Consider the following 102,453-nt stretch of genomic DNA (forward strand, 5'->3'; position numbering starts at 1 on the left):
CCCCACTGCCTGTGATGCTGGCTGCAGGGCAGAATTCTCCAGTAAGTTCTAGGGCCCAGGCTGGGAAGGATCAGACCACAGACCAGGCTGCCTAGACAGAGCCTAGAATTCTACACTTTTGACTTTAGGCATGGAGTAGGGAGAAGGGCTAGGAAGGGAGATCCTATCCCAAGTTACCTTCCATGGTTGTAGGCTGGAAGCCTGGGCTACTCCTCAAACTTGATTCTCTGGTAGTGCCTCCCTGAGTACAACAAGCCTCTCTGAAGGATGCTGGGCTTGGTTGTGAACCTGGAGTCAAGTGCCAGGAATGCACGGTAGCAGAGAGGCCGGAAACACTCTCATCACTTTCCACTGGCTGGTTGGGACTTCTCTGGAGTTGCTGGGCAGCCTGGGTTGGGGCTCTTGTTGTCACTACCAGAGGCTGCCATGGTTCATCCCCACTCTGGGCACTGCCAGTGGTGGACATGTAGGAGTTCTCCTGTGGGGAAGGGGAGCCATGGCCGGCAACCTCTAGCTCCCAGGGAGGCCCTGCCTGAAGCCCTTCTAGTCTCTTGTATACCTGTGTGGAGAGAGAGGCTCTCAGGATGGGCAGAGCATGGGTTCCTGGTTGGGCAGGGCAGCCCAGACCTGACCAAACTACATAGCTACTTTGCTGCTCCAGGTTGGCCTAGACTTGCCTGTGTTCAGTTTAACACCACAGGCCCCATATAGCCATAGGAATGACAGATAACACAAAGCTGGTACACTCTGCAGCTGGAAAAACGTTGTCCTTTTTTCCTTTGTCTCATCCCAAGGACTGTTGAGATTCATGGCCACCAAAGCCAAGAACTCTATTCTTAACCATCACCGGGCCAGGCAGTGGTGGCACACGCCTTTAATCCCAGCACGAGGCAGGCAGATTTCTGAGTTCTAGGCCAGCCTGGTCTACAGAGTGAGTTCCAGGACAGCCAGGGCTACACAGAGAAACCCTGTATCAAAAAACCAAAAACAAACAAACAAACAAACAACAACAACAACAAAACACCCATCACCGGAAGAGGCGGAAGGTAAGAGAAAAAGACAAGGTAGTGAAAGGCACAGCACCCCCACTAGGGGCCATGATCAGAGTCCCTTCCTTCTACCTGTTTCTGGGATCTGAGCCTCATCCAGTAAAGTAGCCCTTTACCACTTAGTTCCACAGAGCACCTCCCCAAACAGAGCCAAAGGACAAGCAAGGAATGTTGGGAGTTTTGCCTCTGTAAAGAGATTAGGTAGGCATTTTGTAGCTATTGCTATCAAGCGGGGCAAGTTGATGCAAGTCTTCTTGCTGGCCACTATGCCCCCATTAGTAGCTGGCCTCCCCAGGGTTACCTGGGTCATGGGGGGCCTCTTCTTGGCCCGACGGTGCATGCAGCAGCAAGCTAGTTGAGCCAGGCCCAGGCCCAACTGGGGTGGGCAGGGCCCAGGTCTGGAGTCCAGGTGCTTCTTATAAATCTGGGCAGCAATTGGAGCAGCCCAAGCATCTGTGGCTACACCCACCCACAGAGTAGGCTGGGTGCTTTTCAGGGCCACTCTGGCCTCTTCAGCCTCATCTTCAATCAGGTCTTTCTGTAGAACAAATATTGTCAGCATAGTTCCGCCAAATCTTCCAGGCCACTGCCCCTCAGTCCTATGGTCTTCTTTCCCTGGGTTCATTAAACACCCACTATGTGCCTAGTGCTGTCTGGGGATCTGCTGATACCAGCCACAAATGAAACATGCTGGGCCTTGTTTTACAGTCCTGACATTCCATTGCAGTGGGGGAAATAGATGCCAACAAAACTACTAGTCTGCTAGCAAGGTCCGTGGGGCCTGAGCAAATGGTACTTGAGCTGGGATGTGCTAAGGATGTAGAAAGTTAAAGGAATGAGGGATGGGTAAAATCTGGTTCAATTTGTGGGGTGGGTTAAATCCCCCTCCGAGCCCAATAGCAGACAAAAACAGGCTCCATCCCGGAGAAGCAATAGGAGATGTACAACTCTGTAAAAAGTGATGACCCAGCATTAACCAAGCATGTTCTGGGCCCAGGAATTATTGGAATAGTGTTCATGTAATAGTCTGTTTTCTAGTCGGGCAGAGGTAGCACACACCTGTAATCCCAGCACTCTGGGAGGCAGAGGCAGGCGGATTTCTGAGTTCGAGGCCAGCCTGGTCTACAGAGTGAGTTCCAGGACAGCCAGGGCTACACAGAGAAACCCTGTCTCAAAAAACCAAAAAAAAAAAAAAAGTCTGTTTTCTATATGGGAAACTGAGGCTCAATGAAGAGCAGGAATTTGATCCATGGCCACTGTGTAGATGGGACTAAAACCTATGTTTCTTGTCTCTTCTTGTATGTTTGTTTGAGGCAGGGCACCACACCATGTAACTTACTCTGGCCTTGAACTTACTATATAACTGAGGATAACTTTGAATTTCTGACCTCCCCTGCTTCTACCTCCCAAGTGCATGTGCCACCATAATCAACTAATTTGTTGTTGTTGTTTTTGATAGAGGGTTTTGCTATATCACCCCAGCTGGCCTCCAGCTCCCAGCAATCCTCCTGCCTCAGATTCTTGAATGTTGGGACCAAAACCATGTGCTCAGATGCTAAGCTTTAGGTCTTTTATTCCTTAGCCCTATCTCAGTGCACAGCAAGGTACACAGAAATGTAGGGGTATAGGTCAGGATGGCTTGGAGCTGCTGCTTTAACAGCCTGCCTATTTCCCACTGACTTTACTCAGCCCCACTCTAAGTTCCAATGTAGGTTTGGTCCCGGGGTATGAGGAATAGCCCCCTCTCTGTCCCCAGCCCAAGGCAGAGGAGGAACCTGTCAAAGTTCTTTTTTCCCCTTTGATGGGGATGGAACCCAGGGCCTTGCATGCAATAAGGTAATCACTCTACCACTGAGGTTACATCCCTAGCCTCAAGGCCTATGTACAGAATAAAGACAGGGTCTTCCTTGCAAGGTAAAAGAAACTGCTTGGGGACTTACCCACTTCTAAAGATGAGTCAGCAGCAGCAGTAGGAGGCTACTGTGGGGCAATGTAAAGGATCTGTATGATCCCACCCTCTGGGGCTGTACCCACTGGTTGTAGCTGCCCCTCCCTCCCTCCATGCCCCACCTTAGGAGGCTCACCAAATACTTGGTCTTTGCACCTTGTGTCCTCACAGCCCTCTGACCAGCAAGGGTCTCCAGTATTACCTAGGGAGAATGACATGGACAGTATCACCTTAGCAGAGAGAAATGGTGTGCAGAAAAGAGGCTTGTAGAATGGGCATGGATCATTGCTGATGGGAAAGAAGTCCTGGGACAGGTAGGTAAAGACCACCTCCCAGCAAGGACAGCGTTGCTATGGGACTGAAGCTTAAGCAATTCAGAGTGGCTATATGAAGCAAAAGGATGCAAATTATGAATACAATTTAGTGCAAGGGATGAGGGAAGTGTATGAGGCAAGGTGAGCCCCAAAGCCAAAGCTATGCTAACTTTTCACTAGGTTTTCCTCTGCCCTAGGCCTAGAATTCTCTAGGCTTTTCTGACTTCACTTACTGGGGTTTTCCCTCCCCAAGCCAACAGAAGGGCTGGTGGCTCACCACCCCAAAGCTGAAGGTATCGGTGTCCACAGCCAGCCGGCCTGTCTTGATGTACTCCTCAGGCAGGTAGGCGAGGGTACCTCGAACTGTGCAAGTCCGGGCCACAGTACTGCTCTGGCTTGGTTTGGCCCCTGCAAAGCGGCTGAAACGAGCCAGGCCAAAGTCTCCCAGCTTGGGCATCAGTCTCTCATCCAGAAGCACATTAGAACTTTGAAAGGGAAGAATGGCACCAGTTCAGGCCCAACTACCTTTTTTTTCTGTCCCCCACACCTAAATGGTCCTGATAAACTGGAATAGAGGCTTATTGCTTATGGAAAGTGGCTGGCATTGCATCCCAGCTGTCTGAGGGCTAGCAGTCCCAGAGCCCCTTCACACTGTTTGGCTTCTGCTTACCACCAGGGCTTTATTTGTATACTTGTACCCTGCAGGGGTGCTCATAGCCCTAATTAAGTACTCTCAGCTCTGTGGTCCCAGGCAACACCTGTCCCTATATCCACAGGACTGGGCAGGAAGAATATCATAGGGACACTCAGAACAGAGCTGCTCATTGAGCAGGGGTCACTGTTTCCCTGGCCACAAGACTTTCTATAGCTCTTCTGAGCCTCTCCTCACCTCTTGATGTCTCCATGGATAAGGCTGGGGCTGTCTTGATGTAAAAACTGAATAGCCCGGGCTGTGCCCAGAAGAATGTCCAGTCGTTGAGGCCAGGAAAGTGGGGAGCAGGCCTGGGTCTGGAGTGACAAAGACGGAAGCACAGGGGCACCTCGGAACAGCTGTTCTCTGACTACCCCCCCAACCTCCCCTCACCTGTCACTCTGCAGCTTGGAGCAAGCTATCTACTTTATTCTGAGCCTCAGTATCCCTTTCTAGAGAATGAGGAACAAGATAAGATAGTCTATGACTTAATTCATGAGCAAGTGGTAGCTTTGCTATTTCAAAGTTTTGACAAGCATTCTACAGCTGGGATAATAACTAGAGAACATTTCTCAGGACTCAAGACAAAATGTGATGGGCTCAGGTTTACCTAACTGCATAGAATGTGCTGATGCACTGGGCGGTGGTGGCACACAGCTGTAATCCCAGCACTTGGGAGGCAGAGGCAGAGGCAGAGGCAGAGGCAGAGGCAGAGGCAGGTGGATTTCTGAGTTCAAGGCCAGCCTGGTCTACAGAGTGAGTTCTAGGACAGCCAGAACTACACAGAGAAACCCTGTCTCGAAACTCCTCCCCCACAAAAAAGAAAGTGCTGATGTCCTTCTCCCTCCCCTCTCCCAAAACAGTTTGAGAGGGAAGCTCTTATCTTGTATGTGTGGTGGTTTGTGAGTATGACATTCAGGTATGGCTCAAGCTTGGGTTCAGTCTGATAGCCTGTCTCTTCTGGTCCCCAGTCCTCAAGAGCTTTGTGGTCTAAATCCTTTAACTATTCTGCTTCCCAAGCCAATAAACTCCCAATAGAGGAACAGTGGGAAGAGGACAGAGGAAAGAATTGTGTGGAAAATCTTGGGCCAAACTGAGTATAATGGTCCATACCTATAATTCTAGCACAGAGTAGGCTGAAGCAGGATAATTGCCAATTTGAGACAGCCTGGGCTGGGCCATGAGGCATTGTCTCAAAGAAACAAGTAAATAAAAAGGAAGAAAGAAAACCCTGGGCCAAACCTTGACTTTGAGGGGGAGTCAGAAGCCCAAGTCCTGCCTATCAAAGGCTAAGAGGCTATGCCAGATAAGCTAGGACTACCTGAAGGTGGAGTTGATCTTCTAAGGAGCCATTGGGCAAGAAGCCATAAACAAGGCAGTAGAAGCCATTCTCTGCACAGTAGCCAGCAAAGTCCACGATATTTGGGTGACGAAACCTGTTACAAAGAGTGGAGTCTGACTTCTTTAGTTTTCTGGGTTCTACTACTTTTCGTCAGGTCGGGTTGGGTGGGCAGCACTTGATGTTCCCTGGGCCTGGCAAGGCCTAGAGGGCCTAAGGGAGCCATACCTTGTGTTGAGGAGCAGTCCTAAAGACTGATGAGGCCCTGGTATGGCTCTCCTTGTGTCCCTAGACATGAGGGACCCCCAAGGCTCACCTTGATAGCTGTTCCACCTCTGTTAGGAAGCTCTGTTTCACCACAGTCCACTCTAGGTCAGCCTCCTGTAGCCCCAGGCATGGTGGGCGGAAGAGGTAGGGAAAACAGGCAACATGAGCCAAGCTTATCAGCTGTTTTTGGGCCCATAATAATGGAAAGCTTGGAGTTCTTGAACTGGAATCAGAGGACTGAAGGAACTGCTTGGGGAGGCTGGAGGCAGGGAACTGCAGAAGTGAGGGGCTGATGGAGGAACTAGACAAACAAGGGCTGATGGATTGTCTTCCTAGTGGCTACCCCACCATTACACCTACCTCCTTCAGTCTCTTCACAGCATATGTAGTATTTCTCATGACTGCTCTGTATACACATCCAAAACCACCCTCTCCAATCCGGAGTTCTTCAGAGAAGTTACAGGTGCCTTGGGAAATCTCACAGAAAGGCCAGCAAAATGGGGAGGGATGGACTCTTTGGAGGCCAGAGACTGGGCTCTCTGGGCTTGGCTGCTGGAAGAGACCATCAGGAGAGGGCCCTGTCTATTTTCCTTGGTCCAGGTTAAAAGCTTCCCTCAACACTAGCTGTTTCTCAGATGACCTGGCTGTGCTGATTTGGGCTCAGTGGTACACCAAAAGTCAAGTTTCTTCCTCTTTGTCTGGAAATTTCCCTGGGGGTTAAAGGATACTTACCTTGGTGGAGGAAGGGACTGAAGATGGTAGTGGTGGCCCGAGGGAAACAGGGAGTGGAACCTGGAGGAGCTCTGACTCAGAATGGGTCTGGGAGCCTGGAAAAGCTTCATAAAGATGGCAGTGAGAGGCAGAGACCAGGAGCAGTCTACAGCCATGTCAGCAGTCATGGTGGCCTTTTCCTCAGGCATATCAAGCCCAACACCCGGGTTCTTTTTACCTGGGGAGAGGAAGGTGGAGGCAGAGGACTGCAATTTCCGGGGGCTCCAGTCCTCGGCCTCAGAGTCTGCAGAAATGCTGCTGGGCCTTGGGGCAGCGGTGCTTGGGGGCACAACAGGGGCAGGAGGGTGCCCTGGGATAACAAGGAAGGAAAGGGGGGGTTGTGATTCAGGGCTCTCTATGTGTAGGGGTTGGGGATGGGAGCTCCCATATGGTCCCCTTTCTCAGGAAGCTCTGTACCCGTCACCCCTCCTGGGTTCCCATCCCTAGGGTCCCTGGGGCTATGCTCGCTCACAGGCTGTGATGATGTCCCTTGCACGCAGCAGCTGCAGGTGTGTAAGGATGTGAACGAGGTCAGCCACGCGGGCGTTGCGGTTGATCCAGGGCCACAGAACACTGGCCGTGCGCTGCTCGGAGCGCTCACACAGCCGCAGCTCTGTCTGGTCGCGCACGATCAAGGCCGCTGCGGGATGAGGAACATCAGGCTTCAGCCCCAGAAGCTTGGGTCCACCACCCCACGCCGACCATGCCGTCACCCACCGAACTGGCACCAGTCGGCGGGCTCCAGGGCGTCCATCACTTTGTAGAAGCGGCACATAACCCAGGGTGGCACCTCGTACAAGAAGTGCTGGGCGCCGGGAACCACAGGCTCCCCCGGGCCCGGCCCCCCGGCCATGGCCGCTGTCGCCGCCGCCGCCGCCGAGCCGAGGCCTCTTGGGGCCTCGGCGGGCGCGGGCCTTAGCCGGCCGGGTCCGTGAACACTGACTCACTTCCCCTTCAAGCCGGCCTCGTGCGACACCCGGCAGGGCGGAAGAGGCGGTGCTCGACACGCCGCCATCTTGCCCTCCGCGGTCTTCTGCCACACGGGGGCGTCCCGCGCCGCCCTGGACGCAGGGAAGGAGCTCTGCTATTGTAGGAGGGAGTCCGTAGCGGGAGAACTGAGGGCCGTGGTTCTACACGAACCATCAGCAGTGGGAACCATCTGAATAGGCCTGAACAGGATGAAGAACAACTTCCAGTTCTGAAGACAAAGGGCACGATGTTTTACACGATGTTCTACAAAGGCAGCTTATGCCAAGTCTGGTTAAAGTCACGGAGAGGCTCCCCTCGGCTTTAGTTGGGCAGTGGAGTCAGCCAAATTGTTGGTCAGTCAGGGTCAAATGTGGGTCACAAAATGGCCCTCTGGCAGACTCTAGTCATTTGGTGGTAAGAATAGATGCCTTGAGAATGGTCTAGAAGAGTGTATACTATGCTGCTTGTGTGCTAGATCCCCATGCCCCCACCCTGCCTCCAAGAACTTGCCAGCAGTTGAGCCAGCAAATGTTAGATCACATACTCTGCCTGTGCAGGATCCTAACTAGCCTACCAACTAACACATTTGTGTCTCTTAACATACACACGGTATTCAGCTCTAAATGTTCCTTTCTTTTTTGTCACATTTTTATCTTAGTTTGTACTTTCCCCCATAAGGACACTAGGGTCTAGCAGCTTCTCCTACCCCTTTCTAGAGCAATTGCTGATGACTTCACCTGTTGTGACCTTTAGCCATATGACTGTCTCTTGCCTATTCCTCTACTGTTTTCCACTCAGGGATTTCTTTGGCCTTTTTGGTCACTCTATGGCACATATCCAGCGCACACTACTTTCTCATTATGCTCTCTGAAGTCCTCTTCACATGAATGCACTACTCAGCATTAGCCATTGCCACTCACCTGCGTGGACTGTGTGGCTTGGATAGTTCAGGTGGTCTTCCTCAGGTACAAATCACCAAAGTCCTCAGAATCCCAGCTCTTTTATGGCTTTTAGGAAGTTGGCATAGCCAGCCTCTGTCCACCCACCTTAATGTGTATACACCAACAGCTTTAAGCCAGTTAGAACTCTTTAGATGTTGGGCCTGGTGATACATTCCTTTAATTCCTGCACCCAGAAAACAAAGGCAAGTGAATCTCTGTGAATTTGAGGTTAGCCTGGTCCAAGTACTGAGTTCCAGGTCAGCTAGGCATACAAAGTGAGACCCTACCTCAGAAAGACAAACACCAAACCCGGAAAAAAACCAAAACCCCTCTTTAGTAGGTGTCCTGAAAAGCACTTCTCACTCTGCTCTGAAATTGAGTGTGCATATACACTCCTGTTGTAGCCCTTCCTGACAAGACTCAACGTAAACAACTGTCGAGAAAGCTTCCTAAACCCAACTCTTCTCTTGGAAACATCTTGAGCTTGCTGGAGTTCTGTACCTCTGAATTTTTCTCACTTCCTATTGCTACGGGAAGATCCACTTGGCATTCCTGTTTTCACCAGCTGAAAGCATGCTTGTAAAGCAGCAGGTTTCTTTTCCTGACCACGGTTTCCCAAACAAACACTTTTTGTCATTTCAATCCTAATTGTGAAGGGTTCCCTTTCACTAGCCTGTCCTATAAGGAACTTATGTTTCCAGAAAGGTCTACACAAGATCCATGGCTGGCTCCCACTGAGGACTCTTCTCTGAAGCCAAAGTAATTGTGGCCACTCTCAAGATGAGGTCAAACTAGATGTGGCAGTGCATACCTGTAATCCCAGCACTCCAGAGGCCGAGGTAGAAAGATCACTAAAATTTCAGGACCAGCTTGGTTTACAATGCATAGTTCCAGACCAGCTAGAGCTACATAGTGAGATCTTATTATAAAACAAAGCTTGGCATGGCAGCTCATATCTGTAATTCCAGCACTTGGAAAGCTGAGGCATATCACCCTACATACTCAGTTCCAGGCCAGCATGGAGTAGAAGTTGGACCCTGACTAAAAACAAAACAACCCAAGAGGTCAACCATATATGCTGAGCTGCCAGTGGTTTCTCATAGGTCAGTCTGTATTAAGGTGTGCCAACTCCGGTATCCAAAATTATCATGTGTATATATGCTAAACTCTATGGGCAAGGATTTGGTCCGTTTTATGGACCAGGGACTCCCAATGTCTGCTACAGACCTGGTACATAATAGATTCTCCATGTCTACAGGTTGAATCTTCAACCCTTTCATGTAACATGTAAGGCCAGAACTTCAAGGTAGCTTCTATTAGGTATGCCCACAATTACATGTGACATGCCATTATCCTCTCAAGGCCATATCAACCTAAAGAATAGGTGGCTGCAGAAGGTTCATATTCTTACAGGAAGTCAGTGACACAAAGGCTCCCTTTGGGCAGTTCCTCATAGTTGGGAAGAAAAGTGTTAACAATATGGCACACCAGGACCTAGCAGCTGCCCCTGCCACACTGGTTAGGAGAGGGAAGCTATGCTCTAGGCACACTTGTGTCAGGCCTTCCTGTCGCATGCTGGTGTAGTATGCTTGGAAAGTATTGACACAGAGCAAACTAAGGAGGATGCCAATATATGAGGCAGGCTTCCCTTCCCTCCCCCACCAGTCCTGGGAGAGGCTACTGGGGTTCAGGGATAGCTGAATCAAACATACCATGCTATCAGGTGAGCTGGAGGGGACTGGTGACTTATAATGAAAGCCCAGACCTTGAGTCACTTTCACAGAGAGATTTATCGAGAATGCTAACAGCACAGGATACAGTACTTCCCAACAAAAGGTGCAAACGCATCACTTAGAAAGGCATGCTGAGTATTCTTTGCTTTCACATGTATTAAAAAACTTACAAAAATAAAATGAAACTGCGTGCTGCCCATCTTTTCAAATAGTAAAAGAACCTTATGAAAAACCACTTGATTTTACAACAAAAGACACAAACGGACATTTTTATGTAAATTTATAAGGCAAACTCTTTATATAATAAATAGGTTACAGGGGTTCAGTGGGGTGTGTTTTTGAAACGTATACAGGTACATTCAGACAGGTTTACTGAAATGGTACAAATTTCCTTAATAAATTGCCTTTTGTTTTTAAATATATCAGTGCTTTCAGTCATTTGGCTATACACAAAGAACCTTTTGTTTTGAACACTACAAAAAAGCAATCAATATATTGTTTTTAAAACGACCTACTTATTTTCTAAAGTAATTGTCCCAAAGCACAAAAACTGAAGGTGAATAAGACAGAGGGCTTTTCAAGACCCCTCCAGCTATATCTGTCCTGGATCTCTCTCTGCCTTGTCTGCCTGCTCCCAACCTTAGATGGGTTTTTGAGCTGGTGCCAAATATAGGGTAGCTTGTCACTGGCTGTGCTATCCTACAGATCTCCCCCTGCAACCCCCTGGCTGGCAGAGGGGAGTACAACATGGATTTTGAGGGGGCATGCACCCTGTCTGGTTCTTCCAGCTAATAACTACCATAGCACTACAGGTAGCACTGTCATCACATGAAGCTCCAAGAGCACAGGTCTGTTCCTCTTACATGCTCCTGGAACAATCTATAATGAGGATAACAATTTATTGAAGATGTTTGCCATAGAAAGAGAATATGGTATCTCATGTCCAGATTTTGTTGGGAATTAGATCACATTGAAGGAGCTATGTCTCTGCTATCATTTTATCCCTCAGGAATGGTGGGAGCAGAGATATCAGATTAGTACTATGAACTAAGGGATAGCATGGAGTGTGACAGATGTGTCCTGACTGGTCATGTCTCTGAAACATGCCTTGTAGACAATAATGCCCATGGCCTTGGTTTATCTATTAATAGGTATCTTAGGCAGGAAGCAGCTAATTTATCTTCTGTCTTTTCCCTGCGTCCACAGTGGGAAATCCTCCTGAAAACTCAGGCCAAGCCTTCCTTTCCATACTCAGTGAGCTCAGTTCTGCTTTCATACCCCTTTCTTGACACTCCTAGAGTATTACAATAGTAGTAATAATCTGGGAAGGGGAAGCAGAGAATCCACTGGGTGGAAAAGCTGATTTTGCTTTGACTTTGGAAATGGCAATGCATCTCTTGACTTGGAATGGAAACCCATTGCTTAACTTTTGGTAGCTTCTGGCTGATCTGGGCAGGGATCATCTCTTTAGATTGTCCCTTTTGTCTTATTCACCACTCCCCTCCCTTCGAATGCTTTGTTTGTAATGAAAATGTACCTAGAAGCATTTGTCTCTGGAACAATTACTTTAAACATAGTTACAATACAGACTTCATTTCAAACACAGAAGAGATTTACTTAGCAAAGTTCCTTTCACCCACCACCAAAAATTACACAAATAGAAGCCTCAACACCACAGTTAAAGAGGACCAGTAGAAAGAACCTCATGTTTGGAACACAAAAGGAAGAATAAAACCAAACCAAACCCAACAGAAAAACCCCAGAAAGACAAGGAAAGGGCAAGGAAGGAAGAGGAAGGAGAGCAAACACAGCACACATTACAGTGTCCAGGTACACAGGGAGCCCAGCACAAGGAAAGGGCTCGGCACACGTTGAGTAACAGTCCTGGTGATATTTGGTCATATATTCATCAACTACTGACTCTGGAGCGGCTGTTATTGATTGAAGCAGTGACAAATCAAATGGAAAAGGAGGCCGTGCTAGCAAGGTAAGGAAAAGGCTTCAAGTTCTGTAAGCCTTTCGCACTCCATTGTCCAGCTGCCCAGAAACAATGAACCAGGTGGCCTGCTCCATCCAGACAGGGTTAGAGGTCACCAGGTGAAGCTAACTTGGGTGCTGATTTCACATCAGCCATAAAACATGCATATGGACATATATGGTCACCTACCTGTCAGTGGCCAAGTAAGTAGCAGTGGAGACAACCCTTTGGCCTCTTCTGCCCCCATCCCATGCTGCCTGGGGAATAATGTTGTCACACTCTACTAATACTGATTACTCCTTAGAGCAAGGCCCTCGGATAGGGTTTCAGAGGCTTCCCCAGCCCATCTTTCAAGAACTCCAAGGGTAACCCAGCCACCCAAAGGGCCTACAAATATCTTTGCTGTATTCTGGCCTCAGAAGAAGCAATGATGAGATGGGGTAGAGGGGTGGGACAGATTTTGGCCCTGATGATTATAATGCTCTCTGCTTTGAAAGAACAAGGTTCTGGACTAATTTTGGGGGGGTGTTTTTAATTATTTAAGAATGATCCTTTTGCAAAAAGAACTGTTACAGCTAAACTTTCTAGCAGATATTGCTCATTAAGCATTACAAAATCAGACTCTTGGGAGCAGGGAGAAGAGAAAGGGATGTTTCTGGAGTCTTTACTACTCTCTGGAGGAGACCCTTTGGGCTGCTGGATGTGATTCTGGGGTCCCTGGCATTCTACCTGTTATAGCTTACAGGGTTTGGAGACAGATCAAATCTCCTATCTCCTCTCTAGTCCCTGGACTCAGCAAAGTTTAGAGGGTTTTGAAATGCTCTGAGTCCTGCTAACTCGGGAAACCCTGCTAGACTTACTATATACAGAGGCTCTCCCTGGCCAGGGAAAGGTGGAGGGAGTTGGGCCACTCCCATGCATGCTAGCTCCTCATCTCTAGAGGTGAGGACTAGGCTATGCCTACTAAGTTCTGGACTTCAGCATGTAAAGGGAATGCTCTTGTCTCCTGACCCTATGCTGAAATGAACTGTCCTGTACATGGGATCCCCTTCACAACAGAGGAGAAACAAAGCACAAAACCTGGGTAGTCTGGAGCTTCCTTCACTTAGCACAGGGAAGCCTTTGAAAGAAGCAAGGAAAGACCACAGATCTGCTTGGACTGAAGAACTGACCAGCAGACATGTGTGAATTTTTTTTCATTTTTTTTTTCATTTTTCCTCGTCCTACTCTATGGTTATCAGAAATATTGTAATTAAGCTTAAGCAACAGGTATAATTTTAAAAGGTTGTGTGTGTGTGTCGCCACAAGCAAAATGAGTTTATAATTGTGCAATGTACAGATATATATATAAATTCAACTGCTTTATGTGTCTAGTTGGTGCATAAAATAAAAACAGGAAAACTAAAAGCAAAACTGAAAAAGAAATCAAAAGCCCAGAATAGAAGAGTCAAAGCAGACCTATGCATACAATCTCTAAGTTACTGGGTATAATCAGAGTCACCAGGAAGAACAGCTTTGCCACTTGACACACAAACACTGCAGGAAGAAGGACTATCATTGGGCAGGAGACAAACCTCTTTGCCTTTTCACCGAATTTATTCAGTGCTAAGCAGGGCCTGATAAAAGGTGAGAGGAGCAAAGGTCATTTGCAAATAGTCCAAATATTCTTAAAACTCCAAGATGGCACTTAGTTCTCATGAGCGGCTGATTCCTGCTTGTGCAAAGCCTGGGGAGCCTGTCTTTCCTCCCAGAGTCTTTTCACTACCTGCCTGCCTCTTCCTCTCTTCTTTCTCCTCTCCACTCTACAGCTCTAACACCTTCCTAGAAGGCAGGCAGGCAGGCAGGCTTAAGGAGGCAGGGAGAGGCTCTGGGGTAAGTTTAGGAGGGCATGCCAAAGTGCTTGCCTCACAAGTCATTTCATATGTGCCAAAATCCTGAAGGTGGCTAAGTAGAGTGAAAGGGACGGGAGCCTCTGTAGGAAGCAGACCCTCCCTAATTTGTGCAGTAGTGCTGAGGCAGGCTCAGTTAAGATAAGGGAGCAGACACTTTGTGCTGGGCCTTCTATGTTACTGGGTGTTCAAATTGATACACCAAGAGTTGGTCTCATGCAGCTTTGGCATCTGGCAGACCACTAACCTCCACACCAAATGACAAAGTCAGAAGTGGTATTCTGGGGTCAGCTACCCAAAAAGTGGCTTTCCAATGCTAAAACTCCTCAAATCTCAAGAGGCTCCTGGTTCTACCTCCTCTGATGCAAGAGCTTCAGCCTTGAGTTCCCATTACTCAGATCACTGATTAGATACCTCAGGCCAAAAGTATTTATAGATCAACATTTTTGTCAAAAGCTTCCTCTTGTTCATAAATATCAAAATGTAATTTTTTATTAAATGTTTTCAAGGTTTTCCTTCAAAACTGTTCAGAACTGGTTTCACTGTTAAAGTTTTCCCCTTTAGCATATAATTTTAGACCCTGGGGGAGGCAGTATTCTAGCAATTTATTACAATTAGACTAAGCCTTTTCTATATATTACCTAAAAGAAAAAGACATAAAAATGGAGAGAATCAACAAATCTCTTCAGAGTGGGACTGGTTCACTGAAGCAGAGAGCAGGAAGGAAGAGCCAGAAGAGGATGTGGATGGAGCAGAGGGGCTTGGCTCAGGCATGGGGCATTCTGCATCTGCCCTAGTAGCCCCCTTCAATTTTTGGACTTTGCTATACCACAGTCCACAGGAGGGGCTTTAGAAACTGCCTTTTTTCCGAGTCTCAGGCATCTGCCCTAGAATCTGTAGTGTTAACCTGAATCAACAAAACAATCTGGGGCAAAGATATAGGCTTATGAACTGATGCACAAAGGTCTTCTTGAAGAACTGGCACCTGTGATGTCTCCTCAGCCTGAAGAGCTGGAATGCTCTAGGAGACTGTAGTTAGAGAAGTGCTGCAGAGTTCAGACAGTTAGGACTCCACTTGGGCTGCATGAAATCTGGCTGGTCTCATCTGGTCCAACCCTTTTGCTTTTTCCTGGATGGGTTTGAGCCACTTATTACAACTTATTTAAAATCCAGAGGTCCTGCCAGCTAAGGAAATTCCTTTCCCTGCCAAACCTGGCAGTCTGTTTCTGGTTACTGCCTTGTTTTATCACTGTCAGAGCAACATAAAGCTGAGTGAAGCAGCGGCAATTTGGGTTGCTCTGGTTTCCACGTCCATTGTTCATGGCCTCTAGTCTGTTGTGATAGCACTGAACAGAGTTGTCTGTACCCATGCTGGGATCATGGGCTTGTTTGGCACTGATGGACTCAGGGAGATGGTATTTCAAGATCTCCCCTGTGCCTTTTGATATGGAAATACAGCACCAGCAGAAAGGAGCTGTACTACCAGAGCCTGGCTGTGACCAAGAGTCCTCAACTCACTGCACACCAAGGGCAGCAGTTCCACTGGTTAAGACAGACTCAAGAACAGGCAAGCTTGGGCCAGGATGATCATAATTGGAGGATATACAGCAATCTATGTGGGAGAGGTAGTAACTAACAACTAGAACAGGGTAGGGAAGACTGGATGTGACCTTAGTGACCTAGCCCCAGTTATCTGAAAGCTGTTGGTCAGTTTCTGTATTCTTCCCATATTCAATTTAAGATACCACCCATACTTTACAATGTTCAAACACAACAAAATAAATGTCACAACTCCAGGTCTGAGCCAGACACAGCTGGTGAGAATCCCATGACTTAAGGCTTTTCCTTCCAACCTCCTGTCAACCTGACTGCAAGGCAGAGGCAGCCTGACAACTAGCTATATAGGGTCCCTGGCTTCCAGGGGAAAAAAAACCTACCAAATCTGCCTGCTTAAAGGAGACTGACTTGTGATGCCCTTATTTGTGGATGAGTGAATGGGGGAAGAAGCAGGAAATGAAGAAAACCCTAAGGAGCTGCAAGTATCACTACCCACAGTTTTGAAATCAGTTCTACATACAGGAAAGTGGGGGAGTGAGGGAGCTACAGATAAAGCCCAAATTTTAAAAAATGGCACCCAAAGTGCTGCAATCCCAACTGTAAATGTCTAATCAGCCTAGGTTGTTTTCCAACTTAGTAGTCCATTTTATTGGCCTAAGTAAGCATAATAGGCAAAATCCCAAGTGAACCACAATAAACAACTTGGTGTCAACCTGGCTAGGTGCTGTAAGGGTATGGAAAGGTGTCCTTGAGGAGTGCATGGGTTGGGGTGGAGCAGTAGGGGTCTTTTGTCACTGGAAGAAGCAGGAGTTCAGAAGGACATATCCTGGACCCTCCAGAGTTCCTCTTTCTCCCCCTCCTCCCCCTCCAGGAAGGAACCAGAAGCAAGATTAAGAGGATCAAAAGCAGAGCAGGCAAAAGGACTGCCTGACAGAAAGCTGGTTGCAGGGTTTGCTTTTATAGCACAAGGAAATGGATACAAATACGCTAGAAAGTCCAACTATGATTCGACAAACAGAATGGGGCAAGATCTCTCACTTAATTCTAACCATTCCATAAAAGACAAACATGATTTTATCTTAAGCTATCAACTGGAACTGTCAACTACGGTTCCTGATCACTAAAGACTGGCCAGGAAGTGCTCGACGATTTCTATGATGTTTCACTCTTCCATGATTACACCACATGAAGGAAGCTGGGGAACGTTAACGAAAATACACAAGACAATACACACTTGACAGTTCATGGCAGCAGCTCACATGGGATGTGCCTGTGGGTGTTTCTGGAAGCATAAGACTGCTGTCTCATTTGCTACTTTGATAAGGTACTTCTCAGTCAGACAGATTTCGATAGGTATGAGACATCTCTGTAAACACAGAAAAGGATATACCAATATGATGAAGATATGCAGCTAGATAAGGACTTCCTGAACAGTGGTTAAAACTTTGGGATCCCAAATGAAAACTGACCAATTAAAACCCCACAGCAAAGTCAAGTCTATAAAATTCACCACTATACTTATGGAGCAGAGGTTGAAATATGGGATGTGCTGATGCTGCCCAGTCCCCAGTGAGCAAGAGGTTAAGAATTCCACTAGAAAAAGACTTGGGGTAGGCATGTTTGTCAGAAGAAGGGCTAGGGGCCCTGGTGTCACTCCCTGCTTAGGTCTGCATCTGTCCTGATAGGTCCCCTGCCCACACTAAGTTTGACATTAGACTTCTGAGTAGTGTCGAGGGTAGTGGACATGGAGCCCCTGTTGGGCCATGCAATGATTCTGGCAGGCCATAGGGGCCTCTGTATCTCCTTCAGGTACCACATGAGACCCAGATTCTCTAGTCCACTTTTCTAGAGTAGAAGGTGAAAAGGCTCATGTTTAGGGTCTGAAAGCCTTTTGACATTTTCCCTCCTTCACAGAGGCTAGGGAGGGCTCAGAAGAGCCCAGCACTTGCTCAAGGTTAAACATGATACCTGGCACTGTCAATGGGAAGTTAAAGGGCAGGAAGAATCCTAGAGCTGCAGCTGACTGCTGTCAGGTAACCATGTGGTTCAGTACTGCAGCTTCCTGGAACAGAAGAAACAACTAGAAGCTAGGGGAAGAAATGAAAGCATGAAATGGAAGGAAGAAATGAAAGGACAAAAGAGAAAGCAATCAGGAAGTCCTTATAAAATTGCAGAAAACACTTAGAGTTTCGGAGCTTCGTGGGAACCCTATGTGCTGAGCCCACTTTAAAACAAGCGCAGGTATATACAGATACAGGTAGTTCTGAACACTGCCATGTCTGGTGGCTTGTGGGACAGTGTCACCATTTCAAGCCAGTTTGCTTTCAGAGCATCTGTTTGTTTTGAAGTGGGAACATGAAGACTCAATAGTGCAAATAATTCTAAGCTGTCCCTAAAGGAGAACTGGAAAGTAATTGGAAGAATATTTTCCTTTCTTCCCCCTTAATTACTAGTCACAGACTGCTCTCTTGTTCTGTGGCACTAGGCCTGGCTTGACTCCACCTAGCCTGCCTGTACTTTGTTCTGCTGCCTCCATGGCACCTCATTAGCATTATCTTCTAGAGGAATATGCCTTGTGAACAGGTGATGACACTTCACTCTGGGCCATCCTCTTCTGTGGCTCAGGCTAGTTTTATAAGCCAGCAGTTTAGGATTCACCTCTAGCCATGCCAGAGCTGGATCAGACAGGTGCCACTTTCCTCTTCAAAATATCCTTGTTAGTTTTGGATTGGGTTGGTGTGGAGCCAGACTTGTGCTTCCACAGTTGGAATTACTGGGCCTTAATCACTGGCGAACTCCATAGACTTCTCCCAAGAGTCCTATAGTTTTTCCTGCATCACACCTCCCAGTCCCAGATTGGGAGTTGGGGTGGTGTAAAAGTCAGGAAAGCTATGGACAGGGCATCAATGGCACCAAAAATGGGAGTGTCCTCTCAATTGCCCTCTCTAATAAGCACACACAGGGGTGGGGTGGGGGGTTGAGGGATGGGATGGGATTGTTGGGGAGGGGAGTGCCTGGTCAACAGCTTGTCTGGTCAGTAGTATCTGCAGCAAGCCTTGTTGAAGGAGCCTAGTTTAGAAAAGTGCAAAGCTACTTCTGGCCCTGGTTAGGTCTTCAACCTGACTGTGCTTGTAGGTAAGAAAAACATCCCAATGCTCCAACTACTCCCACCCCGAAGCCACGAAACTCTAAGTTTACTGAAAGAAAAAAAAATATTTTTTATTTCAGTTAATCGGGAAGCTTTGTCAGAGCCCTACCCATAAGGAGAAGAGACAACAGCTGCCTTTATTCTTGTTGGTTTGCTTTGCAATCTGCTCTATGTAAAGTCAGCTAACTCTCTCGGTCACGGGCGTCCGGCTGTCCACAGGCTCCTCTCTGTTTGGCCTTGGCATGGAGGATGAAACAATGTCTTTGCGCTCTCCCTCCCCTCGGTGTTTGTACTTTTCTGCAACTGTGGTGGTGGTGGTGGTGGTGGTGGTGGCGGCGGCTGCAACCATGGGCTGAGTCTTAGCTGGCTCCTTGGGGCAGCCATCACTCTCCAGTGAGCCTCCTCGGGGCATCTTCTCTTCTTTGCAGATGCTGCTGCTCAAGTCCTGAGGCTCAGGGGGGCTGATGGGGTCCTCAGAGCTCTCAGGCTCGGGTGGGGGTGGAGGTGGGAGCAGTGGCATGGGGGCCTTTGGGGACTCTGAGTGATGGTGGTGATGATGATGCTCCTTCTTAGGTGGTGAGGAGGCACTGCTGCTGCGCCCCTTGGGGCTGCTCTCCTTGCTTTTACGCCCAGGGCTCTTGCAGGTCTTCAGTCCCTTTCCACTCTTCTCACCAATGGTGGACACCAGCAGGGGCTTCACCACTTCCTTGACCTCAATGCTGACCGTCTCCCGGGTCTTGCGCTTCTTGATGGGGAGCACAGTCTCATGCACAGACCGTATGGAAGACTCCTTCACGGCTTTCTTTTTGGCCTCAGCGGCAGCAGCTGCCACCACACTCCCAGGCTTTCTACCCCTTTTCTTAGGAATGGCCTGAGGGTCAGCTTCAGCTTTTCGCTTTCTGCCAGGGCGTTTGATCACCATGACCTGGGCAGATGTGGTAGCCCCACCTCCCTCACCCTTACCCCCAGGTGATGCTTGGAAAGGCATCTTGACGAGAAGTTTCCCAGGGCTCTTCTCCAGGACCCTTTTCACCTGAACACCTTCTGATGCTGCTGCCTTTGGTCTCCCAGTGCCGCTCCCTTTGGGGCGTCCTCGACCCCTGCCAGTTCCTGGAGCTTTGGGAGATTTGGGCTTCTTAGGTGGTTTCTGCTCTCTCCTGGAGGGGCTCCCTCTCCCAGTTACCGTGAAGTCAAAGTCATTAGGGTCCAAGGAGGTGTCTCCCACCTTTTCAAAGTATGCAATCAATTCTACTTTAGAGCGGAAGGCTTTTCCCTGGGGACTGTAGAGACAAACAGAGAGACACAAACAATAGTCAGAAGCTTTTTTGACAATATAGAGACTAAGAGAGAAAATGTACTGATAAGCTTTCTTCTAAGACATTGTAAATGAACAATGAATAAACTGGGGCACAACTGGGCCAGATGCATGGGTAGAAACCATATTACAGCTTGCTCAGAAGCCAAAATAGCTGGATCTGAAAACAGAGGACCTGCCCCCCCTTCAAGCCCACTCTGTACTCCCTGGCTTCTCCATAATCCTTAAACCAAAGGGGTGAGGCCTAGTACTTGGGGATCATTGGGCTGGACCAAATCTGTTGGTTGGTATCCAGACCTAATCCATCACCAAAACATCCTTGCATTTTAACCAAAGCATGGTGTCCAGCCTCTTTGGGAAGCCATTTCAGTGCAATAAAGCTTTTCCATCCTAGCCTTCCCACCCACCTGGCCTTCCTGTTCTGTAGATACAAGACTTGCTCTTACTTACTTGATCAAATATACATCATACTTTCCAGCAGAGCGGCCAGACTTCCTTTGTTTAAGCTTTCGTGTCCAACCTTCAGGCAAGGTGGGGTCATCATACATAGGTCCCCGGTCACGAATGATGGAACGCCGCTGTTTGGGGGAAGCAGAGGCTTCTGGCACTGCTGGGGCAGAGCCTGAGCTTTCTGATGTCTCTGCTTTGCCTGCCTCTGCTGGCTCTGCAGAATGGTGGGCTGAAGGCTGTAGTGGCTCATGTTTGCCCTCTTTGTCTTCCTTCTTGTCTTTCTTCACCTTCTTAAACTTCAGGGGCTTTTCTTTGAGGCCCTGGAGATCCTGGTCTTCTGACTTTTCCTCCCTGAAGTATTAAACAAATATGTAAGTATTACAGAGAACACAGCTGTCTACACAGTAGTGAGTATAGGTGCACTTGAATGCCCACACATGAAACCCCTGGTTGCTGCATACTTTCTCTGATTTTGGTAACTTCCCTTAGATAATGTATCCTTGGGCCAAGCTGGGGCCCAAAGATCTTTAGCAGCTTTAGGTTGCTGGTGACATTGGTAAAACACATTTGACCTTTATCATACTTCTTCAAATCCTAGTTCTAGTGCTGTTAAAGTGGCACATGTTTTTTTCTGGAATGTAAGCACTGTAGGGCTGGCTTCTTAACATACCACTGGCAGAAGTCAGTTTATAAGTTGCATCTAATGGCCTCCTGGGCTTGCCACATGACAAGACAAAAACACATAAGATAAATAAAATAAAATGGCAAAGCCAGAAGAGGACATTGGATCCCTTGGGACTGAAGTTACAGATGGTTGTGATCTACCATGTGATTGCTGGGAACTGAATCCAGCTCTTCTGGAAGAGCAGCTGGTCCTCTTAACTTCTGAGCCATTGCTCCAACCTCCTGACTTTCCAATTCAAAACAAGGACCCAAGCAAGAGATTTCAGCAATATAAGCCCCAGTTTCCTCATCTCAACAGTAGCTAATCTCATCTCTGAGGCATTCTTCCTATGAGAATTACGGACAAAAGCCCCCAAGGTACTGTATAACTATTGCTAACTCAGGCAAATAGCAACTGCTGCCTATGGTTCCAGTATGAGGAAAAAGGTATCTTGGGTCATATGGGTCTTTAACACAAGATATCCACCCCCTGCCCCCCACCAAAAAAACCCTAAATGCCAAAAAGAAAACAAAACTAAACCGGGGTGGGCAGGGAACAAAACAAAAAACAAAAACAAAACCCTATCCTTAGCAGAAATAGAGAAAGGTGTAATAGAGTGTATAGAATATGGCAACCACCACATTCCAGGACAGGATACCTGTCTATTCTTTCTTGTAGACAGAGATAGTCTCCTTCTACAGGTTTTGGTTCTTCTTTGTGTACTTTAGGGTTCAAAGCCTGTGTCAGATGCTTTTAATTATCACTGTTGGGAGACACAGTGAGTCTTTCTCTGACTAGAATCTGACCTCAGATCTACAGGCCAGACAAAGGAAGATTTAGAAAGAAGTAGCAGCTGCCTATTGGCCTAAAACTAAGAGAATTAGGTTAGGGCTGTGATGTGTGTCTGGAAGCCTGTGGTCTGCTCACAGCTCAACCTTCAGACTGGCTTATTCAGAAGTTCTCAGTTGGCCAGGCACAGTGGCTCACATCTTTAATCACAGCACTCTGGAGACAGAGGCAGGTGGATCCCTAAGTTCAAGGGCAGCCTGGTCTATGGGTCCTGTTCCAAAATAACCAAAGCTATACAGAGAAACCTTGTCTCTTGAAAAACAAAAACAAAAACAGAAGTTCTCAGTGACAGAAGAGAAGGGGGTACTCATTAGCAAAGCTGGCAAGACAAAGGCTAACAGGTACTCATCATGTGCGTGTAACTTCACAGGCCCCTTTTGAACACCAGGGCTGCTCCCGATTCTGAACTTGAGTTTGAGAAAACTACTAGAGTAACAGGGCAGGTTGGCTTCTTTGGAATTCTCACTTGTATTCAGAAATATGTTAACCACCATCAAATATAAACTATATGAGCAAAGGAACACCTTCTAGAAATCTAACAACAAAGGTATAATAATTTTCACTAAAATTTTATTTTCACTAGTTAAGAATGCAGGCCTCTTAGGTCCTCATCACCAAAGAGTTGGAGAATCAATTACAGGATGCCTACATACTGGAAGGTTGTACAGCTAGACAAGTATCACGCTCTTTTTATGTAACAAAACAAAACAAATCAAAACAAACTGCAGACTTATTTCCCATATGGATCAGGTGTACAGGACTGTAGGCTAGCCTAGAAACTAATGAAGTCCAGAGTAGGTGAAAACAAGGTAAGAGCTCTTGTTGAACACTTCTCAGAACATATTTTTGTTTAATGAATCACATAAATATGTATACAACTAAAAAGTAACAAAACTATAATATTATAATGCACGCAAACAGGAACAAAGGAGATTAACTGCTACTCTACAAAATAGACTAACTTTTGACCATAGTACTTCTGTGGTGGGATATATTCCAAAGCCAAGAGTAATATTCCAGGGGCAGTATATACACCAAACCAGCACAAGGTGAAATGGTTGACTCCGATTCTGGGGCATCCTGTAGTGCCAGTAAAGCTAGGGATGGGAGTACAAAAACAGTGGGGTGTGTGTGAGGGGAGGGTAAGTCAAGAAAAACTTTTAGCAATAGCCTAGGTATGGCCAAGGATGTAGGCAGTGATGAATTTGGGATCTATATAGCAGGAGAATCAACAAGGCAGAACTAAGAATTGTGGGCAGACAGCAGTGCCAATGAATGAGAAAGGGAAGTCTGAGTGAGGAACAGGCACTAAACATTTCTTTTCTTTTTTTTTTTTTTTTTTTTTTTTTTGGTTTTTTGGATTTGGTTTTTTTCGAGACAGGGTTTCTCTGTATAGCCCTGGCTGTTCTGGAACTCACTCTGTAGACCAGGCTGGCCTCGAACTCAGAAATCGCCTGCCTCTGCCTTCCCAGAGTGCTGGGATTACAGGCATGCACCACCACCACCCGGCTAGGCACTCAACATTTCTGCAACTACTAGCTACAAATGTGGGAGCCCCAGTTGTACAACTGAGTTATATCCTCAGCCCACAGCCTTTCAAATTAAAAACATTTGTAGCAAATAACAACTATATGGTGATTTTTAATTCTGCATACTGAAAGACACACAGATGTTTGGGATTATATTTTCTCCTTGCTAGTTAAGGAGGAAGGAAAAGGGAGGAAGAAGAAATACTGAGATTGGTCTATCTCAGTGAATCACTCTGTACTTAAGACCAGCCCCTGACCTCATTCTCCTCAGTGCTGGGATTACAAAAGTTCCATCATGCCAGCTATTTTTCTATTTAAAAACAAGTAACAGAGCTGGAGATATGGCTCAGGGGTTAAGAGCACCTACTGCTCCTGCAGAGAAACCAGGTTTAGTTCTCAGCTTTCCAGCATCCATATGACCACTCAGAACCACTTGTAACTCCAGTTCTGGGGATCTGACACCCTTTGTGGCTGACCTCTGTTGGCTCCTGCATGCATGTGGTAGACATACAGACAAGCAGGAACACACATATACATATAAATTAAAAAATTAACAAACCCCCACAAAGCAGCCTGGATTCTTTCTGGATGTGGAATGAAGGTAAAAGGGACCCAAATGATGCAATTCCAATGAGCTGACATTTGTCTAAGCTGACATTTATTCTAGAGCGAGTGGTCATCACTATAGGATTCAATGGAGAAGGGCTAGCCTGCAATGCCAGATGACTTCCCAAGGTTGCCCTCCAAGAGGGTCTGTGATGTTTAGTGAAATACATCTCCAAAGAAACCAAATACCCTTTTATCCTCCCTTTCATGAGACCATAAATGTGTTTTTTTTGTTGTTCTCTAGTCCCCAAGTTTTTATGACTTTTTGAAAAACCAAGTATCTAGTTCATATGTTTATATAGTTCAAAGTTGGAAGTATCCTCAGAGAACCACCATGTTCAACTTTGGAATGTTCACAGATAAAGGAAAAAGGAAGCTCAACTATACAAAAGGAACTTGTCTGGGGTCACTGTCCAGTTAATGGCCAGGTAAGAGGACTTACAGTGATTTAGTATCACTACAAATATGTGCATTTATCAACTGCCTTTATTACTGTGTCTTATAATCACTGTGATGTCCTTCCCCAGAAGGAAAAGTGACTCATGATATCCTCCATGTATCAATAGCAGCTTTAGGCTTGCTTTTTCCTGCCATTTCACTTGGAGATCTTTCATCCTGTCGAGTAAGGTGGAACTTCTCAGAGGACTTTCCTGCTCCTGCCTCTTTCATCGAGTGCCCTGGAAGCAGAGCACATTATTCCCTACTCTTGAAGAACATAAAATATACCACTGCACATACCAATTCCCATCTCCCTGCTCAATGCTTAGTAAAAGAGTAACACTTAGTAATTATATGCCAAGTGAAGTCAGGGCACAGAGTGCTAAATCTGCTTTTTCTGACGGCTATATTTCTGACCAGAGGCTAGGTTAGTACTTCAGATAGGCTTTGAATAAACTAGATAGGCATGTTGGACATCAGTGCCTTGGAATTGGCAGAAGACGAGGTTGGGAGGTCCTTGAGGGTCCTAGAATGACAGGATGATTAGAAGATGATTAGAACAGCAGGACTGCTCTGTTTCCAGTTAATGTTCAAACACCTAAAAATGCTGAACCAAACAAATATCTGAGAGAAGACATTACAGAATGTCTTACGCACACCTACAAGGAAGGAAGGAATATACAGACTAAAGAGTAAGAAGACTAAGGAGAAAGGACATTCCAACATAACACACAATCCTGGACTAGACTCTAGTTTTAAAGACATGCACGTAGCATTACTGGGCTATTTGAGGAAACGTGAATAAGGCTCTACACTAGTTTATTACTAAACTTCCGGACTGTTGTAATTATGCTGTATGCTATTAGGAAAGTCAGCCTTAAGTATAACTGAACATCATGATGACTTCCAACTCTCGAGGGGAACATGATTCAGGGGTGGAAGGGATATGTACAGTGTCAATGTTATAACATGTTTCAAAAGAGGAAATGACATCTATATCATCAGAAACCTACTAGCTTATGGCAATTAAAAAATCTTTTGAAATAGAGTTTCTTTATTATATAGCTATGGTGGTCCTGGAACTCACTATGTAGATCAGGCTGGCCACAAAACCAAGTGCTGGGATTAAAGTGTACACCACCTGATGGCAACTTTTTTATGGTTATGCTAGGCAGTACTCTACCACTGAGTCATATCCTTAGCTCTAAGAATGGTATCGTGAATAGTAACAAGCAGGCTTCTTAACAAAGAGTGCCTTTGTGTTACGAAAACAGTAAGAGAAACAACTGGACATAGAAATCAGATGCAAGAGGATCACTATAAGTTCTAGATCAGGCTGTATATTACATACATGATGAGTTCTAGGCTAGTTAGCACTACATATCCATGTCCTATATCCATTCCTGTTAGTCATTTTTCTTGTTTTGTTTTGTTTTCCAAAACAGCTCTTGTTGTCCTGGAATGGAATATGTAGACCAGGCTGGCCTTGAACTCACACAGATCCACCTCTGGGATTAAAGGTCTTCACAGACTGATTTTTTTTTAAAGCATAACAAAAAGAAACACCTGGAAACCTTGATGAAACACTTTTTTTAATAGCTTAAACAGCCACAATGCCTAACCACAACTGTATACTGTACACTGTATATGGTGAAGCTCCTATGTGGGGATGAAACAAATATAAAGCTACAGCCTTCATGTTTAAGAAAAAAGTGGCCTAATCTGGGCTTCAAGAACTTGCCCGCCGAGGAGCAAATGACATCCAGGATCTTCTGAAGCAACATGAGAAAGTGAGCAGGCTGGTTATGATGAGAAGGGATGGTCACAGTGTGCAAGATGGGCTGGGGAGATGGCTCAGCAGTTAAGAGCACTGACTGCTCTTCCAAAGGTCCTGAGTTCAAATCCCAGCAACCACACGGTGGCTCACAACCATCTGTAACAAGATCTGATGCCCTCTTCTGGGGTGTCTGAAGACAGCTATAGTGCACTTACATATAATAAACAAACAAACAAACAAACAAATAAATCTTTAAATTCCAGGTTAGCCTGGAACTCTTGATCCCCCAAATGCTGGGATTACAGGTATATACCATGTCCAGCTTTGCAACCACTTTTTCAAAATGCTTGTATGTGCTGGTATGTGTGTGTGTGTGTGTGTGTGTGTGTGTGTGTGCGCACACGTGCACATGAATGTAAAAGCCAGAAGACAATTTTGACCTTCAAGAATGTCACCTACCTCCTTTGAGGTCTCTTACTAGCCTGGAACTCATCAGTTAGGCTACTCTGGCTAGTCACTGAGCCCCAGGGATCATCCTTTCTTCACCTCCCCAGTGCTGGGGTTTCAAGGGTGTAGCATCACATCCAGCTTTGTATGTAGGCTCTTGGGAATCAAACTCAGATTTTTCATAATTGTGAGGTATCTCCTAGCTCCTATAAGCAACATTTTTTAATGGTTTCACTAGTGAGCTTTTGTTACCAAACCACATGTTTGTGGTGGTTCTACCCTAGCTTTTCCTTTAAGAGCTCATACTTTTGAGCTGGGTAAAGCACTTGCCTTTTATGTGTGAGGCTCCTAGTTTAATACACAGCATTGAAAAAACAGAACTATTTCCCTATACTCCCAAAATGTACATACCACATTGGAATAGGAGGACCTTCTTAGATCTTAATTATCTATAAAGAACAAAGTAATGTTCTTGGGTAATAAAACAACATTCAATTACTCCACAGTTAGGGTGTAAACATTAGGTCAAAGCCTTCACTGGATGCAGCAAAGGAAAATTAAGAAGAGTTGGAGAAATCTTGTTGCACTTGGAGGCCAAATCATTACATCCCTGGGAGTTGGGCATTAAGAATTACTTGCATTTTATAGTAACAGTTATCTACAGTAAGCCAAGAGAGGCAATACCTGGAGGCTATGTTCTGTACTCAACAGGCCAACATAGGCAGCCTAAGTCACTCAAACAACCATACTTGAGGAAGGGCTAATCACAATTCCTAAGACTTTTAAACTTAAATGGGTAAGGAAGTGGGCATGGTGGTGCATACCCTTTATCCCAGCACTCAGGAGGCAGAAGCAGGTGGATCTGTGTGAGTTTCAGGCCAGTTTGGTCTACAAAGAGAGTTCCAGGACAGCCTGAGCTGTTACACAGAGAAACCCTGTTCCAGAAAAAAAAATGAGGGAGGTGGGTTGGGTATACCTCAGTAGAGCGCTTTTTTAACATTCACCTGTATGTTGTAGGTTCTATCTCTGGTACTACAAAGGCGCGCGTGCTCGGTCGGGGGTGGGGGGAGCTGAGCTGGTGGCACACACTTGCAAATTCAATGGTCAGGAGGCTGAGACAGAAGGACTGAAAGTTCAGTGTTGGCTTGGATTATGTAGAGAGACCCTGTCTCAAAGAAAACAAGGAAGATGTGCTGGTTAGTTTATGTCAACTTGACACAAGCTACAGTCACTTGAGAAGAGTGACTCTCAATTGAGAAAATATTTCCATAAGACTGGCCTGTAGGCATGTCTGTAGTACATTTTTTTATTTAGTGATTAATCTGAGAGGGCTCAGCCACTGTGGGTAGTCACCACTGGGCTGGGTAGTTCTGAATGTTGTAAGAAAGCTGGCTGAGTAAGCTATGAGAAGAAGGAGCAAGTCAGTAAGCAGCATCCTTTATGGCCTCTACTTCAGTTTCTGTCTTCTTCTGTGTTCTTGCCTTGACTTCTCTCAGTAATGAACTTTTGTTTTGTTTTGTATTTGGAGACAGGGTTTCTTTGTGTAGTCCTAGCTGAGTAATGAACTTTTAAGCTGTAAGATAAATAAACTCTTTCCTCCCCAGGTTGCTTTTGGTCATAGTATTTTATCACAGCAATAGAAACCCTAAGAAGAGTACTAAAAAGCCAGGTGAAATCACCAGCTAAAACATTTTCACTTGAATTGGAACCCAGCACAACTCTTGCCCTCTCTTGCATGTGCTCTAGGAAAATTTCAGCAATTTAGCAACATTCTAGGTCTAATTTCACTCATGTACATATGCACTAGGCCAATTTCAGGAGAGAATGTTTCTTAGCCTTCTTCATTTCCAGTTATCTAATGGAGTAACACAAAGTCAAAACACCACACAAGGCCTCCATGGTTTGAGATTGGGCTGCCTCAAACAAAACAACACAAAAAGTTCTGTAGTGAAAAAGTCTCAACAACTCTGAGGACAAAATGTTACATACAGAGTTCCTATGATCTAGCAATTCCATTTTGAAGTAGATTCTAAACAAAAAAAAATATGACAATAGGCCTGCAAACAGATACTTATGTTAATATTTGCAGCTCCCTGACCCCTAAGAATCAAAAGGTAAAAGCAATCCAAGTGTCTACTGATGGATGAATGGAGAAAAATTTCTCAGTACAATGGGATGTTATTTAACATTAAAACAGAAAGGAATTCTGATACAGTATAACATGGATGAGTCTTGAGAAAACATTCTGTGAAAGAAGCCAGACACAAAAGTCCACACAATTTGATTCTATTCAAATAAAGTGTACAAGCAAATCCATAGTAACCATCATTTGCCAGGGCTGTGGGTAATAAGGAGTGATTACAAATGGATATGAGGATTTTCCCCCACAAGGTGGTGGGAGATGAAAATGTTTGGGAATTACTATATATGATGGCTCCACAACACTGTGAATATACTTGATGCCACTGAATTGTATACTATATTCATTTATTCTTTGCAATGTTAGGGACTGAATCCAGGCTTTATTCGTGTAGGGCAAGTGCTTCACCAATAGCTAAATCCCTAGCTCTTAAATTTATGTTGAGATAGGGTCTCACAAAAAAGTTTTTGAATGCAGGTTTCTGTAGCCCAGGCAGGCCTTGAATGTGTAATTCTTTTGCCTCAGCCTTCAGAGTATGTGGGGTTACCATCCTGTGCCACTAGGCTCAGACTGAACTGTATTTTTATGTATGTATGCATGTGTGAATGTATATACATAACATGATGATCTTGAATTTCTGAACCTCTTGCCTCCATCTCCTGAGTGCTGGGATACAGGTGTATGCCACAAAGTCCTATTTATATAGTGAAGATTAAAATCAGGACTTTATACATGCCAGGAAAAATACTCTACCAATTGAGCCATATTCCCAGTCACATCTTTTTAAAAGACAGATTCTTGCTATTCTTTAAAGATAGGTTAACTGCAATTTATGATCCTCCTGCTTCTGCCTCCCAAGTGCTGATACAACAGGTATGTACCACCACTGCAAGCCCCCCAGAAAGGAATTTAGTTCAAGAAGCTTAATAACTAGGGGTTTTGGTCAGGTTGTAGATTATTAACTAAATATCCTCAGGGCAGTTCATTATCACAAAAACTGTGGCAAAATAAACACAAGCATAAAGCTTACCATTAGTTGCATCTAGCAATCATTACTACTATCTAGTTCCTGCATATTTTGGTAACTCTCAAAGGAAACCCCGTATCCATAGGTAGTTACTAACTTTCTAATTCCTTTCAGTCCCTGACAACCACTTATCTCTTTCAGTTACTGATTTGGCCTATTATGCATATTTCATTATTCACAATGGCATCATAAACTTTGTAGCCTTTTGTGGCTCATGGCTCTTTTCTTTCATATAGCATATTGTCTTTAGAGTATCACGGATCAGAATTTTATTCCTGTTTGTTTTTTTTAAAGACAGGGTTTCTTTGTATAGCCTTGGCTGTCCTAGAATTCTGTAGACCAGGCTGTCCTTGAACTCACAGAGATCTGCCTGCCTTTGCATCTTGGTGATGGGGAGTGGAGGTATACAGTCAGGAAGCTCACTGATAAACCATGTTTCAAGGGAGAAAGGCAGAAAGTGACAGAGCAGGACACCTGACATTCTCTTCTAGATTCCAAACATGTACTCAGGGCCACACAGATCTGCACATCTACATAAACATACAGTAATATACCATCTATACACAATTTTTAAAATTCCCTGACTATCCATTGATGGACACACAGATTCTTCTCATCCTCTGGCTATTAGGAATAGTATTTCTATGAATACTCACAAATTTTATGTGAACATACATTTTAATTCTATCTATAAACCTAGGAGTGATTGTTACAGCATATGGTTACTCTTATGTTTAACCTGAGAAGCTACCAGACTGCTTTTCCTTTAGAGGTACTTCAAATATTCTGGAACTAGATAGAAGTAAAGTGGGGTGGCAGAAATGATTCTTGAATGCTTAGTAGCTAGTGGCAGGGTTTAAATAGAAGTCATCCTAGAACCAGGGCATGGTGGTACATGCCATTAGTGTGAGACTTCTAGGAACATTATGTGTTGTGTTGTTCCATCTCACTCACTTAGCTTACTTGCTCATGCATTATCCAATGTCCTGTAAACATCTACGTATCTTGTTCATGCCACATTTGGGCCATCGATAAGACTCTCTACCTGCATAAAGCATCTGCTGCTGCTTTTTCTGATATGGTTGGTAGTCCAAAATAGCAGCTTTGATGAACATAAAAGATTGAGGCCAGGAGCTAGGGAAGACTCATCAAGTAGCCAGAAAGGCTCCAGAACAGGGATGAAATGGCTACTCTAGGACTCACTGGGGAATCAAGCCAAGATTACAAACTTGGTAAAGTCAAAAGTTCCAGGTAGGGTGTCTTTCCTACAGACTGACCTCATAAATGACATAAGAAGAGAGAAAATGTCAGAGTTACTGCTTATACAGACATTTTGATTGATTGATTGGTTCATTCAGTTCTTCCTCTGAGAAGCCTATATTATAATCAACTTTTGTTTCCTCACGTTCCCTTGGGTCTTTGATTCTGTGTTCTAGCAGGCTTCTTCTCCTCTTCTGGTAATTCAGAGACTGAGGGAATGGAGGTCCAGTGACCAACCCAAATTGGGAGCCATCACTATGGGAGGCTCCAAGGCCTGATACTATTACCGATACTATGATGGTGTGCTTACAGACAGGAGCCTAGCATGGCTGCTCCCTGAGAGGCCCAACAAGCAGCTGACTGAGACAGATGCAATATTTACACCCAACCAATGGACTGAAGTCAGGGTCTCCTGTGGTTGAATTAAGGAAAGGCTGGAAGAAGTTGAGGAGGAGGGTGGCCCCATAGGAAGACCAGCAGTCTCGACTAACCTGGACTTCAGAGATCTCTCAGACATTGAGCCACCGACTAGGCATACACCAGGTGATATGAGGCCCCCAAACACATATACAGCAGAGGACTGCCTGGTCTAGCCTCAGTGAGAGAAGATGCACCTAACTCTTGAGGCCCCCAGGGAGTGGGGAGGCCTGGTATGGTAGGGACATCTTCTTGGAGACAGGGGTGGGTGGGAGGAAGAATGGGATGAGGAACTGGGAGGGCAGACTGGGGGGGGGGATAACAACTGGATGGTTAAAAAAAAGATTAAAGATAATAAACAAAAACAAATGTATTTATATATATATATATGTTCATGTTTGGGCTTGTGCATGTGTGGCTGTCACTGGAGCTGAAACTGGGGTTACAGGAGACAAAAGCTGCCTAAAGTTGAGTGCTATAAATTGAAGTCTGGTCCTTTAAGAGCAGCAAGCTCTCTTAAGTGCTAATCGATCTCCCCAACCCTCTGATTGGTATTTTTAAGACAAGAGTCTCCTTAACCCTAACCCTAACCCTAAAATTACTCAGTAAGTAGACACACACTAAATCCTTCTGCCAATCTGACCTGGGGCAGCTGTCCTTGCCTCTGCAATTCTGCTTGGGGGAAACACTGGGCAGAGCTTTGACTTTGGAGCTCATCTTTCTGGAAGCCTGCCCACTCCTCTTATTAGATGAGGAACATTGGCAGAGTCTGATCCACATCCTTGCACAGGAGCCAGGAGCTTTTTTTTTTTCCATTTTGATAGCTACACAGTCTTTGCTATAATCATTCAACTTAAGAGCTGAAGCAGGGACACAGACAAAAACAATGCATAAAGGAATGGTTGACCTAAGTTCCAGTAGAATTTTATATGCAAAACCAAGCAGTGGCAGCCAGGTATGGTAACACATTACTATAATTCCAGCACTCTGGAGACTGAGGCAGCAAGATCAGTGGTAGGAGGCCAATCTGGGCTACACAGCAAGACTGTCACAAATAAACCAAACCAAATCAGGCAGTGAGCCAGAGCTAACGCTTGGGATGTGGTTCACCAGCTGCTGTATTAATTGAAGAGAAGCTACGTAAACAAGCAACTGGCATTACTCCTAAGGTAGAGCAAGATGTTCTCTAAACACAAAATGTTACCTGGAGACTGTGGCATCCCAGAAGAGGTAAAAGATAACAGTTTTCTAAAGAACTGAACACAATGCTAAAAAAGAAGACTTGTTACTGGCCATAACGACTTGAAGGTCCACTGGAGACTGCTACAGCCACTTCATGGAACACAGGAGTGTGTATATGCCTTTATACAGTTGATTATAGGAGGTAAGGGAAGGGTCCATGAGCAGAGAATGCTGGAAGAGTTTGATTAAAAGGGGATGGATATAGAGACTAGACAGAGGCTGGAAAAGGTATGCATAGCTAAACAGGAAACTCTAAAACACATTTTTATGGTGAGGAGTGTGATTCATAGAAGAGAGAACACAAATGAAGTTCCAGGGACATGGAACAGCAGTAGACACCACAAGCTGGACAGACAGGAAATCCTTGTCATCAAGAGGTGCGTTAGGCTCTGTGGGTGAAATAGGTTTTAGTCATGACATAAGAAGTCCTTATGTCATGTCCAGTCCTTGAGTATGGGGATGTGTGGCTAAGGCCACTGGAATGGAGGTGGTCAAGGAGACAGCAAGTCTGACACTAGGAAGGTTGTCAACATGTACAATACCTTCAGGATGAGAGGGGCTGAGACAAAGACATAGAAGCTGTGGGTATAAAGATGTTGAGAGTCATAGCCCTTCTGTTTGTAAGATACACAGGATAGGAAACAATCAACCAGCTGCTGTTGGAAGAGGGGCAGGAGATTTGGCATGAGGTGTGGATATACAGAGATGAGGGAATCTAACCTGAATAGGGAAGAGTCTAGAAAGAAAAACAAGAGTCACATTAGGGACCTTGATGTTCTTCAAAACCTGGAATATGGCACTTGGTTTAAAGCAGGGGAGAGATCAATCTGACTACAGAAATTGTGTGAAAGATAGGTATCTGAAGGAAAGCTTACAAGATCACAGGAATCCTCAAGAGGGTGTTGATTCAGGATAGTGGTAGAAGGGGTCAAGTGAAAGATGGGAAAAAGAGAAGGGCAGTATGGTACAGCTTGCTCCCTGAATATTGGTACTGTAGGGAAGGGCAGAAGACTCTTGAGTGTCCAGCCTGGGGGACTGAAAGCAGAGCACATGCCATCTGGTTGTGTGGTCTTCTTATTTACCCAGTTTGTTTTGAAGAAGACTGGTGGGTGGTAGGGCAGGCTGTGAGTTGAGAAGAGGCAGAAGAGTACAAAACAAAACAACCCCAAACCAAAACTTCATCAAGTACTATTTTTGGGCCAAGGAAGGGCACAAGGACGAGGGGGACAAAAGAGAAGGTAGTGGGGTAGAGAGATGACAGGCATGCAACGTATATCTATGTGAAAATATGATAAAGAAACCCCACTGTTTTGTAAAACTAATATACACTAATAAAAATATTGGTAAAATCTGACAAAATACATACCTCTTGTTAGCCTCTATCTACCATAAGGCTCTCTATCATCACCTAATGGGATGTCAGCCTTATCAGGGACTGACAAGAGGCTGAGGATGTCAGCCAGGCCCATGACTGTTTTATGTAAGGTCACAAAGTAGTTATCAACCAATTGCAAGGACTGGTATCACTGTATTAGGTTCTTTGCTACCCAATGTTAAGACTAAGATGTTTTGATTACAATTCCTAAAAATATGATAGTTAATACATTAATTCATTAGAATGGTAATTTCTTCTAAAATGTCTTAGGTTCTTAAATATTTAAAGATATGCCTGTATATACATGCAATACCACCAAACCCAAAATAACAACAACACAAAACCCCCAAGATATCAGACTCTGGAAACAGTTGCTACCTGCAAGGGTAGGGGATGGTGGCATTTTTGCTCTTCCTCTAGTCTAGAAAGATGTCTATATGTGAGATTTATTTGCAATACTGGTTTTCTACTAAGATATCACAATTACTATAATTCAACCCACTGGGGAAATGACAAGTGGGATTGGCTCAGTGGTTAAAAGTATTTTCTGCTCTTACAGAACTGAACTACCTGAGTTTGGTTCCCAGCATCCATGTTGGATGGCTCATAACCATCTGTAACTCCAGCTCCAAGGGATCTAATGCTTTCTTCTGATATCTGTGAGCACCCACAATCATGTGGGATATACTCACATAGACACATACACATAGATTGAAAAGCAAAACAAGCTGCACAGTGGTGGCGCACGCCTTTAATCCCAGCACTTGAGAGGTAGAGGCAGGTGGACTTCTAGTTCAAGGCCAGCCTGGTCTACAGAGTGAGTTCCAGGACAGCCAGGGCTACAAAACAACAACAACAACAAACAAAAAAAACCCAACAACAACAAACAAGCAAAACAAATAAAAAAGATAAATAATTTCCTTCCTATATATTATCAAAACCAAACCAAACCAAAACTCAAAATCAGCTTTTGAATTGGTTCTTAGTGAATCCAAGAAACAAAATGAACTAATTCAGATTGTACTATATAAAAATTATGTCTCCTAGGAAGTAACCTTACAGCATAATTTATTCAAAGAAAATGTACTTTACTAAATAACTATAAAAAGCTTAAATCTATTAATACCAAACTCTTCCTTTTCAATCTTACCAGAATAAAACTAAACATGTTTAAATTGCTGATACTCAAAAAGTTCACTTAGCCACAGGAAAAAATACACTTCCAAGCTACAGCAGTCATCTACAAGTGAAGGAAAGCAGCTGAAGCTTTATGGGACACCAAGCACAGGTGACATACCTGCTTAGATGCAATGGTCAGATTTTTTGTTTGTTTGTTTTTTGTTTTTTGAGACAGGGTTTCTTTGTATAGCTCTGGCTGTCCTGGAACTCACTCTGTAGACCAGGCTGGCCTCGAACTCAGAAATCCACCCGCCTCTGCCTCCCAGAGTGCTGGGATTACAGGCGTGTGCCACTACTGCCCGTCTGCAATGGTCAGATTTTAAGGAATAAGACAGCACTTTTTGCCTTTCCTGTTCTCTTAGCTATCCTGGGAGTCTATCAAATACTTTCTTTTCATTGACTAGTTGTTGGGTACCTCAACACACAGGCCCTCCTATATAGGGGAAGTGACCTATGCACTTTTGTGTTCAGGGAACACATTAAACATGAGAGCAAAACAATGTACTAGAAAGGGGCAGTGACAAATGCCTATAGGAATTAGCCAGGGCCCAGACAGAGTGGCAAATTCCCTAGAACTGAAGCTGGGGGTAGTGCTAGTCTCTGGGCATTCATCAGTTCCTAAAGTTCCCTCTAGTGAAACAGAAAACCACAGAGGCTATTCTCATGGGTACGTTAAGTGGTACATCTGTTGGCAAAACACAAATGTTGTTACACAAATATGAAGTCACAGATTGCAGAGGCACCTGATATCCTTTAAAATTTATGTCTCTTGTTTTGCAAAGCTGAACTAAGAAACTGTGCTGTTAAATCATACACTTATATTTAAAAGGAGGAAGAATGTGTGGGTGCTATTTAGATTCTCATTGATTTATTCTGCTTTAGGTGTTTACAGCTCCTCGCAAAGAACCCCAAACTCATATTTCCCCCTTTATGTGCACCTCTGACTCACAGTTACAGGTTTGATTAACTCATGAATAGTGTCCTTGTTGGCCACCCAGAAGTTGATGAACTAATAGCAGTGCAGGCTGTTTTATTGTCGTTGTTGTTGTTGTTATTATTATTTGGTTTTTTCTAGACAGGGTTTCTCTGTATAGCTCTGGCTGTCCTGTAACTCACTCTATAGACCATGCTGGCCTCAAACTCAGAAATCTGCCTGCCTCTGCTTCCCAGAGTGCTGGGATTACAGGCATGTGCCACCACTGCCCAGCTGTCCAGATTATTTTAAGACAAAAACCTTAGGGCAAAGTCTTAATGCAGAACTATTCATCCATTCAATAGTTATATCCAAGTCTAGGTACTAGAGATATAGCAGTATCTGTATACACTAATCTCCTGCCTTCGTGGGGCTTACACTATAATATGGGGAGGAGAATAGAAACAAAAATATTCAGCTTGTAGCAGATGGCTACAAGTGTTAGGACTGGCAGTGAAGGGGTGGAGAAAGAAGACTTTGACCTAGAAGGATGTGGCCAGAGAAGGTCATAGTAGAAAAGTGATCCTTGAAAAGACTTAGAAAAAACCTCACAAGGGAGGTAGCTATGTGATAGCAGGAACAGAAGATAGAGAGGGGGCCAAGGACCTAAAACAGGCCCTTTTCTTTATCAAACAGGGAGTATCAGGGTAGCTCCAGGAAGCCCTTGTTACTCTCCTGACCCCATGCAGTGGATGAATGACTGACTACATTAGATACCAGCCACTGGTCTAGCTAGATGCTTGGGACATATCATGAATCAAGTAGACAACTCTGACTTAAAGTAGCATATGCTGCAATGGGCTGATAGTCTAAAAAAGCACTGTCAGCTACATAATGTTAAAAAGGGACAAAAGCTATGGTTGGAGGAAAAGAAGTCCCATCATGGTAGGCTCCATGAGAAGGTAGACATTTATGCAGATACTCACAGAAGAAAGGGACTGACTTCTTTTTTTTTTTATTCGATATAATTTATTTACATTTCAAATGATTTCCCTTTTCTAGCCCCCCCACTCCCCGAAAGTCCCGTAAGCCCCCTTCTCTTCCCCTGTCCTCCCACCCACCTTTCCCACTTCCCCGTTCTGGTTTTGCCGAATACTGTTTCACTGAGTCTTTCCAGAACCAGGGACCACTCCTCCTTTCTTCTTGTACCTCATTTGATGTGTAGGGACTGACTTCTATAGACATTAGGATCAAATAGTGCTGAAATGTCCTAGAACAATATAAGCAACAAATGGAACTGTACTGAACAATATGAAGGTCATTATTGATGAAGCCTTACCATGTATCCTGCCCTAGCTTTGGCAGTAAAGAGCTTAGGAAAGCATGGAGAGAGGCATAGTGTCACTGGAAAGGAAAAGGGAAGTAGTAAAGCCAGAAGAGGGAGCAAAAGCCAGAAACAGTGCCGCTGAGGTCGAAGAAGTAGGAACAGATTCCTAGGGATGTGTCAAACTGGGGGTGGGGGTAGGGAGAGCCTGATACCAGAAAGCTCTGGAGACACATCCTGAAACAGAAGCAAGAGTGCAGAGCTAGGTCTCTCACATCATAAGGGAGATTGGGGAGTGAACGTGTGTGTGTGTGTGTGTGTGTGTGTGTGTGTGTGTGTGTGTGTACATGCTCAAACAAGAGCATGAAGGTGCAATGCAAGTCTGTGGGCATTCTCTTTGGACTGTTCCCCTGCTCTCTGGAAACTAACAGAGCAGTTACCAGATGAGAGGAGGCATGACACAACCTGTTATAATTGATAGGAAATATCCCTTTCCCCAAATTTACTTCTCCACTCTCTGGCCAAAGCCTTGATCCTGAGATAGTGGATCAAATTCCTGAGAGGTGACTGTGAGAAGAACTCTGATGGATTCATAACTTGACAGCATTACTGGGAGACAGTGGAAATGTTATTAGGTATGATCTAGCTAGAAGAAATAGGTCACTGAGGGCATGTCTTGAGCTTTCCTCTGCCTCCTGGCCACTATGAAGAAGCACTTCTCTAACACTCTTCTGTCATGATGCTCATCTCACCACAGGTCCAGAAACAATGGAGCCCACTGAGTATGAAGGGAGACTTTGGAAAGTGAGCCAAAATACAATCCTCCTTTAAGTTTTCATCAGATATTTCTCATAGTGCTGTATAAGACATGGGCAAAGGAGATGGAACAGATAGAGACATAGGGAACTGGAGTATACCTGCGGTCTTAGTCAGGGTTTCTATTCCTGCACAAACATCATGACCAAGAAGCAAGTTGGGGAGGAAAGGGTTTATTCAGCTTACACTTCCACGTTACAGTTCATCACTTAAGGAAGTCAGGACTGGAACTCAAGCAGGTCAGGAAGCAGGAGCTGATGCAGAGGCCATGGAGGGATGTTTCTTACTGGCTTACTGCCCCTGGCTTGCTCAGCCTGCTCTCTTTATAGAATCCAAGAGCACCAGCCCAGGGATGGCACCACCCATAAGGGGCTCTCCTCCTTGATCACTAATTGAGAAAATGCCTCACAGTTGGATCTCATGGAGGCACTTCCCCAACTGAAGCTTCTTTCTCTGTGATAACTCCAGCCTGTGTCAAGTTGACACACAAAACCAGCCAGTACACCTGCCAAAGAAAGGTAAACATGAGGTTTGCCTGGAATGTATTAAAGAGGAACCATATTCAGTGTGTGTGGAGCAGACAAGGGAGATGACTGAATTTCACCAAAGCTGGTGCTTTATTGACCAAGTACAAACAGCTGACCATGGCATTGAAACTGTGAAGGAGATGAGTGGGAGGCATGGCCAGATTAAAGATGCAAGCAAATATGGATTATAAATGTCCCCAAGGTAATGAGAGTATTGGAGTTGGACACTACTGGATAGTAAGCTTGAAACAAAGAGATCTCTGCTTTTGCAGATATAAGATTTGAAAGCCAGTACAATGGCTCAGCAGGTAAAACACTTGGTGTGATACACATGCACATATGCATACACAAAATAAAATGAAGTAAAAAGAAAAAATAACATGAATTGGGCTAAATTTTCTGATACTAGAACTAGCACTAGTCACTATGAATGCTTAAGAAAGAATATAAAGATGTGGCTAATGCAGAACAAATGTAGACCTAAAAAGTCTTTGACAGGGACAGAGGAAAAGCTTATGTTAACAGTACTTGCTCTTTCAGAAGACCCAGATTTAATTCATGGCAACCATATGGTGGATCACAAGTATCAGGGGATCCTACACCTTCTTTTTTACCTCCACAGGCGCCAGGCACAGACATGGTACACATACATATGTTAGGTCTTAGTAGTCTACGGCTAGAAATGAGCTCAGAATGGATTATAGACAGATTTCTTGTGATTAGCTAAAATCCAGCATTCCTAAGAACTTGTGAAATAGGTCCTCATCCCCCAAAAGAGTAATTTCTCTTGTGTGTTGATTTATGTAAGAATAGCCTTCATGGGCTTGTATATCTGAATGCTTAGTCATCAGGAAGTGACACTACTTGTTGGAGGGAGTCTGTAGTTGAGGGTAGGCTTTTAGGCTTAAAATGCCCAGGCAAGGCCTAGTCTCACTTGGCCCACTGATCAGGATGTAGCTTTTAAATACTTTTTCAGCACTGCACATGCCTGCAGCCATGCTTCCTGTCACCATAATAATGGACTAAGACTCTGAAACTGTAAGCAAGCTCCCAATCAGATGCTATTCTTCATAAAAGCCATGGTGTCTCTTTATAGCCCCACTGTGGACTCCAGGTATATGTCAGTGGAGAGCCATGCCCCTTCTGCTGACTGTGTATTTGCAACCTGGCCCTTCACACTAACAAACATAAGTGCAGACATCCCAAAAGGAAGAAATCTCTAACAAAGACAGTAAGAGACCTACAAACTGTCAAGAAAGGCATATTTAGCCAACTTCATCCATGTTAAGATCATCTTTTTTGGCCTCTGAGGGTCAACTAGACTGCTTCCTCCTAAACTACAGTATGCCTGTCAACCTGCCTTGCCTTCCACAGAACTCCTGCCCTTTGTAAAGAGACCATGTAGACTCCATACTCCAATCCCAGAGGCTCTTCCGGGCAGGGTTGGAGACTCAGAAAATTAGTATAATATGGACTCCAATTCTGTCTCTATAGAGAAAGCAGAAAATATTTTAGAGAAATCCCATAAGAGAATCATATACAATGAGGAAACAGATACAAGAGTTCAGAAATTAAAAGTAGGTTAGGGACAACACATGTGCTGTACAGTATTATCCAGTATGCCATCATTTCCTAGAAGAGACGTCTGTAATGACTCAAATGTCCATTTACAGGAAACTGGCAGACTGAAAAAGTATTGTTCATCTATACAAGAGAGTCAGCAATGGGAAGAATGAAAATATAGCTTCTTAAAGCCTGAAGAAAAGATCACTATGCTGATGGGGTGTGGAAAAGTAAGTGAAAATAAACTGAAAAAAGAAAAAAAGACTGAGCATAGCATTCAGTCATCAATTAATCTATCAGATTAGATTTCTTTAATTTTGGAGGTTGAACTCAGGGTCTTATACATTTTTAATGCATCACAAAAATCACTTCATCCCTGTCCTGGCTAGTTTTTGATGTCAGCTTGAAACAAGCTAGAGTCATCTGAGAGGAGGATTTGGTTTTTTCGAGACAGGGTTTCTCTGTATAGCCCTGGATGTCCTGGAACTCACTCTGTAGATCAGGCTGGCCCTGAACTCAGAAATCCACCTGCCTCTGCCCCACAGAGTGCTGGGATTACAGGCATATGCCACCACCGCCCTGCTGAGAGGAGGGAACCTCATTAAGAAAGTACTTTCCTGCCATATAAGAAAATGCCCTACATCTGGATCTTAGGAAAGTACTTTCTTTTTTTTTTCTTTTTCTTTCTTTTCTTTCTTTTTTTTTTTTTTGGTTTTTTGGATTTTGCTTTTTTTCAAGACAGGGTTTCTCTGTGTAGCCCTGGCTATCCTGGAACTCACTCTGTAGACCAGGCTGCCTGCCTCTGCCTCCCAAGTGCTGGGATTAAAGGTGTGTGCCACCACGGCCCGGCTGATGTGTATAAATCTTAAGTATACAATCTAATGATTTTTTGCTAAGTGCATGCAGCTGTGTAACAGACACCCCTACAAAGACATAAGACAAACAACAGCAATAGGAAGTTCCCTGGCACCTTTCTTGCCAGCCCTACTCTATATAATCAACATTTGGTGTTAGGGATTTTTTGTTTGGGAATCAAACCATAGTATCACACATGTCAGGCCAGCACTCTATACCACTAAGCAAAAGCCCCATCCCTTATTATCAGTTTTTAATTTTGGTCATTCCAGTAGGGGTACAGGGGCATTTCAGTGTGCTTGTAATGTACATTCACTAATTCCTATGTCATGATTCAAATATATTCCTTTCATGAAATATCCATTAAGATTTCCTTAAGTTTGCCACATTTGCCATGCAAGTAAACAATAAGAGTTCACATCCCCAGAAACCCACATAAATAGACAGCTGGGTATGGTAGCCCATCTGTAATTCCAGCCTTGGAAGAAGGTGTGTGATACCACAACCTGGCCAAGTTTTGTTTTAAAATTTTAAATTAAAGCTGTTAATTTTCCAAGTGATATTTTGTGCACATTCCGCAAGTATTATATTATTTTCATTGTAATTCATAACTAGAATCTTTTCTAATTTTTGTGGGTTTTTTTCCTGACTCATGTGTAACTTAGGAATGTATTAATTTTCTTTCCTTTTTTTGTCTTAAAGATTTATTTGCCAGGTGGTGGTGGTGCATGCCTTTAATCCCAGCACTCTGGGAGGCAGAGGCAGGCAGATTTCTGAGTTCGAGGTCAGCCTGGTCTACAGAGTGAGTTCCAGGACAGCCAGGGCTACAAAGAGAAACCGTGTCTCAAAAACAAAACAAAACAAAACAAAACAAAAAACAAACAAACAAACAACCCCCCCCAAAAAACAACCTCCCCCCAAAAGATTTATTTATTTTATTCATATGAGTACTGCCTTCAGACACACCAGAAGAGGGCATCAGATCCTATTATAGATGATTGTGAGCTACCATGTGGTTGCTGGGAATTGAACTCAGCATCTTTGGAAGAGCAGTCAGTGCCCTAACTGCTGAGCCATCTTTCCAGCCCTCAGGAATGTGTTAATTTTCAATACTTGAGGCTTTTTCTATGTCTTCTAGTTACAACTCTCAATTTAATTTTACTCTGATTAGAGAATAAAATCAAGCTTCAAATTCTACTACGACTTCTTTTATAGTCCAGTAGAGAATAAAGTGTTGAGCTTTATCATACTCTTTTGGAAATATTGGGTACTCTGTGGTCAATGAATTTATTATTCTGTAAATTGTAATTAGATTAAGGGTGACTGGTAATGTTAAGACTTTTTATATCCTCATTGAATTTTTCTTCCAGTTCTATCAATTACCAATAAGGGAATTAAAACTCCCAAATACAATTATCGTGGGTTTATATACTTTCTTTAATCTTCATAATTTTCTTCCATATTTGTAGCTTTGTACTTGGACATGTATACATTTATGAATGTTAATGTCTTCATAATAAATTGACCCTTATCATTTTAAAACACATCTTTTTCAGTACTGGTATTGAAACAGGGCTTTGTACATGCTAAGCAAGTGTGCTAATGGAGCCATATCCCCAGCTCTTAAAATATATCGCCTTATCTATGTTAACATGCTGCATCTCAAAGTCTACTTTTTTTTCATATTAGTATTGTCACCCCTAACATTCCTTTACTTGTGGATAGTATTACACTTTCAATTTCATTTTGTCATTAAAAATATCTTGGGGCTGGAGAGATGACTCAGCAGTTAAAGAGTTCTTTTCGCTCTTCCCAAGGATTCAGTTCAGTTCCAATATCCATGTTGGGTAGCTTGAACTGCCTATACCTTCTTTTTTTTTCCATAGGTCTCACTATGTATACCTGACTGCTGCCCATATGTAGACTAGATTGGCCTTGAATTCAGAGAGCTACCTGCCTCTGCCTCCTGGGTGCTGGTATTAAAAGTATATGTGTCACCTTGCCTGGTCTTGAGTCTTGCTTGTTTTGTTTTGTTTTTGTTTTGTTTTTTCCGAGACAGGGTTTCTCCGAGTAGTCCTGGCTGTCCTGGAACTCACTCTGTAGACCACCAGGCTGGCCTCAAACTCAGAAATCCACCTGCCTCTGCCTCCCAATCTGGGATTAAAGGCATGTGCCACCACCGCCCGGCTGAGTCTTGCTTTTTAATGTACTCTATAATTTGCTTTTTGCCAGAAATGTTGAGTCTATTTATGCTTAACGCGACTGGTAATATGAATGGATTTAGGACTACTGATTTGTTCCATCATTCCAGACAGAATTTACTTTTTCTTTTAAGTCTTGATAATAGGTACTCTGAAATCTTTCTCTGCTGATTCCTGTATCTAGGCTATCTTGGGGTGAGTCTCCAATGACTGTACTTTCATTTGAACAAAGGTGAGCAGAATATGGCCTATAGGCTTAATCGGACCCAGTGACTGTTTTTGTAGAAATATTTTTTGCTACAGCTATATCCATGCCTTTGCTGGATGCATTTGCATCTACAGTAGTGAGTTGTGTAGCTGCAACTAATCAGATGAGCTAAAAATTGCTACTGTTTATGGGGGAAAAAAGTTGACTCTTGCTTGAGTAAGAGTTACATTTCCCCAATTTTTTCTTGCCTAAACACAGAGATGCACTATCTTATGCTACAGAAATCTGCTATATTCTAATAAAGAAGTCTGATTTTTATTTATTTATATATATTTTTTGGATTTGGTTTCTTTGAGACAGGGTTTCTCTATATAGTCCTGGCTGTCCTGGAACTCACTCTGTAGACCAGGCTGGCCCCGAACTCAGAAATCCGCCTGCCTCTGCCTCCCAGAGTGCTGGGATTATAGGCACCACCACTGCCCGGCTTAATTTTTATTTTCTTGTCACATCTGTGTATGATGTATGTACATGTGTGTATAGGTGTCTGCAGGGATGTGAGTGTATGTATGCAACTGTGTAGAGGTCTAAGGTTGGTTGGTAATCATCCTCCACTGCTCTTCTACCTTATTCATTGAGGTAAGGTCTCTTGATAAAAATCTAGAACCCATGGGTATAGCTAATCTAGCTATTCTGCGTTCCCAGTCTGAGATAACCAACAAGCAGTTATACCCACCTGGCCCTGGTATGGGGGAATTCAAAGCACTTTAAATATTAAACTATCTCTCTAGCCCAATCATTCTAGTTTTTGGTTTTTGTTTGTTTTTTCGAGACAGGGTTGCATTTTAGTTTTTTAATTTTAGTAGTTAACACGGTTCAACTCAAACTTCAAACTGTCTTAACTTGGCAGGCAACAAACAGCTGAAACTCTTCAGTTTTTCTGCCTTAGCTAGAGTCTGGTGGAGTCTATGTGAAGGAAGAACTGGAGCTTCTTTTGGCTGATTTCTACCCTCAGATTATAAGAATGGTAGCTACTCACTCTGAATTCTAATTTCTCAATCTAAGACTGTGTTTCTATCCAAGACAACTTGTCTGCTGACTGAGAACTGACTGGATAGCTATCACTTGAGTAGTCAATATAAAGAGGAAATTCACTCCAATGAAGTTTCCTTCTTCAAATGATCCACTTAGCACCAGCTTCTGTGTGTTTCTGATCATTCTCCAGTGCCCAAAGTAGTTATTTTAAATTTTTGTCAAGTTTTTTTTTTTTGAGATAGAATCTCATGTATCTCAGGCTGCCCTTGAATTTATTAGATAGCCAAGGACAACCCTGAACTTTGGATCCTTCTGACTCTACCTCCTGTATGCGAAGAGTTTATTCAGGGAATGGGGAGGGGAGTTGAGAGAAAGGCAGAGGGCAGGGGGAATAGAGGCTGGCCATGAGTATGTGGAAAGATAGGGGGAAGAGGTATGGGGAGAGAGTAGGAGCAGGAGCAAGAGGAGTTTGAGGTCAGCCTGGTCTACAGAGTGAGTTCCAGGACAGCCAGGGCTATACAGAGAAACCCTGTCTCGAAAAAACCAAATTCCAAAAGACAAAGGGAGTTTTATGGTGGCATGACTTGTATGTACTTTTGGTACTGTCTAATCAGTTATGGTGTTTCCAGACATGAAGTAGAAGTCTACTGAATTTTTGTTTGATCTGTATAAGTGGGAAAAAAGCCTCAAAGCCTATATATTTGATGATGGCAAAAGGGAGTCTTGTACCACAAACCAATTTCCAGACTTGAGTCGGTATGCAGACCCAGAACACCCTGAAGGAAGGGATGGCCAGGTTATCTCAAGGAAGAGCTTTGATAAGATACTTCACACCAGTCCTTTCCCAGAGGGACCTATGGCCTTTAACTAAGGTAAATTTACATGGGGGTGGGGGGGGTGGGGGGTGGGGGGTGGAAGGAAGGAGAAAATAATCAAGACTTTACAGGATACTAGATATTACAGGATATCTATTGGATACTGGCTCTGAACTGACTCTGATTTGGGGAGATGCTAAGAAACATTGTGTCCCTCCAGTTAAAGTAGGGGATTGGGGATGTCAGGTGATTTATGGAGTTTTGATGAAGTCTGACACAAGATAGGTCTAGTGGGTCCCTGAATTCATCCTGTGGTTATTTCCCCAGCCTTAGAATTAGGACAGATACTCTGGGAGGCAGAGGCAGGCGGATTTCTGAGTCCGAGGCCAGCCTGGTCTACAGAGTGAGTTCCAGGACAGCCAGGGCTATAAAAGAAACCCTGTCTCAAAAAAAAAAAAAAAAAAAACCAAACCAAAAAACAAAACCAAAAAAAAAAACCCCAAAAAACAAAAAGAAAACAAAGACTTGAAAAATGCTTGTAGATCTTCCCACAACATCTTGCTTTAAGTCTATCTGGTCAGTACAGAACACAGATCATAGAGAATGACCATTGACTATTAAAGACTTAATCAAGTGGTGACTCTACTTACAACTGCTGTACCAGAAATGGTGTTCTTAACTGAGCATATTAACATGTCACCAGGTACATGGTATACAGATATTAGTACCTGTCCATAGAAGACTACCAGAATCAATTTGCTTTCAGTTGGCAAGGGCAGTAGTATACTTTTAGTTTTACCTCAAAGGCATATTAACTCTCCTGCCCTGTGTCACAATATAGAAGGGATCTTGATCATCTGTCTTTTCCTCAAAATATTACATTGGTACACTATATTGATGACATTATGCTGACTGGACCAAGGAAGCAGGAGGTAGAAATCATTTTGAACTCATTGACAACATGTATGCATATCAGAGAATGGAAATAAATGCAACCAAAATTCAAGGACCTTCTACCACAGTGAAATTCTTAGAAGTCCAGTGGTGTGGGGCATGCAGAGATATTTCTTCTAAGGTGAAAGATAAGTTATTGTACCTGGCCCCTCCCATCACCAAGAAAGAAGCACAATGTTTAGCGGGTCTATTTGGATTCTAGAGACAACACATTCCTCTCTTGGGTATGTTACTCAGTCCCAGAAAGCTGCTAGCTTTGTAGGGGGCCTAGAACAGGAGAAGGCTCTTCAACAGGTCCAGGTTGCTGAGCAGGCCACTTGAACCACATGATCCAGCAGACCTGAGGCACTTGTGTATCAGTGGCAGATAGGGATAAAGTCTGGAGCCTTTGGTAGACCCCTATAGGTGAATCACAGAAGAGACCTTTGGGAATTCAGAGCAAGGTTCAACCATCATCTGCAGACATTCTCCCTCTGAAAGGCCGCTCTTGGACTGCTATGAACATTTGACAATGGGCCACCAAGTTTCCATTCAACCTAAACTGCCCATCATGGACCCACAAAGTCATAAAGTAGGACATGCACAGCACCAATCTATTACAGTCACTTTCTGGGACAACCCTAAAAGACACCAGTGAAGAGAAATCTTCACAGTGGGCAGAACTCGGGGCAGTATGGCAGAACACATGGCCATATATTTTGTTTGGAAGGAGAAATGTCCAGATGTGTGATTGTTAGTGGATTCATGGATTAAACTGATGGACTGACTTAATGGTCAGGAACTTGGAAAGAGCATGATTGGAAAATTGGTGAGAAAACCATCTGAGAAAGATGTGGCTAGATCTCTCCAAATGAAAGGATGTGAAATATTGTATCCCATGTAAATGCTCATCAAAAGGTGACTTCAGCAGAATAGGAGTTCAATAATCAGGCAAGTAGATATAGTATGCCCTGTTCTGTGGATAGTCAATCTCTTTCCCCAGCCATCCCTGTCCTTGCTCAATGGACACATGAACAAAGTGGCTATGGTGGCAGAGAAGGGAGTTATGCTTGGGCTCAACAACATGGACTTCATTCACCAAGGCTGACCTGGCTACAGCTGCTGCTGAATGCCAGATCTGCCAACAGCAGAAACCAACACTGAGCCACAGATAGGGCACCATTCCTCGAGGTGACCAGCCAGCAACCTGGTGGTAGGTTGACTACACTGGACCACTCCCTTCATGGAAAGGACAATATTTTGTTCTTACTGGAGTAGATACTTATTCTGGTTATGGATTTGCCTTTCCTGCATGCAATGCTTCTGCCAAATCCTCTATCTGTGTCCTTACAGAATGCCTTATCCATTGTCATGGTATTCTGCACAGTATTGCTTCTGACCAAGGAACTCATTTCACAGCCAGAGAAGTGCGACAGTGGGCCCATGATTATGGAATTCACTGGTCTTACCATGTTCCCCATCATCCTGAAGCAGCCGGTCTGATAGAAACATGGAATGGCCTTTTGAAGACACAGTTACAGCACCAACTAGGTGGCAACATCCTGAAAGATTGGGGTAGGGTTCTCCAGAACGCAGTTTTGAGTCAGCGACCAATATATGGTATGTTTTCTCCTATACCCAGGATCCACAGGTACAGGAATCAAGGGGTGGATAAAAGGAATAGTTCCACTCACTATTTCCCTTAGTGACCCACTAGAAAAAATTTTACTTCCTGTTTCCATGACATTAAGTTCTGCTGACCTAGAAGTTTTGGTTCCTGAGTCAGGAGTGCTCCTGCCTAGAGACTTAACAAATAGTCTGTTAAACTTGAAGTTCAGACTTCCCTCTGGACATTTGGCCATTAACTAATAGCTAAGAAAGGAGTAACAGTGTTAGCAAGGGTGACTAGTTACCAAGGGGTATTGAACCGTTTCTCAACAATGGAGTTAGGAAAGATTGTCTTACGTGCTAGGATCCTTGAGGACATCTCTTGGTGCTACAATGCCCTGTGATTAAAGTTAATAGCAAAGTATGACACGTAATCCAGGCAGGATGATAAAGGGTACAGACCCTTTAGGAATGAAGGTATGGGTCACACTTCAAGGAAAAGACCTCCCGAGTTGCTTAATGAGGGTGCAGAAAATACAGAATGGGTAGTAGAGGAAGGAAGTTATAAATGCCAGCTAAGGCCACGTGACTAGTTGCAGAAACAAGAATTATAACTGACCTCAGTGTTTCTGTCAAATTTTGTTAGGAATGTCTTTGTATAGGTATTTGCATTTTCTTTACTCTCTTTCTTTATCATGTAACAGCAATGTAACAGAGAATATTAGTGGTTATACTTAAGTTTGAGATACTAAAAGAGTTATCTCTCAAGGGACCAATGAATTTATAATGCATTTGATGCTGCAGAAGGGATAGTTCTATCATGTTAGATAGACTTATGACCTGGTTATTGTTTTCATTTGGAAATTAAGCATGACTTAAGGAGATATGACTGAATATCACGTTGATAAGAGGTGAACTTGTGATTGATCTTCTTGGTTGTCAATTCAACTACATCTGTGATCTACTGGATTCTTGGATCTTCTGTTGGTAGACAGCCATTGCTGAACTAGCAAGACCACAGTCTGTAAGACATATTAATAAATTTTATATATATATATGGTTGTACTGGCTAGTTTTGTGTGTCAACTTGACACAGGCTGGAGTTATCACAGAGAAAGAAGCTTCAGTTGGGGAAGTGCCTCCATGAGATCCACCTGTGGGGCATTTTCTCAATTAGTGATCAAGTGGGGAGGGCCCCTTGTGGGTGGTACCATCCCTGGGCTGGTGCTCTTGGGTTCTATAAGAGAGCAGGCTGAGCAAGCCAGGGGAAGCAAGCCAGTAAGAAACATCCCTCCATGGCCTCTGCATCAGCTCCTGCTTCCTGACCTGCTTGAGTTCCGGTCCTGACTTCCTTTAGTGATGAACTGCAACATGAAAGTGTAAGCTGAATAAACCCTTTCCTCCCCAACTTGCTTCTTGGCTATGATGTTTGTGCAGGAATAGAAACCCTAAGACAATGGTGTATCAGAGTTTTGAGTATTTGTAAGAAAAGTGGAGCAAAATGAGTTACTCTACCATTGACAAAAGCAAATATTCCAGATGATTTAAAAAACAAAACAAAACAGGGTCTTACTATGTAGTCCTGGAATGCACTATATAGACCAGGGTAATCTCATATTCACAGAAATCATTCAGCCTCTCTGTCCTGAGTTTTGGGATTGAAGGCCTGTATCACCACAGCCCAGGCAGGTATACCAGGTAGGTTTTGTGTATATATCCTGACTTTACATCCTTAGTAAGATTTCTAACAGAAAAAAAAAATACCCCGATGCACCAACTTTTGTTAATACTGTTATTAGTTTTGTAATTTTTTATTTTTTTAATTTATGAGTGTTTTACATATATGTATGTATGCCTATGCATGCATCACATAAGTGCTTGAAGCTGGCAGGGGTCAGAGGAGGGGTTCAGATTCACTGAAACTGGAGTTACAGATGGTTGTGAACACCATGTAGATGCTAGGAACAGAACCAGGTCTTCTGCAAGAGCAGTAAGTACCCTTCACCACTGAGTCATCTCTTCTGTCCCTTGTAATTATTTTATATTTATTACAAAACACAGCAAATAAGTGAGTATATTAGCATTGTTAGAAATCAACGTTTTCAGTGAAGGAAAAAATATGGGCGTAAGTTAAAGACTACTGAAAGCTAAAAACTATCTTTGAAGATTTCATTATACAATCATAATTTTTCTAAAAAATTAAATAATTTTCCTTGCTTTGTTCACCCAAAGGGTCTAGATGTGCTGTTAACCCAGTAAAAATAAATCACATCTGGCATACACATTTGGGGGTTTAAATACCATTTACATAATGAACCAGAGACAACTGCAGTCAATTCTGGGACAGAAAAAGCACATGTTAGGGTGCAATATTTGATGTTAGAAAACAAGAAAACTGCTCAAAGACTAGCTAATAAGAGTGTGACAAGAGAGCACAGGCACTAATATAAAGAGCTTCTTCAATGTCCAAATTCAGAATAATTTGATGACAAAACAATGACTGTAGCTGAATTCTAAAATTTCTAATTTTTTGATACAAGTTTTCTGTATAGTTTTGGCCTGGCCTTAAACTACTTAAGAGATCCACCTGCCTTTGCCTCTTGAGTGCTGGGATTAAAGATGTGTGTCACTAGAGATTGGCTAAATTCTAAAATTTCTAATAAATAAAACTTGAGGAGTCCATATCAACATGAAAAACATATCAACAAATATGTTGTCACCAATAATCACTAACTCTATTTTGACAATTAGTAATTAATCCAGTAAAAATCTTTAACTTTTGGGGGGGATAAATATTTTCTTATGGATAATTCTTTACTGAGGGATTTCAATTGAAAGATGGCAAAATTAGATAAACCATAATTTTGCAGCACATAGTAAAATAATAGATTCAAGTAAGGATTAGGAATGAATGCTAAAGTCATTGAGTTACCTGTTAGAAACAAAGGTATTTGTGTAGTGCTAAACCACAAAGATTATTTGTTGGTTACAACAGAAAAATTGTACATTTATAATGAAGAGATTTGGCAGTTATCATCTACCTTCAGTGTATGTATGCACACTATGTGCCCTTATGCTTTGCTTATTTTGAAACAGTATCTCAGGCTAGACCTGAAGTCATGATCCAGTCTGTCTTTACTTCTGAGTGCTGGGATTACAGGGGTTGACCACCCCTCACTAGTTATCTCCTTTAACCACTTAGTAAAATGTAACTTCATATACCACATAAGATAAGCCATTAAGTGCTTCTTGATGTGATGTGAGGAGAGATGAAGTACCCTACACTGCCTGTAAGAGATTCTTCCTGTAAACGTTTAACCCAGACAGGCCTGCAGACCTACTTTCTCACAATTCAATGGATAAAAGTCAAATTCTATATTAAGAGAGAGATCTAAAATGTGAGTTGCCTGGGATGATTGCTTCAAAAAGTCAGTGTTGGGGGCTGGAGAAATGACTTGGCAATTAAGATTAACTGTTGTTCTTGCAGAACACCTGGGTTCAATTCCCAGCACTGACATGGCAGCTCACAACCATTCAGAACTCCAGTTCCAGGGGATCCAATACCGGTTTCTAACTTCTGGGGGCACAAAGCACATACCTGGCACACATACATACATTCAAGCAATAGATTCATACACATAAAATAAAACAAATAAATCTAAAACAACAATAACAAATTTTAAAAGACTCATTGTCAAAAGTAAAGTGGAGGCAGGGAGGATGTTCCTGTCAAAATAGACAAAGGAAGAAAATTTAAATTCAATGTAAATATATAAAATGTAATTGCTTTGTGGCCTAACTCACAGGAATAAGAGACATTTGAAGGGAATTTGAAATTGGAGTAGGTGCTTGATAACAAATAGAGTTATTAAGTGTTTTAGATGTGACCCAGAGGATTGTGCTTAGACTGAAAAATATAATTTTTAGGAGATGTACGTAAGAGTAAAATGCCATCATATCTGTGAATTCCTTTCAAACTATCAGCAAAGAAATATAAAAATGAACCAATCTTGTAGACCAGGCAAATATGCCATCATGTGAAAAATTGTCAATTCTAGGCAGTGGGCATACAAGATTCATAGTAAAGAAAAAAGGTTAGAATGTAATAAAGCATTTAACAGAGGCTCAGAAAATGAAGGGAGTATTTGAATTTCAGTACAAACTCCAATAAGTGGAACTTAAAAGAAAAATTGAGAAGTCAGGTGATGGTAACACATACCTTTAAATCCCAGTACTCTGGAGGAAGAGGTAGGCAGATTTCTGAGTTCCAGGCTAGCCAAGCCTACAAAGTAAGTTCCAGAAAAGTTGATACAGGAGCAATCCAAGGTTCCAAAATTACAAAGAGAAGAACAGAGTATATATTTGGCTTTATTTTATGTGCATGATTGTCCTGCTTCCATGTAACTGTGCCACATGTATGCAATGCTCATGGAGGACAGCAGAGGGCATTAGATCCTCCTGGAACTGGAGTTACAGACAGTTGAGGTGTTTACTATGTGGGTACTTGGAATAGAACTTGGGTCCCCTACAAGAACAAGTGCTCTTAACTACTAAGCCATCCACCTCTCTGGCCCAGGAAGTTAACTTTTTAAAAAGACAGCAACAGACGAAAGTGTTCTGACTGAGAAATCCCTAGAACAATGAAACGAAAGACACAGTCCCTTTAGATTTCAGAACACAGAGGATAAAGAGAATATTCTAAAAATCTAGGGAAGGAAAGACAAAAAAAGAGATCACTTATATGAGAACTAAAATAAGCCAGAGTTAGAAAGACAAAAGCCTAGCATGGTGATACACACCTGAAACTCTAGTACTTTGGAAAAGAGAGACATTTGGAAGATTTGAAGGTCATCCTTGGCTACACAGCAAATTTTAATCCAGGCCCTGTGTACATGAGACTCTGTCTCAAAGGAATTAAGACAAAAAGAAAGACATAGCACATTTTGTCTCCTAAGTGTAAGTCTAAAAGAAGACATGAAAGTAGAAGGGGGGACTTTTAGGGACTAAGAAGACAACCAGCAAGAGGGGTAACTGTAGATAACAAGGGAGTTAATAAGACCAATTTTTTATACATATGAAAATGTCGCAATTAAACCTATTATTTTGTAAATGAAATCTCAAACTCCAATAACCTTAACCCTCTAAGTTTCCTACCACTCTGATGTCAACACCCAAAATCTGAATGATCTAGTTGCTGTTATCTCTCTGACCACTTCTCTCACCATTCCTCCATACATTGCTCTGCTCTAGCCAAGGCTAAGTTCCTGTTAAACTCTAAACCTTTATCTATGCTTTTTTTCAGTGTAGAAAGCCATTCTCTACTTTACAACTTGCCTGTTTCCACTCAAGAACCAGTTCCCAGCTTTGTCATTGTGCTTCCTCAGGAAAGACTTCCTTAACTCACTCAAGGCTGATCTCTTCTAACAGTATACTTGTCATACTTGTCCTAAGCCAGTAGTTCTCAATCTCCCTAATGTTGTGACCCTTTGATACAGTGCTCATGTTGTGGTGACTGTCAACCATAACATTATTTTTTGCTACTTTATTACTGTAATTTTACTAGTTATGAATTGTAATATAAATGTCTGCTTGCAGGACATCTGATACACAACTCCTGTGAAAAGGCTGATCAACACCCCCTAGGGAGTCACACAGACCACATGTTGAGAATATTCTAAGCAAAATTAAATATTGTATAATTATTTTATGTCTGCATCTGGCACTCTACTAAAGCTCTATAATCATCCTATCCGTTGCCTAAACCAGTACTTGGGCCACTACAGACATTTCATTCCATTGTGGGATGAATGCATGGTGACTTAATGTACTGATATGCTTCAGCATGGAGTATGCAAAAAGTTTATTACGTAAAAACAGAGTGTCAGTATAACCAAGAGGCCTATGTCTCATAAGGATGTCAATGAGGATGCTGTTTGACATGTCATCCAAAGTACTGCTATATTCATCTGAGAGGTGATTTGTGGCTTGGACTGAGATCTTGGCAGTGAAAATGATGAGAAGCAGCTTGTCTCATATGAAGTGCTATGAAAAGATGGTGAAAGAAAGAGGAGAATCAAGATTGGCTCTTTGGATTGAGTAACTGGTCAGATACTGGTAGTATTTCTTAAAATGTAGTAAAGAGCAGAAGGAACAAGGTTAAAGAGGAAGTTAAGAATTATGTTTAGGACTTAAAATTTAATGGGCAACTTAAGTATATCTAAAGAAGCCATTAAATTTGAGACCCAGGAAGGCTTGGGTACAGGTAGAGTTGGTTCCACTGGCTTGCTATACATCATCATTTAGAATAATGAAAAGGCAGAAGCAATAGAAATGTCACTTACTGAAGGCTCAGTCTTAGAAAAAAAGTTATAAAATGACATTGAAATGTTATGTGGGGACTAAAATAGTGCTATAAAAATCTTATTCAGATGTTAGCTACTAATTCATGGCAAATTTATAGACAACATCTACTTTTCCTCTTTCTATATTTTATGAAACATTTTCTATTAAATACATATTTTTATTTTTAGAGGCAGGAGGACCACAAGTTCAAATATATAATTATTTTTAGAGTAAGAAAATGCAATTGAACTATCTTTATTTTAGGGGAAAGCGTTCATGCAATCTATTTTACTGCTGTTCAGAGATACCTAAGCATACGTTAAGGAAAGAAGGCAGATTATAACAGCACATGATAGATGATCTCACTCACTAAAATGTTATGTATTCAGGAAGGAAAAAGAAAACTAGAAGAAAATTTAAAATGCCAACAGCACTTGTAATCTCAGAACTCAAGAGGCTGAGGCAGAATGATTGTTTGAGGTCAGCCTGTGCAGCACATTGAGATATGTTTCAAAGAAAGAAAGGAAAAACAACAAAAATCCATTTAAAATGTCAATGGCATAGGCTATTAATATAAACTTTTAGGCTATTAAATATTAAGTCATTGATGTGGCATTAAGTACTCAAAACAGATTTTTGAGCTGCTGAGGTAGAGCAAGTAAATGTACTTGTAACACAACTCAGGATAGTAAACATGAATCAGCAGCAGTGGCACAACCTAGCAGAGAAAGCCAGGCCTCAGCCTTGGTGCAAGTCAGCAGGTGGGACCCAGAGGAACGCCAGGAGGTCTCAGCTATGCCTCTCAGCGAAGATATGAGACCAACAAGTGTGGCACAGGTAGCTCTATAAGCAAAATAAGCAAGTCAAGTGCAGCCTCCTTCACTGTCTATAGAATCCTATTTATACCCTCTGCACATCACATGTCCTTCACAGGTCTTGCCTCAGCACATGCATCTGTCTTGGCTGACATCACTGCCAATCATTCTGAGTTTGTGGAAGTGGTAAGAAACTACAGCACACCTTCAGAAATTTTTTGGTGTGGTTCTCTCTACAGAGTTCCAACAAATGCAGCTCAACTGTGTAATGTAAGGCAGACCAATATGTGTGTCATTAGCAAAGAATCTTTCATCACATGTCCTTTCATGTGTTTGTCCTTTCTCCTGTGTCCATTTCAAGAAAATGTTCCTTCACATGTTTGCCCCAGCAAAACATCATCTAATACAACTGACTTTCTAAAGAACCCTTAAGTTTCCACTTAATACAGTAAGGCACTATCTCAAAATGAAAAGATGAAGCTTTAAATTTCATTTTATATCTTTTGAAAATATTTATTTTTAAAATTATATTTATGAAGTAGTGGATAGAGGTAATGTACATATGTGAGTATGAATATCCATAGAGGAGAAAGAAGAAAACATTTGGAGCCTCCTGGAGATTGATTAAAAGGTGAGTCACCTAACATGGATGCTGGGAACCATACTCAGGCACTCTGTATATGTTCTTTTAACTGGTAATCCATCTCTTCGTTTCCTTTTTCTTTTGTGTATACCTGTGCTTTTTCCTATATAACTGCTTAGTTGGGTACTGATACCAATTGTAGAAATATTTAATATCAATCCAGAGATTCTATACTGTCTTTGATCATTCAGTTCCCAGAAAAAAAGACACAAAACTTTTATGATTTACAATGAGCTTTATTTAATCTGCCCTAGACTTGCACAGCTGTCTACCCTCTATGTTGTTAGAATCTACTTTATCGATAACTCTGACTTATTATACTTACTATGTTTCATCTGTGCTGTTCTTAACTCCAATTTGCCAGCTCTCATGGGTATGCTTTCTTGACTCCTACCTAACTCATGGTGTCTTTCTCCTCTCTCCACCTTCTTCTCTTTCTCTCCTCATGGCCTGCTCTGACCCTCAATGCTAGGAACACCAAGCCCTGTCTATCTCAATTCTGTCCAGCTTTAGGCTGTAGGCATCCTTATTTACCAATCAGAAATAATGGGGGCAAAGTCACATAGCGTCACTTGGGCCTACATGTGGACTCTCATCTCTGGGGCAACCAGGTCTTGGGAGCCCACACTTAGCATTACAATATATAATAACATACCAAATTTCAACAGATACCTTAACTTTAAAAAAAAAAAGATTTATTTTTAAGTTTGTGTAGAGTGAAAACACCCATGGACGCTAGAGATGTTGGATTTCCCTGGAGTTACAGGTTGTTGTGAGCCATCTAACATGGGTTCTGGGAGCCAAACTTGGGTCCTCCAATAAGAGATATGGGCAATCTTAACGGCTAAACCATCTCTCTCGCCCACTGATAACTTATTTTACTTTTTTTTTTTTTGGTTTTTCGAGACAGGGTTTTTCTGTGTAGCCCTGGCTGTCCTCAAACTCAGAAATCCACCTGTCTCTGCCTCCCAAGTGCTGGGATTAAAGGCGTGCTCCACCACCGCCCAGCCAAGTTTTACTTATTTATCATTGGTACACATACAGAAGTGAGAGGTTAGCAGGTAGTATCTTCCTCTATTGCCTCCTAGCTTATTTTTCTTATTTTAAGGGACTATTTTATGTGCATGTGTATATGTACACGCATCATGGATATGTAGGTGGCCAAAGAGGCCAGAAGAAGATGACAGATATCTTGGTTCTAGAGCCACAGTTGGTTGTGAGCTGCTATAGATGCTGGGAACTGAACTAAGTCCTCTGCAAGAGCAGAAAGCACTCTTAACCACTGAGTGTTCTATTCAGTATCTCCCACCTTATTTTTTGAGAAAGTGTCTCTCACCAAACTTGGATCTCACAGACTGACTAGACTATCTAGTTAGAGAGCCCTGGGGATCCTACCGTTTTCATCTCTGCCATATCTGTTTATTGGTGATCACAACTCAGATTCTCACATGTGTACAGGAAGCACTTTACCCAGTTATCCTAAAGTTTTCTTGGGGTATTTTTCAAAGCGACTGGTCATTTAATTATTTATTTACTTATGATGGGTTGATGGGGTCACAAGTGCTGAGTTATAGGTTTGCATCACCAAACCCAACATGATTTTTTTTAAGTTTACTGCTGCCTGGGATAATAAACACAACAGATAAATCTCCCCACCCTACCTCCAAGGTTTCAGTAATGAACTCAGGACCTCATCCTACCAATAAGTTATACTTTCAGATGGGCATCTGTATCCCTCTCCCCCTTTTTGGTCAAGAACCCTTTTTGTTTTCTGGATTCCTCCTCAGGAAATGATTTGAAATACATAAAATATATAGACACGGATTTATGACTTTTTAAGAATTTGTGCTAGAATAAAATGTGCTTCTTTGGTAAATCATTAATCAGATCCAAAGGTAGATCAAACCATCAAAGTTACAAACAGTTATGAATATATATGACATTTCAAATATCTACAATAAATATAGTGTAATCTGAAAAGATTTTTTTTTTTTTTTTAGTTTTTTTGGATTTCCTTTTTTTTCTCTGAGACAGGGTTTCTCTGTATAGCCTTGGCTGTCCTGGAACTCACTCTGTAGACCAGGCTGGCCTTGAATTCAGAAATCCACCTGCCCCTGCCTCCCAGAGTACTGGGATTACAGGCGTGTACCACCAATGCCCGGCTGAAAAGATTTTTATTCTCTACTGGTAATAACCACATACTTTCCTGGTAGTAGAGATCAAATCCAGGGCCTTACCCATGCTAAATATGTGCTCTACCACGGAGCTATATGCCAAAGCTAGAGCTACTCCCAACAGTACCACGAATGGCCTATTATCTACAACTGTCAATGAATAAAAAATGAAGTGTTTTCCACATCAAAGGTCACAAACCCCTGAATTGGTAAGCTAAGACTCAAAGTCCTTAATCTCGAAATCTAAAAAGATACTCCTCGTGGTACAGAGGACTAAACTCAGGTCTATGATCATGTTAGCATCCCACTACTGAGCTATGACCTTATCTCTGAGCACGTGAATAGCAGTTTTCTTTGGTGAATTATCAGAATATTTTTTACTTTTGTTGTTTTTTTAAAATAAGGTAGTATGGCTTCCTTTGTAGTCCTGGCTGTCTTAGAACTCACTATGCAGACCATGCTGGCCTTGAACTTGGAGACCCATCTTGCCTCTAGCTCCCCAGTCCTGGATTCATGTCCCACCATGCTTGGCAGAATGTTTTTAACTTTTAATCTTTGTACCCATATGCACTTTCTAAGTTTCTTACTATAATATTCCATTTCTATAATTAAAAATAAAGAGCTCTGCTTTGTGGGGTGATGTCGATAATCCCAGCACTTGTGGAGCAAAGAGGATCAGAAGTTCAAGGTCATCCTCAACTATATAGGGAGTTTGAGATCAGTCTGGGATACATGACATCCTGCTTTAAAAAAACAAATCTCAAAAAGCTTAAAGGTATCATATTTTTGTTTTATATTAATCTGGAAGAACATCTAAGGAATATTATACAAGTACTTATAAGCTACATTAATATTTTTAATAAGGTAGTACCACTTTAAAACACACCTTCAGGGCTAGAGTTGACTCCAGCTAACAACACTGGCTTTTCTTTTAGAGGACTCAGGTTCAATTCCCAGCACCCACATAGCAACTCAAAATTGTCTGTTACTCTAGCCTCAGGGGTCTGAAACCCACTTCTTGGCTTCTTCAAGGAATCAAGCCTATACACTGTGTATAGATACACAGCTAGGCAAAACACCCACATACATAAAAAATATTAAAAAATACAAGTTTCTACTGTCCTAACTACTTGGATTTTATCATTCCCATAGTCTTACAAGCCTAAAAAACACCATATTTACTTATCTTGGAATTTAAAAGAACAAACAAAAGCCAAACTGTCACAACTTGCAGACGTTTGTCTAATTTTTTTTGCCAAGTATAATTCCCAAAACAGCTAAAAATATTAGAGCAAATTAGTCCTTAATATGCTCTAATACCTTCTGCTGTTTACAAAAACACAAAACTTAGAAACACATGGAAACTTATATTTTAAAAATAAATTACCAAATATGTGTGGGAAGATTTAGAATACAACACATCAAAGCAATGCTAATACATACCTCAAGCAACGTATTTTTCCCTTAGTGGTTTGGTATACTGAATCTGTTCATTTATGAGGTACAAACTAATGAAGATATAGGATTATCAGGAATTGGACACAGAGGAACAACTGTCAATTACTAGGCAAGGAATAAGGAACACTAGTATATACTGTTCAAATCATTTTATAAAAATGTATCAGATATGGTCCCAGGTTGGAGGAGAATACCAAGGCATTATTAAAAGTCCCAAACAAGCTAAAAAGTATTTCAAGATTTTCAAAATTGACTTACATGGAGAAAATTAAGGTGCTGCAAAAGTATTAAATTCATGGTTTAGTAGAAATATAGAGGGTTACAATGGTGACAAGAAGGTAAGCCTAGATATAGATGCCACTTTTGTGTGTGTGGAAAGATTTTAGAAACATAGAAATGAAACAACTTCTGGTTAACAGGACCAAAGGATGCAAACATAAAGCAAATGTCAATCCTTGTTTCTAGCTAATCCATCTCACTGAAGACTCTGGTTAGATTTCTGTTACAAAAATGTTTCCATAGCAAAAGGAAACAGAAATGAAGATCTGCAAAGATCAATATAACCATACTTTAAAAAAAAAGGAGTTGCATACAATAGCATCCTGCACTGTAGAATATACTATGCTATATGTACAAGACAAACCTTGGAAATGTAATGTGTCCTGAGCAACTTTAGTAGACTACCTTAGGAAGGCAGGGAAATTACCATGAGTTGGAGTTTAGCTGGGACTGTTTCTGGGTTCTACACAAGGAGTCTGGCATGAATATGCAGATCGCTAACACTTATGCCTGGGTCAAAAAGTACTTAGGTAGCTAGCTACCACATGGATAGGGTACAGGGGCTAGGAAGGCTGTGGGAAAACAACCACAGAATGACCTAGGAAGAACAGAAGAGCAAACATCTCAGAGTATCTGGGAGAAGGTTCTAGTTTCAGTCCCTTAGCCCAGGATGGGAGAATCAGAGGAGTGCTGTTAACATTGGCTCATCAGGATAGATCTAGTCCACAAGAAAGAAACAAGTTTGCTCATACACTTCCTTTACTATCCAAGTCAAAAAATAATAAAGCCCCCCAAAAAGTTAAAAAAATAATAAAGCCAACTACGGTGACATTCACTTGTAATCCAAGCACTTGGGAGGTAGATGTAGGATGACTAGTAATTTAAGCCTAGCCTCAAAAAAAAAAAAAAAAAAAGACTAGCCTCAGCTACATCGTGATTTTAAGGCTAGCCTGTGCTATATGATACAGTCTCAAAAAAAAAAAAAAAAAAAGACCACAAATAACTGGGCATAGTGGTTCCTACAGGGAGAAAGACTGTTGCAAAGTCTAAGCTAGTCAGTGCTCTACACAGCACAACTCTGACTCAAAAACAAAAATATACACACATTATAAAAAAAAAAAACAACTGATGGAAATCTGCAAGGGTTTAAGGGCTGCAGGTATGAGTTAGTGGTAAAAGTATTTTCATAGACTAAAAAGAAATCAAGAGAAGTATCATTTAATACCAAAGATAGCTTCTGCTCCTGTACAAGCTCTGGACCACCTGATAGGCTAGCACTATTGAGAGTTATTATATTAATAGAGAATATATTGGAAGGAGAAGCCCTGTCCTACGTAAGTGTCTACCAATCTCCTGGGACAAAACTATGGGGGGAAGGAGGTTCTGTAAGGAGATCTATAATGGTAACCCTGGAGCTCCAATAGGCGGAATAGGAAGGTTATAGAAGTTGGCCTTTGAGTAAATCCAGAATAAATTCATTGTGGAAATGGTAAAGGATGAATGGACAGAGCACTGCTTGTTGCCTCTGAGGATAAGAGTAGTATCTTAAGAGTATAATGTAGCTTGCCCTGAGTGCCTGTATACAACTGCCTGAACATCATACTACATGCCCCCAAACAAAAGAGCTCCCATCTTCAGGTCCCAGCTGACTACGCACACCTGCCTATGTCTGTGTACTGAGCCAGACATATATTCTTTCCTGGCTCAGCTACCAGGCATTCTTGTCTATCTTTAAGACTCATTGTCTTTTCCTACTGATGCTTTCTCCTGGACTCAGCTAAAGTTTCCTTACTGTTCAGATGCTGCCATTTAAGACAAAGACAACTAAACTGTTCTCTGCCTCTCTATATCCCATAAATCTAAGTTTTATGTGCTTGCTCAGTAGCAGACACTTTTCACTATCATAATTGTCCACCCCTTGGAAAAATCACAGCCCATTTGCCCATCTGTACCTATATTAGGCCAGGGTAAGGACAGTCCCAGAAGCTAGCACAGCTAACCCACATAACAGATGCTCAATCAGTACGGGTTATATGAATAAAGTACTGCTATATACACTACAACATTCATAAATAAATGAAGCAACAGGAACTTGGTCCCAAATACTTACAGGATATCCTTTATGCAAATTAAAACAGGGTATAGGCAGAAGGTCCAACATCTGAGGAATACTCTCCAGCCAAGAATCCAAAAGAACCACCACAACTTAGAATGGTCCATTTTCTTCAAGATCCATGAATAGGAACTAGCTGAAATTCCCCTCATCAAGTAAAATGTCTTGCCTGAAATGCCCTGCTCACATGAGATCATATTTTATGAAGTGGAAGCCTCCAAAGTTTGGTTTCTAGTGCTAACTGCTAAAAACAACTTCCTCCTAGCCCAACTACACTCTAATCTCTAAGAATATTTCTGCAGTCATATATTTGTGTATTTATCTATTCATAATTTTCCCCTTAAAAGTCTACAACTAAATGGCTACCTCTTTGTTCAGCAATACTTAGAAATTTTAAAATGTATATATCCTTTGACCTAATAAATTCCACTTCTAGAACTTTTATCTTACAGATAAACTTGTCTCTGAGCTAAATAGTTATCTACAGCAAAAATGTATAATATGGTGGTTTAACTAGGTTTGTGCCCTATAGAATTTCATGTTTCAATGCTTGGCCATAGGGAGTGGCTCTATTAGGAGGTAGGGCCTTATTAAAGTAGGTGTGGCCTTGCTGGAGGAAGTAACATCATTGTGTAAGAGGGCTTTGAGATCTCTTATACTCAAGCTCTGCCCAATATATAATCAGTCTCTTCCTGGTTGCCTTCAGATCAAGATGTACAACTCTTGGCTCCTTCTCCAGCACCATGTCTACCTGTAGGCTGCCATGCTTCCTGCCATGATTATAACAAACTAAACCTCTGAAACTGTAAGCCAGCTCCAATTAAATGTTTTCCTGTGTAACAGCTGTCATGGTCATGGTGATCATGTAATAAACCCTATTTAACAGCAATAAAATCCTAACTAAAATATAGAGCATCAACATTTTGAGGTAGATAAGGTTTTGCTATGTAGCTCTGAATGGTCTGGAACTCACTATGTAGAGCAGGCTGGCCTCAAATCTGCAATGATCCTATTGCTTCTGCCTCCCAAGTATTGGAATTAAAGGTGTGTGCCACTATATCACAGTAGGATAAATGACATTTTAATAATTAGAAACACAAACATCCATTAATAGAAAATCAATTAAATGTATTATAGCATATCCCATAAATAGACTATCTTATTTCAGCAGTTAAAAAGAATGATATGGTTCTATATAAACTAAATCCAGATAGTCTCTAAGATACATTAACTAGAAGGCAAGCTTTGCAACTATGTGCCATATTTTATGGTTCAGGTAAAGATATACTCCCACATACTTTTGTACATGTGTAAACATACAAAATACATAAAACACACATGCATAAACATTCAGAGTAAGGCATTAGACGGTATTGACAGCCAGTAAGATAGTGGATGAAGTAAGGATAGGGATGAAGCAGGAAAGCAGGAATTAGTGTTCAGTGAGCATAGAACTGTAGCATTATAAAAGAGATCTGGATGTAAATGGCAATAATAATAATAATTTGAAAACTGAATGACATGTTCACCAAATGGCAAACCCAAGCATACTCCAGAAATCATCCCACCTCAAAGTTAAATATAAAAATGATTGGGAAGACACAGGGCAATCTTAAGGGTAAATAGGTAATAGAATACATATGACATGAAACAAGAAAAGGGGGGTAGTGGTAGTTCTGTATCGAGGACCAGAAAAACAAGGCAGGAGAACAGGAAAAGGAATGGCGAAGAATGAGCAACAGAACAGAGTATATATAAAAATACCATAATAAAACCATCATTTTGTAAGCTAACTTAAAAAACTACCTAAGGGCTGGAGAGACATAAAAAGGCATGCCACTAAACCTAATGATCCCTTAGCCTAAACACACACACACACACACACACACACACACACACACACACACACACACACACACACACAATTTTAGAAACCAATTTAAAAAGGAATGTGGACAAACAGGAACCTATGGTTCATTAAATATGCATACATTGGGAATATAATACATCAATCTTTTTAGAAAGAAAATAAAAGTATCAACTAACTCTTAGAAGAAAAAGATTTTCTTGTATAAAAAAATAATTTAGCCGGGCGGTGGTGGCGCACGCCTGTAATCCCAGCACTCTGGGAGGCAGAGGCAGGTGGATTTCTGAGTTCGAGGCCAGCCTGGTCTACAGAGTGAGTTCCAGGACAGCCAGGGCTACACAGAGAAACCCTGTCTCGGAAAAAACCAAATCCAAAAAAACAAAAACAAAAAAATAATTTTATGTGTTTTGTTCTAGTGTAAGTTTATGTACCACATGCATGTGTGATGCCTGTGGAGACTAGAAGAGGGCACTGGATCCCCTGGAATGAGTTATATACCCTTGTGACTTCTGGGAACTAAATCCAGGCCCTTTGCATGAGCAGCAAGTGTTCTTATGTTCTTAACCACTAAACCATTATCTCCAGCTCCCAGAAAACACTAAGAGCAAATGAAATCCTAACATTATTTTAGTGTACATGTTACACATGTGCTACAGTCTAAGGACAGCTTGTGGGAGTCAACAACTTGGAGGAGTTGGTTCTCTCTGAGGAGTTAGTTCTCTCCTTCTACTATGTGGTTTCTGAAGATAAAATTCAAGTCAAGTAGCTGGGCAGTGGTAGCACATGCCTTTAATCCTAGCACTCAGGGGGCAGAGGCAGGCAGATTTCTGAGTTCGAGACCAGCCAGGTCTACAGAGTGAGTTCCAGGACAGCCAGGGCTATACAAAGAAACCCTGTCTCAAAAAACCACCCCCCCCCCCAAAAAAAATTCAAGTCAAGTAAAGATGCTTGATGGAAGCATCTTAAATCCACTAAACCAATCACTGGGCTGCCTGAGATATTATATAATAGAAGGACAAACAGGTTAGGTATTCAGTTCAGTGTATCTACAAAGTACAAGGTCCTGGCTTCTTACAGATCTACTTACAAAGAAGTATCTTGGGGGCTGAAAAGATGGCTTAGAAGCCAAGATCACTTGTAACTTTGTAGAAAACCTGTGTTTGGTTTTTTAACACTCAGAGGTAGCTTACAACTGTCCATAACTGTAGCTCCAAGAGGATCTAACACTGGCCTCTGCAGGTACCTGAACTCATATGTAACTTCCATGTGCACACCACAAACACAGAAAGACACACACACATAGAATTAAAGATTAATAAAAAAATGTCCTGATGGAATAATAAATACAGAACATGAACATATAATTCACATAGGGAAAGATACAAATGGCCAATAATTACTGAAGTTCAGCTGAGTAATAATAAAAGGAGCACTGATTTAAAAAATAGGTACCTAATTATGAAGTCCGAAGAATTTTGATTGCCATTTGGAAAGATGATGTGCCAATACCTACCAGTACCTCCAAGTCTAGGCAGCCATTCTTCAAAATGACTGGCTCATGAAGAAGTTCTAATTTAAAGTTTTATAGTTTTTTTTTTTTTTGAGACAGGGTCTTGCTATGTAGCCTTGGCTAGCCTGAAACTCACTATGTAAAATAAGCTGGCCTCAAAAAAAAAAAATCCACCCTTTCTCTGGAGAAACATGTATAATGTCATTACTGCCTTTTTCCTAAAGTCATTCATAAACTAAGAAAAAGACTTTAAAAAACACAAATCATTTACAGTCTAACATCTACCCATCACTGCTTCTATTACATTTAGTAGAATTCTTGAACCAAAGCACCAGCCATATAACTCCCACCAGCATTAATATGTAAAGTACAAAGAACAATCAGTCTGGTCTGGAGCATACCTCATCACAGTAAAGAGAATGACAACTGAGGTCACAGGATCAGAAGCAGAATCAAGTCCAGAAACTGGGGGCAGTGCTATGGTCTTCATTTCCTTCTATTCTCCTCCACCCAAAACTTACTCACCCAGATAAATTAGCTATTTGTGTGTGTGTGTGTGTGTGTGTGTATCTGTACACAATAGCTTTATGAGTGTAATAAATCTAGAAATACAGAACATGCTAATTGGGGATCTCTGCTAGAATCACCATGCAGCATGGTATGAACAGTCAATATTTTCCTTTGTAGAAGATAGGAAAATTCAATTGGAGTTATCTGTTTTATCACATAGAAATACAGGTGACAAAATATCAAATGTGGAATAATTACTAATTAAAAAAAGTTTGAGAGAGTTGAGCCTGATAAAGGATAAGAAATTACAGAACAATTCACTCTTGTAAAACTAAAGTCCACCCAATGGTACCACATTAGTTCACACTGTAGCAGATCTGTCAGATCTAAAAATGACTTGGCTTTCCAACTTTTCCAAAAGCACTTATCCTGCTCTAGAATCCCAAGAGCTGCACATCTGTCTGGATTCACTCCATTAGAGTTCAGCAAGCAAACACCATTAACCACAGGCTCCATTGTGCTGTGACACTTTCAAAAGGGTACTCTTCTAGGGGACCACATACCAGTTCTGAAATATATGAAAATACAGTACACCACTGTTGCTAACATTGACCTGCAAGTCATTTAGCCCAAACCAAATCAAAGAAAGCATCATGCTGAAGACCACTAGGCAAGAGCAGCAGCACAGGTGAAGAGCTCAGGACAAGCACTCTCCTGCTTCAAGGTGAACTGAAGCTGCAGATCACCAGTTCCAGCTCTAATCTGACACCCACCCCCCAGATCACACTGTGGCTACCAAGTAACTCTACCCAAACTGAACTGAACTTTCAGGGCTCAGGGAAGTGACTTTTTTTTATTATATGGCACAGTTTGGCCCAGTTATATTTTTTGTCTTTGGGGTACTTTCATACTGTCCAAGAATAGTATATCTTTTTTTTCCTTTTTTTTTTTAAAAACAGATGGCCAAACCAGGACATATACTAAAAAAAAAAAGAGGAAGGTTACTTACCTGAGCCCTAACATCCCAGCTACCATGGAATCCTGTTGGAGCTGGTCTACAGAAGCAAGGTGTATTCTGGGGAGTCACATGTCACATCAAAGCAGGAACTGGTGAGTCTGTATTTTTATGGAGCCTAAAACAAAGAAAATTGTAAGTTGAAAGTCCCCATTGAGCTGCACCTTTTTTCCCAAGGCTTTTTGGAACATTCTGAAGATAAACACAGACAAAGTACTATGTTACTTCCCAGCTCAGCTAGTTAGAAGCAAAGAATAAACTGCAAATTACTGCCACATAACACAAAATGCTAAAATAAGAACAAGATTTATGGTTGTCAGAATTGACACTATCAGAGGTCTTTACACCTCTGAGGAACACTTTGAAACTACAATGCATACCACAAGTGGTGATTTCTGGTAAAGTATTTCTTCCACCACATTATACAGGAAAAGTCAAGGATAGAATGTGTTCAAGAGTATATGAGACATCAAAACCAAACAAAACAACCAAAAAACCCTATCCAACCCTCCCCAAAAGAAATAAAAACAAAAAACCAAAAAACAAACAAAACAAACAAACAAAAAGACACCCACACATCACCTCAAAAAGAACACAACCAAATCCAGAGGCAAAAGTCTCTCTTCTGCTTCCAGCAGTCAAAGCTGCAAGGAACTGCTCTAACAGCACACAAAGGAGTTTTCACCTTGAGATAAAAGACAAAAAGCACTAGGAGATCCAAAGCCATCATCCAAACTATATAAGTCCTTCTCTAATAAATTACTGTAAGTCTCTCACATCAGTAAATCTCAATGCCTGTAACACATTGAGTTGACGATTCTTTTGTGTCTCACATCAGTAAATCTCAATGCCTGTAACACATTGAGTTGACGATTCTCCAGTCTTGTTTTTCTTTAAAATTTTTGAGATATTATTTAGTTTTATTTTATGTGTATGAGCATTTGTCTGAATGTATGTCTGTGCACTACCCACATGTAGTGCCTGCTGAGACCAGAAGATGGATTCTGGGACTGGAATTAGACCACTGTGAACCTCTATGAAGGTAGTGGAGATAAGCAAGTGTTTTGAACCGCTGAGCCCCCCACTTCCCTCCATTGTTGTTGTTTTTGAGGCAATCTTGTTATGTAGTTCAGGCTGTCCTCAAACTCAGATCTTCCTGCTTCAGCCTCTCTTGTTTTTGCACACATGTTCAAATAAGGCTGTAGCCACCAAGCTAACCATTGGTTCCTTGTTAAAGCCTAAAAACCTAATTTCAGACACTTGGCTCTCCCAGCAATAACACTTTTATCTTTTCACTAAAAGAAAAGCTTATACAACTTAAGACTATTATAGTCACTCATGGGGTTGAATCCAGGGGAATGGCAACAGCAAAAAGTCCTTTGCAGCTGTATTCTATTTACCTAGATGATGCTTACAGTTATCTTTTAAGGCTCAGCAAAACCTCTTAATTCCCATAATTTCCTTAACTCATAGAATTAAGTCATGGAACAGTTTGAAATCCCAAAGTTAATTATTTTTTGGATATCAGCCTAATAAAAAATCAAACCAGTGCCCTGTTTAAGAAGGCCCACAAAGTCACAATTTCTCAAGACCACAGTTTTACCTACCTGCAATTTTATTTTTGTAAGGATGGAACTAAAATCAGTGCCTTGGGCATGTGAGGCAAATGCTCTACTACTGACTGAGCCCTATATCTTCAGCCCTTATTTCGATGGAAGCTAAAATAAGCTTTATTCTAAGTTCTTATGTTTGAGATTTCATGAAAAAAAAAAGTTAAAAATGAATACAGTTAGGTGAAAATCCAACAAAAATGTTCATCCTAAAATACCCCCAGCTCTTAGGAAAAGATAAGCACACTTTTACTAAGTCTTGGCCAGTAACAAGAGTTACTTGTACCACAGTACCAACACAGCTAGGTGAGCAGACATTCACATGCTAGCAGAGTGTCCAGGAAAAGGTCATACTTCCCTCTTTAACATGGGAGTAGGCATATCTGCCTTCTGAGTTTTGTCACGATTCAGACATTCCACACACTATATTTCCCATGAAAGTGATTAAAATCAAACTTTAGAAGAAAAATGTTCCTTGGAAGAGAAAGGCAGAAGAGAATTGTAGAAAGCAGAAGAGCACACACACACACACACACACACACACACACACACACACACACACCCCTTCTATATAAGCAAGCCCCAGAAGTAGGGAGCCACTGGACTTACACTAGTCCTCCCTGAAATGATGAGCAGGCGCAGTGCTGATTGGACAACAGTGGAGTGATTAAAAATGGCTGTGATGGGCACTGAGGACAATGTCCTTTCCTTGGAAGAACAATAGTGTTCTCCACCCAACTAAAAAGATTGTTTCTGTCAGCTACATGGCTTGGTCTGCATAGATGTTACCAGAGCAGGTGATTAAAATGAGGTATTCTGCTACACTTCTGGAATTCTCCAGTCTAGGCTGTGCTTAAAGAACTGGCTACTAGAAATGTCATTGTCCATCATTCTATGCTTCCCAGACTAGTGGTTCACTAGTGGTAAACTGCTCTCAGCCAATTAAAAGATTCCCCAATGAGTGACCTGTTTTTGTGGGACTCCTATCAGAGGGAGTGGGGAGCTCTTTCTGATACTTTTGGTTACTTTTGGAATCCCTTTCCTCCTACTTGGCTGCCTTAATAAGAGGGGATGTGCCTAGTCTTATTGAAACTTAATATGCATGTTTGTCAGATATGCTTGAGAGGCCTGCCCTTTTCTGAAGGTAAAAGGATGAGTAGATGGGGAGGGAGAAGGGAGGAGTGAGGGACTGAGAAGAGGAGGAAATGGAAAATGCAGTCAGGATGCAATATATGACAATAATTAATAAAAAAAGATTTTCACTGACAGTTATCTTTAGAAAAGATAACAGTTCCAGGACACATCCTCTACCATGCAAACAAACTAACAAGTTTACCACTGCTGCTCTTTATTTTGGGGTTAAAAAAAAATAAAACAAAAAAACCCCAAACTTCTCAGGAGCGCATGGGTGGGGTTGGGGCACTGGAACATGGGATTTAACTGGTTTTTCTTTCAAACTCCGTAGCTTTGCCTCCCTGTCCCCAATAGATTAGGCTTCATAGAAGCAGATCAGGTAGAAGGAACAACTCTATCTGGAAAATACACAGATTGCAAAAACGTATAGCTTTCCAAAATCTTTGTGGTGTATGTGTGGTCTTTGTGGTCATATGTACCTCAGGAGTCAAACAGCACAAAAAGGGTGATTGTCTAGCATGCATGAGGTCCTGGGTTTGATGCCCCATATATCAACACTAACAACAAAAAGGAAAAGAATAATCCTTAGAGGCCGGGCGGCGGTGGCGCATGCCTGTAATCCCAGCGCTCTGGGAGGCAGAGGCAGGTGAATTTCTGAGTTCGAGGCCAGCCTGGTCTACAGAGTGAGTTCCAGGACTGCCAGGGCTACACAGATAAACCCTGTCTCGAAAAAAAACCAGATCCAAAAAAACAAAAAACAAACAAACAAAAAATTTAAAAAAAAGAATAATCCTTAGAGTACAAAGGACTACATGATGCTTTTTTTCTTCAGTGAAACAGGAACCTGTTACTGTAGCTTTAAAGCACTTAAGACACATTCTCATGGAAAGGAATTAGGCATATGTGATAGATCAAAGCCATACTGTTTCTTCAAATTCTTAGGACACACTAGCTTCAGATGTTACCAGGCATTTTAAAAGGAAACTGTGCTCAAGAAGTTGCTTACAATGTTTAAAGAGCTATGGGTACAACCAATAGCTAACCAGAGAGGCACCTGAGGAAGAAAACCCTTTGTAGAATATAAAAACAAAGTAAAGGTTCCAACTCTGAGTTCAGGCTCAGATGTGCAAACCTTGGAATTTTTTGACAAGCAAGACTTGGGTGTTTGTGAAAGTGAATACACTCTGTTGGTCATGTGTATGAACTCATTTTTAGATCATTTGTACTTTTAAAGTGAAAAGGGATTCTTTAAGGTTCTGACATACCCAGGAAATAAAAGCAAAGTGTTTCCTAGGCTTTCTCAGTATGACTTGAATTTGAAGTTGAAAACAAATGAAAAACCAAAAGCCTATATTTTTCAAAATCCTTGGTGGAAATTCCCCAAGAACCTAACAACCCAAACCTTATCTTTTTTATAGAGATCTGACATATTTCAAAGAACCTAAGATATCGGCTTAATCATGTTATTAATTGAAATTGTTGAGATTCATATAATTCCAAGCATGAACCCAAAATTCTCCTCTACAGTAATAATTACCTATTAGTGAAATTTTACTACCCAGGCATAAATTGGTTTCATTTACGTAGTATAACAAAATATCTGGAACTTGTGAGAGTTCTACAACATCTCAGCCACTTAGCACTATAAATTAAGTTCATTCTGTTTCATGATCGCCATCAACCACCCTGTATTTGAGCTTACTGTCTCACTGTTTGGGGTAATAATTCCAAACACTGGAGACAACATGCAAATGATTCAACAGAGCCCATTTGTGTTCCTGGAAAATTATGCCTATGAGTCAGGAATATCAATTTTGTGGCGGAGCCCATTTTTGTTTTGACCAATCTATACCCGAACATACAAGGAACCAGCACAGAGGTATTTCCTAGCAAGCTTTGTTCTGTGTGGATCCATCCTTAACAATGTCATACCAGGGTCTTTCTTGTGAGACCGAATCTTTTTAAGACTCCATGACTTAAAACCTTTAGACTTTAAACCTTTAGTGCAAAACCTCAGAAACATTGCCACTGCCACATAAAAGTCACCTGTGTTTTAAATGATTCAGCCATAACCAAACTAAACATTACCACTGCCACATAAAAGTCACCTGTGATTTAAGTGATTCAGCCATAACCAAACTAAAAAGAGAATTAACTTTCAAAGATAATTGACAGGAGTCACAGTGATGCGATGAACTCTCCCCATCTGGTATGGTGGTCCTGAGTGCTCCAGGACGAAGAGAGCCCGTTACATACAATGTCCCATTCCACTTATGTAACTGGATGATCGCTGGCGAAGGGAGGGGAGAGAGGGTGGGAAGACGCTCATACTCCGAAGCCACAGCACAACATCCCTAAAGAACCAGAGCACCCTGCAGGCATGGTCTCAAGGAAGAGCTTCGAGTGCTCAGGAACGCACAGTCCCTTGCCCACAGTTCCTGATGAGAACTACAACCATCTCTTTATGATGAGTTGTGGAACATAGGAACATAACGTCTAGTCCTTTTTGTGGGTGGACAATAACCCCCAACTTGTTCCTGCCAAGTGGGGAATGGAGTTGATGGACCGACTCGCTTGCAGTGGGGGCAAAAAGTCATAGAATGAGAGAGGAGGAGGAGGGAGCAAAACCCAGAGATGGGGTTAAGAGCTCTGGAGCCCTTGTGGCGCACTCTCCCAACGGGAGGTGGACTGCGCATGCGCACCAGTGTGTGTGTGTGTGTGTGTGTGTGTGTGTGTGTGTGTGTGCGCGCGCGCGCGTGCGTGTGTATGGGCGCGCGCGCGCGCGCGGTTTTGTGTGTGTGTGTCGGGGGGGGGGGGGGGGGAGCGAGTAACGGGAGTGGGGGCGCGCGAGGAAGAGGGGACAGCGCAATCCAGGGAGAGGCCGGGATCGCGAGCGCGCGACAGTGCTGAGGCCCAAAGCCCCAAGAAGGGCAGGAGCGCGCGCAGCCCCAACTGGCGAAGCCCAGACAACAAGGGTGCTTGTATGGCTGAGGCCCAGGATGCACACAGATGGGGCGGGCAGCGGGAGGGCGTCATTCGAAGGTGGCTCCAGGGAGATCGCGCTGAGGACTGTCGCTTGCGATTGTGGGAGACCAGTGGAGAAAGCCACCACCGGCAGCAGAGGGAGGGGGAGGGTAGAGAGGAGGGACGCCATCCGCCAGCCTTGTCGCCCGACCCGCGGGCCCCTCCCGCGCCACGTCCCGCCCCTACCCGCCCCCCAGCAAGGGTCCCCGCCCGCGGCCTTGGCGGTCCCACTCACAGTCTCTCCTCCTCGCCTCCTCCTCCTCCTCCTCCACTTGGCGCGGCGGCGGCGGCGGCGGCAGCGGCGGCGGCAGCGGCGGCGGCGGCCATTTTCCGAACGGCTTTTACCACAGCCCTCTCTCCGAGAGGAGGGAGCGCGCGCGCAACCGACGCTGGGACCCCGCACGGCCGACGTCGCGTCCCGCCCTCCCTGCCAGCCTGGGCGCTGCTGCACCTGCGCGCCCGCGCCCCACTGCCTGCGCTTTGTGGAGCTTACCATCCATTGGCTGTGGAGCCCAGGGTGGGGCGGAGCCTTAGCAGTGACGCCCACAATTGGCTGGAGTTCCTGTCTGTTTAGGCAGGGAAAATGGGCGGACCCCATTCAGCTGCGGATTGGTGGAGTTTTACTGTCACTTGGAAAAAAGAGGCGGCTAGGGCACAGAGGGGATGGTTTTGTGGGCAGCATTTGAATGTTGAGGATTAACTGGGCCCTTGTGGACTCTGGCGCTTAAGGAAGTCTAGGCTCTTGGCGCCTATTAGAGCCGCCCTGCTGAGCAGTTGCCCGCTGCGATAAACATTTGACTGCACCAGCATTTTCTTAGTATCATTTTCTGTAGAAGCAGCAAAGTTGCCTGTTGAGGAGCCTGGCGTTGTTCCAAGCCAAGGGACTTGTTTTAAAGGGTCTACCGATTGTATTATTACACTTAATTAGCAAGTGTCGGACTCTTAAGGCTGGCAGTAAAATCAACATATCAAGGTCTTTGAAGACCTTTATAATGGGCAGATGACATGTGCCAAGTCCATACTAGATCTGTCTGTCATTGTTGAATCAGATGGTTTGTTGGAAGTAAGTATAAAAGGGAGTGAGCCCAGAGGAAGCAGCACTGCTTTGAAGACCTGACACCCAGCAAATTTGGATTTAAGAGTATGCGGGAAGGTTTAGGTAATATGGTGTCAGGTTTGTCAAAGCAATCTTACCCTGAGACCAGTCAGGATCCAATTCTCTTTGTGCTAATTAAATGCTCAACAAGAGACTTTGTGATTCAAATTTGGCTCCCCTCTCCATTCATTTATCTGCTAGGCACTGTTTTAGTATTGAACAAGGAGACAAACTAGAATCCTAGTAAGGAAGAGTCATACTAAACATACAAGTAAGTAGAACTTAAAATTTTGCATAGATAAAGACTTTGAAATAGATAGTGCAAAGACAAAAGGAGTGCCATTATGATACCTCTAGCTTTTGCCCTCATGTCATCCCCCAATATGGGTGACTGGAGAAAACATTTTAGGCAAGTTTAAAAACTCTAAGGAAGGACTATGCTTTCATGTCTTACTAAGGAGGCCAGTGTGACTGGAGAGAGGCCTAGGCCACCAAAAGAACTGAGAGATTATTTTGAGATGAGAAACCCTTGATAGATATTTGAGTCACTAGCTGGCATCATAAAACCTCTGTTGCCAGTGAAGAATGGAGAACTGACCAGTCCAGAGGTCCTGACAGCAGTTGAGGATAATGATGATGGCTTTAACCAGGGCAGTAGCAGTTGAATTCTGATGTTTTAATATTTAAGATTATGTTCAAAATTGAGCTAAAAGTATTGGATATCAGATGGAAAGAAAGAAAAAATAAGCATGATAGCTGAGTTTGGGGCAGGATCACCTAAGTGAATGTTTTTTATTACAATGAGGGAAATCTAGAGGATTCTCAGCACCCATATGGCCACTCAACCTATTTGTAATTCTAGTCTCAGGGGATTCTGTGCCCTCTTCTGACCACAGTGAACACTAGGCACACATGTGGTGAACATACACAGGCAAAATACTTATACACATAAAATACTAAAATAGATAAATGTAAAAAGCAAGTGGGTACAATCTCAGAGTGATAGTGTGTGTGTGTGTGTGTTGGGGTGTGAGCATGCAGGTATTTGCATATGCAGTGGATAGGATCTGAACTTGGTTCCTCTGCAAGAGCAACAAGCCGTCTCTCCAGCCCCACCTCCAGGTTGAGTTTTATTCCACTAATGCAAGGATGGTTTAAAATTAGAAATCACAATTTTAAGAACAGATCATGTGAGTATTCCAATACACACAGGAAAAAAAGCATTTAATAAAATTCAACACCTACTTGTGATTTTAATAAACACTTTAAAAAACTATAACTAGAATGTCCTTAATCTTATCAAAATGTCTATAATACTGTAGAGGAAACATGATATTTAATTGAGAACAAAGCAAGAAACAGAGCAAGATCTACAGTATCATTTACGAAAATAAAGTACATCATTTTCCTACCTTGTGAATTTTTTGTGAAGAGAATCTTAAGTTCCTTAAATTAGATAAGAGATTTAAATGACATATTTTATGTTTGCACTAAAACAATAGGAAAAAACCATATTGTATCAAAAGTATTTTTAGTAGTAGAATTAAAAGGAGCCATTTTTAAAATGAGACTGTAGCATTTAAAAATAATACAAAGGTGAATACTAGCAGCCAACCATTGGATTGAGCTCGAGGTTCCCAATGGAGGAGTTGGAGGGTGGACTGGAGGAGCTGGGGAGGGGGGAGTGGTTTGCAGCCCCATGGGAAGAACAACATGTTGGCCACCCAGACGCCCCAGGGCTCCCAGGGACTAAGCCATCAACAAAGGGGTACACATGGTTCCAGCCAAAAGTGTGGCAGAAGAATGCCTAAACTGGGGAGATAGAGTGTGAGGGTAAAACATAATGGTAGAGCACTTGCCTACCACTCATAAAGCCCTGGATTTAATCCCCAACATAAAAAAGTGGGGCAGTTACAACCAGGAAAACATACTACATGTATATAACTCAACAAACTGAAGAATTTTAGCAAAAGGGAAAACAGAACACACACACATCCACTCTGTCTAAAAATCTGTGGGAGTGATGGGAAAAATATTTAAAAAAATAAATCCAAATGACAAAGAAAAATGAGAATGATGACACCATCCAAAATACTGACAGTACATCCCATATAATACTACACAAGTATAAACACAATTTAGCTTGTGGATACTTATGTAACATCTCCTAAAACCATTCATCCATCATACACACCAATAAACTGCCCCTGAAGCTGGAAGTGTTGCTCAGTGGTAAAGTGTTTGCCTAGCATGTACAAAGCCCTGGGAAATCCCTAGTATTACATTAACCTGGCATGGTGGTGCACATTTATAAGGCCAGAACCCAGGAAGTAAAGGCAAGAAGATCAGAAATTTGAAGTCATTCTTGGTTACATTATGAATTCAAGGCTGTCTCATAAGTAAAACAATACCAAATCACTTTCATACAAGAAAATACTCATATTCATAAAATAAAAATAAATACACATTTAAAGGTAAAATAGAAAAAGACAATAAATTATGCCTGCATGAACGTGCTTTCAAAGCTTTCCTTCTTTACTCTTAAAACTACTCAAAAAAAGTGCCAGGGCTGGCAAAATGAGGCAGTATAAAGGCCTCTGCTGCTAGGCCTGATGACCTAAGTCCAAGTCCCAGTACCTAAAACTGACTCCCATAAATTGTCCTGTGACCTTCATTCGCATGCATGCTATGGTTCAGTCTCTCCTTCTCCCCAATGCAGATAGATAGATAGATAGATAGATAGATAGATAGATAGATAGACAGATAGATAGATAGATAAAATTTAGCAATGAAAGAAAAGTGCCAAAGATTAAAAGGAAATAAAGAAACTTTGGTGAAAGTTCTGTTGGCAAAGTGCTTGATGGTGCAAGCATGAGAACCCGATTTCAGTCTTCAGAACATTAAAAAAAAAAAAAAATCTAAGCATGGAGCCATGAGTTTGTAATTTTGTAATTCCAGTACTGGGGAGGCAGAAACAAGCAGAATCCTGAGGCTAGCCTACTTGGTGAGTTTCATGCAAGTGATAGGCCCAATCTCTTTAAATCATCTTTTTTTTTTAATTTATTGATATATTTATTTACATTTCAAATGATTTCCCTGTTCTGATTTTGTTCTATACTGCTTCACTGAGTCTTTCCAGAACAAGGAGCCACTCCTCCTTTCTTCTTGTACCTCATTTGATGTGTGGATTATGTTTTGGGTATTCCAGTTTTCTAGGTTAATATCCACTTATTAGTGAGTGCATACCATGATTCACCTTTGAGTCTGGGTTACCTCCCCAGCATGTAATAAGGATACATGCTCTACTATGTTCATAGCAGCCCTATTTATAATTGCCAGAAGTTGGAAAGAACCCAGGTATCCCTCAACAGAAGAGTGGATGCAAAAAATGTGGTATATATACACAATGGAGTACTATTCAGCCATTAGAAACAATGAATTCATGACATTCTTTAAATCATCTTTAAACATGATGGATGTAGAGGGCATGAAGTCCCTGTGCTCACAGACAAGGAATACAGAAACCATGGAAGTGAAGCAGGCAGGCAGGCTTGCCTCTTCAAGAGAAGGGATGTATATGTCTCTTTTCCACCCAGAAGGCTAAGAGTGGAATAGCCTGGTGGTCTGTGCCACCTGTGGGGTCAGGCCACACCAGAATCCCCCCCACCTTTATCTCAGACTCTCCCTCCCTAGATATTCATCCTTATTTCCGTTCTCAGTCAGTAGAACCCTTCATTAGGAGAGATGTTAAAATGTACTTTATAGCCTGGTGATCTCAACACTATCTGCATGATTGAAACCACACCAGATACTAGGCCCCTAAGCTGTAGAACACACTCTCATAGTAGAGGTTACCTATACTTTGCAAAAGGCTTTCCATGTAGTTAGGCCCAAATATTCATTCTCTACACGGAATTAGATAACTGTTACCTGGGAACGTATCTTTCCCAAAATTTCATTATACTTAAATAGGTTTAAAATAAACTGCCCAGGTTCAGACTAGAAGTTTGAACCAACACTGGCTAACTAGGACATATTGGAACGGATTTCCTTCTTGCCCCTTGCAGTTCATTTCCCTGCCTACAGTAGAGCTTTCAGGGACCCCCATGATGGTTCCTGAGGTCCAACACCAGAGGTTGTCTCCTGTCTCCACATCTCCACATGCACATGTAGACATGTACCGATATCCACATGTATATCTGAACACACACACACACACACACACACACACACACACACACACACACACAGAGAGAGAGAGAGAGAGAGAGAGAGAGAGAGAGATACTTGAAAAATAAGGTAGCTGGGAAAATATAGCTAAAAATATTTGACCAGGCAGCTGCAGAAGAGATAGGGGACAGTTTGCAGGTTAAACAACAAAGAGTTTGAATCCAGAGGCATGCTACAGAAAAAATGAAATAAAGCAATATTAGACACACAGGGATTCAGTGAAGGACCCAGTGCAAGATGATGGTTTCAGTTGGAACACCCCTCTCCCCAAGCAGACAGTTGGAGCTGGCATAGGCCTAAAGAGAAAACATCTGACTGTTCTATGAAGAAACTGAATAACATCTACAGAGAGTCAAGGCTTCCAGCATGGATGCTGACAACTCCTGAGTAATTTCTTCCTCATTTTAGCCAGTAGAGTCTATACTCCTCCAGCCCCTGACCTCACAGAAGTCATTTGAATCAGGAAACAGATCTCCAACAGAACATTAAATCTACAATAGCTATTGAACTCTTCTTTATTAATTATAAATAATTACTAAGTATCATAAAAAATTGAGAGAAAGATCTTTGTGTAGTGTCTTATACCTGTAATCCTAGCACTGAAGAGGCAATGAGGCAGGAGAATCACCATAAGCTTCAGGTCAGCCAGAGATATATTGTTAGAACCTGTCTTCTTAAACATGAAAAGAAATAGAAGGGAGCCTTTAATACATACCAAAATTCAAGGTCTTGTCTAAAATGTACAAAACACTGGCTTTAATGCCCAATACTGAAAAAGAAAATGCATTTGGAATCTCATGAACTATATAAGGTATATATAAAAAATGATTAAATTTAATTAGTATATTCAGAGAACTAAGAGAAATTATTGTCTCCATAAATAAGATCAGAACATTATATAATAGAGCAATCAGAGACAAAAAGGAATTCTTTTTTTTCTTTTTTTCTTTTATATATTCTTTATTTACATCTCAAATGATTTCCCCCAGTAATTGTTAAAAATTAAAATTTGAGGAGTAACTGGGATCAGCAGAACCCAGGCACACAAGAACTCTGCCTGACCAGTGGAATGGGTCACTTCCGGTCTGCGCCCTTGCCCTGAGCAGACCTTGGGTGCAAACTCTGCCGTTGCCAGTCCCATATCACCTAGAGGAAGCTCCACTTCCAGGCACTTTAACATGCCCAGGATCCCAGGACTTTGGTCACACCAGGATCTCAGGGTCCCAGAGGCAGCTTGACTCCTAGGAACTCAGACACCTAGGATCTCAGGATCACAGGATCCCAGCACATCACAGGATCACAGAGACAGCCTGACTCTGAGGAGTTCTGAACCAACCAGGATCACTGGAAAGACAGGCTCCAGTCAGATATAGCGAGGGCAGGTATCACTAGAGATAACCAGATGGCAGGAGGCAAGCACAAGAACATAAGCAACAAAAACCAAGGCTACTTGCCATCATCAGAACCCAGTTCTCCCACTATAGCAAGTCCTCGATACACCATCACACCAGAAAAGCAAGATTTGAATCTAAAATCACTTCTCATGATGATGATAGAGGACCTTAAGAAGGACATAAAAGAAATACAGGAGAACACAGGTAAACAGCTGGAAGCCCTTAAAGAGGAAACACAAAAATCCCTTAAAGAATTACAGGAAGCCGGGCGGTGGTGGCGCACGTCTGTAATCCCAGCACTTGGGAGGCAGAGGCAGGCGGATTTCTGAGTTCGAGGCCAGCCTGGTCTACAGAGTGAGTTCCAGGACAGCCAGGACTACACAGAGAAACCCTGTCTCGACAAAAACCAAAAGTCCAAAAAACCAAAAAAAAAAAAAAAAAAAAAAAAAAAAAAAAAAGAATTACAGGAAAACACAAACAGGTGAAGGAAATGAACAAAACCATCCAGATAGAAAACCTAGGAAAGAGACCAGGAGTCATAGATGCAAGCATCACCAACAGAATACAAGAGATAGAAGAGAGAATCTCAGGTGCAGAAGAGACCATAAAAAACATTGACACGCCGGGCAGTGGTAGCGCATGCCTGTTATCCCAGCACTCTGGGAGGCAGAGGCAGGCAAGTTTCTGAGTTCGAGGCCAGCCTGGTCTACAGAGTTCCAGGACAGCCAGGGCTATACAGAGAAACCCTGCCTCAAAAAAAAAAAAAAAAAAAGAAAAGAAAAGAAAAGAAAAGAAAAGAAAAAAGAAAGACAACATTGACACAACAGTCAAAGAAAATGCAAAATGCAAAAAGCTCCTAACACCAAAGCATCCAGGAAGTCCAGGTCATAATGAGAAAACCGAACCTAAGGATAACAGGTATAGTAAGGATAACAGGTATAGAAGAGAGTGAAGATTCCCAACTTAACGGGCCAGTAAATATCTTCAAGAAAAGTATAGAAGAAAACTTCCCTAACCTAAAGAAAGAGATGCCCATGAACATACAAGAAGCCTACAGAACTCCAAATAGATTGGACCAGAAAAGAAATTCCTCCCTTCTCATAACAGTCAAAACACCAAATGCACTAAACAAGGAAAGAATATTAAAAGTAGTAAGGGGAAAAGGCCAAGTAACATATAAAGGAAGACCTATCAGAATTACACCAGACTTCTCACCAGAGACTATGAAAGCTAGAAGATCCTGGGCTAGAAGATCCTCATACAAACCTTAAGAGAACACAAATGCCAGCCCAGGCTACTATACCCAGCAAAACTCTCAATCACCATAGATGCAGAAAACAAGATATTACCTGACAAAACCAAATTTACACATTATCTCTCACAAATCCAGCCCTACAAAAGATAATAGATGGGAAACTCCAACATAGAGGGAAACAACACCCTAGAAATAGCCACAAAGTAATCTTTCAACACACTCAAAAGAAATAGCCACACAAATATAAAAATAATATCAAAAATAACAGGAAGCAACAATCACTAGACCTTAATATCTTTTAACATCAGTGGACTCAATTCTCCAATAAAAAGACATAGACTAATGTAGGGAGTCTTATTGAGGTACCATGCCACCTGGCAAGAACTTGACATAGACCAAGGTGAAGTTCCTCTCCCAGCCTTTGAGCAGGAACTCCTGTGTTAGCCATAATCCCCTCCACCTAGGGTGGAGTGCTCAGACCAAGGTGAAGCCTGTTGTTCTTCAAGGACCTGCAAATTCCTGAAAAACACTAGCCACCTATGGAGCAACCGAACCGGTTCTGTGGAGAAGCTTCCAGCCTTTGGGGAAGGGTTTCCTCCACCTATATATTTGGAGTCCTCCATTAAACCTTGAGACCTTGAGCAGCAGGTGTTGTCTTGGTCTCCATCTCCTCTTTCCAACACCTTCCCATTCATCCCCAGCCTCCCTTCCACGTGACCTGTTTGATGTAACTAGGGGCACTTACAGACTAACAGACTGGATACATAAAAAAAGGACCCAGCATTTTGCTGCATACAAGAAATGTACCTCAGTGTCAAAGACAGACACTACCTCAGAGTAACATACTGGTAAAAATGTTCCAAGCAAATGGTCCCAAGAAAGTAATCAAGAAGGATAAGGAAGGATACTTCATACTCATCAAAGGAAAAAAAATCTACCAAGAAGAACTCTCAATTCTGAACATCTATGCTCCAAATACAAGGGCACCCACATTCATAAACTTTTTGTTTTTCAAATAAAGCTCAAAGCACACATTGTACCTCACACAATAATAGTCGAAGACTTCAACACCCCACTCTCATCAACAGACAGATCAGGAAAACACAAACTAAACAGAGACATAGTGAAACTAACAGAAGTTATGAACCAAAAGGACTTAACACATATCTATAGAACATTCCATCCTAAAACAAAAGAATATACCTTCTTCTCAGCACCTCATGGTACCTTCTCCAAAACTGACCATATAATCAGTTACAAAACAGGCCTCAACAGATACAAGAAGATTGTAATAATACCATGCATTCTATCAGATCATCACAGTCTAAGACTGGTCTTCAACAGCGACAAAAACAACTAAAATCCCACATACTCATGTAACCTGAACAACTCTCTACTCTGATAACTTGGTTAGGGAAGAAATAAAGAAATTAAAGACTTTAGAATTTACTGAAAATGAAGCCACAATGTACCCAAACTTTTGGGACACAATAAAAGCAGGGCTAAGAGGAAAAGTCATATGTCTGAGTGCCTCCAAATAGAAACTGGTAGCGGGCAGTGGTGGCACACGCCTGTAATCCCAGCACTCTGGGAGGCAGAGGCAGGCAGATTTCTGAGTGTGAGGCCAGCCAGGTCTACAGAGTGAGTTCCAGGACAGCCAGTGCTATACAGAGAAACCCTGTCTCAGAAAACGAAAGAAAGAAAGAAAGAAAGAAAGAAAGAAAGAAAGAAAGAAAGAAAGAAAGAAAGAAAGAAAGAAACTGGTGAGATCATACACTAGCACACCTAAAACCTCTAGAACAAAAAGAATCAAATACACCCAAGAGGAGTAGACAGCAGGAAATAATCAACCTCAGGCCTGAAATCAACCAAGTAGAAACAAAAAGAACTATATATACAAAGAATCAACAAAACTAAGAGCTGGTTCTTTGAGAAAATGAACAAGATAGATAAACCCTTAGCCAGACTAACCAGAGGGCACAGAGACAGTATCCAAATTAACTAAATCAGAAATGAAAAGGGAGACATAACAACAGAAACTGAGTCTGTCATTTGGGAGGCTGAGACAGGAAAATCATGAGTTTGAGGCTAGCCTGGGCTACATAGTAAGTTCTCAGACAAGGTGGACTGACATAAAGAGACTCTGCTTTGAACAAAATAAAACCCCCAAAATACATTTCAAGAAAGGTGCAAAGTCTTCTCATGGCATTGATGCAAAAAAAAAAATGCTACAAAGTATTAGCAAGTCAAACCAACAATCTAGAACATAATTTTATGTTATGGTCATAGAAGAAGTCATAATAGAGGTTTCTAGGTATACAACACAATTTTAACAGTTGAAAATGAATTGTTGTAGAGTGAAGACAGAGCAACCTACAGAATGGGAGAAAATATTTGCCAACTGTATTAGTCAAGGCTCTCTATACTCATAGATGTATATTAAAGGAATGTATTATAATGATTTACAGTTTGCAGACCAACTAACCCAAAAATGGACAGCTGTGAATGGGAAGTCCAAGAAGCTAGTAGTTGCTCAATCCCACGAGGCTAATTGTTTCAGCTGGTCTTCTATATAATCTGGAATCCTGAAGTTGGTTCTAACAGATGTGCTGGCAAGCTGAAAGCAAGCTAAGAATGAATTTTCCTTCTTCCAATGTCTTTATGTAGGCATCCAGCAGAAGCTGTAGCTAAGATTAATGGTATGTACTACCATGCCTGGATCTAGAACTTGCTTTCTTCCAGGCTGACGCTGAACTCAGAGAAAGTTCTGGAGAAGTTTGGAAGTAAAAACTTACAGGTTCTTTGGAAAGTCCATTGTGTTAAATGGTGTTTTTCTGGGTCAAACACATGAAATGGACACAGGTGAATTGCTATGGCAGACTAGTGAAAGAACATTTCACTGAAGCAGACATAGAAAAAAGGATGTTCTGCTGAAGAAAGCATGTGAAAGGACACATGATGAAGGATTCTTTGCTAATGACATGCAGGTAGTGGTCTGCCATACATTGCATAGTTGAGCTCCATTTGTTGGAATTCCATAGACAAAATTTCTGGTGGAGTGCCTCAGCTTCTTGCTGCTTCCTCAGACTGGGACTGATTGTCAGAGTAATGTCAGCTGAGACAAATGCATGTGTTGAGGCAAGACACATTCTGAGGCAAGACCCATGGACATGTGATGTTTGGAGGGAGATAAATAGAACCCAATCAACTGTGACACAGGCTGAGCTTGGCTTGCTGGTAGAGTTGGTTGTGCAACGCTTGTTGGTCTTGAACCTTTGCTGATCTTTGCTTTCCTGAGAGAAGCACAGCCAAGAACTTTTCCTGGCATTCGTATTGGCCCTGATCCCTTCTGCTGAATTGTGCCAAGGCTGAGGCCTGGTTGTCTCTGCTAGGTAGTACCACCACTGATAATTCATGTATGCTATCCTGACTCTTCCAAACTGGACTGTTGGTATATCCATGAAGTGTTTGAGAGTGGAACTGAACTGCTAACTTCCTGACAACACAGATGGGAGTTGCTCCAAAGAACCATTTCTAAACAGGTCAACTTCCCCCATATCCTTTCTTTTCCACTACTTCTTGTGGGTGGTTAGTTAGAAAGAAGGTTAAAGTGTTTAAGAACACTTTAAAAGTAGGCTTTGAAAAAATTAAAGTTACAGAGACTCAGTAACTTGCCTCAGTCTCCTGGGACTAAAGGCATATACTATCTTGCCTGGGCCCAAGCTTTTCATGGCCACTATGCCTTAAGGTCTCCATGTCAAGATCAGAAGCCTGTGTCTTCTAGCCTCAAGATTTGGGTCATAGTTATGTCCTCCATTTATGGATTATATTTCATTCCAGATGTAGTCAAGTTGACAACCAGGATGGTTGGATGGAGTTTTGCTGGGGCAAACATATGAAGGAGTGTTTTCCTGAAGTAGACATAAGTGAAAAGCTAAGGCAAACTCATGAAGGTACCTTTAGCTGAAGCAGACGCAGGAGAAAGGATGTTCTGCTAAAGCAAGCATGTGAAAGGACACATAATGAAAGATTCTTTGCTAACAACACACATGTATTGGTCCACCTTACACTGCACAGTTGAGTTGCATTTGTCAGGACTCCATAGAGAGAAATGCACCAAAAGACTTCAGTGTTGTGCTGCAGTTTCTTGCCACCTCTGCCGACTTAGGCTGATTGGCAGTGACGTCAGCTGAGAGTGTTGAGACAAGACATGTGCTGAGGCAAGACCCGTGGAGGACGTGTGATGTTTGGAGGGTATTAAAAGGACTCAACAGACAGTGACTGGGGCTGACCTTGGCAGAGCTAGCTATGCAAGGCTTACGGTTCTCTTGTCTTCCCTGATATTCCCTTCTCTGAGAGAGGCACAGGCAAGAACTTCTCCTGGTGTTCCTTGTGGTCCCTCCTGCTGATTCTAGCTGAGGCCCAGGCCTGGCTGTCTCTGTTAGGTCATGCCACCGCTATTGCTAACCCAACTCTACCTAACTGGACTGCTGGTGTATTATGTGAGGTGTTTGCAAGTGGATTAAGCGGCCAATGCCTGCTAAGAAGTGAACTGAACTGCTGATTTACAGACAACAAAGACAAGAGTTGCTCCAAAGAACCTTCCTAAAACAAGTCCACTTCCCTCAAATCCTTTCTTTTCTACTACCTGTGGTGGGCAGTGGGCTACAAGGGAGGTTAAAGCATTTAATTAAAAATAAGATTTGAAAAAAATTAAAGTTCCAAGATGGCTCAGTGGTTAAATGTATTTGTTGTTCTTCCAGAGGACCTGGGTTCAATACTCACCACCCATTTGACAGCTCATAACTATAACTCCAATTCCAGAGACTCTGATGCCCTCTTTGGGTATCTGTGGGCACCAAGAATGCACATCATGCATATACATACATGAAAGCAAAACATTCATACTCATAAAATATACAAATTTAAAAAACTAAACTAAACTAAAAATCTAACCAAGGGCTACAAAAAATGGTTCAGCAGTTAAGAGCCATTGCTGCTTTTGCTGGCTACTCGGCTTCAGTTTGCAGTACCCAAGTTATACAACTTGTGACTGTCTGTAACTCCAGCTCCAACGGATCAGATACTTTCACTTTTGGACCCCACGGGCACCTGCACTAATATTTACATATCCCTTACACACATGTGTCCATAATTAAAAATAGTGAAAATTAAAATTTAAAAATCTAACCAGTTATATGTTGGAGCATCTTTTGAGTATATACCCAGTAGTGGTATAGCTGGGTCCTCAGGTAGTACTATGTCCAGTTTTCTGAAGAACCACCAGACTGATTTCCAGAGTGGGTGTACCAGCTTGCAATCCCACCAGCAATGGAGGAATGTTTCATTTTCCACATTCTCGCCAGTATCTGCTGTCCCCTGAGTTTTTGATCTTGGTCATTCTGACTGGTGTGAGGTGGAATCTCAGGGTTGTTTTGATTTCCATTTCCCTGATGACTGAGGAGGTTGAACATTTCTTTAGGTGCTTCTCAACCATTTGAGTTTCTGTTCATAGCAGACTCATTTACAATAGCCAGAAGCTGGAAAGAACCCAGATGACCTTAAACAGAGGAATGGATACAGAAAATGTGGTACATTTACATAATGGAGTACTACTCAGCTATTAAAAACAATGAATTCATGAAATTCTTAGGAAAATGGATGGAGCTAGAAAATATCATCCTGAGTGAGGTAACCCAATCACAAAAGAACACACATGGTATGCAGTCGCTGATAACTGGATATTAGCCCAGAAGCTTGGGATACCCAAGACACAATTCACATACCACATGAAGCTCAAGATGAAGGAAGACCAACGTGTGGGTGCTTCTGTCATTCTTAGAAGGAAATCAAAACACTCATGGCAACAAATACGGAGACAACGTGTGGAGTAGAGACTGAAGGAAAGGCCATCCAGACACTGTCCCACCTGGGGATCCATCCCATATACAGTCACCAAACACAGACACTGTTATGGATGCCAAGAAGTGCTTGCTGACAGGAGCCTGATATAGCTGTCTCCTGAGAGGCTCTGCCAGAGCCTGACAAATACAGAGGCAGATGCTCACAGCCAACCATTGGACTGATCACGGGGTCCCCAATGGAAGAGTTAGAGAAAGGACTGAAGGATCTGAAGGGGTTTGCAACCCATAGGAAGAACAACAATATCAACCCACCAGAACCCCCAGAGCTCCCAGGGACTAAACCACCAACCAAAGAGTACCCATGACTCCAATGGCATATGTAGCAGAGGATGGCCTTGTTGTGTATCAATGGGAGAAGAGGCCCTTGGTCCCATGGAGGCTCAATGCCCTAGTGTAGGGGAATGCCAAAACATGGAAGCAGGAGTGGGCACACCCTCATAGAAGCAGGAGGGGGGATGGGATAGGGGGCTTCTGGGGGGAGAGGAATCGGGAAAAGGAATATCATTTGAAATGCAAATAAATAAAATATCCAATTAAAAAATCTAACCAACACAGCATGTGACACAACAATATAAAGAATGGAACATTAAGGATAGAAGGGACCAGTAAGAGGGAGAAAGTGAGCAGGGGAGAACAGTAAGGGAAGAGGATAAATAAGAACTATGCATGGAAATGTCACAATAACTGGACCTAAGGGTGGAGGTCTGCCATCTCCAAACATGGAGGTAAGGGCAAAAGGGTCAGGAGTTCAAGGCCATCATCATCATCTACATAAAAAATTTGAGACCGATCTATGACACAAAATGAAGCCAGGTATGTTAGCATACAACTATAACCCTGGTGGGAAGATCAAGAGTTCAAGACCAGCCTAGGATACACTGAATTTTCTTTCTTCTCTTTCTCTTTTTGAAAAAGAATGGAGCAGCACTCTGAAGGTAAAGATATTTGTCTTACAAACCCCATGGCCTAAATTCAATCCTTAGAATCCACAGAGTGGAACAAGAGAAACAATTCCCACAAGTTTTTCCCCTGACAGCCCCTCTCACCCCCTCTCTCATCACACACATACACACACACACACACACACACACACACACACACACACATATACACACACATATTTGTCTTAGTTAAGGTTACTATTGCTGTGGTGAAATACCATGACCAAAAGCAAACTGGATATGAAAGGGTTCTTTCTACTCACAGTTTCACATAACTGATTATCATCAAAAGCAGTAAGGGAAGGAACCCAAGGAGGACAGGATCCTGATGCAGGAGCTGATGCAGAGGCCATGAAATGATGCTGCATACTGGCTAACTCCCCATAGCTTGCTCAACCTGCTTTCTTTTCTTTTCATTTTTTTAAAAAAAAATTACTTATTCACTTTACGACATATTTTCAGACTTTCCACTCTCCCAATACCTCCTCACACAAGTCCTCCCCTCACTCCCCCTTCTCCTTCTCTTTTGAGCATCAATTCCCCATCCCTGCTTGGATGTTGCCATATGCAGCCTGCTATGGTGATAATTGACTGAACTGCTGAACCTTTAAGCGAGCCCTGATTAAATGTTTCTTTTAAGACTCAGTGAAGCAGTATTCGGCAAAACCAGAACGGGGAAGTGGGAAAGGGTGGGTGGGAGGACAGGGGAAGAGAAGGGGGCTTACGGGACTTTCGGGGAGTGGGGGGCTAGAAAAGGGGAAATCATTTGAAATGTAAATAAATTATATCGAATAAAAAAATTAAAAAAAAAAAGAGTTATCTTAGTCATGGAGTCTGTTCACAGTAGTAAAACCCTAACTGAAACAGAAGTTGGTACCAGGAGTGCGGTATTGCTGTGATGGGCCTGACCATGCTTTTGTTTGGAAGAATGTGGATTTGGGGACTTTGGACTTGGAAAGCCATGGAAAGCTTTAAGTGGAGCTTAATGGGCTATCCTAGTAAAAATATGGAAGACATTGGTGCTGAGAATGATTTGAATTCTGGAGATAGAATTCTAGAGATAATTCTTATAATGTTTTGGTGGAGAATGTTGCTGTTTTTTGCCCTTGTCCGAAGAGTCTGCCTGAGGCTAAGGTGAAGAGAATCAAATTAATTGCACTGACAAAGGAGGTCTCAAAACAATCCAGTTTGGAATCTGTGTGGTTTAGTCTCATGAAGATCGTTATGATGAAACACAGCAAACTTAATAAGAAAAAATACAAAATGTGTGTTCCAGCAATAAAAGAGCACCAGGAAGTACAATGGAGCTAAATTCTGTATTCGAGGAGGTAAGTAAATTAAGTGGATGACTTTGGGGCAAGATCCCACCCAGCTAAGGTTACTGTTTATACATTTGCTGTTGAACAAGAAATAGTTATATCTAGGCATTAATATTATCTGGATATTGCTTTCATTTGTACTTTTAATCTGGAATGATCTACAGTCCAGAATTGCAGAGCACAACTGTGATCCAGATCTTGAGGAATAGTGGCCATGAGGAGGTTAAGTCCAGGCATGGTGGCACACACCTTTAATCCCAGCATAACAGGAGACAGAGCCATGCAGATCTCTGAATTCAAGGTCAATCTACAGAGCAAGTCCCAGGACAGCCAACCATAGGCAGTGAAGGAGTTGGAAAACAGAAAGCTGGTAAGAATACAATAGAACAAGGGAGGGGCATGTTCACGCTCCAGTAAGCAGCAGAATTCAGCAGCTTCAGCCATGTGACTCTGGTTTTAGAATCAAGAGTAGGAGACTACTGGGACAAATGATGCTGGTTAGCTGGAGCTAAGAAATTAGTGGTGGTTAAGAAGAGACCAGCATCACTGATGTGAAATTATCTGGGAAGTGTTTTCTGGGAGCACAAAGTAGCTTCCTGGAAGTCAGTCTTCTCCTGTTTGCCTTCAGAACAGGATGTAGAGCTCACAGATCCTTCTATACCATGCCTGCCTGGATACTACCATGCTTCCTATCATGATGATAACGCACCAAACCTCTGAACCTGTAAGCCAGTCCTAACTAAATGTTTGCCTTTGTGGTGGTTGAATATGCTTGAGCTAGGAAGTGGCACTATTAGGAGGTATGGCCTTATTGGGGGGGGGGATGGGCTTTCAGACGCTCCTCTTAGCTGCCCAGAAGACAATACTCTTCTCTTATTTGCCTTCAGAACAAGATGTAGAATCCTCAGCTCCTCCAGTGCTATGCCTATCTGGATGTTGCTGGGCTTCCTGCCTTGATGATAATGGACTGAACCTCTGAACCTTATAAACAAGCCCCAATTAAATGTTGTCTTTATAAAGTTGCCTTGGTCTGCGTGTTTATTCACAGCAGTAAAACCCTAAGAAAGCCTTTTTAAGAGTTGCCTTGGTGGGGCGGGTAGTGGCGCACGCCTTTGATCCCAGCACTTGGGAGGCAGAGGCAGGCGGATTTCTGAGTTCGAGGCCAGCCTGGTCTACAGAGTGAGTTCCAGGACAGCCAGGGCTACACAGAGAAACCCTGTCTCGGGGGGGGGGGGGGCGGGGGGGGGAAGAGTTGCCTTGGTCATGATGTCTGGTCATAGCAATGGAAACCCTAACTAATACAGTTATCCTGTACTTTAAGGCTAATATATACTTATAAGTGAGTACATACCATGCATGTCCTTTGGGGTCTGTGTTACCTCACTTAGGATGGTATTTGAAGTTTGCCTGCAAAATTCATGATGATCTTGTTTTTAATGGTTGAGTAGTATCCCACTGTATAGATACACCACATTTTCTGAATTTGTTCTTTAGTTAAGAGACATCTAGGTTTTTTCCAGTTTCTGGCTATTACAAATAAAGCTGCTATGAACATAACTGAGCAACTGTCCTTGTGATATGGTGGAGTATGGAGGTAGAGCTATTCCCAATCTTCTGAGACACTGCCAAATTGATTTCCAGAGTGATTGTACAAGGTTGCATTCCCACCAGCAGTGGAAAAGGGTTCCCCTTGGTCCACAACCATGCCAGCATGTGCTGTCCTTTGTTTTTTTTTTTTTTTTAATCTTAGCTATTCTGATGGTTATAAGGTGGAATCTCAGAGTCATTTTGATTTGCATTTCCCTGATGACTAAGGAAATTGATTAGGTGCTTCTCAGCCATTTGAGATTCCTCTGCTAAGAACTCTCTGTTTATCACTGTACCCCATTTTATTGGGTTATTTGGGTTGATGGTATCTAGCTTCTTGATATATATTTTGTTTATTTGCCCTCTGTTTGATGTAGGGTAAGTAAAGATCTTTTTCCAATCTGTAGGCTGTCCTTTTGTCTTGATGACAGTGCCCTTTGACTTACAGAAGTTTTTCAGTTTCATGAGATCCCATTTATTAATTCTTGACCTTAGCATATGAGCCTCCTGTACCAAAAGGTTCAAGGTTATTCCCCACTTTATGTTCTATTAGATTGTGTCTGGTTTTACATTGATATCTTTAATCCTTTGGACTTGAGTTTTGTGCATGGTGATAAATATGGATCTATTTGCATTCTTCTACAGGCAGGCCTCCAGTTAGACCAGCACCATTTATTGAAGATGCTCTCCTTTCTTCTATTATAATGTTTTGGCTTCTTTGTCAAAAATCAATTGCCCATAAATGTGTGAGTTTATTTCTGGGTCTTTGATTTGATTCCATTTATCAACATGTGTGTTTCTATACCAATACCATGCAGTTTTTATTACTATTTCTCTGTAGTACAGCTTGAAGTCAGGGATGGGGATATTTCCAGAAGTTCTTTCATTGTACAAGATCATGTTAGCTATCCTGGACTTTTGTTTTTCCATATAAAGTTGAGTATTGCTCTTTCAAGGTCTATAAAGAATTGCATTGGAATTTTGATGGGAACTTCATCGAATCTGTAGATTACTTTTAGTAAGATGGCCATTTCACTGTATTTCACAACTGAGGAATCTCGAATGGCTGAGAAGCACCTAAAAAAATGTGTTCAAAGACCTTAGTGATCAGAGAAATGCAAATCAAACAACCCTGAGATTCCACTTTATACCAATTAGAATGGCTAAGATCAAAACCTCAGGTGACAACAAATGTTGGAGAGGATGTGGAGAAAGAGGAACAGTCCTCCATTGCTGGTGGGATTGCAAACTGGTACACAGACTGCCTCTTTTATCACTGGGTTGCTTCAGGTCTCTGGGTAGGGCTGCAGCCTTGGCTGTAGCAGACCACCTGTGGGGCTTCCCAACTGAAGGCTCTTCACAGGGGCAGGGAAGCTGCTGATCTGTTACCCTTGCTGCAGTAGCTCTCCTGGGAGGCCTTCAGACTGTTGGGTCTTCAGTGGAGTAGTTAAGCTGTTGTTCAACTGCTCTGAGTACCATGGATCCTCAGTTGATCTGGGTGTTGCTGGTCCTCAACTGCTCTGAGTGCAGCAGATCCTCTAGGATATGTCAGGATATTGTGTCAAACACTTTTTTGGCGTCTAGTGAGATGATTGTGTGGGGGTTTTTCACTTTGTTTATATGGTGGATTACATTGATGGATATTTGAATATTGAACCATCCCTGAATCCTTGGCATGAAGCCTACTTGATCATGGTGAATGATGTCTTTGATGTGTTCTTGGATTCAGGTTGTGAGTATCTTATTGGTTGTTTTTGCATCAATTTTCATAAGGGAAATTGGTATGAAATTCTCTTTCTTTGTTGAGTTTTTATGTGATTGAGGTATTAGGATGACTGTGGCCTCATTGAATGAGTTTTACATTGTTCCTTCTGTTTCTCCTTTGTGGAATAGTTTGAGGAGTATTGGCTGTAGAATTCTGCACTAAAACCATCTGGCCCTGACCTTTTTTTTTTTTTTTTTTTTTTTTTTTTTTTTTTTTTTTTGGTGGGAAGACTTTTAATGACTGCTTCTGTTTCCTTAGGGTTTATTGAACTATTCAGATAGTTTATCTGATCTTGATTTAGCTTTGGTGATTGGTATCTGTCTAGAAAACCATTCATTTCATTTAGATTTTTCTAATATTGTAGAGTAATGATTCTTTGAATTTCCTCAGTTTCTGCTGTTATGTCTCCCTTTTCATTTCTAATTTTGTTAATGTGTTACTGTTTCCCTGCCTTTTAGTTAGTTTGGATAAGGGTTTGTCTATCTCTTTGGTTTCTGAAAGAACCAGATTTTGTTGATTCTGTTTCTTGTTGATTTCAGTCCTGAGTTTATTTCCTGCCAGCTACTCCTGGGTTTGTTTGCTTCATTTTTCTAGAACTTTCAAAAGTACTTTTAAATTGCTGGTATGAGAACTTGCTAATTTCTTTATGGAGGCACTCAGAGCTATGAGTTTTCCTTTTAGCACTGTTTTCAATGTGTTCCATAAGCTTGGGTATGTTGAGCCCTTATTTTCATTGAATTCTAGAAAGGCTTTAATTTCTTTCTTTATTTCTTCCCTGATCCAGTGATCATCGAGTAGAAATTTGTTTAGTTTCCATGAGTATGAAAGGTTTCTGTTGTTTCTGTTGTTGAAATCTGGCTTTAACCCATGCTGATGTGATAAGATTCATGGGCTTATTTCTATCTTTTTGTATCTATTAAGGTTTGCTTTGTGACTGATTATATGGTCAATTTTGGAGAAGGTTCCATAAGGTGCTGAGAAGAAGGTATATACTTTTGTGTTTGGGTGAAATGTTCTTTAGGTAGATCCACTTGAAACATAACCTCTGTTAGTTTCATTATTTCTCTGTTTAACTTCTGTCTCAGTGACCTACCTATCCATTGGTGAGAGTCAGGTGTCAGGGTCTCCCACTATTAATGTGTAGAGTTCAATGTGTGATTTAAACTTTAGTAATGCTTATTTTACATGTGTGGGTGCCCTTGCATTTGGGGCATAGATGTTCACAAATGAGATGTCCTCTTGGTAGATTTTTTCTTTCGATGAGTATGAAATGTATGAAATGTTCTTTCCCATTGATTACCTTTGTTGAAAGTCAATTTTATTAGATATTAGAATGGCTACTCTAGTTCTGTCTTGGGTCCATTTGCTTGGAAAAACTTTTTATACTGAGATAATGACTTCCTTTGTTGCTGAGATGTATTTCTTGTATACAGCAGAATGATGGTTTCTGTTTACACATCCATTCTGTTAGCCTGCATCTTTTTTTAAATTTTTTATTCGATATAATTTATTTACATTTCAAATGATTTCCCCTTTTCTAGCCCCCCACTCCCCGAAAGTCCCATAAGCCCCCTTCTCTTCCCCTGTCCTCCCACCCACCCCTTCCCACTTCCCCGTTTTGGTTTTGCTGAAAGTTCTTCAGGTGAGAATTCTTTGTTTAACTCTGTACTCCATTTTTTAATAGGGTTGTTCGGTTTTCTGGAGTCTAACTTCTTGAATTCTTTATATATATTGGATATTATCCCTCTATCTGATGTAGGGTTGGTGAAGATCTTTTCCCAATTTGTTGGTTGCCGATTTGTCCTCTTGATGGTGTCCTTTGCCTTACAGAAACTTTGTAATTTTATGAGGTCCCATTTATCAATTCTTGCTCTTAGAGCATACACTATTGGTGTTCTGTTCAGAAACTTTCTCCCTGTATCCCTGTCCTCAAGGGTCTTCCCCAGTTTCTTTTCTATTAGCTTCAGAGTGTCTGGCTTTATGTGGAGGTCCTTGATCCATTTGGATTTGAGCTTAGTACAAGGAGACAAGGATGGATCAATACGCATTCTTCTGCATGCTGACCTCCAGTTGAACCAGCACCATTTGTTGAAAAGGCTATCTTTTTTCCATTGGATGTTTTCAGCCTCTTTGTCGAGGATCAAGTGGCCATAGGTGTGTGGGTTCATTTCTGGATCTTCAATCCTGTTCCATTGATCCTCCTGCCTGTCACTGTACCAATACCATGCAGTTTTTAACACTATTGCTCTGTAGTATTGCTTGAGGTCGGGATACTGATTCCCCCAGATTTTCTTTTGTTGCTGAGAATAGTTTTAGCTATCCTGAGTTTTTTGTTGTTCCAGATGAATTTGATAATTGCTCTTTCTAACTCTGTGAAGAATTGAGTTGGGATTTTGATGGGTATTGCATTGAATCTGTATATTGCTTTTGGCAAAATGGCCATTTTAACTATATTGATTCTACCGATCCATGAGCATGGGAGGTTTTCCCATTTTTTGAGGTCTTCTTCCATTTCCTTCTTCAGAGTCTTGAAGTTCTTGTCATACAGAACTTTCACATGTTTGGTAAGAGTCACCCCAAGATACTTTATACTGTTTGTGGCTATTGTGAAGGGGGTCATTTCCCTAATTTCTTTCTCAGCCTGCTTATCCTTTGAGTATAGGAAGGCCACTGATTTGCTTGTGTTGATTTTATAACCTGCCACTTTGCTGAAGTTGTTTATCAGCTGTAGGAGCTCTCTAGTGGAATTTTTTGGGTCACTTAGGTAGACTATCATGTCATCTGCAAATAATGATAGTTTGACTTCTTCCTTTCTAATTTGTATCCCTTTGACCTCCTTATGTTGTCGAATTGCCCGAGCTAGTACCTCAAGTACAATATTGAAAAGATAAGGAGAAAGGGGGCAGCCTTGTCTGGTCCCTGATTTCAGTGGGATTGCTTCAAGTTTCTCTCCATTTAGTTTGATGCTGGCTACCGGTTTGCTGTATATTGCTTTTACTATGTTTAGGTATGGGCCTTGAATTCCTGTTCTCTCCAAGACTTTAAGCATGAAAGGATGCTGAATTTTGTCAAATGGTTTTTCAGCATCCAATGAAATGACCATGTGGTTTCGTTCTTTGAGTTTGTTTATGTAGTGGATTGCATTGATGGATTTCCGTATATTGAACCAACCCTGCATTCCCGGGATAAAGCCTACTTGATCATGGTGGATGATCGTTTTGATGTGTTCTTGGATTCGGTTGGCAAGAATTTTATTGAGTATTTTTGCATCGATGTTCATAAGGGAAATTGGTCTGAAGTTCTCTTTCTTTGTTGGATCTTTTTGTGGCTTTGGTATCAGCGTAATTGTGGCTTTGTAGAAGGAATTGGGTAGTGTTCCTTCTGTTTCTATTTTGTGGAATAGTTTGAAGAGTATTGGTGTTAACTCTTCTTTGAAGGTCTGATAGAATTCTGCACTGAAACCATCTGGTCCTGTGCTTTTTTTGGTTGGAAGACTTTCTATGACTCCTTCTATTTCTTTAGGCATTATGGGACAGTTTAGATGGTCTAGTTGGTCCTGATTTAATTTTGGTATTTGGTATCTGTCAAGGAAATTGTCCATTTCCTCCAGATTCTCCAGTTGTGTTGAGTACAGTCTCTTGTAGTAGGATCTGATGATTTTTTGGATTTCCTCAGTTTCCATTGTTATATCTCCCTTTTCATTTCTAAGTTTGTTAATTTGGATACTTTCTCTGTGCCCTTTGTTCAGTCTGGCTAAGGGGTTTATCTATCTTGTTGATTTTCTCAAAGAACCAGCTCCTGGTTTTGTTGATTTTTTGTATGGTTCTCTTTGTTTCTACTTGATTGATTTCAGCCCTGAGTTTGATGATTTCCTGCCTTCTACTCCTCCTGGGTGAAATAGCTTCTTTTTGTTCCAGGGCTTTCAGGTGTGTCATTAAGCTGGTAATGTATGCTCTCTCCATTTTCTTTTTGGAGGCACCCAGGGCTATGAGTTTTCCTCTTAGCACTGCTTTCATTGTGTCCCATAGATTTGGGTATGTTGTGTCTTCATTTTCATTGTGTTCTAAAAAGTCTTTAATTTCTTTCTTTATTTCTTCCTTGACCAAGGTATCATTGAGTAGAATATTGTTTAGTTTCCACGTGTATGTGGGTTTTCTGTTGTTTTTGTTGCTATTGAAGACCACTTTTACTCCATAGTGATCTGATAGGAGGCATGGGATTAGTTCGATCTTCTTATATTTGTTGAGGTCTGTCTTGTGACCAATTATATGGTCGATTTTGGAGAAGGTACCATGAGGTGCTGAGAAAAAGGTATATTCTTTTGTTTTAGGATAGAATGTTCTATATATATCTGTTAAATCTAATTGGTCCAAAGCTTCAATTAGTTTCATTGTGTCCTTGTTTAGTTTCTGTTTTCCTGATCGGTCCACTGAGGAATGTGCAGTGTTGAAGTCACCCACAATTATTGTGTTAGGTGCAATGTGTGCTTTGAGTTTTAATAAAGTTTCTTTTACGAAAGAGGGTGCCCTTGCATTTGGAGCATAGATGTTCAGGATTAAGAGTTCTTCTTGTTGTATTTTTCCTTTGACCAGCAAGAAGTGTCCCTCAGAGTCTCTTTTGATGACTTTGGGTTGAAAGTCAATTTTATCTGATATTAAAATGGCTACTCCAGCTTGTTTCCTGAGACCATTTGCTTGTAAAATTGTCTTCCAGCCTTTTACTCTAAGGTAGTGTTTGTCTTTGACCCTGAGGTGTGTTTCCTGTAAGCAGCAAAATGTAGGGTCCTGTTTACGTATCCATTCAGTTAGTCTGTGTCTTTTTATTGGGGCATTAAGTCCATTGATGTTAAGAGATATTAAGGAATAGTGATTGTTACTTCCTATCATTTTGGACGTTATTTTTTAAATTTGAATGCTTAACTTCTTTTGGGTTTGATGAAAGGTTACTATCTTGCTTTTTCCAGGGTGAAGTTTCCCTCCTTGTATTGGTGTTGTCCTCCTATTATCCTTTTTAGGGCTGGGTTTGTGGATAGATATTGGGTAAACTTGGTTTTGTCATGAAATATCTTAGTTTCTCCATCTACGGTGATTGAGAGTTTTGCTGGATATAGTAGTTTTGGTTGGCATTTGTGTTCTCTTAGAGTCTGCATGAGATCTGCCCAGGACCTTCTAGCCTTCATAGTCTCAGGTGAAAAGTCTGCTGTGATTCTGATAGGTCTTCCTTTATATGTTACTTGGCCTTTTTCTCTTACTGCCTTTAATATTCTTTCTTTGTTTAGAACATTTGGTGTTTTGATTATTATGTGACAGGAAGTATTTCTGTTCTGGTCCAGTCTGTTTGGAGTTCTGTAGGCTTCTTGTATATTCATGGGCATCTCTCTCTTTAGGTTAGGGAAGTTTTCTTCCATAATTTTATTGAAGATATTTGCTGGCCCTTTAAGTTGTAAATCTTCACTCTCATCTATGCCTATAATCCTTAGGTTTGGTCTTCTCATTGTGTCCTGGATTTCCTGGATATTTTGGGTTACAAGCTTTTTGCATTTTGCATTTTCTTTAACTGTTGTGTCCATGGTTTCTATGGAATCTTCAGCATCTGAGATTCTTTCTTCTATCTCTTGTATTCTGTTGTTGATATTTGCATCTCTGTCCCCTGATTTCTTCCCAAGGCTTTCTATCTCCAAAGTTGTCTCCCTTTGAGTTTTCTTAGTTGTTTCTACTTCTGATTTTAGATCCTGGATGGTTTTGCTTAGCTCCTTCACTTGCTTGTTTGTGCTTTCCTGTAATTCTTTAAGAGATTTTTGTGTTTCCTCTTTCATGACCTCAGCCTGTTGACCAAAGTTCTCCTGTATTTCTTTAAGTGTTTTTTGTGTTTCCTCATTGTTGGCTTTTGTATTCTCCTGGATTTCTTTCAATGATTTTTGTGTTTCCCTTGCAAGGGCTTCTAACTTTTGATCCATTTTCTCTTGAATTTCTTTAAGTATGTCCTTCACGTGTTCCTGTACCAGCATCATGACCAATTTTAGATCCAAATCTTGTTTTACTGGTGTGATGGGGTATCCAGGACATGTTGGTAGAGGAGAATTGGGTTCAGATGTTGCCATATTGCCTTGATTTCTGTTAGTGACGTTCCTGCGTTTGCCTTTTGCCATCTAGTTCTCACTGGTGTTAGTTTGTCTTGTCAGTGCTGGACTCACCAGTGCAAGCTGCCCCTTCCCAGTTGGTCTCTGGTGCACAGCTTACCTCCTGCACTACCTGTAGACAGGGTGCTGCTGCCCAGGCTGTTCAGATCCCGAAGCAGGCACCCGAAGGCTCCCGCTGGGGCCTGCTGGATTCACCGGAGCACACCGACTTCTCCCAGCTGGCTGCCCGGAAGCCCCTCTAGCCTCTTGCAGGACCTGGAGATGTGGTGCCGCTGCCCAGGCTGATCTCAGTGTATCCGATCTCTCTGGAGTCTGAAACCAAGATGGAGGTGAGCCTCTCCTGACTGGTGGGAGGCTGGGTTCTGAAGTGGCTTCTGTGCAGTGAAAGGCGCAGCAAAACCACAGCTGCTTGTAGCCCGGCTGGTCAGCGAAGGTCAGTGGTCGTGGGCGCAGGGCCTAACTGGACCCTGTGTCGCCTTGGTTCCACTGCTGATGGCCCTTCAGCTAGACCAGTCACTGCTGCACTGCCGCCGCCGCCGCCCAGACAGGAGCCTGCATCTTTTTACTGGGGAACTGAGACCATTGATTTTGAAAGATAGTAATGAGCAATGATTGTTACTTCTTGTTATTTTGAAGGTAACGGTGGTTGAATGTGTGTGTACATTTCTCTTCTATTGGTTTTAATGATGTAGTTATTTATTGCCTTTTTATTTAAATAAAAAACACATTAGGTCAGAGTTTTCCTTCTAGTATCCTCTGTAGGGTATGGTGATTAAAAGGTTTCCTGGGTATAGTGGTCTAGGCTGACATCTGCGGTCTCTTAGGTTCTGCAAAACCTCTGCCCAGGCTCTTCTAGCCTTTAGAGTCTCCGATGAGAAATTAGATGTAGTTCTGATAGTTCTGCCTTTTCCCCTTACAGCTTTTAAAATTCTTTCATTGATCTGTATATTTAGTTTTTGATTATTATATGGCAGAGGATTGTTTTTTGTCTGATCCAATCTCTTTCGTGTTCTCTAAGCTTCTTGTACCTTTGTAGGCATCTCTTTCTTTAGGTTAGGGAAATTTTCTTCTATGATTTTTGTTGAGGATGTTTTCTGGGCCTTTGCACTGGGAATAATATTCTTCTTCTTCCTTCTCCTCCTCCTATTATTATTATTATTATTAATAGGTTTGGTCTTTTATAGTGTCCCAAATTTCCTGGATGTTTTGTGTCATGAACTTTTTAGACTTGCATTTTTTTTCTTTTTTTTTTAAATATTCTTATTTTCTATATTCTTTGTTTACATTCCAAATGATTTTCCCTTTCCCGGATCCCCCCTCCCCATATGTTCCATAAACCTTCTTCTCTCCATCCATTCTCCAATCACCTCCCTCATTTTTTTCCTCTGTCCTTATATTCCCCTCCAATGCTAGATCAATCCTTTCCAGGATCAGGACCCTCTCCATACTTCTTCATGGGATAGACTTTGCATTTTCTTTGAGCGATATATTGATTTCTTCTTCTACACCCGCGATTCTCTCTTCCATCTCCTGTATTCTCTTGGTGATGCTTATGTCTGTAGTTCATGTTCTCTTTCCTAGGTTTTCCATCTCCATTGCCTCATTTGTGTTTTCTTTATTGCTTCTATTTTCTTTTTCAGGTTGTGGACAGTTTTATTCATGTCCTTCGCCTGTTTGATTGTATTTTCCTGTATTTCTTTATATTTATTTGCTTCCTCTTTTTAAAATATTTGTTTATTTTATGTATGTGAGTACATTATTGCTGTCTTCAGACACACCAGAAGAGAACATCAGATCTCATTACAGATGGTTGTAAGCCACTGTGTGGTTGCTGGGATTTGAACTCAGGACCTCTGGAAGAGCAGTCAGTACTCTTAACCACTGAGCCATCTATCCAGCCCTGCTTCCTTTTTTTTTTTTTTTTTTTTAAAGATTTAGCCAGGCAGTGGTGGCGCATACCTTTAATCCCAACACTTGGGAGGTAGAGGCAGGTAGATTTCTGAGTTCGATGCTAGCCTGGTCTACAGAGTTCCAGGGCTACACCGAGAACCCCTGTCTCAAAAAGAAAAAAGTTTTATTTTATTTATATGAATACACTGTGTCTGTCTTCAGGCACACCAAAAGAGGGCATTAGATCCCATTACCATGTGGTTACTGGGAATTAGACTCAGGACCTCTGGAAGAGCAGTCAGTGCTCTTAAATGCTGAGCCATCTCTCCAACTCCTTGCTTTCTCTTTTAATGCCTCTATCTGTTTGTATTTTCCTGTGTTTCCTTGAGGGATTTATTTATGTCCTCTTGAAAGGCCTGTATCATCTTTATAAAATTAGATTTGAGATCCTCTTTTTGTGCTCCAGTTTCATTAGACCATCTATGGTTTGTTGTAGTAGGATAGCTGGGCTCTGGCGGTGCCATATTGCCCTGGGCCTTGTTGATTGTGTTCTTACACTGCCCTTTAGGCATCTGGTTTTCCCTGGTGTTGGCAGGATAATCCTAATAACAGCAGGACTTCATGGGAAGGTAGGGGGGAGCCATGGTCTAGAAAATGTAGGTCAGGGTACCCTGCTCTGTTGGCTGTGTCTCAGGCAGACTCCACTTTGCAGGCTTTGTCTTGGGTGGGCACTACTCTACAGGGTGTGTCCCAGTCAGACTCAACTAGGATGGGTGGTCAGGCAGAGTTCCAAGCTGGTTAATTTTGGGGCCCCAAAATATTTCCATCAGGAGGCAGGATGCTCTTGGGGTCCTGCAAGACTTTTCCAGACCAAGGAGCAAGGCCAGATCTAGACAATGGTGCTCAGAGGACAACTCTCAAGCCAAGTTTCACTATGCAGATGCTTGCTCATGGGCTTCATTTCCTCAGAGATGTATGAAGGCAAATGGTGTCTGATATGGTCTGAAAGCATGGACTCAACTTGCTTTCTTACAGAACCCAGGATCACTAGTGCAGGAATGGCACCACCCACAATGGGCTGGGCCCTTCCACATCACTCACTAAGAAAATACACAGTTGCCCACAGCAGGATCTTATGAAGATATTTTCTCAATTGAAGCTTTTTCCTCTTTGATGATTCTAGCTTGTGTCATGTTGACATAAGACTAACCAGCACACACACACACACACACACACACACACACACACACACTTAAAAAGCAGTGCTCTGCAAAAGATTCTAGATGATATTGATGTGTCAGTGTAGATTCATTGAATATATGGAAGTCTCACTCTAATGGGTGTTGATAATGAGGGAACTGTGCATGTTGTTGGGGCAATAGGTACACGGGAATTTTCGGTAACCTCTTCTCAATTTTGGTATCATTCTGCTACTCTAAAAACAAATCTAAAAACAAAATAAAAATAAAGCTAAGGATAACCTTGAGTTTCTAATCTTCATGCTTCTACCACTGGAGAGCTGGAACCACTACTGCCTGTTTGTGTAGTGCTATGGACCAAATCCAGGGCTTTGTGCATGGTAGGCAAATAAAGACTCTAAAACTCATCCTTCACCTCTCTCATATCCTGCAGGGTGGCCCACACTAGATACTAGATCTTGTTTAGCATAGTGGCAAGGGGGCTCGTGGAAGAGTCAGAGAATAATATTAAGCCCCAAAAATGACTCTCAAGAAGTTTCAAAATTAAAAAAGAAACAATGAACAAAAAGGGAATCTACTAGAATTAGATTTAAATTTCAGTTGAAAACAAACAACGTTTGAAAATATGTAGAACACTGGAACTGTGTGGAAGTACCAAGTCAGAACACACAGAGAGGCAAGAAAATTAATTCCAAACTTGGTTCTTTGAGTACATAGAATGAAGACATAAAGACAAGATAGCAGTCAATGTAAGCACACAAGAAAACAAACAAACAATAACCAGAGAAAGAAATATTTAAATCAAAGCTGGAAAATGACAGATATTGATGAAATATCTAATCTCACAAGACCTCAAAAATGTGTTTGGTGGCTGACTGACTTATGGCCAGACATCCTCTGCCTTCTCCAGGCTCACCCTGACCAGGAGGAGCAGAACAGCTGCAGTTTCCCAGAATCCCCCAGTCTACTCACCCTCACCTTTCATTGGCTAGAACTAGGTCCTGGGCCACAAGTCCGTGAATTAAGAAAATGAGTGGGTGAGGGAATAGAAGTAGGACTGGCCAAAAAGCTACTGGAGCTGCTCACACTGTACTTGGCTCCCTTTTAGAATCCATG

General features: G+C 42.1%; 2 protein-coding genes across 9 annotated transcripts in view; both read right to left on the reverse strand.

Annotated features, from left to right (window-relative positions):
• The window catches only part of Irak1 (interleukin 1 receptor associated kinase 1), a 10,277-nt gene extending 2,888 nt beyond the window's left edge, over nt 1-7,389 (reverse strand). Inside the window, exons 1-13 of one of the 5 annotated variants that reach the window (XM_052170688.1) lie at nt 7,097-7,389; nt 6,852-7,019; nt 6,558-6,689; nt 6,341-6,444; nt 5,969-6,157; nt 5,658-5,722; nt 5,324-5,438; nt 4,201-4,319; nt 3,589-3,796; nt 3,134-3,199; nt 1,351-1,587; nt 1,122-1,235; nt 178-559 (exon numbers count right to left, since the gene is read on the reverse strand). In XM_052170688.1, the coding sequence (XP_052026648.1) occupies nt 178-559; nt 1,122-1,235; nt 1,351-1,587; nt 3,134-3,199; nt 3,589-3,796; nt 4,201-4,319; nt 5,324-5,438; nt 5,658-5,722; nt 5,969-6,157; nt 6,341-6,444; nt 6,558-6,689; nt 6,852-7,019; nt 7,097-7,232 (2,035 nt within the window). In that variant the 5' untranslated portion in view covers nt 7,233-7,389. Of the gene's footprint in view, nt 1-177; nt 560-1,121; nt 1,236-1,350; nt 1,588-3,133; nt 3,200-3,588; nt 3,797-4,200; nt 4,320-5,323; nt 5,439-5,657; nt 5,723-5,968; nt 6,161-6,340; nt 6,445-6,557; nt 6,690-6,851; nt 7,020-7,096 lie in introns of all 5 variants that reach the window. The other 4 variants (XM_052170687.1, XM_052170690.1, XM_052170689.1 and 1 more) reach the window with 4 other exon arrangements.
• A 2,671-nt stretch (nt 7,390-10,060) lies between these two features.
• Nucleotides 10,061-73,018, reverse strand: Mecp2 (methyl-CpG binding protein 2). Of its 4 annotated transcripts, XM_052171759.1 has the most exons (5): nt 72,834-72,917; nt 67,413-67,515; nt 66,825-66,948; nt 20,360-20,710; nt 10,061-19,874 (listed from the first exon to the last, which is right to left on the reverse strand). In XM_052171759.1, exons 3-5 carry the CDS (start codon nt 66,848-66,850, stop codon nt 18,773-18,775), a joined length of 1,479 nt encoding a protein of 492 aa, XP_052027719.1. In that variant the 5' UTR covers nt 66,851-66,948; nt 67,413-67,515; nt 72,834-72,917; the 3' UTR covers nt 10,061-18,772. The 4 variants fall into 4 exon arrangements, with proteins under 4 accessions (XP_052027719.1, XP_052027720.1, XP_052027718.1 ...); XM_052171760.1 differs by lacking the exon at nt 67,413-67,515 and having other exon boundaries at nt 72,834-72,919; XM_052171758.1 differs by lacking the exons at nt 66,825-66,948; nt 67,413-67,515 and having other exon boundaries at nt 72,834-73,018.
• Between the last annotated feature and the right edge of the window lie 29,435 nt (nt 73,019-102,453).

Source organism: Apodemus sylvaticus, chromosome X (assembly GCF_947179515.1).
Source record: "Apodemus sylvaticus chromosome X, mApoSyl1.1, whole genome shotgun sequence".
In the NCBI taxonomy this organism is placed as follows: Eukaryota; Metazoa; Chordata; class Mammalia; order Rodentia; family Muridae; genus Apodemus; species Apodemus sylvaticus.

Bases quoted from the DNA above. Each gene is read 5' to 3' on its own strand.
- Mecp2 (XM_052171758.1), bottom strand. From the start codon at position 72,925: ATGGCCGCCGCCGCCGCTGCCGCCGCCGCTGCCGCCGCCGCCGCCGCC. The intron at 20,711-72,833 runs GTGAGTGGGACC...TTAATACTTCAG, and splicing joins GGAGGCGAGGAGGAGAGACT to GGAGGAAAAGTCAGAAGACC. The intron at 19,875-20,359 runs GTAAGTAAGAGC...TTGTCTCTACAG, and splicing joins TATGATGTATATTTGATCAA to TCCCCAGGGAAAAGCCTTCC.